Raw genomic sequence first — 144,179 nt, forward strand, 5'->3', positions numbered from 1 at the left:
GGGTGAACCTCTGAAAGGGAAATTCAGTTGCCCCTATAAGGTAGTTAGGAGGGTGAGTAAGGTGACTTACCTGATCAATACGCCCAACCATAGGAAGAAAGACCAATTTTGCCACATAAATATGTTGAACAAATACCATCATAGTGAAGAGGAGAGGCAGGAACAAGTGTGTCAGGTGGTAGAAGGAGTGAAGGAGGACAGAGATGGGAAGAGTGAGGTAGGAGAACAGGTTGACCGTTTGCAGAATGGCCTTCCTGTGGTATGACTAACAAATGTGGACATTCTAGGACAACTAGAGACTGAGTTTGTCTATTTTGAAAAAGAACTGTGAAAATGTCTAATAAAGATACAGAAAAAATGTTGGCAGATTTGTAGGGACACACCAGGGTGCATTATGTTAACTAATCATGATGTAAACATAGGAAACTCCGAACCAATAAAACAACATCCATATTGGCTGAACCTACAGAAACTGGTTCAGTTAGAAGCAAAAATCCAATATATGTTGGAGAATCCTTTTATTGAGCCGAGTAAGACCAGCTGGAGTTCGCCGGTGGTGTTAGTTCCTAGACCAGATGGAACAACCCGGTTCTGCATAGATTACCGGAAAATAAACGGCATCACCAAAACAGTTTCGTATCCGATTCCAAGGTTGGAGGATTGTTTCAATAGGATAGGCAATGCCTCATTCCCGACGAAGATCAATCTTTTAAGGGGATATTGGCAGGTTTCTTTAACCTCCAGGGCAAACCTTTGTGATGCCCAGAGGATTGTAACAATGTAAAGTGATGCCATTGAGACTCAGAAACGCACCAGCTACATTCCAACTCATGTACCAGGTAGTGGCTAGAGTACATAACTCTGGGGTCTACTTGAACAATGTGGTCGTATATTGTGACATGTGGAAAGAACATATGGAACAATTGGAAGAGTTATTCAAACAACTGAAGTTGGCTGACCTAGTAATCAGTTTGGCCAAAAGTAAGTTAGCAAAGGCAAAAGTAACTCATCTAGGGCATGTTGTGGGACAGTGGCGAGTGGTGCCTAGAATGGCGAAAATAAGGGCATGATTAGATTTCCCCGTTCCCAAAACAAAATGAGAGGTTATGAGGTTCCTGGGCATCCATGGTTCCGGTCTGCGGAGAATCGTGGGAAGGCATTGGACCCGATCGGGGGTCTGACGCCCCATTCTCCACTGAGGCTCGGAGAATCCCGGCCTATGTCTTCAGCCCATGATGCTGTCCTTCTGCCTCTTGACATTGTTCTTTTGCCCACTGACCAGCTGCTGTTTTCCGTTGGTGTTGGCATGGAATAGGGTCAAATGGATGTGTTAAAGCTCCCAGGTCTCCCAGTCCCATACAAACCCAATAGCAGGAGTCCTGGTAAACAAAAGGTTGAACTTGAGATTGTGATGAATGTAGGAACTTTGGATATATTGCATTAAATCCATTTGGTTCAGTTAGGGTTAAGAACCTGGGTTAGTATGTGACTGCTACAGTCATGTTTTAAAATAATCCTGGGTTGAAAGGTTTTGGGAGGCAGAGGTGAAAATAACACATCACAAAAGCTTGGGCTCATGGATTTTTTTGTTTGGATTATGAGGGTTCCCTGTGGAGTATTTAATTAGAGACCTTTGTGTCCAACTAGTATGATGGTGTGACTAATGGGACGAGCTAGAGTATCAGGCATTTTTGCAGTTGGAAGCTGGAAGTCAAACCATGTAGATAGTTTCTGAAAACTTCAGCTAGAGATCCTGCATTGTTCTGACAGGATTCAGGTCCATCTCTTAAAACAGTCTCAAAAAACATAACTTGAGCAAGTATGCCTGGGTCAGCTAACTGTATTTAAAAGTGGATTGAGTTCGGAGATGGTTCTGTTGTTTGAGTCGAAGTAAAGATAGCAGTTAAGGGTTATTGTGTCACTGTATTGAATCGCATTTTTAAAGGGTTATTGTAAGCTGTTTTCTTGTGTGGTGTTAAAGATACTTAAAGTTGGTTTGAATATATCATATTCCTATTTTGCATGACATCCCTCCTGGAGTGAGGTATACTTTCCTCACAGTCTTATAAAATTAAAAATTGGAGATTCTGTCCAGTATTCCTAGCCACTTTTGGGGTAGTAATAAGATGCATGCCTGTGTCACTATTGCTCCGGGATTCAGGATGGGAGTCGGACATTTTCTGATGTTTGCTGCCATATGAGGATGAATTATACCACTCGTACACAATCAGTTGAAAGTGACTAGAATGTTGTTCCTGTAGCTTGTTTTGTTGGATCTGGAGTTCAGACCTAACAAAATGCTGGTTTAGTTTTGAGTTCCTCTGTTACACTGGAGCTTCTCGGCCTTCAGGCTAAGATCAACCCTAGGATCAAGCCCACTGTAATAATCCACAGGAGGCAGGGGTACCGTCACTACAACAGTATTTATTTGCAATAACTATATACAAGAGCAGCTCCAAACAGTGCTACTAGCATTCCAGTCAACTCAAGACTCCCTCACAAAGCCTACACAGGTGCTTATATGGGCCCCCTCAATGAGCTATCATTGAGAGAGCTCATACTCCAATTGGCCAACCAATAATGCCAATTGGAGGTCATTACTACCACCCCCCCCCCCCAAAGCTGGCATTCCTCTGAGCTTCTTCCTGCTCCTCCTGTCCAGGTCTGTCACCTCATGTCGTCCGCCGGGTCGTTCTCCGACGTGGGTGGGGTGTACCTTATTAGGTGCCCGTCTTTTCCTTGACAACTTCCTTGAAAGTGGTTCTTCCTCCTCCTCGGGGAGAGGTGTCGTGGTGGCCTCGCCGAACATGTCCATCTCCGACTCTGTCGACTGGATGACGGGGTCTGGAGAAATTGCTCGGGGCTGGGGTGTGGGTATCTTTTCCGTCTGGGCTATCCCAGCTTGAGGCGGTCCTGCTTCGCCTGCCTCCAGGTGTGGTTCCGCTGCCCTTATTTGGTCTAGGTGTTTCTTCAGCACCTTACCTCCTATCGAAACTTCATAGGATATGGGCCCTGTTTGGGACTCCACCGTGCCTTTGACCCACGTTGGTCCATTCCCATTTATCTTGACCCAAACCGGTGCCCCCACCTGGAAATGTCTCTGCTGCCGACTATTATCACGCCCCCTGCGTTGGACCTCTGGTTTCTCCACTTTCCCCGTTAAATTTGGGAAAAGGAGACTCAGCCTCGTTCGCAGCCGCCTTCTCATTAAGAGTTCAGCTGGCGATATGCCCGTTGTGGGGTGTGGTCGTGTAATCAAACAGCCAGCGGGAGAGCTTTGTGTCCATTGAGGCTGCCGGCTGCTTCTTGAATCCCGCTTTTAGTGTCTGGACCGCTCTCTCTGCCAGGCCGTTGGACGGTAAGGGGCCGTTTTGATGTGGCGGACTCAATTTCCCTTTAGGAATTTTCCAAATTCCCCACTTGTGAATGCCGTTCCGTTGTCCGACACCAATACCTCCGGACGTCCATGTGTTGCAAACAAGGCCCTGAGCTTTTCAATTGTTGATGCAGTGCTTGCCGCGTTTACCCGGTGGAGGTCCAACCATTTGGAGTGGGCGTCCACTATCACCAAAAACATTGAGCCCATGAAAAGGGCCGGCGTGGTCAATATGCAGGCGGGTCCACGGTCTGCCTGGCCATTCCACTCTTTGCCCCTGTTGGCACTCCTGGCACCGACGTACCAAGGCTGCTATGTCTGTGTCCAATCCTGGCCACCAAATGTAGCTTCAAGCTAGCATCTTCATTTTAGACACCCCTGGGTGTCCATGATGTAACTTGGTTAAGATTGCCCGACGGCCCTGAGCTGGGACTAATACCCGGGCTCCCCATAATAGGATACCGTCTTCTACGGTTATTTGGTCCCTTCTGCTCCAGTATGGGTCCATCTGGGGCTCCACTGGTCTCTCCAGTTCCCTTGTTAGCAGTAAATGCTTCATCTTGGCTAAAACTGGGTCTTTTTGCGTCCACAACCGAATATGTTGTGCGTCCACTGGTAGGGTGTCCAAAAAATTTAGAGTCATTACTGTCTCCTCTACTTTCGGTATTAGCGGCGGGGTGTCTGGGAGTGGATGTCTGCTCAAAGCATCTGCATTTGCTAATTGCGTTCCCGGTCTGTGCTCCAGAACGTATCTATATGCCGCCAGTAGCAACGGCCAGCGTTGGATTCTAGCTGATGCAATCGGGGGTATGGACTTGTCTTCTTTTAATAACCCTAATAACGGCTTATGGACCGTCACTATGGTGAATTTCCACCCGTACAGATACTGGTGAAATTATTTTACTGCAAATATCACCGCCAGTCCTTCCTTCTCGATTTGGGCATACTTTCTCTCAGCCACCGCCAAAGTCCTCGAAGCATAGGCTATTGGCCTTTCTTCCCCAATCCTTCATCTATGGGCTAAGGTGGCTCCTACCCCGTAAGGTGATGCGTCACACGTGACCACCAATTCCTTCCTTGGGTCATAATGCTCTAGGACATTTTTGGACGACAGCTGTTCCTTAATGTCCCTAAATGCTCGGTTTTGGCGGGCGGACCATTTCCATTCTTGTCCCTTTTTTAGTAGCTGGTGGAGTGGTTCTCGGATGGACACCCCATTTTCAATAAATTGGCCATAATATGTTACCAACCCTAGAAATGATCATAGCTCCTGGACCGTGGTGGGAGCTGGGGCTTCTTTTATTGCCCTTACTCGGTCTTCCAATGGGTGTAAGCCCGACTCGTCTACTTTATATCCCAGGTACATCACTGGTGGGGTCAGAAAAACACATTTTTCTCTTTTCAGCCGTATGCCTGCCTTTGCGAAACGCCTGAGCACTTCCTCCAGGTTCCTTAAGTGTTCCCTGTTTGTCCTACCCGTGATTAAGACATCGTCCAAATAAATCTTCCCCCTGCGGTAGTCCCTGCAGAATATTTTCCATCGTACGCTGGAATATAGCGCAGGCTGATGACACTCCGAAAGGTAGCCTAGTATAACGAAAAAGTCCCTTCAGGGTGTTGATCGTAATGAACTTCTGGGAGTCCTTGTCCAGTTTTAACTGCAGGTAGGCGTGGCTCATGTCCAGTTTCGTGAACAAAAGCCCACCTGCCAATTTGGCATGTAGGTCGTCTATTTTCGGGATCGGGTATTTGTCCAGCAGTGCGTATTTGTTTACCGTCTGTTTGAAATCTCCAGAGAGACATATCGAGATGTCTGGCTTCAAAATTGGTACCACCGGCGCTGCCCATTCAGAGAACTGTACTGGTCTGATAATGCCGTCGCGCCGTAACCTTTCTATTTCGACATCTACTTTCTTCCTTAATGCAAAAGGTACCAACCTGGCCTTACAAAATTTTGGAAGCGCTTCTGGGTCCACGTGCAAAGTTGCTTTGGCACCTATAATTTCCCCCAAACCTTCTTGGAAGACCTCCGGGTATTTTTGGAGTACTCCACTCAACTACCCGCTTCCACTCTGGAAAATTTTCATCCAATCCAAGTTTAGTTCTTTCAGCCAGTTCCATCCTATTAAGTTCGGTCCGGAGCCCTCTACTATCGTCAACGGTAATCTGAGCAATTGTTTGTCATATTCTACGGATACATGAGTCGTGTCTAGAACTTCCAGGTGTTCCCCCGTGTAGGTTTTAAGTTTTGTCGATGTTTTTGTTAGGGATAGTGGCTGGAGTCCATCTTTGATTTTTTTAAAAATGCTGCCACTCCCATTACTGATATGGCCGCACCAGTGTCTATTTCCATTATTGTCGGCCGACCGTTCACCCGTGGGGTGATCTTAATAGGTTCTGCTTTCTTCGTCGCAATATTATATAACTGTTCCCCTTCGGAGGAGGATGGGGCGTCTAGGTGGTGTACTTCCCTGCGGCCCCACCTGCTATTCCTCTTTTGCCATCTCCTTCTAAGGTTTCTGTCGCTGTTACCCCACTCTGTCTGGTGCCAGAAACAGTCCTTCTCTATTGGGGGAGCCTCAGCCGGTAGTTCCCTCTGTCTCCAGTTAGTCCAGCAGCCTTGGGGGCAGTTCTGGGATTTTTCTTTGGCCCTCGATTCCTCTGGCTTTTCCTGAGGGCGGCCATCTGGTAGCTGTACCTGTTGTGGTAGTCCCTCTCACAGGTATCTACCTCCATTGGCGTGCCCTGTAGTTCCTGCGCCCCACTTGCTGCCTTTTCTAGGGACAGTGCGAGCTGTAACGCCCGCCTGCAGTCTAGCTGCGTTTCCACCAACAGGCGCTTCTGTATTGTGAGGTCGTTTATGCCACACGCTAACCGGTCCCGAAGCATTTCATTTAGCGTCAGGCCGAACTCACATTGTTCCGCCAGCCTTCTCAGGCGGGTCAAGAAATTCGTGACTGACTGTCTTCCCGCTTCGTTGTGTAGAATCTGTACCTACGCAAAATGAGGGGTGGTTTTGGGTCATAATGCTATTCCACCAATTCCGTTAATTCTTGGAAAGCTATCGTGTCCGGCGTATCGGGATAAGTTAGACTACGTATAATGGCGAAGGCTGAGGGTCCGCACGCCGACAGCAGGATAACCCGTTTCCTTTCGTCCTTCATTATCTCATTGGCCTGGAAGAAGAAACACATTCTCTCCACATACTGGGACCAGTCCTCAATAGTCAGGTCGAATGCATCTAACCTCCCAAAAAACGGCATTTTTGAAAGAGCAAGGCTTACCCTCCGAGTGCGGCAACTGGTCTCCGCAAGGTTCTTTGTTTACCTCGTCGCCACTGTAATAATCCACAGGAGGCAGGGGTTCCATCACCACACCAGCATTTATTTGCAATGACTTACATACACGAGCAGCTCCAAACAGTGCTGCTAGCATTCCAGTCAACTTAAGACTGCCTCACAAAGCCTACACAGGTGCTTATATGGGCCCACTCAATGAGCTATCATTGAGGGAGCTCATACTCCAATTGGCCAACCAATAATGCCAATTGGAGGTCATTACACCCAGGATCAGGTGTCATGCCTGTTCTTGTCAGTTTGGATCTCGTATGTTCCTTTTGTGGGGACCATGAATTGAATTCAATTTAAATTTGAATTAGTTTTTGGCGCAAGCAAGGAGCCTGCCTCCATCATCCACAACGCACATTGGCTTTATAACTTTGAGAAAGGAATAACATTTTTGAAAAGTTCCTCTGTTACACTAACTCAGATGATCATTCTGGAGGTCAGGCTGAATGTCACGTGCCTCAAGTTAAAATTTCGTGCTTGCTTTTGACTCCCAATTTGTAAGGCGGTAGTTTGATTAGTACTAATAAAAGTAAAGACTGGCGGAATATTCAACTGTTAGTGTCATCATCAGTGACATACATTAACCATTAATGCACTTGATCTAGTCTCTTCCATCTTTCACACTTGTCATTCAAACTCAACTCCTGGGGCGGGATTCTCCCCTACCCGGCGGGGTGGGGGGTCCCAGCGGGATGGAGTGGCGTGAACCACTCAGGCGTTGGGCCACCCCAAAGGTGCGGATTTCTCCGCACCTTTAGGGGCCAAGCCCTCACCTTTAGGGGATAGGCCCGCGCCGGAGTGATTGCCGTCCCGCTTGCCGGTGTGGAAGGCTATTGGCGCCACACCAGCCGGGGCCGAAGGGACTCCGCCGGCCGGCAGAAGTCCACGCATGCGCGGGAGCATTAGCGGCGGCTGACGTCATCCCCGCGCATGCACGGGGGGGTCACCTCCACGTCGGCCATCGCGGAGGCTATGGCCGAGGCGGAGGGGAAAGAGTGCCCCCACAGCACAGGACCGCCCGTGGATCGGTGGGCCCCGATCGCGGGCGAGGCCACCGTGGAGGCACCCCCCGGGGCCAGATCGTCCCGCGCCCCCCCCAGGACCCCGGATCCTGCTCGCGCTGCCTGGTTCCGCCGGTAAGGGAGGTGGTTTAATTCACGCCGGCGGGACTGGCATTACAGCAGTGGGACTTCGGCCCATCGCGGGCCGGAGAATCGCCGGGGGGGGGGGGGGCCGCCGACCGGCGCAGCACTATTCCCGCCCCCACCAAATCTCCGGTGCCGGAGAATTCGGTGGCCAGCGGGGGCGGGATTCACGCCGCCCCTGGCAATTCTCCGACCCGGTGGGGGGTCGGAGAATCCCGCCCCTGTTATCTCAAGTCTCATACCTACTTCCTCACCAGCAACTCCCTACTTCCTTCCATTAACCTCTGCATTGCGCAATTCCTTTTGCTTGCTGGTTTCAATTGGCAGTAAATTCCTCCAACTTCCATTCTGTTCACTTCCCTTCCTGTCCTAGATCAATCTTACCTTTCATGTAAACCCTCCCATTCACTCTCACCCTCTGGAATTTGCTGCTGTACATGGCTCCTCTGTATTTGAAATCAAGGGAACCTTGTGGAGCGGTGGGTAGCATCCCTACTTCTGAGCCAGACATTTTGGAGTTTGAGTCCCATTCCAAGACTTGATGGCCATGGTTCATAATGTGGCTGAACAAGTTGATTATCAACGTGTAAATCCTTCCAAAATAAGTGTGTTTACTGGTCAGCCAGAATTGTGTGGTAGCTGCAGCACAACAGCCGCCCCATGGTAAAATACTCCATGCACAAACTTTTGCCATGGGCTGTACTCAATGATAAGTGCCCTCATCACTTTGAAGGACTGCTAGAGAAAGCATTTTTAAATCACACTATAGATAGGGACGCTTCTGACCACTGGTCTCCCATACCCACCTATATCATAATCCTCAACATTTATCCAATTTAATTAAAACTCTCCCAACTCCCTTTTCCTTTGAGCCCTCAACTTTCACAACATCTCTGCTGCAGTCGACCTGGTAACCCACAATCTTGCCTCAATCTTCTTCAGTTGTGCAGCTTCTTTTTCTGCCCGAAATTAGATGAAAAGGTGTAGCACCCACATTTGCAAATGACTTGTGACCTGTGAGGCTCCAACAGTAATGTATTGCCTTACAAGATTGGGGCTTTACACATTGCATAGAATCTACAGTACATAAATCAACTGCCGAAACATCTATGGCGCATAAGTCTTTTCCCACTCTTAATTACCTATTTCCAACCTGCCCCTCATATCAATTTATTTCCTTGTCCCTTATGTCTGCTTCAAGCTTCACCTTAAATGCATCAACACTATGTGCTTCAATAACTCCATATGGCAGTGAGTTCCACATTCTCATCACGACCTGTGTAAACCTGCCTGTACAAATAGTATACAGCTTCTTTTTCCAGTTTTTATGCTGCAGTACTTTGGGTAAAAAGATCTGAAGCTTTCACTCCACTAATATTTTATCAAAAAGTGTTTGGTAGTCCAGAATTTGAGTATAGCTGAAAAAAGAGACACGTCAAAGTTTTTCATCTTGCACTCATCAGGACACTTTGAAAGAATGTCAAGTATAAGGGGAAAACACAAATTTATACTGTATCAGAAAAGAATGCTGTTTGGTTGGCAAGTGGTCTCTGATTTGTAGAGGTGTTATCCTGGAGGATGCACCATTGTTTGAAATTTAAACCAGGCAGCTTGAACCTGGTCAGGGCATTGCCCTGGAGAATAAATCAGCGAAAGGCTGTCACTTATATTGTTTCGCTGAAACAGGTGCAACGTGTGTACATGTTCTTTTTGTCTGCAAAGAATATAGCCCTGTGTATTACTATATGTAGCTTCCAGTACAAGCAAATGCACCACACTGTGAGCCTGATTGACAACCTTAAGTTGGTCATTAGTGTAATTCTTAGCACACTGAGGATTGTTTAGCCAATGTTGTCCAATCACGGAATTACATCTAATGTTGGTTGGTTTGTGTTTTGCAGACACGGGCTGGTTGGGGATGAAAATCTTTTACATGTTTCTAATTTTTTTGCAATAATGTTTTACAGTGTGCCTATAATTTTATAACATACCTACATAAGAAGAGTAACTTTACAAATGTGTCTTATTCCCTGAATCAGTTGTCAGACAGTTGATGTGTCTCTTTATTTTATAAAAGGGTAGTGGTCTCATTTGTGGTTTGAGTAAACCCAATATCCAAAATAACTGAGACATGTTTCAAAGAACTACAGCCCAATCATCACCAGCAATGGGAACAATGCTCAAAGACTTTTTTCAGGATGGAATCAATGTTCACATATAGAATACTGGGCATTGACTCTTACTTGGCTTGCCAGCCCTCTGGTGCCTTGCACATGTTACCGTTCTACACTTGAGCCCAAATAATACGTGTTGATAGTCTATGCCACACTGTCCTTGCCTAACACCTACACATCTACATATTCCACGAGAGGTCACTTAGTAGCAATCAGAACCGATAACTGGCTGATCGGCTGACTGACCGGAAATAATAAGCTCACTTGTACCTGTAATACTTTACCTGCTACCCTAGCTGAGACTAATTTACCGTAGACTGGTGACCCAATGTGGGACCATTTGCTTTAGTTTGGCTTCATGTAACACATTTCACCACTGTGCCTTCAGGGATAATACGTTTTACATACTTTAAATTTAGTGCATTAACAACCATGTATATTTGGAAAATAACTACCTAATGTTTGCCTTTTGGCTTAGAATGATAAATAAGTCACAGAATGTTACCATTGAAATGAAATCTGCTCTGTCTTGAAAAAAGGTAAGTAATTAATCTAAACCTAAGCAGATGAAACCTGAATTATAAAAAAGTGGTTGACAATGTAAATTGAAGCCACTATTGGAAGGCACTGTTTTATTGGTTTGCAACATGTTAGTGAAATAGTGCAATGTGAGTAATCTTTCCCTCAAAGGTAGTGTTTACATAACTTTTTTTCAGGATGTTCATGGAATTAATAAACACTTGTTCAAAAACAAGTTTAAATGAGTTAAATGACGAGAAGATCCAGTTATGTGGTCTCTTCATCATGCTATACTATTGAGTGTTCAGTGACTGAATATTTGTATCGTACTAATCCAGAGCCATCATGAGCTAGGGGCTAAGCTGCAAATGTTTTACAGTTGATTGCTTCAGTGCACCATGGTGATGTCTTGTACTGCCATGAACAATTAACATAATTCCAATATGCTTGTGCACCCACTGCTTGGAACAGATCTACTATGGAATAATATGGACAAGCTAATCCGATTACAGTCATTACATGACTGTCTAACAATAGATCTTGATCATACGCAGGCACCTTCAATGTGAAATCTGATACATATCACTGAAAGACGACAGGTTCATTGTGTAAAACTGAATAGCACGGTTCACTTTACTTCGGATGAAGAAATTGCTTTTATTTTCTACCAATTGTTGTCGATTCTGGGACTACTTTCAGATAATACTGGTTCACGTTTTCGCCATATGGGTCATGACCACTTACAAGATTATGGACAGCTAACTACTGGATACACTGGCAGAAAATGAAACTTAATTTTTTCTATGCAAGATTCTGTATAAAACAAAAAGGAGTAAAACTACAGGTCTTAAAATCGACCTGTTCACTCTAAGCTATGGGAGGATCTCAAGGCAAAAATGTAAGTTACGCACATAGAGCATGCGATGAACAAATACTGTGACAATGATTATTTTACTGTTATATAGTTATATATCAACAATATGTTATGTAGTTGAGACTAATACAACACTTTTGTCTTCTTTATATATATGTATGGAATATATATATATATATATTAACTGTATATTATATGATGGGGCAGCACGTAGCATAGTGGTTAGCGCAACTGCTTCACAGCTCCAGGGTCCCAGGTTCGATTCCTGGCTTGGGTCACTGTCTGTGCGGAGTCTGCACGTTCTCCCCGTGTGTGCGTGGGTTTCCTCCGGGTTCTCCGGTTTCCTCCCACAGTCCAAAGATGTGCAGGTTAGGTGGATTGGCCCTGTTAAATTGCCATTAATGTCCAAAATTGCCCTTAGTGTTGGGTGGGGTTACTGGGTTATGGGGATAGGGTGGAGGGGTGGGCTTGGGTAGGGTGCTCTTTCCAAGAGCCGGTGCAGACTCGATGGGCCGAATGGCCTCCTTCTGCACTGTAAATTCTATGAATAGGTTGGAAATTTCTGGCCATTAACTGGCGGCGGGATTCTCTGGTCCTGCCCGCATTGCATCCCCCCCATAATATATATGTACATTAATAAAATATTTATGGTTAAAATGACTTACTTTTCCCTTACATTTTCATGGTGCTTTGACCTACACTAAACCAGAAACTGAAAATTAACTGTTCATTAACTATTGTCTTTATGTTTGAGTCCTCTTATGACTGAAAAATCAGCTGGACACCCGCAGAACTGGCAATTCATATTGTTGTTGCTGGTGTTTGTGTGACCTTCTGCAGCTATGCCACCTTTGGCCTTCCTCTGAGCACATTGGATGTTGTGAGTTTGCCGTAGATTGTCCTTGAAGCATACTGAACCGCATTTCAGTGCCTGTCTCCATGTGGCCTGGTTGACTGCAGTGTTTTCCCAAGGAAGGTGGTCTGTAATACAGAAATTTGTAAGAGTTTTTTAGGGTGTCCTTTTATTGCTTGTACTGATTACTTTCATGTAATTTTCCCTGAGACTGTTCCCCATTGAAGATCTACTTGAGGATGCGGGAGACATGACTTGCCCATTTAAGTTGAATTTTCCGGAGGATGGTCTCCATGCTGTTGAATCCAGCATGATGAAGCACCTCGTTGTTTATTATTCTGTCCTGCCATCAAATTCTTATGATGGATCTCAGGTGTCTCAGGTGGAGGCATTCCAGAGCTTTAACGTTGCTCTTATAGCAGACCCAGTGTTTTGCACCTTACTTAGCAGGGTATACATGAGAAGATAACAACAATTTGTATTTATATAGTACCTTTTTGTAACAAAGAGTTCCCAGGCATTTCGCAGAGGCATTATAAAACAATACATGACACAAAGCCACATTGGGCGATCTATGAGCAGATGACCAAAAGCTTGGTCAAAGATGCAGGGGTATCTTGAAAATTGAAAACGAGGTAGAGAGATGGAGCAATTTAGAAAGGGAATTCCTAAGGTCTAGGTACTGAAGGGACAACCACCAATGATGGAGAAATTAAAGCTGGGGATGCTCAAGGGGCTGGGATTAGAAGAGCACAGGGTTGGAGGAGATTACAGAGATGGGCAAGACAGGATATGGAGGGATTTGCAAACTGAGACGAGAATTTTAAAAATGGAGGTTTTGTTTAACAATGTAGGTCAGCAAACACAGGGGTGATGGGTGAAAGGGATTTGGTGCAAGTTAGGGTGTGGGCAGCAGTGTTTTGGTTGATGTCAAGTTGATGCAATTTAGAGGCTGGCCAGGAATGCTTTGAGTAGTCAAGTCTGGAGGTAAAAGCATGAAGGAGGATTTCAGAGGCAGAACAGCAAAGGCAGGGTGGGAGAATGATGATGCTATAGAAATAAGCAGTCTTAGTGGCTGATATGTGATGGACGGCTCACCTCGGGATCAAATACGACACCAAGGCTGCAAATACTCTGCCTCAGCCTCAAGTCAGTTTTCACAGAGAGGAATGGAATCAATGACAAGGGATGAGCGCTTGTGGTAAGGGCCGAAGACAATGGTTTCAGTCTTCCCGATGTTTAATTGAAAGAATTTCTTGCTTATCCAATACTGGATGTCGGAGAAGCAGTCTGACAATTTAGGGACAGTGGAAGGGTTGGTGAGGCAGAGCTAAGGGTTGTCAGCATACACATGAACCTGGCATGTTATCAGATATTGTTGCCAAGGAGAAAGACATAGATGAGAAATAAAAGTGGGCCTAGGTTAGATCCTTGGGGGACAACAGATGCAACTGAATGGGAGCAGGTAGATAAGCCACTGATAGTGATTCTCTGACTGCAATAAGAATGGGACAAGTGAAGCTAGATGATGGCAGAGAGGATTAGAGGAGGATGGTGCAATTAACCATATTATAGGTTGCGGACAGTCAAGAAGGGAGAGGAAGGAACAGTTTTCCTTTATCACATCCAACTAGGGTGTCATTTGTGACTTTGATTAGAGCCATTTTGGTATTCTGATAGGGTAGGAGCTCAATTCGAGGAATTCAAACATGGAATTCTGTGAAAGATGGGTACAAATTTGGGCAATGACGTGCTCAAGGACTTTGGAGAGGTTGGAGATGGGTGGTCGTTTGCAAGGACGGAGGATCAAGTCAAATGAATTAAATGAAGTTGGAACTGTTATCAAAAAGGCTAAAGCTTTTAGGTTACATTACCAATTAAGAGAAGGTGATGAAAAAAAACAATAGTCTCAGTTTACTTTGGATTGAGTATTTCTTTTTCTTTTTTTAAATAAATTTAAAGTATCCAATTCATTTTTTCAAATTAAGGGGCAATTCAGCATGACCAATCCACCTACTCTACACATCTTTGGGTTGTGGGGGTGAAACCCATGCAAACACGGGGAGAATGTGCAACCTCCACACGGACGGTGACCCAGAGCCGCGATTGAACCTGGCGTGTTTGGCGCGGTGAGGCAGCAGTGCAAACCACTGCGCCACCATGCTGCCCTTGGATTGGAATTCCCAATGGCCATTGCACATTCAACACATATTGAGGTTTCAAATTTTACTTCGGTCTCAAGGCAAGAAGAATTTAACATTTTTTTTGAGGAGACAGGTGATGATGGCAAATTTGTAAGAAATAGGAACAGAACCTGTGGAGAGAGTACCAATGCCGGCTAACATGGGAGCCAAGGAGGGAAGTTGGGTGGTCAGCAGTTTAGTGGGTATAGGGTTTAGAAAGTAGGGGATGGGTCTCATGGACAAGATCAGCTCGGACAGGAGAGAAACTAGAGAAGGAAACAAGGGCTGGTTTAGCACACTGGGCTAAATAGCTGGCTTTTAAAGTAGACTGTGCAGGCCAGCAGCACGGTTCAATTCCCGTACCAGCCTCCCTGAACAGGCGCCGGAATATGGTGACTAGGGGCTTTTCACAGTAACTTCATTTGAAGCCTACTTGTGACAATAAGCGATTTTCATTTTCATTTCATTTCAAGTTCAGAGCTGGGGCATGGGGAGCCTCAGAGGAACTTTAACTTGGGCTAGGGTAAGGACGATATGTGATAGAGGCTGCTGATCTGAAAGTCTCAGTCTCGGTGACAAATCATCGAGCTCCTCACCAAATATGAAGCAATATAGTGGCTATGAATTGTGGAAATGATTTTACTCTATATTCCAATTACATTGATTAGGAAGGAAATCTGCTTTAGGATGATCAACTAATCTCAAGCAACATCTGCTGTTATTCTTAACTAAAGTACAACCTGATAGAAATCCATTCAGGTAATTAGTTCAGATTTTGGAGGCTGACAGATCCACAGTTAAAATCTAATTAGAAATTTAAACAGATATCATCATGGTGGCCATGGATTATAGCTGAGGGATAAGGCTGCTACACCGGTGCAGACTGTTGCTTGTACTGTCACTCTTGGGTGAATGCACAGAGGGTTTCAAATGTACATTAATATAATAATAATATAACAATAATATCAAGCAGAAATATGAATTGAGAAAACATGAGTGTGTTTCTAGGAGATGGACTCATACCATTTGGACTTTAGATGTAAACTAATGCCATGGAAGCAAGAAGGCATGTTTTAAAAGTGCCCATATGGCATTGTCTGGAAACATTATGTGAGGATTTCCCTGGCGGGGCTCCCAGTTGGCTGCCTTACATGGAACTATAGGAAATGCTGAACAATTTTAAACAACAAGTTTCATTCAGTTCACCTTCTACTATTCAGTTGAATGCATGTTATAATAATAATGGAATTGCCAATTCATCTCTATCAATTAATCTACAATAAATCCAAATTTGAGGCAAGGGAAACCTGCAGCAGTGAAAAGTTTTGTTCCTCCCAAACATGCTACTTATCATAAGTCATGTCTGAAATTATTCATATATTGTACCTTCAAATATGATCTTATGAAAGAAATCTATCTACATTTGAATAAATAATTTTAAATAATGGCCTGGATCTTCTGAGGAGTGGTAATCATCAGCAGATTGCCCCTCCGCTCAAATTCTTCCCCAACTCAAAATAGTTCTGCAATTCTTCCAGGGCTTTCTAAGCCCCACTTTCCCAGAAATGTAGAGTACAACGTCCCTCAGAGAACTCTGATGGAATGAAGCAGAGTCAAGGAAAGACGAGACATGCCCCCTTTTTATGGCACTAACAGCTCTATGGTATGCTTAAATGTCCAGTTTGAATTTTAGTGAATGGGTGTGTGGATGGGTGAGTAGATAAATCTGTGAATGGATTGGTGGGTAGGGTGAGTCAGGTGAGTAGGTTGGTGGATGAGATGGCAGGTGGGTGAGAGTTGTGTGTGGGTAAGATGACTAATGGGTATTGTGGCAGCTGGGTGAGGTGGCAGATGGGTGAGGTGACAGGTAGGTGAGGTGGCAGATGGGTGAGGTGACAGGTAGGTGAGGTAGCAGGTAGGTGAGGTGGTAGGCGTGTAGGCTGGCAGATGGGTAGGGCAGCAGATCATAGAATTTACAGTGCAGAAGGAGGCCATTCAGCCCATCGAGTCTGCACCGGCTCTTGGAAAGAGCACCCTAGCCAAGGTCAACACCTCCACCCGATCCCCATAACCCAGTAACCCCACCCAACACTAAGGGCAATTTTGGACACTGAGGGCAATTTAACATGGCCAATCCACCTAACCTGCACATCTTTGGACTGTGGGAGGAAACCGGAGCATCCGGAGGAAACTCACGCACACACGGGGAGGATGTGCAGGCTCCGCACAGACAGTGACCCAAGCCGGGAATCGAACCTGGGACCCTGGAGCTGTGAAGCAATTGTGCTAACCACTGTGCTACCGTGCTGCCCCTAAATGGGTGAGGTGGTAGGTGGGTAAGGTGAAAGGTGGATGAAGTTCTAGATGGGTGATGTATAAGGAGGATGAGGTGGCAGGTGGGTGAGATGGCAGGTGGGGTGGGTAGTAGGTGGATGAGGTGATGAGTGGGTTAAGTGGCAGCTGGGTGAGGTGGTAGTCACATTAGCGTGCTACCTAAGGGGTCAGGGAATCGTAGGCAGGGAACTCTCCAAAGTCTGCAACCCTAACTCTGAGCAGGAAGTTTCAATTTTCAATGCCAATTCCCCTGCTCCCGGCCCCAAGGAGCAGGGGAATTGGCATTGAAAATTGAAACTTCCTGGGCAATTCCCACATTGGTAAGTGCGTCAGGACTTCCACAGTGTCCTGACACGCATCTTAATTGTGCGCCCGTTCTCCGACAATCTGGAGATTAGAAGATTTGGGCCAATGTCACCGATATTTCTGGGGTGGAAGGGAGGATGTGTGAACAGCTTTTTGCTTTTAGGAATTTTGTGGAAGGGGGTGGCCTTGATGAATTTAATGGCAGGACCTTATTTGAATTATTTTTGTTCCTTTTCCCAGCCAGCAGCTTGCCACATTGAGAAGCTGACCATTGGTTGGACAGGAAGGCCTGTAGTAGCTGTCTGAAGCCTGGGGAGTGGGAGGGGAGGGAGGGAAAGAAAGGTCTTTGGGTTTGAGAGGGGAGACACAGTGAGGATGTGAGGAGATCACAGTGGGAGATAAAATTCAGACATCAGGTGGCTGAAGATAGAATTTCATCAGTGGGGAGGAAATGCAAGTTTGAGGGGCAGGAGGGAAAACACACACTCACCACTTTGATGGAAAAGTATTTACCTGCTGGATCCAGCCCTTCCCACCTCGCTTCAGCTGCAGTTTTGTGAGCCCTGGAAAACACAGCCTGACCGCGAGAAAATATAAGCAATGTTAAATTCTGAGACATTCCTGATCCATGACTTGAGAACAGGTTCTTGCCTGACACCCTCCCACCCCAACCTTTCCCAGTCAACCAGAAGTACGCGTGTTCGTGTAGGATTGGTGCCTGGTTTCCCAATTTAAACGCTTTAACCCAGCTGTCCCTCTCCCACAAATCCTGGACCTTAGAAAATTCTCCACCGTGTTTCTGAAAATCAGTTTTACCCCATTTCAAGTTCAGGTTCCCCTCTGCTGCTCTGGTCAAGGTTAAACAATTTGCCATAGTCTACATTATCCAATCTTTGATCAAACAAAATGTCTCTTTTCATTACATGCCCAATTTGCAACAGCTGCCGTTTTACTAGATTCCCAAACTGAGATTATGACCCCCATAATCATCTACATCATAAGGATTGTCTACTGCAATATTTGTCTCGGCTGCTGTCTCAGACTGTAACTTGGCCCATTTTGCTGCTGAAGCCTTCAGTCGTGTCTTTGTCACCTCCAGACTTGATAACTACAAAGATCTTCTGCCTGGTTCCATTATCTTCAATCTATTTGCTCCAAATAAAATCATGTTTCATTTACATTACAGTAAATTGCATATAATTTGAATTTGCTTGACATTGAACAATGTAATTATCCCTTAACTGGAGTTAAGAAACACAAACAAAGCTATAGGAATTTAGTACCGAACAGGGTTATCAGATAATTTGAATCAAGCAACTTTGCATGAAGGGGACCAGATAGTATTTGATTTTCTTTTTTTATTTTCAGTAAAATTAGGACAATGTGCTGTACAATAATGTGTAAGGGGCAGCAAAACGAAGGACAGATTGGAGAGCTGGCAGGGAAAGCAGATCTCCTGACTCATGGCATTCACAATATTCCTGCCATAAAAATCAATGACCGGAAATTTGAGTTTTGCGAAAAAAAATCTGTTTTGCTGAAGCTTTAGGTCTTGCACTCATCAGCACAATCACAAGAATACCAATGTCAGGGGAAACAACAGCTTTATATTGTGTGGGAAGAGAGTGCTGATTACTTGGCAAGTGGACTCTGATTGATAGAGGCATTGCCACAGCACCAGTTAATGGTGACTGATAGTTAACTGCCAAGCATTGTTTGAAAATTCAAACCAGGTGGTTTGACTCTGACTGATCAAGGCATTTTCTGAGGAAGAAACCTGTGAATGGCACCTGCAAATAAAAGTAAAATAAGTATGTAATATTTTATTGTCACAAGTAGGCTTACATTAACACTGCAATGAAGTTACTGTGAAAAGCCCCTAATCGCCATATTCCGGCACCTGTTCGGGTACACAGAGGGAGATTTCAGAATTCTCAGCTGGTACGGGAATTGAAACCGTGCTGCTGGCCTTGATATACAAGGCACAAGTTAGAAGTGTTTTGAAACACTCCCCACTTTCTTGGATAAATGCAGCTTGAACAACACGCAAGGAACTCAACAGCATCCAGGATAGATTGCAGCACATCATCTAGCACCAGTGCCCTATGCCTGTAGTGCTTACTGTTTACAAGATGCACTGTAGCAACTTCCCAAGGCTTCTTTGAAAGTATCCCCAACCCCTGACCTCTACTACCTTGAATAACAATGGTGGCAACCGCACAGGAATACTGCAGCCTGAAAGTTCTCCTGCAAGTCGTACAACTTCATGACTTGGAAATATCGCCAATCATTTATCATCGCTGGGTCAAAATCCTGGAGCTCCCTACCAAACAGCACTATGATTGTACATTCCCCACATGAATAGTAAGGATACAAAAGGCAGCTTGCCACCATCTCTCAAGGGCAATTAGGGATGCATCCTATAAACAAGTTAGAAAAAATAATTTCGATTGAGAATGTAGTGATGAAGTAGTTACAGGTTTTGACCAGCAGATGGTACTACAGAGAAGGTTTCTGACATTCTGTCACCCAATATGGTCACCAAAATCATAAACAATTGGAGCAATACATGCTTATTCTTGTCCTCCAATCCCCTTGCAATGGAGGCAACTATGCCATTTGCCTTCCAAAACATTTGCTGTACCTGGGTGCTTTATCTTGTATGCTGAAATTCATTAACTGACAATACTCAATTTACAATCATGTATTGTGGTGATTGTACATTTAAGGGCAACACAGCCGTGTGAGGGTCACATGGCTTGGGTGACCAGTTGTGGAATTCCCCATGGCGAGAGAGGCTCATACGCGGAGACATTTTGGGAGCTAGCTGTATCCATGTAGCTGCTGTACAATTCTTATTAATAAATCCTTTTTGGATAATTTGAAAAATTATTTAGCTGTATCAAACTGGTAAAAGCAGAAATGTCATGTTGTGGGAAAAATCAGCCACTTCAAGAGTCAGATTTGCTGTGATCAGATAAATGCAGTTTATTGTTACACAAAGCTTCGGGAGAAAGCGTATGCACCCCGCGGTACAGTAGCCAGTCCCGGTTTGAATGGCAGTCATTCATTTTATACTTTGGGTTCACAATGAGCCCAGATACAAAACAATTATCACCTTGTTATCTTTAAACATTTTATAGATTGTACATCGCTATTTGTAAGCGTTTTGCCATTTACACATGGCCACAGTCAAAGAGGTTTAACAGGTTACAGGCAGCAGGAAGGTAGTATCGATTGTCCCTTTGTTTTAGGAAATGGCCCAAGACATTCGCATTAGAATATCATTGTGTACACCTTGGCCGAAGTCAGCTTTATTCAAATGGTGTCCCGCATTTATGTATTTCTTAATCTTCCTTTGTCCTGGATCTGTTCCTATCTGTCCTACTGGCACCCCGCTGGACTCCAGGCATCAGTTATGTCTGCTTTATTCTCTGTGCCCCCATCTTGTGTGTCAGGCAGCCATCTTCTGTGCCAAGTGCCCTTTTGAACCATTTCCCACTTCAGTCACAAGGGGATGTGGGGGTTGTATCTATTTTTGGTATCACTGGAGAACAGATTGATGACAGTACTCTCTACACAATCTAGTTCTTTATACTGGTTCCTGGTTCAAAACTTAAAATACTGAATTGCAATGGAGGCAGGTGGCAGAACATGTTAGTGGTCCAACAAACTGAGCCAAGGCATGGTAGGATGTGGGTTATGCATGGAAAATCTCTTCCATAAATATTCGTTTTATTCTTTTTTTAAATTGCATTTTATTCCAAACTTATATGAAAGTTTACAAAACATAAACAATTCGGGGAGCAAACTCCCCAACACATAACTATACAGTTTGTACAAGTTTTTCCCCTTTTCACCCCATGGTGCAACATGGCGCTGGCCGCGCCTTTGGTCAGATCGTGAGCCCCGGACCACCCCCCAAAAGTGCCCCCAGCCCCTGCGAAAGACCCCCCTGCCCGCGGATCGGCTCTCCCCCGACTGTGGCAGCGCTGGCCTGCGTCCGCAGCCACCAAGCAAGTTCCTGAAAAAAAAAGCACACGCGACAGACACCATTGGGAAATTGACCGGTGGGGGGGGGGGGCCCTCAGGCAACGTCCTGAGGCCGTCGACATGGTGTGCGGTGTACTGTAGGCCGCTTTGGAGGGGCTAGAGCATCGCGAAAGCGGCGCCGAGCCCGATTTTGTCGGAAACGGGGATTCTCCGGCCAATCGCCGAACATGATTTTGCCGTGGGAGACCGGAGAATTCCGCCACCTATCCACATCCACCTTATCAAGATCCCTCAAGGTTTTATATGTTTCAATCAAATTGTCTCTTACTCTTCTAAACTCCAGCAGATGCAAGCCAAGCCTGTCCAACCTCTCCTCGTAAAATATTAATTTCTCAGCGGTTTCAATGCATTTATATCGTCCCTTAAATAAGGTGACCAATACTGTACACAGTACTCCAGATGTGATCGCACCAATGTGCGACTGAAGCATAACTTCCCTACTTTTGTGATCAATTCCCCTCACAATAAACTGTAACATTCTATTAGCTTTCTTAATGACTTGCTCTACCTTCTTTTGTGATTCATGACGAGGACACACAGATCTCTCTGAATCTCAGAACTTTGCAATCTTTTTTGAAATTAAAACAAAAATTTAGAGCACCCAATTTTTATTATTTATTTTCCAATTAAGGGGCAAATTAGTGTGGCCAATCCAGCTACCATGCACATCTTTGGGTGGTGGGGGTGAAACTCATGCAGACACGGGGAGAATTGTCAAACTCCACACAGACAGTGACCCAGGGCCGGGATAGAACCTGGGTCCTCAGCGGCATAGGCAGCAGTGCACCCCTCCCCGATGAACTCAATGCATTCTATGATCGGTTCGAGCAGGTAACCAACAATCCGCTGGCGAGTGCCCCAGCAGCCCATAATTCACCCATACCCACCATCACAGCTTCCGAAGTCAGATTGGCCTTCCTGAAAGTGAACCCTCGGAAGGCGACGGGCCCGGACGGGATCCCTGGTCGTGTACTCAGAGCCTGCGCGGACCAGCTGGCAGAGGTATTCGCGGACATCTTTAACCTGCCCCTACTCCACTCCGAGGTCCCCACCTGCTTCAAGAAGACCACCATCTTACCGGTACCAAAGAAGAACCAGGCAACGTGCCTCAATGACTACCGACCAATGGCCCTGACTTCAGTCATAATGAAGTGCTTCGAGAGGTTGATCATGAAGCGCATCACCTCCATACTCCCAGAACGCCTTGATCCACTGCAATTCGCATACCGTTGCAACCGGTCCACATCAGACACCATTTCCCTGGCCCTACACTCATCCCTAGAGCATCTCGAAAACAAGAACTCCTACATTAGACTCCTATTTATTGACTACAGCTCCGCTTTCAACACCATAATCCCAGCCAAGCTCATATCAAAGCTCCAATACCTAGGACTTGGCTCCCCACTCTGCAACTGGATCCTCGATTTTCTGACCAACAGACCACAATCAGTAAGAATGAACAACAACACCTCCTCCACAATAGTCCTCAACACCAGTTTCAAATTCCTAGGGGTGCACATCTCCAAAAATCTGTCCTGGTCCACCCACGTCGACGCTACCACCAAGAAAGCACAACAGCGCTTATACTTCCTCAGGAAACTAAGGAAATTCGGCATGTCCACATTAACCCTTACCAACTTTTACAGATGCACCATAGAAAGCATCCTATCTGGCTGCATCACAGCCTGGTATGGCAACTGCTCGGCCCAGGACCGCAAGAAACTTCAGAGAGTCGTGAACACCACCCAGTCCATCACACGAACCTGCCTCCCATCCATTGACTCCATCTACACCTCCCGCTGCCTGGGGAAAGCGAGCAGCATAATCAAAGATCCCTCCCACCCGGCTTACTCACTCTTCCAACTTCTTCCATTGGGCAGGAGATACAGAAGTCTGAGAACACGCACGAACAGACTCAAAAACAGCTTCTTTCCCACTGTCACCAGACTCCCAAATGACCCTCTTATGGACTGACCTCATTAACACTACACCCTGTATGCTTCATCCTATGCCAGTGCTTATGGGGTTACATTATATATGTTGTGTTGCCCTATTATGTATTTTCTTTTATTCCCTTTTCTTCTCATGTACTTAATGATCTGTTGAGCTGCTCGCAGAAAAATACTTTTCACTGTACCTCGGTACACGTGACAATAAACAAATCCAATCCAATCCAATTACCCTAACTCAACATAATCTACATTTAAAGTTCTATGATATTTTCCACTGGTTTGGCAAATTTTAGACATTATTAGCAGAAATTCTAATATTTAGAAGTATTTTAATCACTCTGATTAATTGTTCCCTTTTTCATTTGCCAACTACCACAGGCTGGGTGCAAAGGTGTGCAAGGTGGGGCCAGATCAGGTAAGTAACAATTTGTTTGCAGCGAGTTTGGCTTCCAAACCAAACTTTACATCTGTACTCCAATTCCAATTGGGACTAAAACCTCCACCAATCACCAGGAATTCAATATACGATCTTGTTGAAAGTGATTTTCAATAAGTTATATTGTTATAAACCAAATTTAGGCTAATAAAGATTTATATTCACCAGCCCAGTCTTGATATTTATTGTTTCCTTCCTTATACAGAAATAAGGACTTGCACTTACATAGCATCTTTTACAATCTCAGGATGTCCCAAAGGCTTTTTCAAGTGTAGTCAGTAGTGCAATGTAAGAAACGCCACAGTCAGTTTGAATCAATCTGTAATGTGATATGGACCAATTAATCTATCTTTCAATGAAGGATGAATACTGGTCAAGACAATGAGGAGCACTCAACTGGTTCTCCTCAAACTAGTCTCACGGATTTCTTTTTAACAGAGAGAGCAGATAGGGCCTTGATTTACTATCTCATCCAGGAGATGGCACCTCCAACATTCAGTATTGCACTGGAGTGTCTACCTAGATTTTTGTGTTATTAGACGTGAATCCACAACCACCTGATACAGAGGCATGAGCCCTACCAACTGAGCCATGGCCGGCCCATTTCCTCCTGTACTGTAATTTGGGAAGTTGTCCCAAGCAGTTTCAATGAAGCATATTCCACTGAAACTTGAGAGCAAAGTGCTGCAGGTGCTGAAATAAAAAATGGAAATTCTGAAAATGTTCAGCAGGTCAGGCAACAAGCGTGGAGGGAGAAACAGAGTCAAACTTTCAGATTTATGATCCTTCGTCGGGACAAGGATTGTTTAGAGTAACAGTTGATAAGCCAGGCAAGGAAAGCAAAGAGGGGAGGAAAGGACAAATGGGAAGGGTGGTGATGTGTGAAAGGTAGGAGAGATTAAAAGACAAAAGTGAAATGCCAAATGAAAAAGTAGTGGGGCTATATATTATGTCCATCTTAGAAACAGTATTGAAACGCCATTCGCTGTTTCAAACAATCTGTTGTTTGTATGTAGATTGGCATACGATCTCTATTCATCTGAATTAACAGCAGGTCTTGCATAGCTCTGCTCAGTATTCTGGTGTTTGGAGCACAGCTTTGCGTTTAGTTCCCAATTTGACTGCTACTTCAAAATCACAATTCAAATGCTTTGTATGAGAGTCCATGTAATTGTCGTTGCTCATCAGTTTCTGAGATGAAACCAATTTTGAATTTTCGATGTCAGGGCAGAATACAGAATGAAAGGTCTGATTTTCTCTTTTTTATGGTTGCTTTGCATCCGTAACAAAGGTGGGAAACTTGGCTCCTGTCAATCTGTTCAACAGGAAGAAAATTAACGTCAGAGGCACTCATTTGTCTGGTTGTCTTCAGAATCAACAGCCAATGATTTTCAAGTATCCAGAGACCCTGTCAAAAACAATTGTTCAACTCCTTGAATGTGTTAATCGGGGGTCTAACGCCTGTCCTAGGGGCTTGTTGCCAAAGTTGGCACACGTTAGATGGAATATGCTCCGCAACGCATTGGCAATCATTAAAGCAGCTGGTAGACGCTGCTGATGAAAAGGTAAGGACACTTTTTCTACTTACATTAATGAGGAACTAGGAGTCGAGTCACTCCTGCTGGGATCTCATCCCTGCCGCTTCACTTCCCCCTCCAGTTTACCTCTTCTTGCTGTGACTCACCTATAGGTTGGCTGTGTATTAAAGGCAGGCAAATAATATAGGGCCCCAACTGGTGAGCTGCAGTGGAATGCCCGATTGATGTCCACAGTTTATATTAGAATCAATAGTGCCGAAGGAGGCTATTTGGCCCATCGAATCTGCACTGACTCTCTGAAAGAGCACCCTATCTAGGCCCACTCCCCTGCCCTATCCCAATAACCCCACCTACCCTGCACATCTTTGGACACTAATGGACAATTTAGCATAGCCAATCCACTTGACCTGCACATCTTTGGATTATGGGGGGAAACCAGAACACCTGGAGGAAACCCACGCTGACACAGGGAGAACGTGCAAACTTGACGCAGTAACCCAAGTCTAGAATCAAACCCAGGTTCCCGGCACTGTGAGGCAGCAGTACTAACCACTGTGCCGCCCATGCGACCAGAAACCCAATTTGATGTGAGCATCCAGCAGACACCTTTGGGGGCTTGTTTCAGACATTGTTTTCTGACGGATAAACCCAATTCCTCGACTAAAATGTTTTGAGAGATTGTGGCATCTGGAGGGCGACAAATACAGGGAAAACTGCACTTCTAGGAAATTTTGCATGACCTCAAAATATTCCAAAATGGCCAATTAACCTCTGTGTGAAGCGTAATTGCGACATAAGGAAATGCAGCTGTCAGTTTTCACACAGTACACGGCTGAGGAAAAAAATAAGAACTATAATAGACGCAGAAAATGCTGGAAATACTCAGCAGATCTAGCAATATCTGTGGAGCGAGAAATAAAGTTAACATTTCAAGTCTGTGGCCTTTCATCAGAATTGTTCTAGTGAATACCCATTGACCTGAGATGTTGGGCACGATTTACCGGCCTCGTCGCACCCAACTTGGTGTCGACTAGGGGATTTTCACAGTAACTTCATAGCAATGTTAATGTAAGCCTACTTGTGACAATAATAAAGATTATTATAATGAAGATTATTATCGTTGCGGGAGGGAACTATCCTCAGAAGACCTGCCATGTTTGGGGGTTCATGTGCTTCGATGCAACCAAAGCAGGCACATTCAAACGCATTGTCACGCGAGGCAATGCAAAAGAAATGACAGCAGCAGTCCACAGCGCCACTGAACCTAGTGGAGAAAAGCTCTGAAGAAGAGAATGCACTGCATCGGTTGAATGCAGTCCAATTGAATAAAACAGCTCCGATCAAAATTGTTTTAAGAGTAAATGGTACACCCCTTAAATTGGAAGTCAACACCAGGGCTTCGTGACCATAGTGGGTGAGCAGGTCTTCCAATATCTTTATGCACCGTCTTTAGGTTTGAAGGATACTACAGCCAAGCTTTTGACATACACCAGGGGGGGGGGGGGGGGTTGGTGGTGGTGGTGGTGGTGGGGGGGGGGGGGGGGGGGTGATGATCAGAATAGCTAATACTCGAGTGGCCTCCAGAGAGCAGGAGGCCAATCAAGGTGTAAAAGCCTAGATATATGTCAATCAAGATTCAACACCCAAGTTCTTCAGAGCCAGACACCGCGGTGCCATACACATTGCATCAGAAGGTTGAAGCAGCGCTAAAGAGATTGGACGAGCTGAGTATAGTCAAGCAATTCAATTTTCAGAGTAGGTGGTGCCGAAAGTTCCTGTCCTTAAACTGATTGTTCGATAAGGATTTGTGGGGAATATAAGCTGCCCATAAATCAAGATGCCCAGGTCAATTGGTATCTAATTCTCCAAATTGAGGACCTCTGTGTGAAGGTGGCGGGAGACCTCACCTATTCAAAATTGGACCTCAGTCATGCCTACCTACAACTAGAGTTGGGTTACCTTGATGATGTGCTAGTCACCAGCACTACACCAGAAGAACACCTGGCAAGCCTAGAGGAAGTATTAAAGAGGTGTTGTGATACAGGGGTCCATGCAAAATGTGAAAATGTACTTTTCAAACTCAGAAGTGACATACCTAGGATTTTGCCTTGATGTGATAAGATTGTATGTACTCCTAGGAAGAAAAGGTCAAGGCCATATGAGACATCTCTGCATTCAAAAATGTCAGCAAGCTTAAATCCTTTCTTGGGATGGTCAATTACTATGGAAGGTTTTGAATCTAGCCACAGCATTAGTTGTTAAGGAAGTTGTTAAGTGGTGACAATGGAGGGAGCCCCAAGGGGAAGCCTTCCGAGTCCTGAAGCAAGAATTACAGTCTTCAAACCTCTTGGTGCATTTTAATCCAGGAAAACCAATTGCGCTGACACATGATGCATCCCCCTTATGGTATAGGGGCCATTTTATCCCACAAGATGAGAGATAGTTCGGAACGCCCTAACGCTTTTGCCTCAAGGACCCTTCTGAAGCAGAACAAAACTATGCCCAGGTTGAGAAGGAGGGCGTCGCAGTTATATTCGATGTGAAGAAATTCCACCAGTATGTGTACAGTCGACGATTCAACATAATGACTGACCACAAGCCATTACTGGGCCTGGTTAAGGAGGGATAAACCGATACCACCCATAGCCTCAGCGAGAGTGCAGCGTTGATACCCTGCTGATGCCGGTTTACAACTATGTTTTTCAGCACCGGCCTGGGACGCAAATTGCGAACGCAGATGCATTAAGTCACCTGCCCCTACCCAAGAGCACTCCATGTGTGCAAATATATGCTTCAGCAATGTAATCACTTCTTGAGAAGTGTGACCCTGCAGTTACCTGACTTTTATCCATCTGGAGAAGTAGTCTACAATGATCAAGAATATTTTACCTCTGTGTTCAAAAAGATCCATCGCAAGACTTTCCATGGTATTGCTGGAAAGGAATAATAATAATAATCTCTATTAGTATCACAATTAGGCTTACATTAACACTGCAATGAAGTTACTGTGAAAATCTCCTGGTCGCAACACTCTGGCGCCTGTTTGGGTACACAGAGGGAGAATTCAGAATATCACCTAACAGCATGTCTGTCGGGACCTGTGGTAGGAAACTGGAACACCCAAAGGAAACCTACTCAGGCACGGGGAGAACGTGCAGACTCCGCACAGTCACCCAAACCGGGAATGTTACATCAATGGTTCTCTTGTCTCCTGACGATCAATAACACAAATAATACAACTTGATATCATCTCTTCTAATGATTTTCAGAGGCCTGGTCACCAAACAGAGTATCTGGCTCTAGCTCAACATTTTGTGATGCCCAAATGTCCTTGTATCAATCATTGATATATGTCTATTATCAGAACTCTCAGAATAACCATTCTCTCATCATTGAAGAGTAAATCATCAACTACACTGAGGTGTCATCTCTGTTCATATTACTGTCTGAGAATGGGATTGTTTGGAATGTATGCTACCATCCTTTGACACAATACACTCAGACCTGAGCACAGTATTCCTCAAACTTTCGCTGCATCTCTGATTTCAGTCAGTCTCTGAGTTGCTGCTGGTGTGGTTATGGTTGTTGTCGATGTAAAGATCTCTACCTCTTCAACAAGGGATACATAACCTTTCTAGGCCATGCCACTGGGATATTGCCTCCTTTGATTTGCTGCTTTCCCAGAACATAATATGTCTGCTTCAAACCTCATCGTCCCTCATGTAAGCATTTTTGCTAACTTCTTAGAATTAATAGTGTCACTAAGGGCTTGTGGTCTGTCTCTCTGCAAAAGTGGAGATCAAGAACGTAATCTGCAAACCTTTCACATGTCTACATAGCAGATAATGCCTCTTTCTCTATAACTGCATTCCCCTATTCAGTCTCTGTCAGTGAATGTGATGTTTAGTAAACTGGTCCACGCTTTCCATCCATCTGCATCTGAGAATATAGCTTGCAATCCTGCAGAAAATGCACATGTAGCAATGATAATGGGTAGTTCTGGATCACAGTGAGCTGAAATATCAGTTGACACCAACATCTCTTTGATTTTCTCAAAAGACCTGTGCTGTGCTTCTTCCCAGCACCATATATTGGGATGGAATTTCCATGCACCCTCGCGGCATGTTTCACAGCAGCGTCATTGGCTGGCAGTGGGCGTCTACCAGCACCAAACACTCCTTGCCCAGGAACAGGCCCGCATAATCAATGTGGACCCTGGTCAAATGACCTGACCATTCCCAGGGGTGAAGGGTGGTGAAAGGTGGCAAAGATTGCTGTATTTGGCAAGGGTGGCACTGTTGTATTAGTTCTTCAATAGGTTTATCTATGCCTAGCCACCAGACGTAGCTGCACTCCAGCATCTTCACCTTTGTCTGCCTTGGGTGGACACTATAGGAAGGTGTTGGCTAGGGGGAGATGACCACCCATGATCCCCACAGAATCCCACTGACTTCACATGTCAACCTGTCTTGATGAAGAGCCTCAGCTGTTTAGACTTCTCGTATCGCCAGTCAGACTGTATCATCCGTTTAACCTTTGAAAGAATCGGGTCTCTTTGGGTCCAGCTGCAGATGTGCCCTGCGGACACTGGCAGAGTGTCTAGGTAGTTCAGGATAGAATGATCTCCTGGGGTACAAGTGATGACGGAAGGCATAAGAGGCAAGAATCAGAACAATAGAGAGTTTTGAAAGTTTCTTGAGCTGGAACGGGTCACAGAGGTTGGGAGGGAGAGGACCATAAAAGAGGATATTTTAAATTAGAGGCAACAAGTGTCCGGAAGCCAATATAGATCACTGAGAGCAAGCAACTGCACGGAGATGAGTAAGAGAACAAGAACAGATCTCTGTAGAATTTGAGATGTTAGAAAACCAGGGGTTATCACTACTCTCCATGTTGATCCTGAAGTCATGGCAGTTTCAGGAGAGGAGTGATGTCAGGATGTGTCCTATGATTGGTGGGTGACTAAGAGAGTTGTGCAGCAGATGCTCACAAAATCTGCACTTCTTGAACTTGAGGGAGTACATATTGGGGCCATTTGAAAGGGAACAACTATGATGGGAGCAAGCTAATCAACAGCTGTAGAAGTGTCAAGGTGAATGGAGAGCCAACGGAGCTTGAAATTAGAGTTTGGAAGGGCTTTTCCAGAGGTAGATGCTGCAGAAAGTGAGAATGGAAAAATGTGGAAGGATGTGGAGGGGGAGGAATAAAATGATGTGACCAGATATAGCCTTCAGTGAAAGAAAATCTTGCTCATAACTTGATCATTTGAAAATCTTGCTCATAACTTGATAACTTGAAGGGGCTGTTTAGCACAGGGCTAAATCGCTGGCTTTGAAAGCATACCAAGGCAGGCCAGCAGAACGGTTGAATTCACGTACCAGCCTCCCTGAACAGGCGCCGGAATGTGGCGACTAGGGGCTTTTCACAGTAACTTCATTTGAAGCCCTTTTGTGACAATAAGGATTTTCATTTCATTTCCTTTTCATCAGAAGTGATAGATTTCGTAAGCAATTCTGAGGTTGTAAAAAACAAAGATTTAATCAGTTAAAAGTGGTTTCCTGATCATTGCTGAGCATAAAATGTCGTGGCTTGCCAGATTGTTTGATCATTGTGAAGTTGGATGAGTTTAGCCACCGCCAGTGACAGCCTGCTGATTAATCTAAGGGCATTTGTTCTTTATGATATGTTTATCTAGGTAAGAAACAGAGGAGCCATGAAGCAATGTTGGGCTAGATAAAAATAAATATAACTACAGCGAACTGTGGAAACCATCCAAATCATAGGTCCAGTGCCTGTTCAGTGTTGGCGTTAGCGGCTGAAGTCAGCTGTATCTGTGGGTGAGGAACCACAAGAGGTGCTGCAATTGGCCTCAGCAATGAAAGGGAAAACGGACCTCTGTTCCCTGCAAAGCCCACATTTGTATGCGATTTGATTTTTAAAAACATGATATTTTGTACAAACATTTCTCACAGGTTCGTGGACACCCCCCTCACCTCTGCAACCAGCCCAATGTGATTTGTTTGGTTGTACAATTTCCACCTCAGAAGGTCACTCACCTGTTGGTCAACCAGTGTGAGATCTCTGTTTCCCCACCTACTCGTTTATGGCGCTCGCAGGAACACAAAATGCCATATAGTTGTGTTGAGGTCTTTGACAGGTCCGGTAATCAGGGTTGGTGGTGGGTTGGGGTTCACATTTCGGCGATGGCTGGCCACAGAGAGATTGCCATAGAGAGATCATAAAGGAGGTAACTCCTTTGCTCCTGGATTTCCTTTTAACATGCAACGATAGATATTAAATTGTGTCCGCCAAACCACCACTTGTATACATTTTTCATTTCTATTACTAGGGGCTGAAATCACTTCTTGAGGCGGAAAGTGGGAACCACTCAGTGGAACCAGAGGCGGTATTTTACCAGTGGCAGCCAATTAACAGGCCAGCACTGGGCTAACCATTAATCGAAGATGACAATCCATATCCGAGAGCAGCTGACCCAATCAGGGGGCCTGCTATTCGTCAGCACCACTGCTGGTAACGGTCGCTGCAGAGGTTGCCGGTTGAATGAAAGGGTGTTTCAAAGCTGAGGCACTCTTGAAGAGCAGGTAAGTTTTTTTTTCTGCAAGGGACTGCCAAGCGGACAGGTCCGGTAATCAGGGTTGGTGGTTGGCTGGGGTTTACATTTTGGTGATGGCATCTTGGCCACAGAGGTGGCCATTGCCATGGAGAGATCATAAAGGAGGTAACTCCTCCCCCGCCAACAACCACCACTCCCCCAAAATCTATCACTACCCCCCCCCCCAAACAACCACCATTTCCCCTCCCCTTCCGCCAACAACCATCACTTCCCCTTCGTTCAAAATTCATCACTTCCCCCTCCCCCCCCCCAACAACCACCACTCCCCCCCCCCCAACAACCACCACTCCCCCTCCCCTCCCGCCAACAACCACCACTCCCCCTCCCCTCCTGCCAACAACCACCACTCCCCCTTCCCTCCCGCCAACAACTACCACTCCCCCTCTCCCCCCGCCAACAACTACCACTCCCCCTCTCCCCAGGAACTCGCTGAAAGGCTGACAAAGTTCACCTGTCTGTATCGAATGTGGCAGCAAGCCCTCCTGATGTGGCAAAATACCATGGGAGTGGGAAATAGCCCTTATTTGGACCCTTAAGAGATTCATTGACCGCCTGGTGAATATCCATGCTGCTCCTGCTGTTCTTAATATGTCACATCATAATCTGCACTGTTCAATGTATCGCCACATAAGACTTCCGGTTGTGGCGATGACCAGCTAAGCCGCACGTTTCGGCACCTCCCGTTTCAACTGACTTTTGGGCTCTTATCGGGAGCCCCAACAGAAATTTTTTACGGCCAAACCCAGTGTGAGGCGACAAAGGAAGGCGTCCCCCCGGGTGTGGATGGAAAGAAGCGATTGTAGTGGCCAGATTGCGGAGGATCCTCTGGAGCAGCGGCAGAGAAGAGAAGGGAGAAGCAAGATGGCGGCTGAGGGAGCCCAGATGGTATGGGGCCCGGAACAGCAGGAGTTCCTCCGGCGATGTGTGGAGGAGCTCAAGAAGGAGGTGCTGGCGCCGATGTTGCTGGCGATTGAGGGATTGAAGGAGACGCAAAAGACCCAGGCGATGGAGCTCCGTGGAGTGAAGGCAAAGGCAGCCGAGAATGAAGACGAGATACAGGGCTTGGTGGTGAAGAAGGAGACGCACGAGGCACTACACAAGAGGTGTATAGAGAGGCTGGAAGCCCTGGAAAATAGCTCGAGGAGGAAGAATCTAAGGATTTTGGGTCTACCCGAAGGGACAGAGGGAGCTGATGTTGGGGCGTATGTGAGTACGATGCTCCATACTTTAATGGGAGCTGAGGCCCCGACGGGCCCCCTGGAAGTGGAGGGAGCATACCGGGTCCTCGTGAGAAGACCAAAGGCAGGGGAATTACCGCGAGCAATAGTGGTGAGGTTCCACCGCTACAAGGACAGGGAGATGGTCCTGAGATGGGCTAAGAAGACACGGAATAGCAGGTGGGAGAACGCGGTAATCCGCGTGTATCAAGATTGGAGTGCGGAGGTGGCGAGAAGGAGGGCGAGTTTCAATCGGGCCAAGGCGGTGCTCCACAGAAAGAAAGTAAAATTTGGAATGCTGCAGCCAGCAAGACTGTGGGTTACACACCAGGGCAAACACCACTACTTCGAGATGGCAGAGGAGGCGTGGACATTTATTCAAGAAAAGTTGGACTAGATTTGAGGAATTGATGTTTGGAAAGAAGTAGCGAGGTGGTGGCAAAGAAATGCAAAGTGGGGAGAGGGGGAGGGTTTATCTGTAAAAATGTTAGACGGGAGAATTTTTCTCCCCCCCCCCCCCCGAGGGGGGGGGACACAAAGAAATGTGGGCGCCGGTGGGGAAGGGGACAGGGAAGGGGAGAGGGAGCTGCGCCACTAGGGGCGGGGCCGAGAGGGAAGCGCGGGTTTTTTTCCCGCGCTATGGAAATTGCGGCGGGAAAAGTGGGCGCAGGAAGGAAGGGGGCCTCACACGCAGGGAGGCCAAGGGTAAACGGGGGAAGCCGAGGTCAGACAGAGTTTGCTGACTCCCGGAAGCAATATGGGGGGAGCAATCAAGCTAGAAGGGAATCTAGCTTGGGGGGGGGGGGGGGGATTAACTGGGTTGCTGCTGCTGAGGGTAAGGGGGAGCTGATACGGGATGGGATGGTCGGGACGGGAGGGCGCCGTCTGGGGGACAAACGGGTGCGTGGGACCCAGGTGAGGAGCTGGTTTAAAAAAGGGGATGGCTAGTCGACGATGGGGGGGGGGGGGGGGGGGGGTAAAGGGCCCCCCCAACCCGGTTGATCACGTGGAACGTGAGAGGGCTGAATGGGCTGATTAAGAGGGCAAGGGTATTTGCGCACCTAAAGAGACTGAAGGCGGATGTGGTTATGCTTCAGGAGACGCACCTGAAATTGGCGGATCAGGTCAGATTAAGGAAAGGATGGGTGGGACAGGTATTCCACTCAGGCTTAGATACAAAAAATAGAGGGGTGGCAATACTGGTGGGGAAACGGGTATCGTTTGAGGCTAAGACCATAGTGGTGGACAGTGGGGGCAGGTACCTGATGGTGAGTGGCAGATTGCAACGTGAGGCGGTGGTGCTGGTGAACGTATATGTCCCGAACTGGGATGACGCGGGTTTTATGAAGCGGATGTTGGGGCGCATCCCGGACCTAGAGATGGGAAATTTGGTAATGGGGGGGGGACTTCAACACGGTGCTGGACCCAGGGCTGGACCGGTCCAGATCTAGGACCGGGAGGAGGCCGGCAGCGGCCAAAGTGCTTAAGGGGTTTATGGAGCAGATGGGAGGAGTAGAACCCTGGAGATTTGCTAGACCGAGGAGTAAAGAGTTTTCCTTCTTCTCCGACGTCCATAAAGTATACTCCCGGATAGACTTTTTTGTCCTAGGAAGGGCGCTGATCCCGAAAGTGGTAGGAACGGAATATTCGGCAATAGCCGTTTCAGATCACGCCCCACATTGGGTGGATCTGGATCTAGGAGAGGAGAAGGAGCAGCGCCCACTTTGAAGATTAGACATGGGACTGTTGGCGGACGAGGGGTTTTGTGGAAGGGTGAGGGGATGTATTGAAAGATACCTAGAGGTCAATGATGATGGAGCGGTCCAGGTGGGAGTAGTATGGGAGGCGCTGAAGGCGGTGGTTAGGGGGGAGCTGATTTCCATAAGAGCCCACAGGGGGAAACAAGAGGGTAAAGAAAGGGAGAGACTGATTGGGGAGATTCTGAGGGTGGATAGGCAATATGCGGAGGCCCCGGATGAAGGGCTATACAGGGAAAGACGGAGACTACAGACGGAGTTTGACCTGCTGACCACGGGTAAGGCGGAGACGCAGTGGAGGAAGGCACAGGGAATACAATACGAATATGGGGAAAAGGCGAGCCGATTGCTGGCCCAACAACTTAGGAAGAGGGGGGCGGCGAGAGAGATCGGATGAGTTAGGGACGGGGAGGGAAGGATGGAGCAGAGAGCGGGGAGGGTGAACGGGGTGTTTAAGTTATTTTATGAGAGGCTGTATAAGTCCCAACTCCCGGAGGGGAAAGAGGGAATGATACACTTCCTGGACCAGCTGGAGTTCCTGAGGGTTGAGGAGCAGGAGGTGGCAGGTTTGGGAGCGCAGGTCGAGGTGGAGGAGGTGATTAAAGGAATTGGGAACATGCAGGCAGGAAAGGCCCCGGGACCAGATGGGTTCCCGGTGGAATTTTACAGGAAATATGTGGACCTACTGGCCCCACTCCTGACGAGAACCTTCAATGAGGCTAAGGAAAGGGGGACACTACCCCCGACAATGTCGGAGGCGATGATATCGTTGATCCTGAAACGAGACAAAGACCCGCTGCAGTGCGGGTCATACAGGCCCATCTCCCTCCTAAATGTAGATGCCAAGTTACTGGCCAAAGTGATGGCGACAAGGATAGAGGACTGTGTCCCAGGGGTGGTACATGACGACCAGACAGGGTTTGTTAAAGGGAGGCAATTGAATGCCAATATACGAAGGTTGCTGGGGGTGATGATGATGCCCCCACCGGAGGGGGAGGCGGAGATAGTGGTGGCGATGGATGCAGAGAAGGCATTTGATAGAGTGGAGTGGGACTACCTGTGGGAGGTACTGAAGAGATTTGGAGTTGGAGAGGGCTTCATCAGATGGGTTCAGCTCCTGTACGGGGCCCCGGTGGCAAGCGTGGTTACAAACAGGCAACGATCCGACTATTTCCGATTACATAGGGGCACAAGACAGGGGTGCCCCCTGTCCCCGTTACTGTTCGCGTTGGTAATCGAGTCATTGGCCATAGCGCTGAGGGGCTCTAAGAAGTGGAGGGGGGTGCTCAGTGGAGGAGAGGAACATCGGGTGTCATTATATGCGGATGATTTGCTGCTATATGTGGCGGACCCAGTGGAGGGGATGCCAGAGATAATGTAGACACTCAGGGAGTTTGGAGAGTTCTCGGGATATAAATTGAATATGGGAAAGAGTGAACTTTTTGTGATGCACCCCGGGGAACAGGGCAGGGGAATAGACGATCTGCCGCTGAGGAGAGTAGCAAGGGATTTTCGATATCTAGGGATCCAGGTGGCCAGGAACTGGGGAACCTTGCATAAACGTAACTTGACGCGACTGGTAGAGCAGATGGAGGAGGACTTTAAGAGGTGGGACATGGTGCCCCTGTCATTGGCGGGTAGAGTACAGGCGGTTAAAATGGTGGTCCTCCCGAGGTTTCTTTTCGTGTTTCAGTGCCTCCCCATACCGATTACAAAGGCCTTTTTCAAGAAAGTGGACAGGAGTATTATGAGCTTTGTGTGGGCTGGAAAGACCCCGAGGGTAAAGAGGGGGTCCCTGCAGTGCAGTAGGGACAGAGGGGGACTGGCACTGCCGAGTCTGAGTGACTATTATTGGGCCGCCAACGTGTCTATGATATGTAAGTGGATGAGGGAAGAAGAAGGGGCGGCGTGGAAAAGACTGGAGATGGCGTCCTGTAAGGGAACAAGTTTAAAAGCACTGGCGACGGCGCCGTTACCGTTCCCCCCGAAAAGATACACCACAAACCCAGTAGTGGTGGCGACTTTGAAGATTTGGGGGCAGTGGAGACGACATAGGGGAGTGATGGGTGCCTCGGTGTGGTCCCCGATAAGGAACAATCACAGGTTCGTCCCGGGGAGGATAGATGGGGGATTCCAATCTTGGCAGCGAGCAGGAATTGGGAAGTTGAAGGACTTGTTCTTGGACGGGACGTTCGCGGGTTTGGGAGCATTGGTAGAAAAATACGGGTTGCCACCTGGGAATGCCTTCCGATATATGCAAGTGAGGGCATTTGCGAGGCAACAGGTGAGGGAATTTCCGCAGCTCCCGGCGCAAGGGATCCAGGACAGAGTGATTTCGGGGGCATGGGTCGGTGAAGGTAAAGTGTCCGATATATACAGGGAAATGAGAGACGAGGGGGAGACGATGGTAGAGGAGCTGAAGGGTAAATGGGAGGAGGAGCTGGGGGAAGAGATTGAGGAGGGGCTGTGGGCAGATGCCCTAAGTAGGGTAAATTCCTCGTCCTCGTGTGCCATGCTTAGCCTGATCCAATTCAAGGTTCTACACAGGGCGCATATGACGGGAGCAAGGCTGAGTAGATTTTTTGGAGTGGAGGATAGGTGCGGGAGGTGCGCGGGAAGCCCGGCGAACCACACCCACATGTTTTGGTCATGTCCGGTATTGCAAGGGTTCTGGGTGGGTGTGGCAAGAGTGATCTCAAAGGTGGTGGGGGTCCGGGTCGAACCGAGCTAGGGGTTAGCTATATTTGGGGTTGCAGAAGAGCCGGGAGTGCAGGAGGCGAGAGAGTCCGATGTTTTGGCCTTTGCGTCCCTAGTAGCCCGGCAAAGGATTCTACTTATGTGGAAAGAAGCCAAACCCCTGGGCGTGGAGGCCTGGATAAACGACATGGCAGGGTTTATAAAATTGGAGCGAATAAAATACGCACTAAGAGGTTTGACTCAAGGGTTCACCAGGGGTTGGCAACCGTTCCTTGACGATCTTGCAGAGCGATAAGGGAAAACAGGAAAGACAGCAGCAGCAACCCAGGGGGGGGGGGGGGGGGGGGGTGTATTCGGTGTTTTTTTTTGGTGTTCTTTTCTTTCTTTCCATGCTAGTTGTTTATATTTATTTTTTCAGTATTATTATTTCTCTTTTCTTGTTCTTTTTCTGCACGTGTTGTTAGTTTAATATATTGTTTAAATAACGGTCAATGTACATTTTGTTACAAAGTTGTAAAAATGGAAAATGCTTTCTGATTGAAAATCTTTAATAAAATATATATTTTTAAAAAAATGTATCGCCACATGTAAATGAACTATATAACTGATCATTGAGGTGATGTGAGTTGGTTAGCTCACTTGGCTAGATGGCTAGTATGTGGAATAAACTGACACCAACAACACAGGATCTGATTTCTCATTCTGGCTGAGGTAGATTCAGGGCTGATGTCTCGCCCTACCCATAGTTAAAACAAACCATGACACTTTGTTGAGGTTTAGCAAATAATCACCAAGGACCTGCCTTTGGGCAGAGGACTCAAGACCTGATCACTAAGTGACAGGGCCTCAACTATTTACCTTTTTGCTCCTATCTCTAATTGCATGCCAGCATCTCAAAATGCCCTTAAAATCCATTTTAACAATTCCTTCAAGTTAGTATTTTTCAGTATCATGGGTCAAATCATGTGGCACCTCATTCATTATCTTTATAGTCTTTTTTCAAAGTTAAATTTAATTATTTTCTTAAAGTTACAAAGCCAATGCCCAGAGTTGACGGTGCAAGCCCTTAATCCATCTCTTTGCTTGCTCAAAAACACAATTCAAATTCAAATCAAATCCATTCATAGTCCCCTCATGAGAGATATACTAGATACAAGCTGTCAAGAAGAGACACTGCACCTAATTTGGGGTTTGATCTGTCACTTGATCTTCGCCAAAAGGCAGAGAATCATTAAATTTTCAGTCATGCATCCACGCCCTGCTAATCTGATGGTACAGTGATTTTGTTCCTGCTTTGTTGCTTGCACTATTGTGCTTTGGGCTTTTACTTTATCATCAGTTGTCCCTTTGGTTCAGCATCATTTCTGCAATGCTCCTTTTCGTGATGCATTTCAGCTTCGTGTCCATAATGCTTTCCTTTGGGAGTGGACTAACCATTTCACACTCCCTATTCATTTTCTTTGCGTTGGTGACATTTGTTGACTGGTATTTTTGGTTAATTTAAACATTAAGCAGTCTGTTTGATCATTGGGTGATAGTTATCCCACTTTAGTCAACATGATAGAGCATTCACTTACACCCCTTCCCCCAGCCTTGATGGTCACAGCCAGATGTTAATTTCCACAAATCCCTTTTGAACTGAAACTTGTACATTTAATCTTCACAGTGTGACTGGGCTGAGGTTTAACAATTAATGGTGTATCATTCTCTGGACAATGGTGACTCTGCTACAACCTCTGAAAAGTAACACACCAATGTACACAGGTTAATTTATTTACAGAGCAAGTAATATACAGAAACAAGGCGGCACTTGAATACTAATGCAGAACAAAAACCAAACATACATAATATCTAAGATATTTAAAAGTAAATGGAAAAACAAACTGAATCATTGCAGTTCTTGTCAGGAATTAGAATCTGCTGGTTATTATAATAAATATTTTTGGAGCTCCCATCTACATTCCAAATTGAAATACAAATGGTATCGATACTGAAGGCTGAAGAACTATTCCTGGATCGTCTGTTTTTTCTTGCTTTGATGTAGAAGGAGTCCCTTTGAACATCTGAAAGCCGTCACAACAAACAATGTGTTGATGACTCAGGAAATGGGTTTACTCATTGATCTTCACATCTCCCCAGTTATAACGGTTCTTAACACTTGATAGGAAATTAACTTTCGCATTTGCTCCATTGCCCCAAGAAGGATAAGTCAAAGAGCTAAACGTACTCTCTGGTGTCAATCACATGCAATAAACATTTGAAACAGAGCTACAGATCAGAGAGTTCGCTCACAAGATCCATTTCAATTCAAATTTGCCCCATCAAAAATCACAAGTAAATCAAACTTCCTATATCCAAGTGTGGGCCGTTGACCATCTTCTGCGTTTACTATAGTGAGGTCCAGCCTAAGAACATTGTCAGGTTTCTTTTAAACTAAAACGTTGCCCTCCCAGATCAATTTGTATTTACACCTTTGCTAACATAGATATTTAATTCTAATTTCTCCAACTTTATACCTTCAGAATACTTTATATGCAAATTTGTAGGGACAAATTAGTTATCATGATTTGGAGTGCTGCTGATTTTTTCTTTATTACTTTATCAGAGTTTCAGAGTGTTTACAGGGGCAAACCCCTAATCCAGCTCCTTGCCTGCTCAAAAAACCAATTCAAATTGAATCCAATTCATGGTCCCCGCAAGAGAGACATACCAGATCCAGGCATTACACCTGACCTCACACTCACCTTAGCCAAAAGGCCGAGTGTCTGGGAAGTTGATGCTTCTTTGAGTTCGTGGACAAACTAACCTGGACAAACTAACCTGGGAAATTGTATGCTCGGGGTAATCAATTAACCAGCTCACTTCAATGTGTAGACTAAAATCAGTAATTCCCAAACCCTGACTAATGGCAAGTAACAATCTGACAGACAATATTTCTTAGACAATAGTTATAAGTCAGGTTATGAAGTATTAAAATCAGCAAAAGCAAAAAAAAACAACAATTAGAGTATATCGATAAATCACATGCAGTTTGTTACAGAATGCTCGCAGTCAGGCAGATTTTGCAATTCTCTGCAGTAAAACTTTGCATCCCTGAGCAGCTTTTGTGTGAGAAAAACAAAGTTACAGAATCCACCATTTGTCATGGGCCATATGGCAGTAACAAGTGGTGGACTAATAAAACATCCTTTTCCCCAGTCTGACAGCTTCCTGTTATGGAATTGTCATTCAGCATGGGCTTCAAAGGGGCTTGAGCAGGTCCACCCTCGGAATCTGGTCACCAAAGCCCTTGTTTAGACAGCCATCACAGCTGGTCGCTCTTCCATGAACTGGCACAACAGCAGACTGCAAATCTGGGAAGATCCCATCCCAAATAATCTATATTTAAATGCTTCTATCACCTGAGTGGGCTGTGGGTCTCACCTGTTCAATAGGAAAAATGAACTTCCATTCCTCAAAGCTCCTAATCCTGTAACAATCATCAAATGTAATTAAAGACATCAAGAAGAGAAAAAAATCAATCAGGAATATAGAGACAAATATGTGCATAGATGTGAATCATTGTGGAGTCCTTAGTTTTGATAATACGTACTCCATTTAGTTTAGCTATTCTCAGAAAGCAGTTGTTAATTTGAAGTGATTATAAAGCTGATCAACCATGTTTACGGTGCCGTTGTTTCAAGCTGTGCATAGACTTTGCTCCGTAAACACGGCCAGCCGGATCTTGGACCCACGCCATGGGTTCCCCTGGCAGTGGGATGGATGAGCCATTCAAATTGCCATTGGCTTCAGCAGGTTCCTCATGTTGCAAAAGATGGGGCTGGCCACATTTTCTTTATTCCTTCATAGGATGTGGGCATAGCTGGAAAAGCCAGCATTTGTTGCCCATCCTTAATTGCCCTTGCATTGAACATTTCAGAGGGCATTTAAATGTTAATCACGTTGCTGTGCATCTGGAATTACATGTAGGCCAGACTGAGTATGACAGATTTCCTTTCCTAAAGGACATGAGTGAACCAGATGTTTTTTTTTAATAAACATTTTATTGAGGTATTTTTGGTATTGTAACAACAAAATAAACAATGTACATGAAATTATAAACATAGTGCAAAAGCCACATGTTTATACACCACGCCCCTTCCTTACAGGTCCCACCTTTATTAACCCCCTACTCTAAGCTAAACTCACCCCCCCCCCCTTCTGCTGACGATTAATTTTCTGCGAAGAAGTCGATGAACGGTTGCCACCTCCAGGCGAACCCTAACAGTGACCCTCTCATGGCGAACTTGATTTTCTCCAGACAGAGAAAACGAGCCATGTCCGATAGCCAGGTCTCCGACTTCGGGGGCTTTGAGTCCCCCCAAGCTAATAGTATCCGTCTCCGGGCTACCAGGAAGGCAAAGGCTAGAATGTCTACCTCTTTCTCCTCCTGGATTCCCGGGACTTCCGACACCCCGAAAATCGCCACCTCTGGACTCGGTACCACCCTTGTTTTTAACACCGTGGACATGACATCTGCAAACCCCTGACAAAATCACCTAAGCTTCGGACATGTCCAGAACATGTGGACATGGTTCGCTGGTCCTCCCGCACATTTTGCACACCTGTCTTCCACCCCAAAGAATCTGCTCATCCGGAGCACTGTCTTGTGAGCCCGATGAATGACCTTGAATTGTATCAGGCTGAGCCGAACACATGTTGCTGACGTGTTGACTCTACTCAACGCGTCCGTCCATAGACCATCCTCTATCTCTCCTCCCAGCTCCTCCTCTCACTTGCGTTTCAGCTCCTCGGTCTGCGTCTCCTCTGACTCCATAAGTTCCTTGTAAATGTCAGAGACGCTCCCATCTCCTACCCACCCTCTGGAAACTACCCTTTCCTGAATCTCCCTTAGCGGTAGGAGCGGGAAGGTTGACACCTGTTACATAGGAAGCCCCGCACCTGCAGATACCAGAATCCGTTTCCCCTCGCCAACCCAAACTTCTCCTCCAGCGCCCTTATACTCAGAAAGCTCCCCTCTATAAACGTGTCCCTCATCCTCTCAATCCCTGCTCTCCTCCATATCCGGAACCCCCATCCATTCTTCCCGGGGCAAACCGGTGATTATTACAGATTGGGGACCAGACCGATGCACCCTCTGCTCCAAAATGTCTCCTCCATTGCCCCCAGACACTCAGGGCTGCCACCACCACGGGGCTGGTGGAGTGCCGTGCCGGCGGGAATGGCAGAGGCGCAGTTACCAACGCCCCCAGACTGGTGCCCTTGCATGAAGCTGCCTCCATACGCTCCCATGTCGACCCCTCCCCCACCACCCACTTCCTGATCATGGCTATATTCGCCGCCCAGTAATAGCTACTAAAATTTGGCAGCGCCAGCTCGCCCTCTCCCGACTCCGCTCAAGCATTACCTTCCTTACTCGCCTAAACAAAGCCAGTGATCACTTTGCTGACCCGTTTAAAAAAGGAATAAAGATGGGGAGACACTGAAATACAAACAGGAATCTTGGGAGGACCGTCATCTTCACCGTCTACACCCTCCCAGCCAGTGACAACGGAAGCGCGTCCCATCTCCGAAAATCGTCCTTCATTTGGTCTACTAGTCGGTGTCATAATATACACCAGTATATCATGGTGCAGATACACACACTGATGGACACACAGCGGGACCAATGAACACACACAACACCGCAGCCAATCACCAGTTAGAGCACACGCACTATAAAGACAGGGGCATCAGAGTTCCCGCTCATTTGAGATGCAGCCTCCTAGTAGGACAGAGCTTACAGCTTGCAACACAGATCTTCACCATGTGCTGAGTGCATAGACTGGTTAGGACAAGGCATAGGTTTTAGTTCAATCTAATATCGTGTTAACCCACAGTGAAAGTATGTTTAACAGTTTCTGACTTAATAGTGTTGCACTATTTTAAGTGTTGGTGGCCTGTATGTGTTCCACGGATCCCGAGCACCCAACACATCATGATACCAGGAGTTGAGGGATATTAGAACTTCTTAGACATACCTGCAAGGGATCTGCCTTCCACCAGCATATAGTCATCCTGCAAAATGGACAGCGTCCGCCTGCCGCCGGCGCTCCGCATCACCGGTAACCTAGGGGCCAACTGGAAGATATTCAAACAACGCTTCCAGCTCTACCTTGAAGCCACAGACCGGGTGGATGCCTCGGGCACCTGGAAGATCGCTCTCTTCCTATTCACGGCCGGGGACCATGCCATCCACATTTGAATTCTCTCACCTTTGCTGGTGAGAGAATAAAACAAGACGGTTCTCCTCAAGTTTGACACTCACTGCAGCATAGAGGTGAATGAAAGTTTAGAGCGCTATGTATTCCAACATCGTTTGCAGGGTAAGGATGAGCCTTTCCAGTCCTTTCTCCCCCACCTCCGCATCCTTGCGCAGTCCTGTAGCTACGGGCCCGCCTCCGACTCCATGATACGCGACCAGATCGTTTTCGGTGTTCAGTCGGACCCCCTACGCCAGCAGCTCCTCAAGGTAAAGCAGCTCACCCTAGCGACTGCCATCGAGACCTGCGTGCTACACAAAAACGCCACCAGTCAGTATTCCCACATCCAAGTGGCTGAAACGGCGTGGCAAGGTCCCCACGAGGCGGAACGGGTCCAAGCAATCGAGCAACTCCAGGGCCTCAGCCTGGATGAGGGCGGCCATTTTGCGTGCTTTTCGCGGACTCCCGCGCTTGTGCGCACCAAACGAGGGGACGGCGACGTCGACGAACGTAATGCGCAGGCGTGCACCACGTATGACCGCGCATGCGCAGTGGCGCAGCGAACGTACTGACGCTACGATGTGCGGCAACTGTGGCTCCGTCCATTTAAAACGGCAATGTCCTGCCAAATCTCGACAATGCCTGAGATGTGGCAAACTTAGCCACTATGCTGCTTTATGCAGATCAGCTCAGCCTGCCAACTCATATCGCTCCAGCTAGCCTCGTAGGAATGTCTGGGCCATTCAGCCCATGGTCACTGAGTCCGATGCGGACCTACTACCCGATATTGACAACTAGGACCAGAAGGCACCTTTTCAAGTCAGTTACGTTACAAAGAACAGGTGACCCCGAAGCAAAGAATCCAGCCTCTATCGGTATACAGCATCGATCCGGACGATGAGTGGTGTGCCACCCTGACGGTCAACCGGTCCCAAATACGATTCCGCCTGGACACTGGTGCCTCCGCCAATCTCCTTGCGCGGTCGGACCTCCAAAGCCTTTGTGTCAAACCAGCCATCCTTCCATCAGCCTGCCAGCTATTAGATTACAAAGGCAATGCTATTGCTGCCAGCGGCTCATGCCAACTTGAAGTGACGCACAGGTCACGCAAAGCCATCTTTCCCTTTGAAATCGTGGGCTCCTCGTAAGCCTCCCTGCTTGGCGCGCAGGGATGCAAGCTGTTGAACCTAGTTCAGAGAGTTCACTCTCTCTCTCCTGCTGACACGTCTGCCTTTCAGGACACCGACTTCAGGGCGCAACTCAACGCCATTATCAACCAGCACCATGATGTCTTCGAGGGCATGGGCACGCTCCCAGCCACCTACAAGATCTTATTAAAACAGAATGCCACGCCTGTGGTGCACGCACCTCGCAGGGTCCCAGCACCCTTTAAGGACCGCCTCAAGCAGCAGCTGCAGGACCTCCAGAACTAAGGAGTGATTTCCAAAGTCACGAACCAACCGACTGGGTCAGTTCCATGGTATGTGTAAAAAAACCTTCCGGTGAATTGAGAATTTGCATTGATCCCAAATATGTAAATCGCAGACTTCCGGTTGCGGCGATGCGGAGCTAAGCCGCATGATTCGGCAGCTCCCGCGATTACGGACTTTCGGGCTCTCCAGAGGAGCCCCAACGGGAATTTTATGAAGATGTCCCGTGTGGGAAGGGGAGAGCAAGGTCCCCCTTCACTGTAAATGGAACGGACAAGAAGTGAAACGGCTAACAAAGCGGCGTTGGAGCAACAAGAGAAGCGAGTTAAGAAAAACAAGATGGCGGAGGCCGGAGATAAAGTGGAAGGCGGGCCGGAGCTGCAAGAGTTTATTAAGCGCTGTTATGAGGAGCTGCGGAAAGAGATGCTGGCGCCTATGTTGTCGGCGATTGAAGGATTAGGGATGACCCAGAAGGCCTACGAGGTAAAGATCCAGGAGGTGCAGAAAAAAGTCAATGAGAACGAGGATGAGATCTTGGGCCTGGCGGTGAAGTTGGAGGCGCACGAGGCGCTGCACATAAGGTGTGCAGAAAGATTCGAAGACCTGGAGAACAGGTCGAGGAGAAAGAATCTTTGGATCCTGGGTCTCCCTGAAGGAGTGGAGGGGGCCGATGCCGGGGCATATGTGAGCACGATGCTCGAGTCGCTGGTGGGTGCGGAGGCCCCTCCGAGGCCTCTGGAGCTGGATGGGGCACATCGGGTGCTGGCGAGGAGGCCCAAGGCCCAAGGGGGGGGGGGGGGGGTGAGGCCCCCCAATCTGGCTGATAACGTGGAATGCGAGGGGCCTGAATGGGCCGGTAAAGAGGGCCCGAGTGTTCGCGCACTTAAAGGGACTGAAGGCAGACGTGGTCATGCTCCAGGAGACACATTTGAAGGTGGCAGACCAGGTCAGGTTAAGAAAGGGATGGGTAGGACAGGTATTCCATTCGGGGCTGGATGCGAAGAACAGAGGGGTGGCAATATTGGTGGGGAAGCGGGTGTCGTTTGAGGCCAAGAATATTGTAGTGGACAATGGAGGTCGATACGTGATGGTGAATGGTAAGTTGCAGGGGACGTGGGTGGTATTGGTAAATGTATACGCCCCGAACTGGGATGATGCTGGATAGGAAGCGTATGTTGGGGCACATTCCGGACCTGGAGGTAGGAAGCTTGATAATGGGTGGGGATTTTAACACGGTGTTGGACCCAACACTGGATCGCTCCAGATCTAGAACCGGAAAGAGGCCGGCTGCGGCCAAGGTGCTTAGGGGGTTTATGGACCAGATGGGGGGAGTGGATCCGTGGAGGTTTGCCAGGCCGTACGCCAGGGAATTTTCTTTTTTCTCCCACGTGCACAAAGCCTACTCCCGGATAGATTTTTTTGTTCTGGGCAGGGCGCTGATCCCGAAAGTGGAGGGAACGGAGTATTCGGCCATAGCCGTTTCAGATCACGCCCCGCACTGGGTGGAACTGTTTTCGGCGGGTGGGTTTGAATTTGGGACTGGAAAATCCTGAGAGATGTCCAAAGTGCATTTCACGCCAGCATAAAAGTGTGACGTGATTGTCCCCTCCCCACCCCCACCGCCCCAGTGTCATAATGAGTTCCCTAACGTTCAACATCCGGAACATTATATCCATACATTGGTGCATCATTATCAAGCCCCAGGTCACTAACCGTGTGGAGTTTGCATATTCTCGCCGTGTCTGCGTGGTTCGCACCCCCACAGACAAAGATGTGCAGGGAAGTTGGAGTGGCCACACTAAATTGCCCCTTAATTGAGAAAAGAAAATAATTGGATGGTCTAAATTTATTGTTTTTAAAAATCATTATCAGGCCTCTACATCTGAATCACCCCCTATAAGAAAATCCATTCGCGTCGGCATGAGGGAAGATCAGGGGGAAATCTAACTGTTTTCCCAAGTCGTGCATCTGATGAGCAAACCTCCCAAAGGATCTCAGGTGAGTGCATCGCTCAGGGGGAGAAGTTTATGACTGGGCAGTGGCAGGAAGAGGTTATATGATGGTGGTGGGGCGGGGCGGGGTAGGCGCAGAAACAGTTACAAGTGAACTTTGGTGCACTTGGGCGGTCTTTTAAAATGGTACACTGATCTTCAAATAATTAAGTTGTTAGCGGTGCAGGGTCAATCAGAGCCCACCCAGCCAGCATGATGTCATGGGACCTGCTACTTTTTCTCTATGTCCAGAACAATGTGGCAGAGAGAGTTGCTGACACCACTTACCACCTGCTACCGGCCAATATTTGGGAAAATTTGTATATCCATGTGTGTGTTGCTTTCCCTCTCCATTGTTCTGGCTCTCCTTAAATGCCAATCATCGGTAATATCTTTCAGTTTAGACAATATGTCCACCACTGAAATGTTAACTTTCTTGTACAGATGTTGCCTGACCTGCTACGTGTATCCAGAATATTCATTCACTCTTTCAGATTTCCAGCACCTGCAACTTCTTTGCTTTCCATATGTCAATCCTTCTTTGTGTGGGTTGAATGCTATGTCTTCATCATGACAGTATTGGTGAATACATTTAAAGAGAATTGAGTACGTATCTTACAAGCTTACTTATCTCCCCGAACTACACCGGAATGTGGCGACTCGGGGCTTTCCACAGTAACTTCATTGAAGCCTACTTGTGACAATAAGCGATTATTATATTATTATTATATTATCTTAGGGTGACTCCCCAATGCTGTCAGCATGGTGAGGTGATGTCTTTTGGAGTGAGGTCACTTGTTCTTGTTCAGGTGGAAAGCAAATATTCTATGCTGCTGTTTGAAAAAGACCAGGGTTGTTCTCTGGGTGCCCCCTACCATTATTTAACCCTCAACTTCCACCATCAAAAAAATAATTTTGTTTCAGCATTTAAAGGACCTTTCATGAATTAGTGGGCTGTGTGACGACATAACAGTGGCTGCCCTTCAAATGTCAATTCTTCTCTCTTTAAGTGACGTATTTATCTTTGTAAATTTGCTCAAAATATTCTCATAAGTGTTCCACTTCTGAAGCTTTTTGGTAAGGTAATGTTTAATGTTTATTAATTCCTTCCATAACAAAATCAGTAAAGGAATTCTCATTTTAAATATTGTCACTGAGGTGCTTTATGTCAAATCATGATTTTTAATCCACCGGCTGGAAACATTAAATTAAAATTTTAAAAACAAACTTTTTTAAAACACACAGACAAAGGGTGACTTGAGATCACAGTCAATGATGGCTAGCCCAATTTGAATTACTATACATTCCACATTCCAATTCAGTGAAATGGAAACATTCTGTCTGCAAAACCCATCAAAGACAATGATTTTAGCGATGTGTAATGGACTCACAATTCCTGTCTCATTAACAAGGCACCTTTGGCAATCACCGAAGGTATTCAACTATTGGAGATGGACCATTAACACTCATCACTGGGACAATGGGATCCTGACTAAGATAGATTTCCAGATATGAGTTAATCAAGTGGCCCTTGGTATGCATGAACAATGACCTTATTTGGATTCCCTTAGCAGTTAGAATAGGAAGGTCACATGACAAGCTAACGCTTTGCATATTATAAGCACCTGTTTTCTTAGTGGAACTGAGGACAAGTAGCTGAGACAGAAGTCCCAAGTGTGATTCCTCCTGTCAACTCAGCTAATAATAAGAATCTTTACTGTCACAAGTAGACTGACATTAACACTGCAATGAAATTACTGTGAAAAGCCCCCTAGTTGCCACATTCCAGTGCCGGGTTCAGGTACACTGAGGGAGAATTCAGAATGTCCAATTCACCTGGAAAGCTTTGATTCCTGTTGGTTGACTGTGACCCTCCAGGGACACCTATGCTGCAAAGTGAGATGGCTTAAAAGAGATTCAACCCATCTCCAGAAGAACATTCAAATCAGTGGGCTCCACCTTTAAGTCAGAAACACTGGGACAATCAAAGGAAAATCGGAAGTCAGCTGAGTCACCAGACTACAAACTGTACATTCCTTTTTTATTTTTAATGAACTCTAATTTGGTCAGCCTATTCTCCACAACAACTCTGTATCTGTATTTGTGTGTGTGAGAGAGAAAGGGGTGCACTTTATTATTTAACATAGATCAGTTTTTTTCTTTGTTAAACTCTAGAAAACTTGGTCAATTGATTCTTTAATGATTGGCAAGTATATCCTTCTCAAACAAAAACTTGTTGCAGTCAAATGAGGAGAGGGGAGTGATGGGAGCCATTTGACCCCCCCCGCCTCATCTGATCTTAACCATATTTACTGGTCCACTCAAACTAATTCTGATAAAATAATGGGCGGGATTTACTGACTACCCCGCCAAGTGTTTTTTGGCAGCGGAGGCAGCCCACCAGCGGGATCTACCGGGCCCACCGTTGTCATCGTGATTTGCCATTGACAGCACCCCTGGTCGCTGGGAAACCCGTGCCCTGGTGTAGGACCGGAATTTCCCAGCAGCATGAACAGCCAGTAAATCCCGCCTAATATTTATACACCAACTGTAACAGTTTCATGATAATTCCTGTTCAGACTTCCATCATATTTAATGATTTTAGCAAAATATACAAAACCGCCAATGTTCAATATTAAATGCTTTTTATGTCTGCATAAAATTGGTTTTCTATTGCAGGATATGCCTGGGCTGCTAACGAGGAGGTGTTAAAGAAAGCTGATGTAACTCAGCCAGATGGCAATACTGAGCTCATTAGACCCAAAAAGTTGAATAATCCTGTGAAAGATTCTAAGAGTTATCTCGAACTCCATCGTGAATTAGTGTTAAGTCACAAAAGGTGAGCAGTAGAATGCTTTTCAAAACAAACCTCCTCATAGAAGTTGTAAACTTTACTTTTTGTTCTAAAGTTTTTTTCCCAGTTAATCAGAGTGCCATTGCCACAAATTCTATACAATTAACATTGATTTCATCTCTTTCTTCAGTCATTGTTACAGATTAAACCAGACTTATCACAACCTTAGCCCAGATCTACTGGTCTCCTGGGGGTCGTACACCTAAAGATGTGCTGGGGGACCCCCCCAAAATCCCAACAACAGGACTCCATAGAATCTCCTGGAACGGTCCCACTTCTGTTGGGCAATTACCCTGCATCAGGAGCCCTGCGAAACTCTGAGTTGGGAGACATCGGATGGTTCCGATTTATTTATCGGAATCGTTCCCCAGGATAGGATAAAATGATTTACACCAGTTCTAACTCCTGGGTAATATACTACTGCATCCCTGACTCCTCACTGGACTTCCTGACTACACCCGTCCACCCCCCTTATCCTCCAGACCACCCCACCATCGTCCACCCCCCTTATCCTCCAGACCACCCCACCATTAGGGAGACATGATGTTAGAAGAAATCAACAAAAAGAGTTAGAAAGGAGGACGATAATTGATAAAACAATCAAAAGTAGAGCAGGGTAAAAGCTCTGGTCTGGAGGGATTGCGTCCACGTATTTTAACAGAAGTTACAGAAGAAAATCAGAGGCATGGTCACATATAACAATTAATCAGAAAAAATGAATAGTACAAGGGACTGGTAGATAGCTAATCCTAATCCTATTTTTAAGAGGGAGTAGGACAAGTCCAGGGAACTATAGACCAATTAGGTAAGGTCAGTGGTAACAAAGACAATAGAATATTTATTCAAAAGTTGGAATAGAAACACATCCTCAAATTGGAAACACACATATTTCAAAAGGAAAGGTCATGCTTCTTCTTAGCCTTTTCACTCCTCAACAGAGCATAGGCCATAGACAAATTCTCTCCATCTAATTGTGTCCAGTTGTTGCCATGCATAGCCCTCGGCTCTCATCTCCTTTTCTGTATCCCGCCTCCATGTGTTCCTTGGTCTACCTTGCTTTCTCTTTCCTTGTGGGCTCCATATGAAAGATTACAGTGCAATGTTGATCCGTGAATTTCGCAATGTATGGTCTATCCAATTTCACTTTCACCTTTTGATGTGGGGGACCATTGGCTTTGTTTTGAATCCTCCCAGAGCCTAATATTATTGTCCATGCTTAACCAACCTTATTGAATTCTTTGAAGGAGTATCAGAAAACGTCAGTGAGGGTAACACAGTAGATGTAGCATATTTGGGTTATCAAAAAGCTTACAGTAAGCTTTTGCACAGTAAATACACAACTAAAGTGAAGAGCTAAGGATTAAGGCCTGGGGAGTTCACTGCTGGGACCACTCTTCCTAACAACTCGTTTTAACAATTTGGATTCCAGAGTCAGAAATATACTTTCCTAAATGTGTAGGTGACACAAAGTTGGACAGTGTACTATAGAATCCCTACAGTGCAGAAGGAGGCCATTCGGTCCATCAAATCTGCCCCAACCCTCTGAAAGAGCACCGTACCCAGGCCCACTCCCCCAGTCTAGCCCTGTAATACCACCTAACTTGCACGTCCCTGGATACTAAAGGGATTTATTTTAGCATGGCCATTCCACCTAATCTGCACATACAGAGTATAAACATTGCATAAACTGTTCGGTCATATTGCTTGTGTCTGTCCAATATAATATATACTTTCCCTTTACAAATATTGCTGACTTCAACTTCTGGAACATTGTCCAACTTTGCTCTTCCTCCGTCCATTTGCTGCTCAAACTTTCATCCATGTCTTTGTCACTTCCAGATTCAACTATTCTAATACTCTCCTGGTCAGCCTTCCATTCTCCAACAATGTAAATTTCAGCTAATTCAAATCTATTCTCCTTATCTCAGCTCGCGTAGCACCCTGTCCTCAAAGATGCACATTTGTCCCCTGCCCCTCAATAGGCTTCCAATTTAAAATTGTCATCCTCCCGTTTAATTCTCTTCATGAGAGAATTAATCCTGTTCTCTCGACCACTAACAGCCCTTCAAAGCCCCCAGAACTTTGTTTTCTGACTTTGATACCTTGTGCAACCTTCCCCCTCCCTTGACTCCTCCACTGATGCCCATTGCTTCAGCAATCTAGGTCCCATGGTCTGACCATGTTTTAGTCAGTTTGCCTAATATCTTCTCTGGCTTGTAAAGCACTTGGATCATTTCATGTGTAAGGGTTTAGATAAAGCCAAACTACTGTCAAGAAGTGCCTATTAAAAGATTGTCACTGTGAATTCCAAGAAAGATGGTAATTGATTTGAGAGGTGACACACTTCGGAGAAGAAATGGGGTTTAGAGATGGGGTGGTACTCCTTGTTTGGCCTTAATCTTCATTCTCAAGCCCCAGCGATCAGACTTGAGTGTATTTGGCACACTCAAGTTTAGCCATCCATCATCAGACCTGTAAGATTGGATCACAACAAGTAGGATCAGGCCTGATTCTTTTCTGCTGTAATGATGCACTTTTACGGACTTCATTAGAAATACAAAAGGATTTATTAATAAGAAGAACTGACAGCAGTACAGCACCTAGTCCCCTAAATGTCTACTGCCTAAGAGAGGACTCCACCCCTTGAGATGATCACCCACTCTGTACCCAATTGGTCCTCCAAGTGAGGTGACCTCCTACTCTGCTGTGTTGCCCTTAAAGGGACAATCACCACACATCACATCACCCCTCCCTCCTTTACTCTTTTATACAATCTTCTGAAACTAAGTTACTCAGTCCTAAACTCTAACTAACCATTATGTAGGTGAGTTGGACAATCATAAATTGAGTCTTTGGACGGGTTTTTCTGTACCTTCTGGAGCAGCTTAATTCTGTAGACTGAGATGCCTCCACAGGACCGACATTAACAGGAACTGCAAAAACAGGTAACTCTTCTGGCACAGGCAGTTCATTGCGACATGATTCCATGGAGACACCAGTTATGCCTATTGCAGGTCGATCGGGTACTTTGCCGCTTAAGGGAAACATTTCCTGATGGCAACACAGACTGCTTGAGTGTCTGTGTTCCTCAAGTGATCCACGTTTTTACGAATAATCTTCCCTGCATGTCTACTTGGTAAGGCAGGAGTCTGGTATCCGAAACAATGATTCTGGGGATCAAACTTGATCCACTACCGTGGTTTCATATTATTATTAATATGTTCTTGTTTTTATTGTTGCAGTGCCAACGACTCATTGATGATATATTGAGACTTGTGTTCTTAAACATGAATACTTTTATTAGTAAGCTTTAACTATGTTACAATTCCAAATATGGTCTTGCCCGTTTTTCTCACAATCTCGGTCTGCCACGTGTGAAGAAATGGTTGCAGTACTATGTTTATGATGATTAAGACATATGATAAACTTTCTTCTCTTCCCAGCATTTTCATTCAGCATATTTTTCATCAACCACTTTATTATATTGGTTCTTGTGCTATTATATTGTGCTTTTCCATCCACGTGATCATTTCAGAATTCTTGTTCTGGCACGTAATTTCAGTTTCTTTCTCTGTCTGAATTATTGACTCTGCTGTCAATTTCTATGTTTTTACCTCCTTCAGTTAATTTTTCATTGTCAAGCTTAATTCTTCAAGCTCTTATTCTCCCAGTTCAATTCTTCACTGGGCTGTTCTATTTTCTAGTTGCTCTCTCATGGAGTTCACCTTATTCTCCAATTGTCTCATTAATTTCTCTTCCTTCTTAACTTCGTTTTGTAAACTTTTGAAACTTTTTTTCAAGTTTTATGTCAATCATTTCATCCTCTTTTAGTGTCTTCTCTAGAGCTTGAATTTTATTTGCTGATTCCTCTTTATGTTCAATAATTCCTAGTTTCTTTTGAAGTCTTTAATTTCAATATTTCTTCCGCGTTGAATCTATCATGTTCGTACTGGACGTATACATTTCACAAATGGAGCCTTCATTTCGACTCGTCTTAAATTCAACGAAACCCTTTTGGCTTCACCGTTGGCCAGGTCTGTCACTGTTTTTTGAGTTGTCCTCTGTCTGGGGTCTTCTCCAATTTTTCTATCCATAGCCGTTTGTTCCTTCTTTTGGCTGCCACTTTGAGACTGTCATCTTTTCTTTTTCACTCAGTTGTCAGCAACTGCCAGTTTTCTCTATTTTTCCCACTCTTTTGAAGTTTTGGTGCGAACCTGGCTGCTCTTCTTTGAATTTTTAAAATTTTACTTTTACTGAAAGAAAGCCCTTTTGGCGATCACTGGAGTTTTTCTTCTCATTTGGCTGTTGGGAGAGTCCCTCGGCTGGATTCTCCATTCCTGAGGGTAAGTGCCAACACCAACAGAGGATCCATGGTGTTTCATGATGGGAAAGTGGGTGCGAAACCCTCGCTGATTCAAGTACTGGTGAGGGCCAGCACCGGCGCCGCGTGAAACGCCTGCAGAACGTGCAACAATGGTCGAAGAATTGATGGGTCCCGGGCCACGCATGCGCAGGGCTGACAAGCTGCAGCCGGACACACCTACACCCCCCACAAACACACCGGTCACGCAGGAAAATAAGGCGCTGGCCATGCTGGACCATATACCCACCCACCCTGGCCACCACCCACCACTCCCCCCAGCCCTCGCATAACCCACCCGGGCAGCGGCACGGACCTCGGCCGTGTGTGGCGGCGCTGGACACTGTCCGCATGCCAGCACGCCAGATGCACGACCGCTGGGACCACACGTGGCCCGCGCCATCAGGACCTCGGCCCATCGGAGGGAGAGCATCACAGGTGGGCCAGCTGATGATGCGCCAATGACATTGCGACTGCGCGTGGCGCGCAACCCGGTGATGCCAATTTGGAGGGGGTAGAGCATTGCGAACCAGAGTCAAACCGGCGCCTACCCCGATTCCGGAGTCGAGAGCCAGTCTCCGCCCGATTAATGTTCCCGATTCTGGCATCGGGCTATGGAGAACCTCGCCCCCTTTTTTCTTCTGATGTGGCAGTCTTTTTGTCAATTTCACGTGGAGACATGTGCTCTCGAGGTCCAAGGGGCCATTTAAAAAAAATTGCTAACTTTTATTAAACAGGGTGAGCACTTCTCTGCTTGATTGAAGCCCATCATTGCTGGGATTGCTGCCACGGAACCCCTGCAGTCTCTGCTCCTATCGGGAGCTTATCAGTTTCAGCCTCTTTATTTTCCCATGCTTCTGGACATCTCACTGCAGCTCCTTGGTGCATTTTCTTTTACCCCAAGCACTGCTACTTCTGCTCTGTTCTTCCTCAACAAGAAACTTTGCATAAACTCTGTTACTTTTTAACTTAAGTGACTTTTTTTAAAAGCACAGCTTTTGCTTCTCATGGTTTTTTCTCTTGATTTTATATGTTTCTAAACTTTTGACTGTAATGGTCAATTCAGGTTTGTTCTGCGTATGTCCCTCAGGGTCTGGCAATATCTCAAATGGGTCTATTCGGGTGAGGTTTTTTTTTTCACTTTTTGATTAAACAGGATACTCACAGGGGTCAGGCCAGAGGCAGTGACTAGATAATTTTATCCTCATCGCCAGATGTACTTTCACAGACTTCATTAGAAACACAGAAGGATTTATTAATAAGAAGAACTGTACAGCAGTACAGCAGCCACGCGGCTGCATCTAGTCCCCTACATGTCTACCGCCGAAGATAAGACTCCACCCTGGGGTGATTATCCACTATGCATTCTAAGCTGTCCCCCAAGCCAGGTGACCCTTACTCTGCTGTGTTGCCCTTAAAGGGATAGTCACCATATGTATCTGAACTAGAATCATATATGGACCTATAAGTACACAAACAGTTGCAGTTGGCAGCAGCTTGGTTGCTTGGAGTCTGACAACTGATCCTGTGACCTTCGAGCAATGGCATATTTATTCATTTGTAACTAATTCTCAACTGCCCCTTTACTCCTCGCTGGTCAGCCTGAGGTTAAAACCTCTCAGAAAATAGGCTACCAGAGCACTACCAATTAAAGTGAGTGCATGGATCAAGGTTGTGACTGGGTGACAAATAGAATTGAACTAGCAGCAATGCTGTTTCCACGTGTTTAAACAGAGAGCTCCAGGAGAACCAGGGGGCAGAGGTGACCATTACTAAGGAGAAGGTTCTGGGGAAACGGAAAGGTCTGAAGTTGGATAAGTCACCTGGACTGGATGGACAACACCCCAGGGTCCTAAAAGAAATAGCTGAGGAAATTGTGGAGGCATTGGTGATGATCTTTCAGGAATCACTGGGGTCCCAGAGGACTGGAAAGTGGCTAATGTAACACCACTGTTTAAGAAGGGAGGGAGGCAGAAGACGGGAAAATAAAGGCCGGTTCACCTGACTTCGGTCATTTAGAGTCTGTTATTAAAGGTGAGATTGTGAAGTACTTGGAAGTGCATGGTAAAATAGGACTGGGTCAGCACGGCTTTGTCAAAGATAGGTTGTGTCTGACAAATCTGTCAGAGTTTTTTGAGGAGGTAACAAGGAAGTTAGATAAAGGAGAACCAGTGGACGTGATTTATTTAGACTTCCAAAAGTCTTTGACAAGGTGCCGCATAGGAGACTGTTAAATAAGTTAAGAGCCCATGGTGTTAAGGGTACAATCCTGGCATGGATAGAGGATTGGCTGACTGGCAGAAGGCAGAGAGTGGGGATAAAGGCGTCTTTTTCAGGATGGCAGCCGGTGACCAGTGGTGTGCCTCGGGGGTCTGTGCTGGTACCACAACTTTTCACAATATACATTAATGATCTGGAAGAAGGAACTGAAGGCACTGTTGCTAAGTGTGCAGATGATACAAAGATCAGTCGAGGGACAGGAAGCAAGGGGGCTGCAGAGGGATTTGGACAAGCTAGGAGAGTGGGCAATGAAGTGGCAAATGAAATACAATGTAGAAAAGTGTGAGGTTATGCACTTTGGAAGAAGGAACTTAAGCATTGACTATTTTCTAAATGGGGAAATGTTTAGGAAATCATCCAGAGGGTGGTGAATCTGTGGAACTCTTTGCCGCCGAAGGCTGTAGTGGCCAAATCACTGAGTGTCTTTAAGACAGAGATAGATAGGTTTTTGATTAATAAGGGGATCAGGGGTTATGGGGAGAAGGCAGGAGAATGGGGATGAGAAAATTTCAGCCATGATTGAGAGGCTGAGCAGACCCGATGGGCTGAGTGGCCTAATTTGGCTCCTATGTCTTGTGGTCTTATGGTCTTATTTCAGTTAATAATCATCTCATCGAATATCACCTCAATATTGTGATATAGGAAAATAAACCAAGCAATGATTTTTAATATAATGCAAAATATCCAGCATGTAGCCGCTGGTGTAAATGTTAGCTGTTGCAATATTATGCTCCAACTAACTTCTAGAATTTGGAAAACAAGTGTTCACTAATCTGTAATTGTCACTGTAGTTTAGGCAGTTCTAAGTAGCAAAATTTAGCAAAACAATCTGATGAGCCATCGGTTAAGTTTTTTGTTGGACAAAGCTTTGGGTGCTTTTTAAAAGTCAGATACGCATTTGAAGGTTTAAAAGCAAACAACCGCTGAAAAATTCAGTTAGATTAAGATTTAAGGTTGGTGATGCAATCCCACAGGAAGGACCCATTGCCATGGTAATATGATGATTTGCAAGGGCATTTATAGCTGTTCCTTGCTTGTCAAGTGTGCCAACGGCCATCACTGATCTATATAAATAATATAATTCTTGCGAAATGGCGTTGCAAATCAAGAATAAAAATTGTGTTGCCGTAAAAGCATCCCTTGGAAACATGATGGCACTGGTGGAATGGAGTGATTAAATGCATAACAACAGTGCTTATCTAAACAATCATCTGGTGCAACTGGGTGTGACTCTACCTTCGTATTGGTGAATCATCTATGAAGAGCAAAATTAATTAATAACGTGCAAGAGCTTTCTTAATGCACTGTACTACACGGTGAGCATGAAACATGTATTGACTCTATATTATTGCTACACCAAGTAAAGGTCCTTAACAAAATAAAGAGAACTCAGCGGCTTTTCATTTTTAACTTCAGCTTGAATTTAAAAATTCAACTTCGATCTTTAAGGGGCTATTGACTGAGAAAAGAACCCTTGAAAGACAGTTCAGAATTAGACAACCTCTTCCTTTTCTCTCTCTTAGGGGTTTTGTATTGCAGAACAAGCCCGAACTTGAACGGGTGATGATACAAAGAAAATACGACTTGCTAAGAGAACAGGAGAAAGCTGAGCAACCAAGAACAGATTTTGAAGAGGAACTTAAGAAAAGATACCAGAAACTGCAACAGGTGCGCTTTGCCCATTTGTACCATCTCACAAAATCTCATATCATTAATCCAACATCAACTACCACAGTTTCTACAACACTGTTGTCCAATAGAAATCACTGACAACCACTATTGCAGCTAAGTTGTCACAGTTTTAGACACGTGCAAGAACTCTGGTAGGAAACATCTTGCGTGACCTTACACAAAACAGATAATTGTACTTCACTTGTGTATGGTCACTTAACTAACAACAATCGTCACTCACTAACCAGTAAAGCAGTAAGAAAAATGGAGGCGGGGGAAGGTGGGGGCGGGGAAAAGTGTGGGGGGCGGGGGGGTGATTCTTACTCTCTGCTTTTTGTCTTACCAATTTACCAACAAATACACAATGAAGTAAAGGTTCACATGGTCAAGATTCCTCTTGCTTCCATCGATAGCAATTCGAGCGAATCAGCTGAATCGATAGATTGTGGCGTTTTAAGCGTGAGGTAATATCCAAATTCACTTATGTCATGTTTTCTACAATATTTCATTTTGGTTCGAAAATCAGGCTCCATCCATAAAGCTGGCCATGCCCCAATCACAATGACAAGCACACCATAAAAGTCTTTTACATATCAAGCAATATTTAATTTTCTAGCGATGCACTGTCAAATTTTGTATTTGCTGTTATACAAATGATTTTTTAATGGAAGTTTGAAGCATAACCTAAGAGCACAAATTGAAGTGCCCATTCCTGATTGTGCTCAAAGCAAAAGCTGTACCCTCACATTCCTTCATTAAGCAAATGTAACAACTGAGATAATGACCTGGATTTTCACCAATTCGGCTTGACTCAGCAACCCTTTAAAAATGGCGGGTGGGACCCAATGCAGCAATTCCCGCTCCCATTCCTGTTTCTGGCTATTTTCACCGGCGTGGAATAAGGGTGTGAGAGGCCAGTCCATATAGAACACTCACACCGCTTGCCAACTCCATTGTGAGGGTTGGGTAGTTCAATACCTCTGCAATTTTTATGGAGCTGAGCTCTTTTGGTAATCATACGTGATTCATGGCCTCTCAGACGAGACAGGAATCACAGAGGAACCCCAGTCTCAAGTGGGGAACCAAAACCAAACAGTCACTTGCTCCTGGAATTCCTCCATTGACAGGTTTTGAAATACAAAGAAGACGTGTTTCCAGTTTCAATAGTTAGGCGCTGTATTGCAAGGTAGATGTGTTTTCACTTCAGCGTTTGATTAAACGACTCTGTCCTGCAAAGGTAAACTGACCATTACATGGATCAACATTGTGTAAGTGTTGAGATGCAGTAGAGTCTTTTCCCATTTAGAAAAGTGCTCTTGTGTATTCAAAATTAAAGAAAACACTGCTTGGGATCTCCATTGTAATAATCTTGAAGTACTTTAAATATCTAGAGCCCCTGAAATGTGGAAAGAAAACATTAGTAACTGTCACACAGCTGATGTAGCTTAGGAAAAATGTAAATATCTGTTTTTGTAACTTCAATAGGCTCTACTGTATGTTCACTGGAATGGCGTGTAATGACAGCTGAGCCCATTATGAATGCTTGGCTGGAGGGTGCATAGGGAACTAGGAGGGGGTAAGGACCATGAGGGTTTGAGGAGCTGACATTCATCATTAAATTGGCACTAAATTGCCAGTAAATGGATTAAGGGTTCATAGCCTGTCAGCCTGGTCATCTGCCTGCCTCCATTGCCATATTGGAATTACTCTAGCGGCAGAGGGTCAGATTCCATCTAATCCTTGATTTCCCATGAAAATATGGCCTCCGGCCTATTTTGAAGATGGGTCAGATGGGGTAGGAAGTTCCCCAACTCGATCTTCAGCTCTTCCCCAAACATCCAGCCCAACATGTTCAATGAAGGTGTGTCTATGACTTATTTTCATTTAATGCAATTAAACACATTTGGATTCCCAATTAGTTATGCCTGCACTTGACATGACAGATCTATAAGATATCTCTTTTGAAAGTTCTCTGTCCGTATAATTGTTTGTTTTTTGTTTGCCTTCACACTGCTCATTGACCCCATTCTATGTAACCATATAGTTACTGTAAGCCCCACTTCCTCATTTAAATAATTTTAAAAAATCATTCTTTATTTTAATTTGGTTTTACATTCCTTTGATAATTTTCTCCCACCGGGCCAGGCCCAAGCTTGTTTCCTGTCTGCCTGACTCAACATCTCTTTACTCCTGCCCAAGTGCAGCTGCTCAGCTTCTTTTCTCAATCAAATGCATACACCCTGCCGCACCCTTTCAAGACAATGTATCTGGTTGAACATTACTGACATTTAATTAGGCTCTTAGCTCATGTGCTTATGTGAATGTTTTGCTGTTAGTTTAATGGAGGCATGAAATCGAGGACAAAGAAGATTCATGCATACATGTGAAGCTCTCCAGATGGTAGCCAAAGCTTAATTTCAAGTCAAAAGCTTACACTGGGCACGATCTATCCAAATGGAAGCGCAATTAGCCAAGTGTTTCCCAGCACTTGGAGCATCGGGAAACACCATGTTATCGAACAACCATTTGGTTAGATCGGGGTACTCAGCAGGGAATGCGCGGCCAAGGATGATTTAGTTCCGTTTTCTGCACTGAGGAGCTCCGCTCGCCCAAACTCCTCAGTGCAGGGCGAGAACGGGACACCATTTTTAAATGGCATTTCGATCTCCCGACCCCCCGATACAATGCCCAAGCCCCAACTCACCTATAAGGGGGTCTTTGGCAACCCTCACCCCCTCTGCAATCCCGCGCACCTGCACAAGGCACCTCTGGTTCCGATCCCCATTGCACACAAAATGACGGCTTAGCACCCTGACAGTGCTAGGGTGCCACTCTGCCCAGAGGGCAAGCACCTGGGGGCCTCTGATTCCCTGAGAGACCCCCACTCGTGCAATTCCATCTGGTCCCCGTTTGTGGAGACCAATACTGAAGGGCGCTCACCCAAGGTCTCCAAGGTGAGGGGGTTAGAAGCATGCCTTGGTTAGATCTTGAGAATGCATATTAGAGTGAGACTAGCTGTCTCGCTCGAATGTGGAGATTTGCCAGAAAGTGATCCCGCCCTCAAAGAGCGGGATTCACATCGCGACGTCTTACGAGATCGCGTTAGATCTCGCAAAGCATGGCAAATCAGGTAGATCCTGGAAGGGGGATCTACCGGCATATACCAGTCATGCCACGCTGCTCTTCAGGCATAACACGACCAGTAGATCTCACCCACTAATTGTAAAAGGGAAGGGCAATAGAAAGTACGGAGAAAGGGGCCAAAGAAATTAGGGGAAAAATAGAAGAGTGATGAACTGGCCGCAGAAAAATACTTTTCACTGTACTTCGGTGATGTAACAATAAAGCAAATCAAACTTGTGAACTGCTGCACAAAAAAGATGTTGACCATGATTGATAAAAGGGTATTACATCTGTAAGACATATGGGTGAGGAGGAAAGATCAATACTTGGAGACATTTAAATACAGGAATGATAAGAAAATGACTTTGTACCATGGCAGCAGAAACTGGGAGCCAAAAGTGGAAAGAAAAATACAACAGAATGTGGAAGAATTGGACAGTATGACATAAGCAGACAAAATATGAGAGAAAGTTGCACATACACAGTGCGTGTGCAAAGATACATACTTTCCCCATGAGCAACACCACAGATTTCAGAGCTTATATGGACCATACTGAACTAATGAATTGTCACTCTGTTATTCTGCTTTTGACAAAGTGGTTGGCAGAGTTGTGATTTTTACAGACTACACAAGTTTGTATGTTGTTGGAATGGCCTCATTCAGCTGAGTCCCATTGGGAGATGGTCTCATTGAGCAGTTGGCGAAGGTTCCAGAAGAATAATGGCAGTTTGGATCAGCAGTTCAGGAATCCAGCTCCTAACCAAACTGGAGAATGGTCAGATACATTTTGGCTTCCTGATAAGTTGGAAAAGAATGGAGTCGGCAGAGATGTGGAATTTCCACCAATCAGGGAAGTAGAGAATTCCCCTTTTAAAGTTAGAACCAGTCAATTTGACGAAGACCGACGTGTAAAGTGAGGTTTGGCCTTAGGGGTCTACGTTTTTGGTGCTACGAGATGCAACAGGGAATAGATTGAATTTCCCTGAAAGCTGTATTCTATTCACTCCTATATTGCATGTAAAATTATTCAGCTGCTTGGTTTATAATGGGCCTCATTAAAATGTTATCAGATTAGGTTCTGGAAGACAGAAGCAATGCATGTGGGGGATTTTGGATAAAGTCCTGTGGCTAGAAATGGAAACAACTTCACAAAGAATTATGGAAAGTGGCTCAGCACTCTCAGTATGTTTAATCCAGGATAAAATACATCTCACTGTAATTGTTTTTCTCTATAAGGTTTGTTTCAGATAACAAAAAAGACTGCATCATACGAGTGCAACCAATTATCCTCTATAGAATAATAGAGCACAGAAGGAAGCCATTCATCTCATCTTGCCAACGCTGATTTAGCCACAGTCATGCTCCCCTGCTCTTTTCCCTTTTATCTTTTTACCAATGTTTGCAAATTGCAAAATAAACTATGAACCATGCAATTTGTTTTGTTTTACACCAGAGGTACGGTTCCCTTTTGAAAATTACACCTTCCTGTTTTTTATACATAGTTCCTCTTCAAAAGTGGTGTTCATATTGCAGCCTACAAAACATTAGCATTTCATTCTAATCCAGATCATAAGGCAGAATTTAGTGCCCTTCCCTTTGGTGGGTTTGTTGCCAGGGGAGCATATCATCAGGCAGGAAGGTTGCAGGTGGGGACACCACTGTCTTTCTGCAACTGCCCCAATTAAGTTTATGGTGGCAAGACCCAAGAACAGCCTTTCTGCCCACCTCCAATTGAAGCCCCTAAGGGAGCAACAACAGTCCACTTAAAGGGTTCAGCCCGCCACGACTGGTATTCATCCAACAGCGGTCAGGGGACTGGCAATGCCTGAAAAGATTAACACTGGTGTGTTTTATTATGGGTGTCTGGGGGCTTTCCTTGTAAATAGACACAGTGCCTGATGAGGGGCCTGTTGAGAGCTGCCCTCTGTCCTTGCTGCCTACCCCACCCCCCGTCCCTCCTCCATGAACTTCATGCACTTCTTCCGCCATTGCTCCCGTGTACCTGGATCTATAGTGATCCTTGGCCCCAGGTGTGTGTAGTGCTGGCAGAAGCCCCTGCCTACCTTCTGGCACTGTTGATCAATGAAGCCTCTGATTGGCTGGCAGCTCCCTGCAGGCAGGCCCTCAGCCCCAGGGTTTCTATATCCGGCCGCTTCGGACCGACATTTAATGCTGTGATCATCCACCAAAGGAGGCAACGCAGTCCTCTCCCCAGCTCTTCAGCTGATGGGCGAGACTCCCGTCACCTTCATTAAATACCGCCCATAGTTTAGTTGTTTTTTTTGTTAATGATACCATGAAGAAGATTATCTTTGTAAATGTCACAGCACTAACCCTGGAATGAGCCATTTTGATGACAGTAGGACAAGGAAGCAATCAATTTTAGCTTTGAAATAACGTGTCAGTATGAGAGGCTGTGATTTAATGTCATGGCTGAGATTTTGGCAATAAACTATTTGCACTGTCATAGCTTACAATGTCTGAGCCCTTTTAACTCATTTGTGTAATTCTCCTTAGTGCATGGCATTGGGAATAATCCTGAAATGACTACTTTTGAGGTCATGTTTTTAAATCCTTTTCTTAACTCTTCAAACTCTTGCTGAAGGGCTTCAACATATTTTCCAGCAATGTCATTAGTTCCAATAGGGATCTTGATTTCTGGTTTCTCCCTCACAGAATTCCTGCATCTCAGAATTTGCCTCAGACTTCTCCGTATATTTTTAAGTGCTCCTAGATTTTGTAGCAGGAAATATATCCTACTTTCAGATGAGCTTCCTCAAAGAAAAGAAAGATTTGACACAAATTTCTATGTAAATCCATAACCTACGAGTACTCGTTGAGAATTCTTAACTCTAATAAAGATGCATCTCCCTTTAGTTTCAAATACATTTGTTTTTTAAGTCACTGAGGGAATCTGTTAAGGAAAGAATCGGTTTGCTAATCCATCATCTATTTAAATTTAGATTGCAGGTATGTGAAAAATCTCTTTCCTGCTTTTGTGATGATGCACACAGATATAGATATTCAGAAAATCGGCAGTTCTGTTCCTGACTGAAATATTTTGAGCTGCTGTAACTGTCCATCATCGACCTCTTTCCATTCATAACAATAGCTTTTCTTCTCAACCCATACCATCTCTGAGGAATCATCAAAATTCCTCTTTCTCATCTACAATCTGCCTTCTGGAAAAGAAAATCATCTGCAGGGATGAAGTGGCTTACACACACATACACCCACCCACACAGGCATACACACTAATGACCCCCAGCTACCTAAGGATGCTTGCACCCCATCCAGTCTTCAATGGGCTGTAACTTCTTCCAGCAAAGCATAAAGAAAACTAGAAGACTGAAGCCAACACCTTTTATAAATTCTGTACCCTTTCCACCAACTCCATTCTCTCTGGCTGATCCAGACTGTTTGCATTCTTGCCATCCCATTTCCCATCGAAACGAGTTTCTGATTCCATATTCCATGATCATTAATACAGTTCACATTCACTATTATAACACCACCTGCCTGCACCCTTACAATAGCCTAAAATTTTCATACTTCTTTGTTACGTCCAGATATAATATCTTGGAATTGCTCTCCTGTCCAACCAACCATCTTCCATAAATGTCACATTTTTCAAAACTCTACTGCTTGCACCCCCTCCTAAATCATGCCTTACTTGCCTAAATCCTTACCCTTGATAACCTTTGTTGGCTTCAATTCCACATGAAAGCCTCAACTTTTAAAGTTTACATTCTGTTTAAATCCCTCCACAGTATCACTCCTTTCTTTAACTGTAACCTCCTACAGTCCATCTCTGAATCCATGTCTGGATTTCCTTGGGATATTTTCTCAATTAAAAGCACTAAATAACTCAAATGCATTTTGTTTAACTGTTTACTCAAAATACGATGACTAAAACACCAAACCACACACTATCAATAAAGCAAAGTGTTTTGTTCTGTGGTAAATGAGTATCAACAATGCTTTATTTTAGCTACAGAAAGTAATGTAAAAGATGAAGTGAGATTTTAAAAGCCTCTTATCAAGTGACTGCTTTGCAATCGAGCTCTGCACCAAAGATTATTACCATCAACGAGTCTTACATTCTACAAAATTCGATATTATTTGTTACTTGCCCAAGCATTGAACATAAACTGGTGCTGGTTTATATGTAAATCATGTGCTGATATTTCAGATTCCGATGGTGATGTAATCATTGGTAGAGGGAACACACAGAGTAACCCAGGCTATAAACCACAGGATAAAAATGTCTAAGATAAATGAGCAGTATTAAAGACCAGGGGCTCCAAAAATTGATTCTCCCGTTTTGCTGGGGGATAGCAGGAAGGCAGCGTCGAGCACCCAGCTGAAGCTGCTCATACGGCCTGGAGAACTGCCGGGTCTGTGGCTGCGCATGTGCACTGCGACGGCCTGCAGCCGTGCTTCAGGGCGGAGGCCGCTTGTGGACCCGGCCCGCAAAATAGTCCCCACCTTCGGCCGGCTCGCGCCCCCCCCAGACCACCCCACCACAGTGCCCCAGCCCCAAATAATGCCCCTCTACCCGCGGCATGGCCCTCCCCTGACTGTGGAGGCACTGGACTGAGTTTGCAGCCGCCACGCTGAGTTCCCGACGGGTGAGACCATGAGAGACCCACGCCATCGGGAACTCGGCCAGTCGGGGGTGGAGCATCAGGAGGCGGACCTCAGGCTGCTTTGGAGGGGGCGGAGCATCGTGTAAGCGGCACCGCCCCCGATTCTGTTGGGAATTTGGATTCTCCAGCCTGTTGCCGAATGCGATTTCAACGTCGGCGACTGAAGAATCCAGCCCATGTTCGGGATATAGCCTCAAAATCAGAGAATCCAGCCCTTAGTTTCTGAAACGGAGAATCCCGCTCGGGGGGTTTGTCTTATAAAGAGAGATTTAGTAGTTTAGGCCTGTACTCCAGTTTAGAAGGATGAGAGGCGATCTAATTGAGATATATAAGAAGATAGAAGGTATTGACAAGTAGACATAGAACAGATGCTTCCTCTTGTGGGGAAATCTAGAACGAATTGTCATAGTTTTAGGATATGGGGTAGTGGATTTAAAACAGAGATAAGAAGAAATTACTTCTCTCAAAAGGTGGTGAAGCTGTGGAATTTACTCCCCCAGAGTGCGGTAGATGCCAGGACATGGAGTAAATTTAAGGAGGAAATTGGCATATTTTTGATTAGTAATGGGTTGAAGGGTTCTGGAGAACGGGCAGGAAAGTGGAACTAAGTCTGAGAGGAGATCAGCCATGATCGTATTGAATGGTAGAGCAGGCTCAAGGGGCTGAATTGCCTAATCCTGCTCCTAGTTCTTATGATGTTATGGTCTCACTCACTCCCATTGTGTCAATCACAGGGTGGATGACCTCTGATCACTTTCTTATGTTGGTCTCCAGCCGTATCAAATTTACTTTGATAATGATCCTTGGAAGCATCGTGAGATATTTTCCATGTTTAGTGCCTTCTACAAATGCCAATTGGTGTTGTAGCTGGGAGTCAAATGTTATAATACATTAAATGAGTGGACAAAGCAATGGAAGATGGAATCTAATGTGTCGAAGTGGACTGAGAAAAACAAATCAAAATATGTTATTAATGGGGAGAAATTAGCAGCTGTTAAGAACAAAGGGATTATTAGGTGTTTATGTGCACAAAACACAGCTAGTGCACAGGTAGAAAAATTAATGGAATGTAGGAGTACTATGTGCTCGCTTTGTGTACAAATCTAATACAGGATCTAATAGCATGGCCAAACATAGAACATAGAACGATACAGCGCAGTACAGGCCCTTCGGCCCATGATGTTGCACCAAAACAAAAGCCATCTAACCTACACTATGCCCTTATCATCCATATGCTTATCCAATAAACTTTTAAATGCCCTCAATGTTGGCGAGTTCACTGCTGTTGCAGGTAGGGCATTCCACGGCCTCACTACTCTTTGCGTAAAGAACCTACCTCTGACCTCTGTCCTATATCTATTACCCCTCAGTTTAAAGCTATGTCCCCTCGTGCCAGCCACTTCCATCCGCGGGAGAAGGCTCTCACTGTCCACCCTATCTAACCCCCTGATCATTTTGTATGCCTCTAGTAAGTCTCCTCTTAACCTTCTTCTCTCCAACGAAAACAACCTCAAGTCCATCAGCCTTTCCTCATAAGATTTTCCCTCCATACCAGGCAACATCCTGGTAAATCTACTCTGCACCCGCTCCAAAGCCTCCACGTCCTTCCTATAATGCGGTGACCAGAACTGTACGCAATACTCCAAATGCGGCCGTACCAGAGTTTTGTACAGCTGCAACATGACCTCCTGACTCCGGAACTCAATCCCTCTACCAATAAAGGCCAACACTCCATAGGCCTTCTTCACCACCCTATCAACCTGGGTGGCAACTTTCAGGGATCCATGTACATGGACACCTAGATCCCTCTGCTCATCCACACTTCCAAGAACTTTACCATTAGCCAAATATTCCGCATTCCTGTTATTCCTTCCAAAGTGAATCACCTCACACTTCTCTACATTAAACTCCATTTGCCACCTCTCAGCCCAGCTCTGCAGCTTATCTATGTCCCTCTGTAACCTGCTACATCCTTCCACACTGTCGACAACACCACCGAATTTAGTGTCGTCTGCAAATTTACTCACCCACCCTTCTGCGCCTTCCTCTAGGTCATTGATAAAAATGACAAACAGCAACGGCCCCAGAACAGATCCTTGTGGTACACCACTTGTAACTGAACTCCATTCTGAACATTTCCCATCAACCACCACCCTCTGTCTTCTTTCAGCTAGCCAATTTCTGATCCACATCTCTAAATCACCCTCAATCCCCAGCCTTTATATTTTCTGCAATAGCCTACCGTGGGGAACCTTATCAAACGCTTTACTGAAATCCATATACACCACATCAACTGCTCTGCCCTCGTCTACCAGTTCAGTCACCTTCTCAAAGAACTCGATAAGGTTTGTGAGGCATGACCTACCCTTCACAAAGCCATGCTGACTATCCCTGATCATATTATTCCTATCTAGATGATTATAAATCTTGTCTCATATAATCCCCTCCAAGACTTTACCCACTACAGACGTGAGGCTCACCAGTCTATGGTTGCCGGGGTTGTCTCTGCTCCCCTTTTTGAACAAAGGGACCACATTTGCTATCCTCCAGTCCTCTGGCACTATTCCTGTAGCCAATAATGACATAAAAATCAAAGCCAAAGGTCCAGCAATCTCTTCCCTGGCCTCCCAGAGAATCCTAGGATAAATCCCATCAGGCCCCGGGGACTTATCTATTTTCAGCCTGTCCAGAATTGCCAACACCTCTTCCCTACTACCTCAATGCCATCTATTCTAATAGCCTGGGTCTCAGCATTCTCCTCCACAACATTATCTTTTTCCTGAGTGAATACTGGCGAAAAATATTCATTTAGTATCCCGCCTATCTCTTCAGACTCCACACACAACTTCCCATCCCTATCCTTGACTGGTCCTACTCTTACCCTTGTCATTCGCTTATTCCTGACATACCTATAGAAAGCTTTTGGGTTTTCCTTGATCCTACCTGCCAAATACTTCTCATGTCCCCTCCTTGCTCGTCTTAGCTCTCTCTTTAGATCCTTCCTCGCTACCTTGTAACTATCAATCGCCCCAACTGAAACTTCACACCTCATCTTCACATAGGCCTCGTTCTTCCTCTTAACAAGAGATTCCACTTCTTTGGTAAACCACGGTTCCCTCGCTCTACGCCTTCCTCCCTGCCTGACCGGTACATACTTATCAAGAACACGCAGCAGCTGATCCTTGAACAAGCTCCACTTATCCAGTGTGCCCAACACTTGCAACCTACTTCTCCAACCTATCCCCCCCATGTCACGTCTAATGGCATCATAATTGCCCTTCCCCCAGCTATAACTCTTGCCCTGCGGTGTATACTTATCCCTTTCCATCATTAACGTAAATGTCACCGAATTGTGGTCACTGTCCCCAAAGTGCTCTCCTACCTCCAAATCCAACACCTGGCCTGGTTCATTACCAAAAACCAAATCCAACGTGGCCTCGCCTCTTGTTGGCCTGTCAACATATTGTGTCAGGAAACCCTCCTGCACACACTGTACAAAAAACGACCCATCTAATGTACTCAAACTATATCTTTTCCAGTCAATATTTGGAAAGTTAAAGTCTCCCATAATAACTACCCTGTTACTTTCGCTCTTATCCAGGATCATCCTCGCCATCCTTTCCTCTACATCCCTAGAACTATTTGGAGGCCTATAGAAAACTCCCAACAGGGTGACCTCTCCTTTCCTGTTTCTAACCTCAGCCCATACTACCTCGGAAGATGAGTCCCCATCTAGCATCCTCTCCGCCACCGTAATACTGCTCTTGACTAGCAGCGCCACACCTCCCCCTCTTTTGCCTCCTTCTCTGAGCTTACTGAAACACCTAAACCCCAGAACCTGCAACATCCATTCCTGTCCCTGCTCTATCCATGTCTCCAAAATGGCCACAACATCGAAGTCCCAGGTACCAACCCATGCTGCCAGTTCCCCTACCTTATTTCGTATACTCCTGGCTTAGAAGTAGACACACTTCAAACCACCTACCTGAACACTGGCCCCCTCCTGCGACGTCAAATCTGTGCTCCTGACCTCTATACTCATTCTCCCGTACCCTAAAACTACAATCCAGGTTCCCATGCCCCTGCTGCATTAGTTTAAACCCCCCCAAAGAGCACTAACAAATCTCCCCCCCAGGATATTTGTGCCCCTCAGGTTCAGATGTAGACCATCCTGTCTGTAGAGATCCCACCTTCCCCAGAAAGAGCCCCAGTTATCCAGAAATCTGAATCCCTCCCGCCTGCACCATCCCTGTAGCCACATGCTCAAGCAGCAGAAATATCTACTGTTCCTATCTTCAGCAAAGATTGCATATTTATTTCATTTCAATGCAGCAAATAGAGCTTCAAGTCCCCTGGGGTAGGGGAAGAAGGAGGCAGGGTTTGACCATCTGATCATGTATACTCTAGAGGACTTTTCCCAATATTTACAAAGTTGAGAAAAGTGATAATGTGTTTTAAAAAATAAATTTAGTGTACCCAATTTTTGTTCCAATTAAGGGGCAATTTAGCGTGGCCAATCCACCTATCTGCACATCTTTGGGTTGTGGCGGCGAAATCCACACAAACTCAGGGAGAATGTGCAAACTCCACACGGACAGTGACCCAGAGCCAGGATCGAACCTGGGACCTCGGCGCTGGGAGGCAGCAGTGCTACCCACTGCGCCATCGTGCTGCCTGCTGATGACTTGTTTTGGCTTTAGGTTAGAAACGTGGTGGATTTTTATTTGCACAAACAAGTGTATGATGCAAGTTAGGTAAATCATCTCACCTGAAAACGACAGTTTGGGTGAGACCATAACTATCTCTTTCTGGCATTTGTCTGGCATTTTTAATATATAAATGAGAAAAATCTGCCCAATGAAGCAAGCAATATTTATTATATCACAACACTTTCATTTATTTCTTTTCTTAAAATGAATTTAGGGTACCCAATTATATTTTTTCCAATTAAGTGCCAATTTAGTATGGCCAATCCATCTACCCTGCACATCTTTTTGGGCTGTGGGGGTGAGACCCACGCAGACATGCGGAGAATGTGCAAACTCCACATGGACAGTGGCCCGGAGCCGGGATCAAACCTAGGTCCTTGGTGCCGTGAGGCAGCAGTGCTACCACTGTGCCCCGTGATGCCCTAACAGCTTTCTTTTATATCGGACTTTTAACATAATAAAATGTCCCATGGCATTTCACAGGGGTCCTTAATTTGACACCAAGTCACATGGAGTCATGCTAGGACAGGTGATAATTATTTGGTCAAAGAACGAGGTTTAAAACGCGACTTAAAGGAGAAAAGAGAAGTAGAGAGGTTAAGGGAGGGAATTCCACAGCAGTGTGCAGAGCGAAAAAAATCAGGGACATGAGGGTGGCACAATGGTGCACATCGCCATTGTGCCAATGCTGCCTCACATTACCAGGGACACTGGTTCAATTCCAACCTTGGGTCACTGTCTGTGTGGAGTATGCACTTTCTCCCCGTGTCTGCGTGGATTTCCTCTGGGTGCTCCGGTTTCCTCCCACAGTTCAAAGATGTGCAGGTTAGGTGGATTGGCCATGCTAAATTGCCCCTTAATGTCCAAAAGTTTAGTTGGGGGTTATCGGGTTATGGGGTGGGGGCATGGGCCCAGGTGCTCTTTCAGTGGTTCGGTCCAGACTCGATGGGCTGAATGGCCTCCAGCTGCACTGTAGTGATTACGTAATTCTATGTAAAAGGCCAGAATTGGAGGAGCGCAGAGATCTTGGAGGAGTATACAGCTGGAGCAGGTTACAGAGATAGAGCAAGGCAAGGCGAGGCCATGGAAGGGTTTATAAACAAGAATGAGAATTTTAAAATCAATGCATTGCTGGACCAGGAGCCAATGTAGGTCCACAAGCACAGGAGTAATCAGGATTTTGGTAACAGTTAGGATGTGGTTAGTAGATGAGCTTTAGTTTATGCACACCTTTTATGCATACTAATGTTGTTTTAAAGTGTTTCATAATTTAGTTTTATGGACTTACGAAATAACATTTCTAATAAAAAATGGTTTCACTTTTCTTCAAAAGTATGAACAGGAACAGCAAAAATTGGAAGAAGAGGAGAATGTGCCAGAGTTCGTCAAGGTCAAGGAATCCTTGAGAAGAACAAAGATAGCAGATACTGCAGAAGATGGCCAGATATCTTAGCCAAGAATTATTGTGTTTATCAATATGAACTGTGCCTCTTCAGAACTTATACCATGTAGCGATTGAAAAGGTGAAACTTGTAATTTTCAATTATAAATTGATTGATTTATGTCAAACTTAAGCAATATTTTGATTGAAAACACTTTATTACTTCTCAATTGTATAGTAAACCTTTTGCCACACCTTCACTTCTGCCAATTCTTTCATCATTTTGGTTATTTGTGATTTTCTAATAGGTAACTTCAACCACAACAGAATATAATCCTGCAGTTCATTTGGTCAGTTTAATTGGGTATTAGCCAGGACATAATCTAACATGGTCAGGTATGACAGCCACTAAGCCAACTGGTAAAGATTAAATCTATATTTTATTCCCGGTCCTAATATCCCAGTGATCTCATGGCTAATTGTAATGATAGTTTGCCAAACGTGGGTTTACCTGAACAACACAGTGGGTGAGTTTTTCTAGTCTTGCTGCCATTGCCGGGAACCCATGACGGGGATTGCCATCGGCGAGACCGGAAAATACCGCCAATGGAAATAGCCGGACAATTTTGGCCAACGACTTCAGATTTAAGTTAAGCTACTTGAGTTTTTTAAAATTGTAAAACACCTTTCGCAAGTTAGATTAAGTTGTTTTATTAGCTTGTTTCCAATATTATTTCCAATTTCTCATGTTATAATCATGTACAATGTTATGGACACCTGGTCAGCTCTCAACAGTGGCTTAGAGACTGGACCAGATACAGGGCGGCACGGTGACACAGTAGTTAGCATTGTTGCATCATAGTGCCAGGGCCCTGGGTTCAATTCTGGCCTTGGGTGATTGATTGTGTGCAGTGTGTGTGTCCTCTGGGTTCTCCAGTTTTATCGTACAGCCCAAAGATGTGCAGGTTAGGTGGATTGGCTATGCTAAATTGTCACTTAGTATCCAGGGATGTGCAGGTTGGGTGGGTTTGTGGGGATTAGGTGGGTGAATGGGCCTATTTGGGGTGCTCTTTCAGATGGTCAGTGAAGACTCGATGGGGTGATTAACTTCCTTCTGCACTGTAGGGATTCTATGATTCATAACTTTTAAAGTTTTAAGACAGTGAGGAAAGATTGATTCATTCCTCGAGTGATAATATAAAAAATAGGGCTTGGTTGTTTTATAAGCAAACTTTATTGAAAGAAAAGAAAAGAAAACAATATTTAAACTTTTAAACTTCAATTCTAATACTAACAGATTACATGTAGCTTCTTAACCTTAGCATAGTCATTCCCATTAAACAGCACTTTTCAGAACATGCAGCTCTCATGCCACTTACGTCGATTGAAAAAGGCAATATCTGCATTTACAAAGCAATTTTCTTCTGTTAGGGATATTCATTCAGAACTCTTTTAGAAAGACTGCCTTGATGGCAACTTTCATGACCTCTCTGGTCGATTTCCAAATCTTTTGCAACTTTCATGACCTCACTCGGTGGCTTCCCAAATCATTCTTCAGTACCTATTCAAACCAGAATTCCTTCTCGCTCTCTCGGAGCTCTGACCCGCCCCTAAAACAAAGACTCTCTCCTGGGCTACCCAGACTTGAACCCCACCAGCGTTATCTTGGCTGCTTAATTTCCCACTCCCATTTATACAAAAGAATAGAGCCATGCTATTGATATGCAACTAACCTCCGATTGACAGACAAAGAGGCCATCGGACTCTGTAATGGGCCAATAGCTGGTCAGTCAGGTGATCAAGGCTAATAAGGGTGCTGATAGTGGCACATAAAGATATTAGAAAGTGTTAATGGCAGAACAAATGTAAGTAGTGTGCCAAAGGGCAATTAGGAAGAAGGAACAGATGGCCCAAATGGGGTGGGGTGGGGGGAGGTTGTTGAATTCAATGTTAAGTCCAGAAGGCTATAATGTGCCTAGTCAGAAGATGAGCAGCGAGATTACCCGCAATCGACGCGCCGGCCCGATGCCGGTGTCAAAAATGGCACGAACCACTCCGGCGTCAGGCCGACCGGAAGTAGTGGAATTCTCTGCATTTCCGGGGCTAGGTGGACGCCGGAGCGGTTGGCGCAGTGCCAGCCGGCGTCAAAGGGACTGCGCGAGTACGTGCATGCACCACAGGGCAGGCGTGATCCTGCGCATGTGTGGAACCGCCGGCGTATTCTGGCGCATACGCAGGGGATGTCTTCCATGGCTAGCGCAGAAGGAAGAAGTGCCCCCACGGCACAGGCCCGCCCGCAGATCAGTGCCCCCACGGCTGCTCGACCTATCAGGGCACAGAGAATTGCCGGGGGGGGGGGGTGCCGCTGCCAATGGCCCCCACCGGCGTGGTGTGAAACCTGCCCCCGCCCGAAAACCGGCACCGGAGAATACGGCAGCCGGCGTCAAGGGTGGCGGGGCGGGATTCGTGCCAACCCTCGGGGATTCTCCGACCCAGTGGGGGGTTGGAGAATCCCACCGGAGGTGCTGTTCCTCCAGTATGCGCTGGGCTTCACTGGAACATTGCAGCAGACCAAGGAAGGATATATGATTCGATTTGTTGGTTGAAATGAAAAAATGAAATGAAATGAAATGAAAATCGCTTATTGTCATAAGTAGGCTTCAAATGAAGTTACTGTGAAAAACCCCTGTTGCCACATTCCGGCGCCTGTTCGGGGAGGCTGGTATGGGAATTGAACCGTGCTGCTGGCCTGCCTTGGTCTGCTTTAAAAGCCAGCTATTTAGCCCAGTGTGCTAAACCAGCCCCATTGGCGGCCAATGAATTAGCCAAAGATCATATTCTGCCTGGCGACGGGTAATGAATGGATCCTACCTCGGTGGGATGATTTTCAGAGGACCCAGGAAGGGACAGTCAGGTCCTGGATGCTGAGAAAAGAATCCGTCTGTCTGTCTCTCTCTCCCACCAGAAATGCTGCCTACCTGCTGTCTTCACACAAGTTTTGAATCTACTGTAAAAACCATTGCAGACAATAAGCAAAACCTCCAACTGAAGGTCTAGACTGAAGAAAGGTTTACTGGAAGACGTCCATCTGAAACTTTTATCATTTTTACTTTTCGTATTATTTTTCTTTACATCCCTCTTTCTCCTCTGTGTTTGTGTGTTTGTCTGTCTTGTGTGTCTGTGTATGTATAGAGGGTGGGGGCAAGTTAAAGGGGGGGGGGGTTGGAGCTAGATAATAATTAACCAGTTGTATTTGCTGCCTGCTTACACATGGTTATTGTTATTAATAAAAAATAATTTTGTTTAAATTTACAAACCTGGTGACTAAAGTTATTGGGCAGAGTAGTTCTTTGCAGGCGAGGAGGCAAAATTCCTCATGAGGAAGGGGTGTTTTAATGATGTATTTCTTTCTCACGGTGATCACTGCTACTGGGTAGATTACTGAAAATAATGAGGGACCTCCTTTGGTTGTGCCTACATTTAAGGTGCAGTTTGTGGTATGTTCAACCATGGTTTGCCTGCTAATTCATGGTAACCTCATGTTAATTTTAAATGTTAGAGTATAAGATGGATATTATTGCCTGTTTGCTTTGTTGACTCTTGTATAGTAACATTTCTTCTGTTTGTTTGAATCTGTGGAATCGACTAGCTTTATTCTCTCAGTAAACAACCGGCATTGCAAATCTTGCCTCCTTGAAGCAAAAGGTTACTGGTCCCTAACCGGATCGTAGCAAAATTTGGGTATCTGGTCTAGGATCCTAATAGAATTAAGAAAGTGACGACACATCAGAGGGAAAATTCCTGTTTTTGTATTTTTTGGTAGGAAACTAGGAATTTTTCTGCAGTCACGGAGGAACCCAAGAATGAATCCAAGCTATATAACTGAGGAAAGGCAGAATTTACATAAATAATGGGTGGGGTTCTCCGTTGCGAGTCCGCTTCATTAACACTGCCAGCGAGGACGGATAACTTGGCACTCAGCCAAATTTCCATTCACTGTAGTGAATGAAGAATCCCATTGGGGTGATCCCAGAACATCTCAAAGCTCTTTATAAACAATGAATTGTCTTGAAAGGTGGTCACTGTGGTAATGTAGAAAATGTTGCCATCCAATGTACTCAAAATGGCACATGAACAACAATGAAATGAAAAATGTTTCCAATTCACTTAAATCATCAAATGAGGCCTTGGTATGGCATCTTCAATGAAAAATGCAATTCTTTTAATTTTTTTAGAAATATTTTTATTCAACTTTTTACATATTTTCAACAACCCCCCCTTACAGAAAAAAGAACAACAAAGAACACATAAATAAACATCTTACAGCTACATCACGAATTCCCCCAATATACAAACCCTCCATTAAGCAATAATAAACACAGCAGAAAACACAAAGTACACCCCCCTCCCCTCCCACCCCTCTAGGTTGCTGCTGCTGCTGACCACCACCTAACGCTCCGCTAGAAAGTCTAGGAACGGTTGCCATCGCCTGAAGAACCCTTGCACAGACCCTCTCAAGGCAAATCTTACCCTCACCAATTTAATGAACTCTGCCATGTCGCTGATCCAGGCTTCCACGCTTGGGGGCCTCCCATCTTTCCACTGTAGCAGAATCCTCCGCCGGGCTACCAGGGACACAAAGGCCAGAATACCGGCCTCTTTCGCCTCCTGCACTCCTGGCTCGTCCGATACCCCAAATAGTGCTAACCCCCAGCTCGGCTTAACCCGGGTGTTCACCACCTTAGACACCGTCCTCGCAATACCCATCCAGCGCCGGGCACGCCCAGAACATGTGGGTGTGATTTGCTGGGCTCCCCGAGCACCTCCCACACCTGTCTTCCACCCCAAAAAACCTGCTCAGCTTCGCCCCTGTCATATGCGCTCTGTGAAGAACCTTAAATTGTATCAGGCTAAGCCTGGCGCAAGAGGAGGAAGAATTAACCCTACCCAGGGTGTCCGCCCATGCACCCTCATCTATCTCCTCCCCAAGCTCCTCCTCGCATTTACCCTTTAGCTCCTCCACCGAGGTCTCCTCCTCCTCCTGCATCTCCTGGTAGATCGCCGAGACCCTGCCCTCTCCAACCTACACCCCCGAGAGCACCCTATCCTGGATCCTGAGTGCTGGAAGCAGCGGGAACTCCCTCACCTGCCGTCTTACAAACGCCCTTACCTGCATGTGCCTGAAGGCATTTCCGGAGGGAAGCCTGAATTTTTCCTCCAGCGCCCCAAGGCTCGCAAACGTCCCATCTACAAACAGGTCCCACATCCTTCTAATTCCCGCCATGTGCCAGCTCAGGAACCCTCCATCCATTCTGCCCGGGAAGAACTGATGGTTCTCCCAGATCAGGGACCAAACCGAAGCCTCTACCTCACCCCTGTGGCGTCTCCACTGCCCCCAAATTTTCAAAGTCGCCGCCACCACCGGACTCGTGGTGTACCTAGTCGGCGGGAGCGGCAGCAGTGCTGTCACCAGCGCTCCCAGACTCGTGCCCACACAGGACGGCATCTCCAGCCTCTTCCACGCCGCCCCCTCCCCCTCCATTACCAACTTGCGTATCATCGCCACATTGGCAGCCCAGTAATACCCACACAGATTAGGTAACGCTAACCCTCCTCTGTCCCTACTCCGCTCCAGAAACACCCTTCTCACCCTCGGGGTCTTTTTTGCCCATACGAATCCCATGATGCTGCTACTGACCCGCTTAAAAAAGGCTTTAGGGCTCAGGATGGGGAGGCACTGGAATATAAAAAGGAACCTCGGGACCACCGTCATCTTCACCGACTGTACCCTACCCGCCAGGGAGAGTGGCAGCGTATCCCACCTTTTAAACTCCTCCTCCATCTGCTCCACCAGCCTCGTCAAGTTGAGCTTGTGTAGGGCCCCCCAGCTCCTGGCCTCCTGGATCCCCAGGTACCGAAAACTCCTTTCCGCCCTCTTCAGTGGAAGCTTGTCTATCCCCCTTCACTGGTCCCCTGGGTGTACCGCGAAGAGCTCACTTTTCCCCACGTTGAGCTTATACCCGGAAAAGTCCCCAAACTCCCTGAGGATCCGCATCACCTCCGGCATCCCCCCCACTGGGTCCGCCACAGTAACAGGTCATCGGCATACAACGATACCCGGTGTTCCTCCCCCCCTGGACCAGCCCCCTCCAGTTCCTGGACTCCCTTAGAGCCATAGCCAAAGGCTCAATTGCCAATGCAAATAGCAAGGGCGATAGGGGGCACCCCTGCCTCGTCCCCCGGTACAGCCGAAAGTATTCCGACCTCCTCTGATTCGTGGCCACACTCCCCACCGGGGCTTCGTAAAGTAGCCTAACCCAACTAATGAACCCCTCCCCGAAGCAGGGACGAAAGTGACATTTAAGGGGCATCTTGACAAATACATGAATAGGATGGGAATAGAGGGATACGGACCCAGGAAGTGTAGAAGATTGTAGTTTAGTCGGGCAGCATGGTCGGCACGGGCTTGGAGGGCCGAAGGGCCTGTTCCTGTGCTGTACATTTCTTTGTTCTTTGAACCCAAACCTCCTCAACACTTCCTAAAGGTACCCCCACTCCACCCTATCGAAGGCCTTCTCCGCGTCCATCGCCGCCACTATCTCCGCTTCCCCCTCCACTGCAGGCATCATGATTACGTTAAGGAGCCTCCACACATTGGTATTCAGCTGCCTTCCCATAACAAAACCCGTCTGGTCCTCGTGAATCACCCCCGGGACACAGTCCTCAATTCTGGTAGCCAACACCTTCGCTAACAGCTTCGCGTCCACGTTGAGGAGAGAGATTGGCCTATACGACCCACACTGTAATGGATCCTTGTCCCGCTTCAAGATCAGCGAGATCAGCGCCCTGGACATCGTCGGGGGTAGGGCCCCCCCTCCCTCGCCTCATTGAAAGTCCTCACTAATAGATGTCCATGTAATTCTGGTAAAATTCCACCGGGAACCCATCTGGCCCCGGTGCCTTCCCCGCCTGCATACTCCCCAGCCCCTTAGTCAGCTCCTCCAGTCCTACCGGTGCCCCAACCTCAGCCACCTGCTCCTCCTCCTCCATCTCGGGAACCTCAGCCGATCCAAAAATCAACGCATCCCCCCCCTCCTCCGTCGGGGGCTCAGACCTATACAGCCCCTCATAAAAGTCTCTAAATACCCCATTTATTCCCACCGCACTCCGCACTGTGTTCCCCCGTTTATCCCTAACTCCCCCAATCTCCCTCACTGCCTCCTTCTTCCGAAGCTGGTGTGCCAACATCCGGCTAGCCTTCTCCCCGTACTCATACACTGCCCCTTGCACTTTCCTCCACTGCACCTCTGCCTTCTTGGTGGTCAACAGGTCGAACGTGGCCTGGAGGCTTCGTCGCTCCTTGTGTAGTCCCTTCTCGGGGCTCTCTGCATACCTCCTATCCACCCTTAAAATCTCCCCCACCAATCTCTCCCTCTCCCTCCTCTCCTTCTTCTCCTTGCGGGCCCTAGTGGAGATTAGCTCTCCCCTAATCACCGCCTTCAGCGCCTCCCAGACCACCCCCACCTGCACCTCCCCATTATCGTTAGCCTCTAGATAGCTTTCAATGCACCCCTGGATCCGCCCGCTCACCTCCTCATCCGCCAGCAAGCCCACATCCAGGTGCCACAGCGGGCGCTGGTCCCTCTCCTCCCTGAGCTCCAGCTCCACCCAATGCGGGGCATGGTTTGAGATGGCTATGGCCGAATACTCCGTGTCCTCCATCCTCAGGATTAGTGCCCTGCTCATAACAAAGAAGTCTATCCGGGAGTAGGCCTTATGGACGTGGGACAAAAAAGAAAATTCACTGGCCCCCGGCCTGACAAACCTCCATGGGTCCACTCCTCCCGTCTGGTTCATAAACCCCCTCAGCACCTTGGCCGCCGGCGGCCTCTTACCCGTTCTGGACCTGGTGTGGTCCAATGCTGGATCCCGTACCGTGTTGAAGCCCCCCCATTATCAAGCTCCCTGCCTCCAGGTCCGGAATCCGGCCCAACATGCGCCGCATAAATCCGGCATCGTCACAATTCGGGGAATATACATTCACTAATACCACCCGCACCCCCTGCAGCTTACCACTCACCATCACATACCTACCTCCATTGTCTGCCATGATGTTCAGCGCCTCAAACGGCACCCACTTCCCCACCAAAATCGCCACCCCTTGATTCTTTGCGTCCAACCCCGAGTGGAAAACCTGCCCTACCCACCCCTTTCTCAGCCTAACCTGATCTGCCACCTTCAAATGCGTCTCCTGGCGCATAACCACATCTGTCTTCAGTTCATTCAGGTGCGCGAACACACGGGCCCTCTTGACCGGCCCGTTCAGGCCTCTCACATTCCAAGTTATCAGCCGGATCAGGGGGCTTCCCGCCCCTCCCCCCTGCTGATTAGCCATCCCCTTTTCTAGGCCATCCACGTGCCCACGCCTCCCGCATTCTCCATTCCCCCCAGCGGCAGACCCCCACCCCAGCTCTCTCTCTGAGCTCCAGCTCCCTTTAGGCAAATGCAGCAGCAATCCAGCCCCCTCCGCCCCCCCCCGTCCCGTCCCGTCCCCCCTCCCTCCAAGCTAGGTCCCCCCCCAGCTGTGTTGCTCCCCCCATAGCACTCCCGTAAGTCGGCTGATTCCTGCTGACCCCGGCCGCTCCCGCCACTCCATCAACCCCCTAGTGTGGTAGTCTCCCCCCTACCCTCCTGTCCATCAGCGGGCGCTCCTCTCCAACACCGCCCTTCCCCCCCAGCCCCGCCCCCTTCCTTCCCTAGTGCGGGAAAAAGCCTGCGCTTTCCATCAAACCAGCTCCACCCACTCTGGCGCAGCTCCCTTTTGCGGCCTAATCCCAGCTCCCCCACCTCGGGCCTCCCATCTCCCCTCCCCACAATGGGGCCCCGTCCTTCCAACCACCGATGCCCACACTCTCACAAAACACCCACTTCGAACCATTTCACCCTACCCCACCCAGCACCCAAGGAAACAATACAGAACAGAACATCCCCCATCATCCCCCAAAGCACAGTAACCACAGTAGCCCCCCGCGACCTCCCCTCACAACCGACCCTTAGTCCGTGTCCAACTTTTCGGCCTGGATAAAGGTCCATGCCTCCTCCGGCGTCTCAAAGTAATGGTGCCGGTCCTTAAACGTGACCCACAGTCGCGCCGGCTGCAGCATCCCAAATTTCACCCCCTTCCGATGCAGAACCGCCTTAGCCAGATTGTACCCGGCCCTCTTCTTGTCCACCTCCGCGCTCCAGTCATGGTATATACGGACCTCTGCATTCTCCCATCTGCTGCTCCGCTCCTTTTATGCCCATCTTAGCGCACACTCCCTGTCCACCAAGCGGTGGAACCGCACCAATACTGCCCACGGCGGCTCGTTAGACTTGGGCCTCCTCGCCAGGACTCGGTGGGCCTCATCCAGCTCCAGGCGCCTCGGGAAGGCACCCGCACCCAGCAACGTGTTCAGCATCGTGACCACATATGCTCCAGCATCCGACCCCTCTACTCCCTCCGGGAGATCCTGAATCCGCAGGTTCTTCCTCCTCGACCGATTCTGCATGTCCTCGAACTTCTCCTGCCATTTCTTATGCAGCGCCTCGTGCGCCTCCACCTTTACCGCCAGGCCCAATATCTCGTCCTCATTCTCCGAGGCCTTCTGCCGCACCTCCCGGATCGCCGCCCCTTGGGCCTTCTGGGTCTCGACCAGCTTGTCGATTGAAGCCTTCATCGGCTCCAGCAGCTCTGCTTTCAATTCCGTGAAGCAGCGCTTGAGAAACTCCTGCTGCTCTTGCGACCACTGCGCCCACGCTGCCTGGTCTCCACCCGCCGCCATCTTGGCTTTCCTCCCTTGCACTTTTCGCTGCACCAAAATTACTTTTTTCACCGCTCCACTCCTGGTCCAATCCATACAATGCCGGGGAAATCGTACTGTCACCTTCCCACACTGGGGACCGTCGAACAAATGCCGCTGGGGCCCCTAAAAAGAGCCCAAAAGTCAGTTTCTGGCGGGAGCTGCCGAACGTGCAACTTAGCTCAGCATAGCCGCAACCGGAAGTCTCGAAAAATGCAATTCTGACAGTTCAGCAGTTCTTCAGACTTGAGCTAAAGGTGTCTGAGTAGATTATGGCCAGAATTCTCCAGCCATTGGGACTATCATTTCCCGCAGGCAGCAAATCCTCACCCATGGGTTTCCCAGCGTGGGGTGGCTTCTGTGGAAATCCCATTGACAAGTGGCGGGAAGAGAAAAACCCACCATCAGTGAATGGTGCGCCGCAGATAAACATGCTGCTTGGGGGGTAGTTGTGATAACACTGGTGATGGACTGATTGGCTATGTCCATATTTAGTGCTCCAAATGTGAAAACTCTTCTGGCTTGATGTTAATATTCTACTCACAGGCGGCACGGCGGCTCAATGGCTAGCACTTCTGGCTCACTGCGCCAGGGACCCAACTTCAATTCTGGCCTTTGGTGACTGTGTGGAGTTTGCACATTCTCCCCGTGTCTGTGTGGGTTTCCTCCGGGTGTTCCGGTTTCCTCCCACAGTCCAAAGAAGTGCAGGTTAGGTGGATTAGACATGCTAATCTGTCCCTTAGTGTCCAAAAAGGTTTGGTGCGGTTGCTGAGTTATGGGGATAGGGTGAGGGGTGGGCCTAGGCAGGATGCAGGATTGGTGCAGACTCAATGGGCTGAATGGCCTCCTTCTGCACTGTAGTGATACTACTTACAATTCATTTTCAGCTGACACAGGACTGGACTTGGATATAGCTGGATGTAGTAAGACATAGGACAGACAATACGGTCTTTTATTGAAAGTCTTCAGTATATTTCTAACTACTTTACAAGATGGACAGTGTCATTGGGTAGGTTTTGTAACAGTCAATTATTCACAAATTGAGTAATTTACAAAACCAAGTGAGTTTTGAATACAATGTGGGTGCCACTGGAAAGGCCAGTAATTGTTGCCCATTCCTAATTGTCCTTAAACATTGGCTTACTCGGCCATTGCAAAGGACAGTTTAGAATCAACGACGTTGCTGTGGGTCTGGAGTCACATGTCGGCCAGATCAGATAAGTACGGCAGATTTCCTTTGCTAAAGGACATTAGCAAACCAAATGGGTTTTTGTAACAATCAGTAACACTTTCATGGTCATCATTACTGAGACGGGCTTTATGTTCCATATTTCCTAATTGAATTTAAATTTCACCAGCTGCTATGGTGTGATTCAAACCCATGTTCGCAGCACATTAGCTTGGGCCTCTGGGCTTACAGTCCAATGTCACTACCACTATGCCACTGTGAACATACCACCAAGGTTGCACCCCCCTGTGTTGGCCAGGTTACATTCCAGCATCTAAGCAGAGGCACAATTTCAGCTCTTGAGGCATGTTGCTGCCAACAACAGCCCTTCATGGAGATGTCAACTGTACATCTGCTCCACTGAGCTGATATTGCCTTTGGGCTTTTTCTATGCCTCATCAAACTAGCTCAGCTTCTATCAACAACTACTCCAGAGCTTTTTTCAGAGCCTCAACCTCTGAGCATCATGGAGCAATCCCACCTCCAGGACTTCCCTGAGCTCCAGCTAAAGGAGCTAATACATCCCCTAGGTTTCCCAATTTCCGAGCCCGAACTCCTAAGAGCACAAACCTATTAATGGCACCTGGGGATTCTATGAGCCCCATTCCACTCAGCAGCATGGGACTAACTGCAGTGCTTCAATTGCATAAAGCCTAGTCTCCTCTCCTAACTCCCCACCATGTGGTCAAAAGGCCAGAGTCTTGGTCATGTGACCTTTCTCCTCCAGAATAACTTCAAAAGGGATGTTTATCCAGCATCTTGGTTCAGCTTTTTATTCAGGACTGATAATGCCGAGGGCTGCCATTTGGGAAGCTATTATCTCAGTTAAACCACTGACTCCACGAGCAAGGTTGACTTAACAAATGAAAATCACATTTCTGTACCTCTCTTTGAAATTGGTCTGAACTGTCCAAGGTTAATAGCTACCTAGGCGTAAGGAGGTATGATACTTCAGAAACTGAGAAGAGAATTATTTTGATGGACTTCCGGGTGCGGCGATGCACTGCTAAGCCGCACGTTTCGGCAGCTCCCACTTCAACGGACCTTTGGGCTCTTTTCGGGATTTTTTTTCGGACTAAACCCAGTGTGGGGAGACGAAGTAAGGAGTCCCCCCTAGTGTGTATGGAAAAGATTGGTGGTAGTGGCTCGATTGTGAAGGATCCTCTGGAGCAGCAGCAGAGAAGAGAAGGAAGAAGCAAGATGGCGGCGGGATGCGACCAGACGGCATGGGGGCCGGAGCAGCAGGAATTCCTTAGACGTTGTGTGGAGGAATTAAAGAAGGAGGTGTTGGCGCTGCTGTTGTTGGCAATCGAAGGGCTAAAGGAAACGCAAAAGGCCCAGGCGACAGAGCTCCGTGGGGTGAAGGAGAAGGCAGCTGAAAACGAGGATGAGATCCTGGGCCTAGCGGTAAAAATGGAGACGCACGAGGCGCTACACAAGAGGTGTTTCGAAAGACTCAAAGTCCTAGAGAACAAATCGAGGAGAAAGAACCTCCGGATTCTGGGTCTCCCCGAGGGAGTGGAGGGAGCTGATGTTGGGGCTTATGTGAGTACGATGCTCCATTCGCTAATGGGAGCTGAGGCCCCCTCGAGCCCCCTGGAGGTGGAAGAGGCTCACCGGGTCCTTGCGAGGAGACCCAAGGCTGGAGAACCACCAAGGGCGATAGTGGTGAGATTTCACCGCTTCACGGACAGCGAGGCTGTTTTGAGCTGGGCCAAGAAGGTATGGAGCAGCAGGTGGGAGAATGCGTTGATACGAGTGTATCAGGACTGGAGCACAGAGGTGGCGAGAAGGAGAGCGAGTTTTAATCGGGCCAAGGCGGCGCTTCACAAGAAGAAAGTAAAGTTTGGGATGCTGCAGCCGGCGCGATTGTGGGTCACGTACCAAGATAGACATTACTATTTTGAAACGTTGGAAGAGGCTTGGACCTTCATCCAAAAAGAAAAGCTGGACTAGAGCTGAGGGACTGATGTTGTGGGGGAGATGATGTTGCCGTACAGAAATGTAAATTGGGGAATGGGAGGTTCATTGTATCGGGACGATAGATGGGGATGGGAAAGGGAAGAAAAGAATTCCTTTTCTTTGACGGGGGGATACTGAGAAATGTGGGCGCCGGTGCTAAAGGGACATGGCTTAGGAAAGCGCGGGTTTTTTCCCACGCTAGGGAGATGATGGCGGGAAGATGGGCGCAAGGAGGAGGAGAGATCCACACATGGGGGGGTCAAGGAGAGAGCGGGGGAAGCCGGGGTCAGCTGGAGTCAGCTGACCTTCGGAAGCATTATGGGGGGAGTAACCATGCTAGATGCGGATCTAGCGGGGGGATAACTGGGTTGCTGCTGCTTGGATCGAAAGGGAGCTGGGAATGGAAGAGGTGGTCGGGACGGGAGTGCGCCACCTGGGGGACTGGTGGGTGCGCGGGACCTGGACATGGGACTGGCCTAAAGTAGGTGATGGCTAATCGGCGGGGGGCGGCGGGTGGCCCCCCAATCCGGCTGATCACGTGGAACGCGAGAGGCCTAAATGAGCCGATTAAGAGGGCCCGAGTGTTCGCGCACTTAAAAGGACTGAAGGCAGACGTGGTCATGCTTCAGGAGATGCATCTGAAGGTGGCGGATCAGGTTAGGTTAAGGAAAGGATGGGTGGGACAGGTGTTCCACTCAGGGCTGGATGCGAAAAATAGAGGGGTGGCTATATTGGTGGGGAAACGGGTGTCGTTCGAGGCCAGGAATATAGAAGTGGACAACGGTGGCTGATATGAGATGGTGAGTGGTAGATTGCAGGGAACGGAGGTCGTTTTGGTAAATGTATATGCCCCGAACTGGGATGATGCGGGATTTATGAAACGGATGCTGGGACGTATCCCGGACCTGGAGGTAGGAAGCCTGGTAATGGGGGGAGATTTCAATACAGTGCTGGATCCAGGGTTGGATCGGTCTAGATCCAGGACCGGAAGAAGGCCGGCAGCGGCCAAGGTGCTTAGGGGGTTTATGGAACAAATGGGGGGAGTGGATCCGTGGAGATTTGCTAGGCCGCTGGCCAAAGAGTTCTCCTTTTTCTCCCATGTTCATAAGGCTTACTCCCGGATCAATTTCTTTGTTTTGAGCAGGGCACTGATCCCGAAGGTGGAAGGAACGGAGTACTCGGCCATAGCCGTTTCAGATCATGCCCCGCACTGGGTGGATTTGGAGCTAGGAGAGGAGAAGGAACAGCGCTCACTGTGGCGACTGGATGTGGGACTGTTGGCGGATGAGGGAGTCTGTGGAAGAGTGCGGGGATGTATTGAAAGGTACCTGGAGGCCAATGATAACGGTGAGGTCCAGGTGGGGGTAGTATGGGAAGCGATGAAGGCGGTGGTTAGGGGAGAGTTGATCTCCATTAGGGCTTACAAGGAGAAAAAAGAGGGCAAAGAAAGGGAGAGATTAGTGGGGGAGATTTTGAGAGTGGATAAAAGATATGCGGAGGCCCCGGAAGAAGGACTACTTAGGGAGAGGCGAAGACTTCAGACGGAGTTTGCCCTGCTGACCACGGGGAAGGCAGAGGCATAGTGGAGGAAGGCACAGGGGGTGAGGTACGAATATGGGGAAAAGACGAGTCGGCTGTTGGCCCACCAGCTTCGTAAGAGGATAGTGGCAAGGGAAATAGGGGGAGTTAGGGATGGAACGGGAACTACGGTGCGGAGTGCAGGGAAAGTGAATGAGGTGTTTAAGACCTTTTACGAGAGGCTATATAGGTCCCAACCCCCGGGGGGAAAAGAGGGGATGCAACAGTTCTTGGACCAACTAAGGTTCCCGAAGGTGGAGGAGCAGGAAGTGGTAGGTCTGGGGACGCCAATGGGGGTGGAAGAGGTGACTAAAGGGCTGGGGAACATGCAGGCAGGGAAGGCCCCGGGACCAGACGGGTTCCCGGTGGAATTTTATAGGAAATATGTGGACCTGTTGGCCCCGCTGTTGGCAAGAACCTTTAACGAGGCCAGAGAGGGGGGGGACTCTACCCCCAACAATGTCGGAGGCAACGATATCATTGATCCTGAAGCGGGATAAAGATCCGCTGCAATGCGGGTCATATAGGCCTATCTCGCTCCTCAATGTAGACGCCAAGTTGCTGGCAAAAGTGCTGGCGATGAGGATCGAGGATTGTGTCCCGGGGGTGGTGCATGAAGACCAGACAGGATTTGTAAAGGGGAGACAACTGAATACTAACATGCGACGGCTGTTGGGGGTGATAATGATGCCCTCAGCGGGGGGGGAGGTAGAGATAGTGGCAGCGATGGATGCAGAGAAGGCTTTTGATAGGGTAGAGTGGGAGTATTTATGGGAGGTGCTGAGAAGGTTTGGATTCGGGGAGGGGTTTGTCAGCTGGGTTAAACTCCTGTATGGAGCCCCAGTGGCAAGTGTAGTCACAAATCGGCAGAGATCAGAGTATGTTCGATTACATAGGGGAACGAGGCAGGGGTGCCCTCTGTCCCCATCACTGTTCGCGCTGGCAATTGAACCACTGGCCATAGCGTTGAGAGACTCTAGGAAATGGAGGGGGGTGGTCAGAGGGGGAGAGGAGCACCGAGTGTCACTTTACGCAGATGACCTACTGTTGTATGTGGCGGATCCCGTGAGTGGGATGACAGAGGTTATGCAGATATTGAGGGAGTTTGGAGATTTCTCGGGCTATAGGCTTAATATGGGGAAGAGTGAGCTTTTCGTAGTACACCCCGGGGATCAGGGAAGAGGGATAGATGACCTGCCGTTGAGGAGAGTGGAAAGGAGCTTCCGATATTTGGGGATCCAGGTAGCCGGGAGCTGGGGAGCTTTACACAAACTCAATCTGACGCGGCTGGTGGAGCAGATGGAGGAGGATTTCAAGAGGTGGGATGCTGCTGCAGCTCTCATTGGCGGGCAGAGTGCAGTCGGTTAAGATGATGGTCCTCCCGAGGTTTCTTTTTGTGTTTCAATGTCTCCCCATCTTGATCACTAAGGCCTTTTTAAAGAAAATAGATAGGAGTATTATGAGTTTCGTGTGGGCAGGGAAGGCCCCGAGGGTGAGGAGGGGGTTCCTGCAGCGTAGCAGGGACAGAGGGGGACTGGCGTTGCCGAATTTGGGATACTATTACTGGGCCGCCAATGTGGCGATGATCCACAAGTGGATGATGGAGGGAGAGGGGGCGGCGTGGAAGAGGCTGGAGATGGCGTCCTGTAAAGGAACGAGCTTAAAGGCACTGGTGACGGCGCCGCTACCGCTCTCCCTGAAAAGGTTTACCGCGAACCCAGTGGTGGCGGCAACATTAAGTATCTGGGGGCAATAGAGGTGACAGAAGGGTGTTTTGGGAGCCTCGGTGTGGTCCCCGATCAGGAACAACCATAGGTTTGTCCCAGGAAGGATGGACGGAGGGTTCCAGAGCTGGCACCGGGCAGGAATTAGGAGAGTGGGAGACTTGTTTATAGATGGGACGTTTGCGAGCTTGGCAGCGCTGGAGGAAAAGTATGAGCTGCCCCCGGGGAATATCTTTAGATATATGCAGGTGAGGGCGTTCACGAGGCAACAGGTGAGGGAATTTCCGCTGCTCCCGACACAGGGGATCCAGGACAGAGTGCTTTCGGAGTATGGGTCGGGGAGGGCAAAGTGTCCAAAATATATCAGGAGATGAGAGAAGAGGGGGAGGAGCTGGTAGAGGAGCTGAAAGGAAAATGGGAAGAAGAGCTCAGGGAGGAGATTGAGGAGGGTTTGTGGGCTGATGCCCTAAGTAGGGTAAATTCCTCTTCCTCGTGTGCCAGGCTTAGCCTGATCCAATTTAAGGTGCTACATAGAGCACACATAACGGGAGCGAGGTTGAGCAGGTTCTTTGGAGTGGAGGATAGGTGCGGGAGGTGCGGGGGAAACCCGGCGAACCACACACATATGTTTTGGTCGTGTCCGGCACTGGAGGAGTACTGGAGGGGAGTGGCAAGAGTGATCTCGAAGGTGGTGAAGGTCCGGGTCAAGCCAGGCTGGGGGTTAGCTGTATTTGGGGTAGCGGATGAGCCGGGAGTGCAGGAGGCGAAAGAGGCCGATATTCTGGCCTTTGCGTCCCTGGTAGCCCGGCGAAGGATCTTATTCATGTGGAAGGAAGCGAAGCCCCCTAGCGTGGAGGCCTGGACAAACGATATGGCAGGGTTCATAAAACTGGAACGGATAAAGTTTGCGTTGAGAGGGTCTGTTCAGAACGGTGGCAACCGTTCCTTGACTATCTCACGGAACCTTAAAGGAAAATAGATCGTCAGCAGCAGCCCAGGGTGGGGGGGGGGGGGGGGGGGGGGCAAAGGGGGGGGGGGTAACCTGTGTTGTTCTGGTTGGGGGGGGGGGAGCACTATATATATAATTTTTTTCTTCTTGTTACCGGTTATATCACTATGTTAGTTAAATTAGTTAAATTATGATAGTTATTAGTTATTGTGTTATCCGTTTTCTTTTGATTTGTAAGGTGGAAAAACTGTGTTTGAAAACTTTAATAAAATATATTTTTTTTAAAAAGAATTATTTTGATCTGGAGAAAAAATCCATTTTAAAAATAAAAAATTATAATAAGGATAAAGTTTTAAAATATATATATAATGTTGTTTTTTTCCATGTCGGAGGAACCCAGTACTGTGCATAATTATATGCTATTATATTGGAGTATAGTAGTCAGCCTCTTCGTGAATTTTAAAAATATCAACAGTTTAAAAAATTTGCTTCTCAGTGTTCCCAAAAGATCCAGTGTAATTTTGGGAGCTTCGAATAAAAGGCCTGCAAATAATGACAATTAATGGAAACTCCCAATGGTGATTATGACATGGCTAGTTTGGTGGACAGGGCCTACCTCTAGGGGCTGGTTTAGCACAGTGGGCTAAATTGCGTGTTTGCGTGGGTTTCACCCCCACAACCCAAAAGATGTTCAGGGTAGGTACAGAACAATGCCAGCAGCACGGGTTCAATTCCCGTAGCAGTATCCCCGAAAAAGTGCCGGAATGTGGCGACTAGGGGCTTTTCACAGTAACTTCATTGAAGCCTACTCGTGACAATAAGCGATTATTAGTATTATTATAGTGTGACATTTTTAAAACAAGTCCAAAAGATTGCAGAAAATCTATTTGTGCTAAACACAATTTGCACTTCAAATTCCACAATATTTTGTCCCAGTTATGCAGATTTCACTCACATTATGCCAAAGAAACGCAACTGAGGAGAAATTCCAGGTCAGTAGGTTTGGACAATTATTTGCATTGGTTGGCAAATAGTTTCCCAAATTGATTCAGTTGGCTGAAGATTTTTTTAAAAATAGGTTTAGAGTACCCAATTTTTTTTCCCAACTAAAGGGCAATTTAGTGTGGGCAATTCACCTACCCTGCACGTCTTTGGGTTGTGGGGGTGAAACCTACGCAGACACGGGGAGAATGTACAAACTCCACACGGACAGTGCTCAGGGCTGGGATCGAACCTGGGTCCTCAGTGCCCTGAGGCAGGAGTGCCAACCACTGTGTCACCGTGCCACCCCCACTGAAGATTTTTTTAAGCACTAGTCAATACTATCTGATATTACATGGCAGATCACAAGAAATCTATTTTACCATAAAGATATCGAATCTCTCCCTTTGTTCTGCCTAATCCAGACACCTTCTGCAGCTGGAGGTATGAGCTTCATCCAGTCTGTCCTTAAACTGGCGGTACAGTTGTGAATATACTTTCCTCTCTCAGGGGATATGCCTGACCTCCTGTTGTGGCTTGAGAAACACACAGGAGGCTTTCAGCAAGGGTTTTATAGATGAAAGGCAAACGTTGGTAACAATACAGGCACACAAAACAATAGGATGGATCTTGTCTCTTCGGCTCCAGGGTCCACACTGTCCAGGTCCCTGCTCCCAGTGCCCCATACAAACCCACTATTGGTCAGGTTTCACGGGCCCGAGATGGTCTCGTGGTCTGCCAGGCCGGCCCCCTTAAAGTGGTCGTGCTACCACATCCCTCCCCCTTAAGTCCTTGATAACATTTTACACAATAACTATGTACAGGTTCTATATACATGGCAAAAGACACCAGGGGAAAAGGGTCGCACTACCACACCTCCATTAAGTGCCCGTGCACAGCTCAGATTGGGGCTCAGTTGCAGCTTAAAGCTGAAGCCTATCGTTAGGTGGAGGGTTGCATTTGCACCCCAATACATCCCATCACACGTTAAGCAATCCCATTACAACATAGCATTTAATTTGAACAATCTCAACCTTTTAAAAATAGTTTAATGATTTTAGACTCATTTAGTTATATTACAGTTTACCAATGAATACAAATAGCTTCTTATAAATAGATTGTAGTCATGGATCTTCTTACTTCAATGAATTTCCCAGGATGGCAGTATTTCCAACACATTGCAATCAAATTGCTATAAAAAAAAAGTGGGAATATGGTGCATACTCTATTTTCTGCAAACATCCCTTTTTTGGTCTATTTTCTTTTTCTCTACTTTTGGCCAATTTCTTGTCAATTTTGTTGCTCTCAAATAATTCTACAGAGAATGCCTTCCATGAAAAGTATACATTTCCATTACAATTTGTCCCTATATAACAAACTCCAATGTATTTCGAGCAGAGCGATTCCAAAACATATGTGTGACAGATTGTGAACCAAATGAGTAACAGCAAATGATTTGCCACCATTTGAATATTTTTGTCTCCCCCGACCTAGTGCACTCTTATATTCCTCTGTATAAAGCACTCAGATTTTATAACAATGAGGTGCAGAAACAGATTCTAGGAGCAAGCTGTAGACCATAGTCAGTAGCTACAATAGAAATGCAGCCTTAGACTGCCACACCTTTTCTTCAGCGTCACATTTTCAGATATGCCTTTCATTAAAACTTACCACGTTTAAAAAATGGTTGCCTGGTGTATGTATGCTTTATTATTTTCTTGTCCGATTGGTGGAACCCAAGAAATCACAGCTTCTTGAAAAGCAATGATGCAAAAATCAGCAAAATGTGGCAAGTTTAATGCCAAATGGCTTATTTTAATTGCTTCTTCCAAAAAAACGTACCTTCATCAACTTGAAATGAAATGTGTATCTGTATATTATATAAAGATCCATGTTAGTTAGCTTTGTACACTATTTTTACTGTAAATATTTTGCAACTGACTACTCAACCAGTTGGTAGCTCAGTAAAGGGATACTTACGTATATATGCACATATATATATAATTTGACATTGTGCATGATAATTCAGACAATTCATTTTTACATTGTAAAGACTAATAAAGACATAAATATATATATTTAAAGGGAGGTTAGATAAACACGGGGGAGAAAATAACAGGTTATGCTGCTCGGGTGAGATGAAGCAGACTTGCATGGAGATCCAGCTTTGCCAAGGACTAGTTGAGCCAATTTGCCTATTTCGGAGCTGTGGTTTCTGTCTACATCATTCAAATCATTTGCCACATCTAATAACCTGAAACAGAATCCCCAAGAGGCAATTGGTCAAAGCTATAGGAGTGCCACTACAGAATGCACTCGGAATGTTATGCCTGTACATTTTAAAGAGCAGTTTGGCCGTGCACTGTGCTTCGTCAACCACTAATTACAAGCTGTTTTCCAATTGTACAGCGGAGTCAGCACTATTCCTTGTGTTGTACATTCCTCAAGAAGAACATCTAATTTATGAGCCTTATTATGTGCTCATAATGTATCTTTTATCCCTGCAAGTGTCTGGGGCATAAAGTGATTTTTGTTTCTTCATAGTTTCTGTTGCTTTTGTTTTATTATGCTCAAAATAGTAGCACCTTCATTAAATGTCAATATGTTTTCATAGCTCTTTGAAGGGGAAAAAAATATTTTTCTATGCAAATTTCTTGTGCAAAAGTTAATAGATGATTCAGCATATCAAAAGAACACTCCCTGTAATTTCTTACGGCTAGGTTGCGATTAAAATGTTGTTTGCCTTCTATCGGGCAATTTAGGGTGGCCAATCCACCTACCCTGCACATCTTTGGGTTGTGAGGGTGAGACCCACACAGACACGGGGAGAATGTGCAAACTACACACAAAATAAAAAGATCCACATGCATGGACAGTGACCCGTGGCCGGGATCGAACCCGGGACTTCGGCGCCATAAGGCAGCAGTGCTAACCACTGGGTGCTGCCGTGCCGCCTTAGGTTTAGACAATTATATAGGGCCTTGGTGAGACCACAGCTGGAATATTGTTTTGCTCCTTATCTGAAGAAGGATGTTCTTGCTATAGAGGGACTGCAGAGAAGGTTTACCAGTGATGGCGGTACTGACGTACAAGGGGAGATTGAAATGGTTAGGATTATATTCACTGGAGTTCAGGAGAATCTCATAGAAACCTATAACATTTTAACAGGACTAGACAGGATAGATGCAGGAAGGATGTTCCTAATGGTGCGGGTGTTTAGAACCAGAGATCCTAATCTAAGGATAAAGAGTCATTTTTTTAGGATTGAGTTGAGGAGAAATGTCTTCACCCAAAGAGTGGAAGCCTGTGGAATTCACTACCACATGAAACAGTTAAGGTGAAAATACTGTGGGCTGTATTCTCCACCACTGCCTCTGGTAGTGGAGAATCCCTTTTGGGAGAGAAAAAGAGATTGTCACCCAGCGTTGATCCATTTGTGATGCTCCGGCCCCTGCTGGCGGCGGCATCAAGGTTCATGCCCCGCGCCAACGGGAGGATGCAAATGGGTTAAAATGATCCATTTGCATCCTATTAACGGGCTGGGCACTGGATTCTCCATGCCTTTGTAATGCTCCAGGCCACTGAGCCAGGATTCACGCGGTGTGGATTGGTGCAAGTATTTGCCAGCATGGTCCTGACGCAGTGGACCTCGCAGTAGGCTAAGGCGGTAGGTATTTAAGGTAGGTACCCCCAAAGTCTATCAGAAGGCCCCTTACCCCCACAATGCAAATCCTGCCAACCTCCCCTCCCACCACTCCCCAACAGAGACACCCACATACCAGGGAACCCCTCGTAGGAGACAGCCCCCCTAATAGGGAACGTCCCCCCCCCCCCCCCCCCCCACTGGCCCCATTCAGTTATTCCTGCATGGAAACTAAAGAAAAATCCAGGTGAAAACAGCAAAAAAAAGCACTGCTTTTTTACCCACCTGTGTCTCACCTGCTGCCTCAGACCGATATCTAGAAAACTTAATAGAAAACCAAAACCACATTACAAGGCTTTGACCTCCTCAGTTCCTTAGATCTGCAAGACTTCCATTCACTTCAAAGAGAAATAGCTTTTAGTAGCCTGTAATTGACAGCTTCCAGACAGACAGATGTTTGGATTGTTTCTTTTCATCTCCCTTCACGCTTGAATGCATCTCAAGTAGCTTGCTTTGAACTTATTGAACCACAATGTTTCTAAACATCTAGGAATTGAGTGCTTTCATGTCCTCTTTTTCTCAGCAGGAAGCACTTAACTGCTTCTGATGTGCTGATGACTGGTCAATCATAGCTAGATTGGTATAAACATTGCAGTTAGGTACAAAGCAGGCTACTGAGATTCATTGAAGCATGAAGGGGGATGAAAATAAACAATCCAGATATCTGGCTGCCTGGAACTTGGTGGCAATGGTGTCAGTTCACGAGCACAAAGGAATGTGCCATAAGAGAGTGTAAAGAGGAGTGTAAGTGACATCCTAAGTGCAGCATGAACATGGTTAACGACAAATTCATGCATCAGAGCATGCTTTTATAATGTGAAGGGCTATAAAATAAATAACTTATTTTGTGTTTCACTCAGGTCCCAGGTCTACTCCCTCATCACCAGCCCCCACAACTCCCCCCCCCCCCCCCCCCCCACCCCTTCACGGTTTTCATTTATCGTGCATCAGGAAGAGGAAGAAATGCTCAAGGAGACAGAGTGTCATCAGGCTAGCCCACGCTCCACCAACTCAGATACCAGCACTTCGGAGGGATTTAAAGTCCGTGCAGAGTCAGTGGCACGGCTGAAGAGCACCGCATCAGTATGAAATGGGTATCAAAGTCAGAGACATCTGTGCACAGTCCCCTTCAGGAGAGGGAGGAAAGTCACGATGAAGTTCCAGTGGAAAGGAGCGCGGAGTCTTGGGAGTCAGTTTGCGGAGAACATTACATAGATCATCAGATGCAGATATGTGGGCATCTGGTGGAGTTCCCTGAGGGAGTTGGGGCTCTCAGGCTGTGAATTGAGAAGTTTGTCACCATCATGAGCTCCACAATGTCCCGGGGACTTAACCACGTGGGCTCTGACCATGAAAAAATGGCCGATCTTATGGAGAGACACATGCAACAACACTGATGAGTGGATGCAAGAGCAGCATCTCGGCAGGAAAGGGTGCAAGCCTCCCTCAGTAGTCTGAAGCTGTCCGCTCAGAATATGGGTGCTGACATCAATAGACTACATGTGGAGCTGTGTACAGTCAACAGGATGGTTGCACTGTTGGCAACGCAGTTGATGGATTGGACGGCTGCTCCACATGAGCAGCCAGTCCCATCAACCCCAACTGAAGGCCAACCCAGGCTTGTGCTGGTCACTGAGGGGGTAAAGTGACCGGGTGCTTCTCAGCACCCTCATTTTCTCGCACGTTCCCAGCCTCTCTGCCATAACCCTCATGTGTGCCGCAGGTGCCAGTGAAAATGGTTGCCCAGGCAATGGCTGCAATCTGAAGGAGATCTCCAATGGGTTCCTGCACAAAGAGGCTGACTACCCTGCTTCTCATTGCCATATAGATCGAGAGGTGAATGGGCTGCCTCCAGCTTCTGTGACGCAACAGAATGGGCATTTCATAGGACTGTGCATGAGCACAAGGCGGCATTTTGTCAAGAGCACTAATGGGTTCACCATGGTTATATCTTTCACTTTGTAAATATCACAACAGAGCTCTTTTAGAATACATGTATAAACACTCTTAGATGTCTCAGTGTGCGTTTGTAGACTAAAAAAACTCGAGGATAATATTAACATAATGAAGGACGTTCTTACTAGTGACACAGAAGGTGATGTGCTGAGGTCCATCCTGTATTGACATCATCAGGAGCAAATGTGTGACCAGATTAGTGAGGCAGTGGAATGCTGCTTCTTTCTCTGCTCTGTCACACAATGCTGCAGTCTTCAAAGACTGACAGCTATCCCTCACAGTATTCATTGTCCATCCATGCTTGACTTTAAGGGAGGCTTCATGATCAGACTCTACAAACAGATGGAGGTCAGCAGACAAACCTGAAACATGAGTTCTGAGTACAAGGCAATCATCTGCATGCAGTGTTATGCAATGCCTTAAATGCAGGCAACGCAGCTCGAGACTGCATGCATGCTCCACGGAATATTACTCATCTGATATCCGCATGACATTGGATGCCTTTGCATTTCAGGTGGCAGAGGCTGAGGTTTATGAGGAAGCCAAGGTTTACAGGGGCTTTGCAGGTTGCATATGTTGCCCACTGCATGAAACAGGAGCACGGGTGCGAATGAATGCTGCACAAACTGATTCAAGGAGCTGTTGTTGCACAATCATGGCCTCAGCCATAACAATATGCATAATCTGCATAGATGTTAACGCATCAAATGATATTAGCTTGTATTGTGCATGAAGTCATGATTCTGCTGCCTCTTTAGCATTGTGGACATGGTTTGGATAGGCACAAGGTGGCAGTTTTGGCATCACGTTGACAGTTACTGTTGGTTATGTGAGGGGGCGGGTTGTGAAGGTCCTCTCGCGCTGTCTATTTACAATATTTTTAGGCCAATGGTTAAGATGATGATGGTGGCAGCCATATTTCTGTGACTGAGTCAAACTCTTTGATTTCACTTTTCTCTCTTGTTGGGGATGGGCACTCTCCTGAATAAATGGAATAAAAGGTTCTGTAGGCGGAATTTGCTCAGCGGGACTGGCTGATGGTCCGATATGAATCTGTTTTGCACATATGCAAGGACACATATGGCGATGATCCTGCACAGAAGCAGCACTGGCTAAATGTCATGGTTCCCAGCTGCTCCTGCATTGCCACCCTCCTCATCCTTTTTTTCATAGAATCCATAGAATCCCTACAGTGCAGAAGGAAACCATTTGGCCCATCGAGTCTGCACCGATCCTCTGAAGGAGCACCCTGCCGAGGTCCAACCCCCACCCTATCCCTGTAACCCCACTAGGGGCAATTTAGCATAGCCAATACATCTAACCTCCACATCTTTGGACTGTGGGAGAAAACCGGAGCACCCAGAGGAAACCCATGCAGACAGTGGATAATGTGCAAACTCCACACAGCCAGTCACCTGAGGTCGGAGTCACCTGGGTCTCTGGCGCTGTGAGGCAGCAGTACTAACCACTGTGCCATCGTGGCGCCCTTGTCTGTAGCAGATTCCTGAGATTGCAAATGGACTTCTTCCTCCTCCTCCTCATCCTCCGCCTCATAGTCTTCATCATCCTCCTCAAGAGATCTGAACACAGGCCATGGCATTGTTGTCTTTGAGTTGTAACCCCCTTTGCTGCATGATGTGTGCAGCATGCAACACATCAATGTAGTGATATCATGGTTGTGTTGTAATTCACCGACTGACCACCAGGGGTTTCACTGGTATATAAATTAATGTTAGAGTCAGGTGACCCCTCAGACTTGCTGGAGGAAGCTGGAGAGAGGTTGCTTGTGCTTGATATTACTGTTATTCATCTGTTGTTTTGTATATAGTTTACCAACAGTTAATGTTAAGAAATTGTTTATAGCTTTAGCTACAAGTGTTCTTGTAAAATAAATCAGACCATCCGGCAAGAATATTACATCGTACCAGGCTGGAAAGTATTAAACAATGAGAAAAAAACAAACCTCCCACCTCAGAGATTTGAAGATTTTGCAGACTGCAAGAATGGAGTCCTTGAAGCCACAAATGAGTCTCAAATTTCATGGTAATGTGGATAGCAACTGGCGTGTGTTTAAACAACAATTTTATCTGTTTCTTACTGCAGCAAATTTAGAAGAACAATCAGATTCGCATAAGCTAGTGATGCTCCTAACAGCGGCAGGACCCGAAGCAATTGCTGTGTTTAATACATTTAAATTTGCAAACAATAAAGATAGTAAAAATTTTAACAAAGTAATTCGAAGATTTTATGCACATTGCAGCCCCAGAAAGAATTAAACTCATGAACGCTATGTGTTTAGATCATGTTTACAGAAGACAGGGGAGTCCATAGATCATCACTGATTTAAAGCTAAAAAGCTAAAACCTGTAATTTTTCTGTGGTGGAATCTTTCATGATTTGGGACCAAATTGTGTTTGGTATGACTGTAAATAAGCTGAAGGAACGGTTGCTGAGGGAATTGGAGCTGTCATTGGAACAAACAGTTAAGATTTGTCAGGCTCACGAGCCAGCAGCACAGTATTCGAAAATGTTTCTCAGCAATGGCGGCATCTTCTTGAAGGAAAACACTCCACTTGCCGCCCTTTTTCCAAAAAGGCGGGAAACATCTGAAAAAAGGCGGGAAAGTTCTTGCAGCTCCTCGCACACCAACAAACGGATAAAGATCAGGATGAAATATTTTTGTGTAAAAGATGTGGTCAAAGGGACAAATTAAGGCAGTGTCCAGCATTTGGCAAGTTTCGTTCCAGGTGCAAAGGAAAAAATCACTTTGCTCAGAATTGTTACTCTAAGCTCAACCCCAGATCAGTCAGCATAGTGGAAGATATAGTCTCCAGTGATGAAATATCATTGTTTGTTGGTGTAACAACAAAGAAGAAGAATTTTTTGGAGACATCAAAAGATTCTCCAGCACTAAAAAAAATGCAAACTGATGCTCCATTTAAAAATAAATGCAGTTGATGAGGACAAATGGCTGCTACCACTTGAAGTGAACAGTAGAGTCACCCGATTGAAGTTAGACACTGTTGCCAAAGCCAATTTAATCAGCATGACTGATTTAAAAAATCTAAAAATTCAGCCAAGTAGAAAAAATCACTACATATCTCTGAGGCATTATAATGGTTCAAGCTTATGATCTGAGTGTTGTTGTGAAGAAAGTTTATTCTGTCCCATTCTATATTGAATCCGAGGGCTTGGATTCATTATTAGGTGATCAGTCCTGTGAAGAATTAGGTCTAGTGCAGTTGGTATATAGCATCCACAACAGATTGGGTCAACACTCCAACATTTCTGAGAACATTATCAGCAAATTCAGCGATGTTTTCATAGGTTTTGGTACACTACCATTCACCTTCAAGATACAACTCAAAGAGGTTACAGGCACCAAGAAAATTGCCTGCACCTCTTTGGGATCATCTCAAAAAGAAGCTAGACAGAATGACAAAATTAAAAGTAATTAGAAAGATAGAAGAACCTCCTGATATGTAAACTCCATGGTTTGTGTAAAGAAAAAGAATGCCGATATTCGCATATGCATGGATCCTAAAGATCTTAACGAGAGTATCAAAAGAGAACATTACCAAATACCAAAGTGTGAGGAAATCACATCTGAGATGGCTGGTGCACAATTCTTTATGAAACTTGAAGCATCTCAGGGTTTCTGGCAACTAAAGCTAGAGGAACAAAGTACAAAATACTGCACTTTTAATACACCATTTGGATGATACTGCTTTCTGAGAATGCCGTTTGGCATAATTTTGGCATCAGAAATGTTTCACCGTGCCATGATGCACGTAATCAAAGGCATCAAAGATGTATGTGTGTTCGTGGATGATATCATCGTTTGGGGCTCATCCATAGAAGAGCACAATACGAGGTAGCTTAAAGTTCTAACGAACGTCAGGAGAAATGGGCTGAAGCTCAACAAGCGAAAGTGCCAATTTAGAGTAACTGAGTCACATTCCTAGGTGGCAAGCTCTCATTGCATGACATTGAACCTGACAAGGACAAAATCCAAGCAATTCTCAAAATGGCGCATCTTAAGAGTGATGGGTATAATGAATTTTGTAGGAAAATTGATTCCAAACCTGTCAGCAAAAGCAACACGTCTATGTGATCTCCTGCACAAGACAACAGGTTTCACTTGGACGAAGCAACATGGGCAAGAGCGGAAGAAGCTCAAGACTTCACTAACCACCACGCCTGTTCTCACATTTTTTGACCAGTCTAAACAGATTAAAGTGTTATCAGACGCGTCCAAAGATGGTCTGGGAGCAGTTCTTCTGCAAATCGAGCATCACGATGCATGACCCATGACGTCAACAGAGCAGAGAAAGAATGGAACAAATGGAAAAAGAATGCCTGGGTTTAGTTGTGGGCTTGGAGAAATTTAACACCTACATCTATGGGCTTCCAACTTTCACATTTGAGACAGATCATCATCCTTTGGTTAACATCATCAAAACAATCTCAACCAGCTGTCTCTGCACATTCAGAGGTTGATGATGAAGTCACAACGCTATGACTTCAATCTCATCTATACGCCAGGCAATTATTTGTTCTTAGCAGGTGCAAAATCAAGAGCACCGATACAAAGTATTAGTAGTGAAATTGCTGAAGATGTAAATCTTATTTCTACACTGCTACCGTATCAGATACAAAACTACGTGGAATCCAAGAAGAGACCAGATCAAACACTTCAAGAGGTGATGAGTTCTTTGCAGTGTTAATGAAAGCCTACAATAAAGATTAGTATTATATCCACTCACACTGGCCCAGAGGTCATTATATGGAGTTCTACAATATAAGATTTGAACTCCGTATCATTAATGGGGCGGTACTTTGTTTGTAGACTACAGTCATACCTCAATCTCTTCGCAAGGATGTACCAAAGAAGATACACGAAGGACATGTAGGGTTTGAAAAATGCAAACGGAGAATTCATGACTCTGTTTACTGCCCAGGTATAAACCAGTATATTGACAGGATGGTCAGTTGTTGGAACACATGCCAGATGCGTCATTGGTAGCAAACAAGAGAACCTATGCAAATATCTGATTAACCTACGGCATCATGGCAGAAACTAGCTATTGATCTATTTCACCTACGAGGGAAAGATTATTTAATGATCATCGGCTATCTTTCAGACTATCTTGAAATGGCTCTACTGTCAAGCATAATGGCAAGCAGTGTAATAAGACACACCAAGTCAATTTTTGTTAGACACGGAATTCTGCAAGTCGTCGTGAGTGGCAACAGTCCTTGTTTTAGCTGTAAATAGTGGCAACACTTCACAGTCACGTATGATTTCAATCATGTCACATCAAGCCAATTGTATCCTCAAGCCAATGGAAAAGCCGAAGAAGGTGTGCATATTGTTCAGCAATTGTTGAAGAAAGCAATGGACAGCCAACCTGATCCATATCTCGCACTATTGAGTTACAGAGCATCACCATTGTCACATGGTAGATCGCCAGCAGAATTAATCATACTTGGCAAAGAAGGAGGATAATGCAGAGGTACTGCAGGAAATGCAAAACATTAAAGCAAAACAAAAGCATTTACATGATACAGTGTCTAGAACTTTACCACCTCTAAGTAGTGATGACATTGTGAGAGTAGAAGATTCAGGCAATTGGTCGAGAAAAGGCATTGTACTTGAAGAATTAGCACCTCATTCCTACAATGTCCAGACCGAGGATGGGTCGCTTTTGGGAAAAGATTGTCGCACACTCTTGAAAACCAAAGAAGACTTTCACAACAACATGATGGATGGCAAACCTAGGTCAGAATGAACATCAGCTGCAATGTCACATAATTCCACAGTTCCTGAGCATGAGAATGTCATGGAAAACATTTAAGCTACAGGTTCTGAACAGCAAGGTCAAACTTTGAGAAGAGCAATCAGCGTCAGAAGAAAACCTGATCAACTCAATTTGTAGATTTGGGCTATTTGGACATACTACGCTTGCTGCACTTGTGTGTATATATACATATACATACATATATTTGTTTTAACATTTTTAAAAAATTGTTAATGTTTGACTCATAAGCTCATGATATCACATGTAAATATACTGATGATAATTTATTAATTTATTCCTTCAAAGAAAAGGGGATGTAGTGATTTGAGCAGCACGGTAGCATTGTGGATAGCACAATTGCTTCACAGCTCCAGGGTCCCAGGTTCAATTCCGGCTTGGGTCACTGTCTGTGCGGAGTCTGCACATCCTCCCCGTGTGCGCGTGGGTTCCCTCCGGGTGCTCCGGTTTCCTCCCACAGTCCAAAGATGTGCAGGTTAGGTGGATTGGCCATGATAAACTGCCCTTAGTGTGCAAAATTGTCAGGTGATCCCTCAGACTGACTGGAGGAAACTGGACAGAGGTTGCTTGTCCTTGATCTTACTGTCATTCATCTGTTATTTTGTGTATAGTTTACCCAAAGTTAACGTTAATAAATCATTTATAGCTTTAGCTACAAGTGTTCTTGTAATATAAATCAGGCCATTCAACAAGAACATTATAACCACCACAATTCTGGACACTGCAAAGCTCCACCTGAGCAATGAAGACACCTGAAGCGCCTTCTGAGGATGCCACTGGCCTACTCTGTCATATTCCTTATGACCATATGGCTGCTGTTGTACCTGCACTCTGGCTCACTTTGTGGGCATCTAAAAGGGTGTAAAAGTCTTTGAGGGGTTTCCCCTTCTGCACCAGAGATTAACAGTGAACTTGAGATGAAAATAAAATAACACACAATAACAAGACTAGCAGACATCTAGAGGAATAATGATTAGTAACAAGATTAGCAGGAGTCTAGAGACATTGAGGTGTAAATAGCCATATCAGAAACATTGTTCACGAGAGATCGGTGAGGCTATACACATGATAACTTCTAATGGCAAGGAATTTGAGAGAGGTAGACAGAAGAATCCACACAGGGGAATATCAAAGAGACAAAACAGTATAACTGCTTGCCCCCTCATTGGGGAAGGAGGCTAGTTTTCCATCCAACTGTCAGACAGGTCAGTTCCATTTATTATCTGAGCCACGTTCCATGTTCCATCTAACATTTAGAGCCATGGCATCTTGCAGATAATTTCCTCTAAAAGACATGCCTTTGCCGAACCAGGAAGCGATATTTTCCCAGACTTGGTCACCTAAGCGATATTGTGTAATAACTATTAACTGGTTTGATCTATAGAGTTACTAACATTGGATGTTGCTTGGTCAAAGAGGTGTCTCAGTGAGTGCAGGGCATGTGCGTATATTTTGGGAACAAGAGGTAACTTCAGATAAAATGCTCTGTTTAGTGTTATAGTATATTTTAGTTTTTCGTTGTGTGTTTTTTCTTTTACTTTAATAAATATTCTTTATTCATTGTTTACACAATGACAGGAATTGTTCCTCACTGGGTTGTACATTGTTGCTCATACTATTCCAAACAAAGATACACCACGAAGAACCAGTGTGCCAAGTTATCATCTGGAGTTTTCAGATACTCTTGCAGATGACATCAGTGGAGTTCTTAGCCAGGGCATCAATTATTGACTTGATGCCCTGCTGACAGACATTCTTGATGGGTCTCCTGCAGAGCCCTGGAAGGAATCAGGTACATAAAAATTTAGAGCCACAGCCATTTTTACTACCATTGGCAGGGGATGGGTGTCGATAGAATGTGGTTCATGAGATTTGTCACTGACCACTTCTCGATTTAACCTCAAGTGCCTTTGGCACTGGTTCTCCATCATGTTGAGGCATGCTTTTCAATGGTGGTACACCTTTTCCACAGCGGTAAAGCTGGTTGGCAACCTTCTCCTCCTCCTTCCTGGTGCTTGTAGCACTGCTGCAACCTCCTGACCTGATGCCATACCTCAGGCCTCTGGCTGTTTCCATTGATTTGTCTCCCTCGTGACTATGTGCAAGAATGCCATGCCCTTTTGTCACCTTCTTGGCACAAAGAGGAATGTGCCTCTTTATCGCACACTGTCTTTCTTGCCATCTATGTTACATCAATAGCTACTCTGAAAGAGTTTGAAAAAATAAAACCACTTCTAACTTCAGCATAAATACTTTAAACATCCAGACTGAGCCCCGCATGGGCCACGCCCACACTCCGGACTCCCCCCACCACTAATCACCCCTGAGGGTGACGTTATAGCTCTTTGAGGGGATCCTACAAAATTCCTGATATCCAACTCCAGCTATCTGAATTCATCCAAATACAAGAGTTGAAAAGACTTCTTCACCAGATCTGCAACAGGCTAGACACTTGAACCATGAACTATTCTTTTGTTTACAACTTGTAAAAGTATATTATTTTGTTTAACTTCTTTCTTGTATTTGTGGGAGTGATTGATATGGTATCTAGACTTTTGGGATCAATGTATAAATAACCAGCCCTCATTATTTAAACGCACAAAAGCTTGCTGCCGCTTCTTCTAATTTGACCACACACACTCTGATGTCTCAGAACCACACACCTATCTCCCCCTCCTAAACAACATTGATTACGGGAAGTAATGGTAATTGGGGGTTTCAGTTTATTTCTCCTCCATTGTCCATAAGACTGGAGATGACAAAGGCACAGATGAACTTAAGTATATGAGCTAAGGCAGGGGTGGAGGCAAGTTATATTATGAAGTTGAATGAGGTATGCTTTGTAATTGCCAGGATATGGCATCAGAAGTACTGCTCGGGATTAAGTGAGATAATGAAGAATTTTCTTCAACCTGAGTGGGAAGTGGACTTGGTGACAAAGAAAAGAGTTTTTGAGAGAGGACAAAGACATTGGTTTCCGCATTAGAGGATATTGTGGCTCATCAAGACTGAATAAGTTTTTTCTTTATCCTTTCGTGGAATGTGGGTGTCCCACTGGCAATGACCATGCCTATTTACCCTTAAAATGAGTCAACCACATTGCTGTGGGTCTGGAGTCAAATGGAGGCCAGACCAGGCAAAGATGGCAGATTTCCTTCCCTAAAAGGAATTAGTAAACCAGATGGGTTTTGATAACAATCAGTGATATTTCATGGTCACCATTACTGAGATTAGCTTTTAATTCTTGATCTTTGAATTGAATTTAAATTTCACCAGCTGCCGTGGTGGGGTTGGAACTCATGTCACCAGAGCATTAGCCTGGGATGCTGGATTACTAGTCCAGTGACATTACCATTATGCCACCGTCTTCCCATTCAGCAGTCTGAAAATAAAGGTCCCAAGAAAGTGCGAAGAGGTAGATGTGATGTTGACAGCATGCATCTAGAAGCTGCTTCGATTTCTATTGATATGGAACTAAAAAGGAGAAGGTAAATGAAGACAAGAAGGAGGCCAAGAATAGATCCTTGAGGGGTAGCTGAGGAAAAAGGTACAGTAGCAGGAAGAAAAGGCGACATTTTGATGAAGAGGGCATGGTCAACCATGCCTTGGGAAGCTGCCAGATTCAGAAGGATTAGAATGGATAATTGTTATGATGGTGAGTTTTACACATATATCTACTCATGCATGCACAAGCACTCACACATGAACATTGATGTAGGGAGCAGGGAGTGTGTAACTGCATGGACAAGATTCCTTCTGAGTTCCCTGTTGCAATTTTGCGCTGGGGCAGACAGGGCCTTAGACAGAAGCCCATCTTCACCCCAATTAAGGCCCTTAAGTGGCCACTTAAGTTCAGGACACGAGCTTACAGCAGCTACTAGGTTTCATTGTCAAAGGTCACAAGCGGTTTTTGGAGACACACCGGGCGCGATTCTCTGCTCCCGCGCCGGTTGAGAGAATCGCCTGGTGCGCCATTTTTCCCCGCGACGCAGGTCCGACGCCCTCCCACCCAAGCGGCGACAACGGCCCCGTCGAGTTCTGCGCGGCGCAGGCCGGAGAATCGCCCGGGTCACCCAAAATGGTGATTCTCCACTACACCCGCTATTCTCCGGCCCGGATGGGCTGTGCGGCCTGCCCAAAACGACGGCTTCCCGCCGGCGCCATCCACACCTGGTCGCTGCCTGCGGGAACAGTGTGGGAACGCTGGGGGGGGGGGCAGCCTGTGGGGGGGGCGAGGGGGGTTCTTTCACCGGGGTAGGACTCAAAAGGGGTCTGGCCCGCGATTGGTGCCCACCGATCGGCGGGCCGGCCTCACTGAAGGAGGACCTCCTTTCCTCCGCGCCCCGCAAGATCCATCCGACATCTTCTTGCGGGGCGGCCTCGGGGAGGACGACAACCATGCATGCGCGGGTGATGCCAGTTACGCAGCGGATGACGCGGCGCCGCTTTTATGCGGCGGCAATGCCCGGCGCCACTGACGATGCTGCTTTCGCGACACGTCACCCGAGTTTCTCGCGCCCCCGATCCTAGCCCATTTTCGGGCCCTGAATCGGTCGAGATCGGGGCCGTTTCGCGCCATCGTGAACCTCGACGGTGTTCACGATGGCGTGGGCACTTAGCCGCGGGAGCGGAGAATCGTGCCCACCGTCTGCGGAAATCTCAGAGGTCACACGATCAAGATCTTGATTGTAAAATATATAGATAGACCACCACAGGGATAGAAGGGGCAACAGCCGTGGGAGGCCAACAGATTGAGAAGGATTAGAATGGATAATTGTTAGGATGATGTCTCACACACACCCATGGGGGCCCCCAATCTCTTTCGTCTGAAACCTCTTCCATATAAGCTGAGCTATTTATGGTTTGAAAACTCATCAGAAGATTTCATTGTTGCAACTAGGCATTCTTAAAAAGAGAATTCCAACTGAACACCACTATCTCCACGAGAAAATCAGCCCATACTGCAGAGTGACTGCTCCGGTGAGAAACCCCTTTACCAGCAATGACCCTCCAGCTGTAAACAAGCATCTGGAGAATCATGATTATTTTCTTTTCGACTATACTTTTTACTTGGCCAAGTTTTAAGATCTGATACTCTCTCATGCTATAGTTCTTCTTGTACATGGCTGTGTGCAGGTTTTTTTCATTCCTAGGAAGTCGGATAAAATATTTTTACATTTTAAAACTTTTTGCTCATATCTTTTGCATCTTTACCTGAGTGTGTTTTAGCAATAAAACTAATTCTTTACTTGTTAACGAAAGGAACCTGGCTAGCTTGTTTTTAACACTGAGCTATACACAGTTAAGTACATATATTGAATTGGCAATATCACCTCCCTTTTTAAATTCAAACTTGGTGTTACAACTAACTCAGGACTGGGACAAAAACAGGAGTCATTTTACCCCTCCTAACTTGGTCGTAATAATAATACACCATGGGTGCAATTCTCTGAAATGGAGACAGAGTGTTCACACCGTAGTGAACGCCGTCGAGGTTCACGACGGCGCGAAACGGCTCCTATCCCGACCAATTCAGGGCCCGAAAATGGGCTAGGAGCGTCGCCGCGTCATTTGCGCACGCCAGGCCTTGGTGCCGCGTAAAGGCGGCGCCGCATACATGACGTGGTCAGCGCCGCATAACTGCCGTCATCCGCGCATGCGTGGTTGCCGTCCTCCCTGAGTCCACCCCGCAAGAAGATGTCCGATGGATCTTGCGGGGCTGCGGAAGAAAGGAGGTCCTCCTTCAGAGAGGCCAGCCCGACGATCGGTGGGCACCGATCGCGGGCCAGACCCCATTTGAGGCCCCCCCGGTGCAGGATCCGCCCTCAGCCCCCCCAGGCCGCCCCTCCCCCCCCAGCGTTCCTGCGCTGTTCCCGCCGGCAGCGACCAGGTGTGGACGGCGCCGGGGGAACCCGCCGTTTTGGCCAGGCCGCTCGGCCCATCCTGCACTGAGAATCGGGGGGTACTGGTGAATCACCATTTTGGCTGTCTCGGGCGATTCACTGGACCGCGCCGCGCAAATCGCGATTGTGCCGATCTGTCTGCAACCGTGAATCGTGGGAGGGCGTCGGACCGGCGTCGTTTGAAAATTTGGCGCCCCAGGCGATTCTCCCAAACAGCGTGGCATCGGAGAATCGCGCCCCATGATCTTTGCCAATTCACAAGGTCAAACCAAATCAATGCTGTGGCAACAGAAACTGAAGTGAAATGTGTGTGAGACATTTTCTCAGATTATTCAACAAATTTGCTAATGCTTTTCATATTTTCCAACAAGCCTTATACACTCTCCAAATGCATCACTCACTATGTTGTTTTTTATAACGTGCAATAACTTTTGTGTTGTGAAATCTAGATTGATGCTCAAGTACGACCTTGTTTGAAAAAAAATAGAAGAAAAGGCAAGGCAGAATCTTTGGTAAAACCAAACTTTAATTTGATTCAATGGAAGAAGAACATGAAAGCTTGAGGAAAATGTTTTGGTCGATGGGACATGCTCCATTGAAGACAATAACATTCATAAGCTACATACACTGAAGTACATTCGTTTTACTGAAACACAATACGTTGACTGAATCATCCATTTTTTGATAATTCAACTTGTCACCTTTCATTATCCTGAAAACAAACATACTTTTCCCCCCAAACTGAATTGTGGTCATTGCAAAAATAAGGTGATCAACAGTTCCCCACCTTAAACGTATTCAAGTGAAAATTGTGGTCAATTGCAGAGCACAGCAGAGGCACCAAGCAGTGAGACCCTTCTGAGCCCAGCCCCCTCCTTTGGGGGGGCTAATCTGCTACTTGTGGTTGTCGCTGCTTTTTCAGACATATTGCTGTTTTCTCCTTCAAGTTATTAATAAGAGTGCTGTCCACAGCAACATTGTGCAGGGTGCAACACACTTCTACAACTTCATGGGGCACATTGTAAAGCTAGTTCTCATCCAAATATTTGAAATATAGCTGCAATATCCTAAATACTTATTAATGTTAACAAATTGCTCATTTCCACCAGCATCTTCTAGCATCGGAACAAGATTCAGGAGTGCAGTAAAAATGGAAAGAAAGTCTGTCACTTCTTTTGCACGGTTTGCTTGTGCATTTGAAGACAAAATAACTATGTGGTATTATCACAGTGAATGATCAAAGGCTTTGGCATTTGAAGGCTCCTAAAGGTTACACCTCATTACCCATTTTATGAACTGCGCTTTTCTCCACTCAGGACCTCATCCAAGAACCAAATGTAGTATAAAAATGGTAGAGCCACCCTGCTCATAATTCTTGCCGGAAAGTCTGGCTTGTAGAGATAACACAATTCCTTGATTGTCTGCCAAGTGAAGGCAGTTCTCCTCGGAGATGATCAGGTGCAGATAGCTAGATAAGCATGGGTGTCATTTTAAGCATATCACCTTTTCTCAAGTCATCTTCTTCTTCCTTCAAAATAAGTAGTGAGAGAGAGAGGGGGAGAGAGAGAGAGGGAGAGAGAGAGAAAAAGTACATTGAGCAAGATACCTATCTGCAAAATTGTGGTTTACAGACTGCTGCTGTTAACAACCCACAGATAGAACATAGGGGCTGCAAAGAAATAAACAAAAACACTCAAAAAGCGAGACCCAAAACCAACAAAGGCAATCAACAAGAGCACTGCAGTGGAACATAGTTTTTTGGTTAATAATGGCACTTTATTTTAAAAATGCAATTGCCAGAATTGTTGAAATTATTTATTTGTTGCGGACACCTGGTCAGATCCCAGCAGTGGCTAAGATACTGGACCAGAGTAAAAACTAGCAGAACTTTTTAAGATTGTGCAGAAAGATCATTTCACTCCAGGAGTGATTGCATAAAAAATAGGGCTTTGTTATTTTCACAAATAAACGTATTAAAACAAAAGAAAAACAATATTTAATCTTTTAAACTTCAAACCTTTTAAAAATAAATTTAGAGTACCCAATTCATTTTTTCCAATTAAGGGACAATTTAGCGTGGCCAATTCACCTACCCTGCACGTTTTTGGGTTGTGGGGGAAAACCCACGCAAACACAGGGAGAATGTGCAAACTCCACACGGACAGTGACCGTGAACCGGGATCAAACCTGGAACCTCGGCGCCGTGAAGCGGCAGCGCTAACCACTGAGCCACCACGCTGCCCTTAAACTTCAAACCTAATCAGCACAGCTTACATGTATCTTTTAACCCCAATACACAATTTCCCATTAAACAGCACGCAACATGACATACAGATCTATGCTCCACTGACACAGCCAGGTAAACTTAATACTTGCATTTACAGAACATATTCCTGCTGGTAGTGAAGCTCTTTCAGGCCCCTTTCCGAAAGCCTGTCTTGGTGGCAGCTTTTCCTGACCTCTCTCTCGCTTTCCAAATCTTTCTGCCCCCACCTGTTCGAACAGGATTCTTTGCTCTCCCTGAGCCCCCCAGCCCCTTAAACAATGATTCTGTCCTAGGGTGTTCAGACATGAACTCATTATCGCTATCTGGGCTTTTGATTGCCCACTCCCATTTACATAAAAGTACAATGTCAGGCTATGAATGTGCAATTAACCTCCAATTCATGGACAAAAGAAGCCAGCAGACTCTGGAATGAGCTCATAGCTGGTCAGATCAGAGTGTCCCAGAGGACAATGGATTTTGAATGAATCACCCCGGCTCATCACGAGTTTAAGACTGAATGGGACAATGTAACTCAAGCCAAGTGTGGGCATATACCTCTGACTCAGTGCAAGTAGTTTTACCCTTAGTTCGTTAACCTCTAAATTACCCACTCCATCTTCGATCCCAATTCCGGACCCAATTTCCTATCATAACAATTGCAAAGCCCAGCTTAAAGGGGCAGTCAACAAGTAAGTCAGTTAGTGTCTGTGGATGCCTGCCTCAGCCAGAGTCGGATCATGGAGGAACAAAGGGGAGATTGAGAACAACTAAGCATTGGAAAGGACTACACTGGGGACTTCCGGTGGCAGCCATGATGTGAGTGGTTGCACATTTGGTAGTTTGGTAGCTCCCGCTTGTGGCAATGTTTTTGGACCTTTTCCCTGATTAACAGGAAAAGGTGCCGGAGTGGAGGAGGAAGAGATTGTTCCACCGATGGATGGAATTGTGGACCAGAAGTGGTTTTAGGCGAAAGGAGCAGATGGAGGGAGAAGTTTTTCCTGCGACACAGGGGAAGATGGCGAAGGGTAAGGGACCGGCCCGACCATCTCAGTGGTCTATGGAACAGCTGGTGCACTTCTTGAACGAGAAGTTCACCCAGCAGAGGAAGGAGTTTCTGGAAGACCTAGCGAGGACGGTGGATCCGATTAAGGCAGGAATTGACCACGTGGAGATGAGGTTGGAGTCTCAAAGACAGGCGATGCAGAAGGTGGAGGAGATGGGAGAGGTGCATGAAGAGCAGCTTGCTTCATTGGCGGCCGAGGTGGAGGTGACGCGAGAAGCATCTTCAGGAGAAGGTGGATGATCTGGAGAAGGGCTCCTGGAGACAGAACATGAAGATTGTGGGGTTGCCAGTGGGCATTAAGGGACCAGACGCAGGCTTGCATATGGCCAAGATGTTAGAGACATTGCTGGGAGAGACGGTCTTCGAATGGCCGCTGGAGGTGGACCGGGCGCACAGGGCGTTGATGAGGAAGCCGTGGGGCAACAAGCCACTGAGGGTGATGATGGTGCAGTTGCACCTGTTTCTGGACAAGGAGCGGATCCAGAAGTGGGCCAAGCAGACGAGGAGGTGTACCTGGGAGGGCAGTGAACTTCGAGTATACCAGGTCGTGGGTGCGGAGCTGGCCAAGAGGAGAGTGGACTTTAACAAAGTGAAGGCTACCCTCTTTAAGAAGTGGGTGAAGTTTGGGATGCTATACCCGGCTCGCCTCTGGGTCACCCAGAATGGTCAAGAATACTATTTTGGGGCGCCGGAGGAAGCGATGGAGTTTGTGACCCCCCCTCTCTCTGGGGGCCATTGTCCTTTGTTCCTCTGTGGAGTTGGGGGGGTTGCTCTTGTCTCTTTTAGTCTTTGAATGTTGATGTTGTTGTTTGCAGCAGGAGAGTAATGCTAGGTGCCATGGGCAGAGGGCTGCCAGGCTAGCTTGGCAGGTTAGTTCACGGAAACGCAGTGGGGGGATGGTGAGCAGGTGGTTAGAGTGTTGACGGGGTTGGGATTGTTGTTTTTTGGGGGTGGGGGACTGCTGACAGGGGGGTTTTGAAATGTGGTATGAGGGGGTGATTGATGACGCTGGACATCGAGGGTGGGCCTGAGGGGTGCGGGACGCGGGCTGGAAGCTGGCACAGGACGGGCTATGGTTGATCAGAGGGGTGGAAGGGGGAGAGACAAGGTGTGTCCCCCCCGACCAAGTTGATCACGTGGAACTTGAGAGGGTTGAATGAACCGTCAAAAAGTCCCACGTGTTCACGCATTTGAGGAGTTTAAAGGCGGATGTGGCACTTTTAGAGGAAACGCACCTGAAGATCAGGGATCAGACTAGGCTCAGGAAAGGATGGGTGGGGCAGGTCTTCCATTCGTGGCTGGATTTGAAGATGAGGGAGGTGGCGGTCTTGATAAATAAACGGGTACCTTTTGAAGTGGGGAGCATCGTGGCCGACACCGGGGGTAGGTCTGTTATGGTGAGTGGGAAATTGGAAATTGGAGGGGATGCCAGTGCTGTTGGTGAATGTTTATGCCCCGAACTGGGGCAATGTCAAGTTTATTAGGCGGGTGCTGGGGACGATCCCGGTGTTGGACTTGCCCCTGTTGATAATGGGGGGGGGAGGGGGGGGAATTTTAACACGGTTCTGGAGCCGAAGTTGGGTCGGTTGAGCCCAAGATCAGGGAGGGTGTTGACTGTAGCAAGGGAATTGAGAGGGTTAATGGAGCGAATGGAGGGAGTGGATCCATGGAGTTTTGGTAGGCTGAGGGCGAAGCAATTCGCATTTTTTTCCCATGTGCATAGGGTGCACTCCTGAATCGACTATTTTGTGTTGGACAGAGCGTTGTTGGCGAGGGTGGTCGGTTCGGAGTACTCAACAATTGTGGTTTTGGATCATTCGTCGCACTGGGTGGACTTGCAGGTGAATTGGAGGTGGTGGGGGTGGGGGGGACACAGTGTCCGCAGTGGAGGTTGGATGTGGTGCTGTTGGCAGATGCGGAGTTTGGTGAGGGCTGCTATTCGGGGATACGTGGAGCTGAATGACACGGGTGATGTTTTGGCCGCCACGTTGTGGAAAGCACTGACGGCAGTAGTAAGGGGGAGGGGGGGGAGGAGTTTATTTCAATACGATCGCACAGAGATAAGACAGAGCTCGGCGAGGCTAGTGGAGGAGATTTTGCAGGTGGTTAGGAGGTATTCGGAGGCCCCGGAGGTAGGGTTATTGAGGGAGCGAGAGAAACTTCAGATGAAGTTTGTGCTGATATCCACGGGTAAGGTGGTAGGGCAGTTGAGGAGAGCTAAAGGGCGGCCTATGAATATGGGGAAAAGGCAAGTAGGATGTTGGTGCAGCAATTGAGGAAGCATGAGGTGGCGAGGTAGATCGGAAAGGTTAAAGAATTGGGGGGGGGGGAGGGGGGGGCATGGTCTTGGACCTGGTGGAGGTGAATGGGATTATTGGGGACGTTTGTAAGATTCGGAGCCCCCAGTGGGAGTGGGAGGAATGAGGTGTTGTTTTAGAGGGGTTGAATTCCCTAGATTGCAGGTGGATCTGGTGGAGGGATTGGGAGCCCTCGTTGGGCTGGTGGGGGTGGTGGAGGGTATGGGGGCAATGCAGGCGGGGAAGGCCCCGGACCCAGATGGGTTCCTGATAGAATTCTACAAAAGATTTTCAGGAGACGTGGGGCCCCGGCTGGTAAGGGCATTTAATGAGGCAAAGGAGCAGGGGGTGCTCCCTCCGACATTATCGCAGGCCTCAATCTCCTTACTTTTAAAGAGGGATAAGCATCCAGAGAAGTGTTGGTCCTACAGGCCATTTTCGCAGTTCAATGTGGATGCCAAGTTACTGGCCAAGATCGTGGCCTCAAGGATTGGGGACTGTGTGTCGGGGGTGATAGGGGAGGACCAGACGGGGTTTGTTAAGGGGAAGCATCAGTCGGCTAACAACAGGCGGCTGTTAAATGTTATTATGATGCCCCCAGAAAGACGGAGTATGGAGGTGGTGGTCGCCATGGATGCGGGGAAGGCCTTTTACCGGGTGGAGTGGGACTATCTGTGGGAGGTGTTGGGGCTGTTTGGGTTTTGGTAGGGATCTGTGGATTGAGTCCGGTTGTTGTACCGTGCGCCGGTAAAGCGTGTACGAACAAACCAGTGATATTTCAGGCTGCACCAGGGGATGAGGCAGGGATGCCCACTCTCCCCATTTCTCTTTGCCTTGGCTATAGAGCCATTGGCAACGCTGCTGAGAGCGACAAGGGGCTGACAGGGGAAAGTATGGGGGTGGTGGTGGAGGAGTTGTACACGGATGATCTACTGCTCTATTTATCAAACCCTTTGGTAGATATTGGGGGAATTATGGGTATATTGGAGGAGTTTGGCCAGTTTTCAGGATATAAACTGAATATGGGGAAGAGCAAGGTTTTTCCGATTCAAGCGAGGGTGTAGGAGAAGAGGCTGGGAGTTGCCGTTTAGAATAGTGGGGTCGAGAGTTCACTATTTCAGTATTCAAACAACACGGAGGTGGAAGCAGTTGCATAAGTTGAATCTGGCGTGGTTGGTGAAACAGATGCTAGGCGATTTCAGGAGGTGCGATGTGCTCCCACTGTCGTTGGCGGGACGGGTGCAATCGTTGAAGGTGATGGTCCTCCTGAGGTTCCGGTTTGTGTTTCAGAATCTCCCGATCTTCATTCCTAAGGCTTTTCTTAGGAGGGTGAATGCACTGATTTTGGGGTTTGTCTGGGCGGGTAAGGCCCTGCGGGTGAAGAAGGTGCCGCTGGAACGGGTTCGAGGGGGTGGGGGTGTGGGCTAGCTCTGCCAAATATGATGAATTACTACTGGACGGCGAATATAGCCATGGTTAGGAAGTGGGTAGTGGGCGAGGGATCGGTATGGGAACGGATGGAGGCAGCCTCTTGTAAAGGCACAAGTTTGGGGGTACTGTTGACGGCGCCTTTACCGTTCTTGCCGGCTAAGTTCTCCACGAGCCCTGTGGTGGTGGCCCTGTGGGTGTGTGGCGTGGTGGCAGCACCTGTGGCTGGAGCGGGCCGTGGTTTGAGCACCGATTTGTGGAAATCATAGGTTTGCTCCGGGGAGGCTGGACGGTGGGTATCGGGGGTGGCAACAGACGGGGTTTGAGAGGTTTGGACCTCATTGGGGGCAGATTTCTGAGCTTGGAGGGGCTGGTGGAGGAATTTGAGTTGCCTGTCAGGAATGGGTTCCGGTATTTGCAAGTGAGGGATTTTGTCCAGAAGCAGGTACCGCCCTTTCCCACCTGCTGCCCCAGGGGCTACAGAACAAGGTGGTGTCAAAAACAGGGGTAGGTGAGGGTAGAGTGACAGAAATTTATAAGGAGTTGATGGAGCCCCGATAGGGGAGGTGAAGTGTAAGTGGGAGGAAGAATTGTGGAGTGAGGTGGAGGCTGGGGTGTGAGAGGAGGCCTTGAGGAGGGTGAATGCATCCTCTTTGTTTGCTAGGTTTAGCCTTAATCAGTTCAAGGTGGGTCACAGGGCACATATGACTGTGGCCAGGATGAGCAGGTTTTTTGAAGGGGTGGAGGATAGGTGTGGGGGGTGCGCGGGAGGGCCCGCGAATCATGTCCACATGTTTTGGGCGGTCTGAAGCATGGGGGATTCTGGCAGGGGTTTGCTGACATTATGTCAGAGGTCTTGAAGGTGAAGATGGCCCCGAGTCCAGAAGTGGCGATCTTTGGAGTGTGAGAAGACCCGGGGGTCCAGGGAGCGAAAGTGGACGATGTTTTGGCCTTTGCCACCCTGGTAGCCCGGAGACGGATCCTATTGGAATGGCGGTACGTGGGGCTGCCGACACCAGGGGTTGGGTGAGTGACATGGCAGAGTTCCTCAGGCTGGAGAAGATAAAGTTCGCCTTGAGAGGATCTTTGGAAGGGTTTGCCCAGAGATGGCAGCTGTTCATTGACTTCTTTGAGAACAGTTAAGATGTCAGCAGGGGGGGGGGGTGAAGGTGGGTAAAAAAGGAGGTAAGGGAGTTAGGGAGCGGGAGGCAGGATGGTGGGGTGTTAGGTATTTAGTTGGTTTGATTCTTTGCAGCCTTGTTGACTTGTTTTATTTTATAGTTGTGTTTGTTGTATATAGATTTTATAGAATTTACAGTGCAGAAGGAGGCCATTCGGCCCATCGAGTCTGCACCGGCTCTTGGAAAGAGCACCTTACCCAAGGTCAACACCTCCACCCTATCCCCATAACCCATATATAAATGCTTCAATAAAATATTTTTTTTTATAAAAGTACACTGACATCCAGTGCAGAGATAAAATTGATACACATTAATAATCTCCAAAAGAATAAACACAACCAAGAAATAGAGAAAAACAATAAAATCAAAGATAGAGCTTCAATATACGCTTTCCGATACCATTTCCATCAGTGTGCTCTCTACCATAATACAAAATTAAATGTTCTATTGACAAATATACATTGTTTTATTTGTCTGCATACACCAAGGATCAGTGACAGTCTTGGAGCTTCTACCTGCTCGGACAACTGCCTCACTGCTTGTCAAACAAACATCCCACCCAAACTGAGAGAACTCAAACCTTAAACCACCAGAGTTTAAAACCCCCATAATTGACTTGTTATCCCCACCTCTAGCAGGCACTCCATATTCAATGCATAGTCTTCAGTAAAAAACCCACCCATCCTCTGTTCTGCAAACACATGATACACCCTATACACACAGCACAAAATGGGCTAGCCATAATAAGATAACCATCCCCCCTGCCCCAAAATTGAGCATAGATCCCTCTTCTCTTGCCACACAGGATAACATCCTACACCTACACACCATTAAGGTCAGGATACTACCTCACCCTGTCACCACCAAATATTGATCCAAATTGTTACTGTAGCTGGTCATTGAACAACATCTGCCATTAGCTAGATTTGTCCTTGCATGTTTACGTTTATATTGGTGCATATGTTTGGATAGCCAGGGACATCTTTGGGAGAGGAATGGCACCGTTTGGGAGAGCTAAGGCATTCTTTCGGATTGTGTAAAATAAACACGATTGTGCATAAAAAAAATAAAAGTTGCTAAACTCATTTGGATTGTCAAAGCTGTCAAATTTACCAAGGAATTGTCAAAGCTGGTGGAGGATATAGCATGGAGGAGGTAAGGAGAAAGGGGGCATGGATTAGAACCAAGTGGCATGGAGGCAATAAAGGACCATAGGGATCTGAAGACAGAAGAGGCATGAGGTAGTATAGAGGTGGGTGAATGGGCATGAATTGGTCATAAGTGGACTGGGAGGCCAGGAATAGAGGGGCTTGAGATGGCATAGGTAGTATGAAGGGCCTTGGGAGTGCGTTGGATAGCATGGGTTTGCACAGAAGGTATGAGAGGCCAAGCAGGTGGGCAGAGGGGCATGGGTTGGTATGGGGATAACAGGGGCCATGGGTAGAGGGGCATGGGTTGGTATGGTGATATGAGGAGCCATGGTGTGGGTAGAGGGGCATGAGTTGGCATAGGATGTAAGAGGAGCCATGAAAGGGTGGGTGCCTGGCACATGGGGTGGAATAGGTTGCCAAGAATGGAGCATGGGTGTTGTGTGAGGTTAGAGGGGTGAGTAGTGAGGGTTGTTTTTAGTTTTAATCTTTGAAATGTGCCAGAGCACAAAGGTGGGCAGCACAGTAGCTCAGTGGTTAGTACATTTGCTTCACAGCTCCAGGGTCCCAGGTTCAATTCCAGGCTTGGGTCACTGTCTGTGCGGAGTCTGCACATTCTCCCCGTATGTGCGTGGGTTTCCTCCGGGTGCTCCGGTTTCCTCCCACTGTCCAAAGATGTGGTTAGGTGGATTGATCATGGTAAATTGCCCTTAGTGTCAAAAACGGTTAAGTGAGTTTACTGGGTTACGGAGATAGGGTGATTTTTCTGAGGGCCGGTGCAGACTCGATGGGCCGAATGGCCTCCTTCTGCACTGTAAATTCTATGATTCTATGATCCACAGCCTCCACACTAATTCCAGAGAGAGAGGGAGAGGGAGAGTGAGAAGGCAAACTGAGCAGAGAAAATGCTTTATCATTCATCATATGGAAGGTAAGTAGGAACTGCCGCTTAGATTGAAGTTCATGTAGATTTAAACAATGCTGGAAATTTGCTTAGCTTTGCCTAGAGGGAAGAATCTCCAGGATAACCCTGACTGTGAAAGCTAGCTTGGGGATTAGAAGTTACCTGGCTGAAAATGGTCAAAGGAAACAAACCATCAGGAACAGAGAATGGCTTTGGAGAATGAAGTGCTCACTTCAGAGATAAAGCATAACCATGGTGTGGCATTTTCAATCGTTTTAAAAGTTAAATGGGGGAATACTTTTCTGCAGTTTAGGGGATACGTTGGCAATTGAATATTGTTTGAATAAAGTTGCTTTGAGTTGGTTTGGTGCAGTAAAAATCTTAAAACTTGAAACCTTATTGTATGATCATTCCACTCAAGTCGCTGGAAATTCAAATATCTTTTTGCAAGTGATCAGTCTCTATGGGAATTGTATCAGACTCCACATACGTAATAGTTAATATTCAGCACCAAAAAGCTTGATTGGCAGTAATTTCTAATAAGTATGTTATTAAAAGGGTATTTATGCATGAAATGACAAAACTTAACACACTACTGTGGAGTAAATGCAGCGACTTCATGAAATTCAATGCATTTTATTGGAGACCGATGGTGAGATGTTTGCTTTGGAGAAGGTGGCAGAGAAACTCGGACATGACAGCAATATTTGGATTTTCCATTTAACCTGCTCCTTGCATGAAGTTGCTGTACATTTACACTTATACAATGACATTAACCGTTATTGTGATAGCATAACCTAACCCATTGTTTTTTTCCAATTTTCACCACTTCCAATTGTGCAAACCAGCATGAACACCCACATAACCACAAATAAAGACAGTCCCACCCATTGTTCTTTGCTCAAATATTAGTCAAACAGGTTCAATCATGAAGACATATTGTGCGATATTGCAAAGAGTTGCCAAAGTAAGGCCATATTTTCTTCTTTCAGGTCACATAGCATCCTTACTATTCTGGATTCCTGTCTACTGAAAAGGCACTGAAGACTCCAGTGCGTAACCTCTGCTTATTGAATCCCTTCAAAATGATCTCTCTCTGCTGGGTTACCTGCATCATGCCCCGACCAACATGTTAGAGACATCTAGATGTCTTTTAATTTTTCTCACCTCCTAGGACCTGTGACAGATAGAGGTTGGCTGGTCCTTGAATGGCATGCAGTTGAAGCAAAAATCCGGTGCATTACTTACCACCCTATTGAGGCAAAAAGAAAATCACACCCACTGTTCTAATGAGGAAAATGAGGGTGTCCATGATAGGCGAATTCTCTCACCCCCTTCTCATCTCCCTCTTTCCTCCTTCCTCACCTCTTGTCCATCTCTTCTTCTCCCCTTTCCTACATGATTGCTAGCTTTCCATAAGTAGAAACTTTCACTGTGCCCTAAGGAACATGACCCCACATCACAGTGGGAAACAGATTGCATTTACAAGATGATGGCCCACTTCACTCATGCACAACTGTGCCGTTCGGCAATGTGGGTGCAGGTGCATGCTTATTGTTCATATAGGAAGCTGCCATTTCCATCTACGTTCAAGAGGAAGGTGCTTGTGGTAGCATTTCCCCCGAGTGTGTGAGGGGAAGTGTGAGGGAACAGTCAATCTCTATCACCCTGTCACAATCCCGAGGAGATGACTTGTGAGCAAAATTGAAAGATATCTAGATCTCTTTAACTTGTTAGTTGGGGCATATACAGATGATACCAGTCTGATTCCTGGGTTGCTAGGACTGTCATAAGAGGACTAAGTCGGATAAGATTATATTCATTGGAGTTTAGAAGAGTGGGGCAGGGACCTCATAGAAACTTACGAAATTCTAACAGGATTAGACAGGGTAAATTCAGAAAGAATGTTCACGATGGTAGGGCAGTCCAGAACGAGGTGAGGAGAAATTTCTTCACCCAGAGAGTGATGGATCTGTGGAATTCACTACCACAGAAAGTAGTTGAGGCAGAAACGTTGTGTAATTTCAAGAATAATCTTTATGGTCACAAGTAGGCTTACATTGCAATGAGGTTACTGTGAAAAGCCCCAAGTCGACACTTCCCGGCACCCATTAGGATACACAGAGAATTCAGAATGTCCAAATTACCTGACGGCATGTCTTTCGGGACTAGTGGGAGGAAACCGAAGCACCCGGAGGAAACCCACGCAGACACGGGGAGAACATGCAGACTCCGCACAGACAGTGACCCAAGCCGGGAATCGAACCTGGGACCCTGGCCCTGTGAAGCCACGGTGCTAACCATTGTGCTAGAGGAAATAGATATAGCTCTTGAGGCCAAGGGAGCAAAGGATATGTGGGGGAAGGCAGGATCAGGGTATTGAACTTGATGATCAGCCATGATCAGAATAACTGATGGAGCAGGCTTGAAGGGCCAAATGGCCTCCTCCTGCTTCTATTTTCTGTGTATGTTTCTATGTATGACCTAACAGGGAAAGATTATATTAAAGGGATAAAATAAGCAGAGGTTACTCACTGGAGTTCTCAGTACTTTTTCAGCAGGCAGAAATCCAGATTCGTAAGGATGCCATTTTACCTCCAAGAAAGTAAACCCACGGAAAGCGACGGGCCCCGTCGGAGTCTCTGGGCGAGCACTCAGAGCCTGCGCTGACCAGCTGGCGAGTGTATTCGCAGATATCCTCAACACCTCACTTCTCCCCTCCGAGGTCCCTACCTGCTTTAAGAAGACCACCATAATACCAGTATCAAAGAAGAACAAGGTAGCGTGCCTCAATGACTACGGACCGGTGGTGTTGACGTCTGTTATCATGAAATGCTTCAAACAGCTAGTCATGAGACAGATCAATGCCAGCCTCCCAGATGGTCTCGATCCACTGCAGTTTGCCTACCACGGCAACTGATCCACAGCAGCTGCTATCTCTCTGGCCCTACAATCAACTCCCGAATATCTCCAACAAGGACACTTACGTCAGACTGTTTTGCACAGACTACAGCTCCGCCTTCAACAACATTATCCTGACAAGACTAATAACCAAACTCTGCAACCTTGGACTTGACCCCTCCCTGTGCAGCTGGATCCATGACTTCCTCACCAAGAAACCACAATCTGACAGGATAGGTAACAACACCTCCTCCACAATAGTCCTCAACACCGGGGCCCCACAAGGATGTGTGCTCAGTCCTCTGCTATGGCAAGATTCAATTCCAATTCAATCTGTAAGTTTGCAGATGATACGACTGTGGTGGGTCGTATCTCAAAGAACGATGAATCAGACTACAGAAGGGAGATAGATCACTTGGTTGCATGGTGTACCGAAAACAACCTCTCACTAAATGCTGGAAAGACCAAGGAGCTGATCATTGACTTTAGGAAGTGTAATATGATGCCCCCCCCCCCCCCCCCCCAACCATGTCCCCATCTATATCAATGGCTCCGAAGTGGAGATGGTCGATAGCTTTAGGTTCCTGAGGGTCACCATCACCAACAGTCTGTCCTGGTTATCTCACGTTGATGCAACAGTCAAGAAAGCCCAACGTTTCTACTTCCTACGGAAGCTAAAGAAATTTGGCACATCTGCATCGACTCTCACAAACTTCTACAGATGTGCCATATAGAGCATCCTATCCGGCTGCATTACAGCTTGGTATGGCAACTGCTCGGTACAAGATCGCAAGAAACTGCAGAGTGGAGAACTCAGCCCAATACATCACACAAGCTTGCCATCCACCCATTGATTCTGTATACACCTCCCGCTACCTCAGGAAGGCAGACAGCATTGTCACAGACCCCTCACATCCAGGCTTTGCCCTCTTCCAGATCCTTCCATCAGGCAAAAGATACAGAAGGTCAAGATATAGGAACAGCTTTTTCCCCGCAGCTACTGGACTCCTCAACAACTTTCCCTTGGACTGATCTGTTCCCTGTAAGAACACTATTCACAACACCCTATGCTGCTCTTGTTTGGCCCTTGTTCCGCACTGTAATCAATCTCTATTTGTTGATGTACCATTATCAATGTACTCTGTCGATTATTCTTTTGCCTACTATGTACATACTGTGCACGTTCCCTTGGCCTCAGAAAAAAACTTTTCACTGTACTTCGGTACATGTGACAATAAATATCAATCAATCAATCAGAAGAAACTATGGCCTTACTATGGGAACCCTTTGCAATACCTCACAATATGTCTTTATGATTTTAAATCTTTCACTGTAATATGTGAGCGGAGAACCACAGGTGGGGTCTATCTCTATTTGTTTCCTGAACCATATATTTACGTCTGTCTCCATTTCTTCTGTTTTAGATGCATTGCATATTTTTGCTCCTGAGAAATCGCCTAGTTGTACTTTTACCCTTGAAATAACAGTGTTTACAAAATCCTATTATCACAACGTGGGTTCACATTCCCCTCTACATCTCTGCTATTTTTTACCCTCCTCTTCTCTCCTGCGTAGATGGTGTTCTCTCCTGTGTCAATAGTGTAATCTTCTTATTCAGACAGCATCCAGATTGTCCCTCTTTTGGTTTGAGCTGTAATCTTGAGTGTTAGCAAGTTATTTGATCTTATAACTCACAGCTTCATCATGAGCCAGAACCCCGTATACTGTTTGCCTTCCTACCCAATCAGAGCAAGGCCATTAGCTCCCTTACTACAACAGCTAAGATCAGCCTGGTCAGATAATCCGTAAATGCTGTTGTCTGAATGATCAACTATTCACAGAATAAGATGACTGAGAGTGCATGTTCTTGTGATGATGTTAGTAACTAAGTACGGGGGAAGGGGGAGGGGGGAAAAGATGTGCTAATCTGTAATCTTTGATAACCTGGTTATATTCATGTCATATTGTGATGTATCTGCGATTTTGCTTTACATGGGACATAGGCTCATAGGGAGGTGCTGGCATAGTTGTAATGTTGTAGCACCAGTAATCCAGAGACCCAGGTTAATGCTCTGGGAACCTGAGTTCAAATTCCACCACAGCAATGGTGAAATTTGAACCCCAAAAATCTGGAATTAAAAGTTTAATGTTGACCATGAGACTATTTTTATCATAAATACCCATGTAGTTCACGAATGTTCCTTATGGGAGGGAAATCTGCCAACCTTACCTGGTCTTGCTTACGTGTGACTTCAGATCCAAAGCAAGTTGACTCTTGAATTAGGGATAGGCAATAAGTGTCCAGAAATGCCCACATCCCATGAATGAATATAAAAAATAAATATCATTTTGGTATAGCCAAACTGCTCCTTGGTGATGGCTGAGTACGTTTTGTAAACATTATCAATTTTATTATTTGTTTTCTTTCTCTTTCTGCATTTGATCGTTAATTTGTCAAACTTTTTCTGGTAAGATCTTTCATCTTAAACGTCCTTCAGATCATAGAATTTACAGTGCAGAAAGAGGCCATTCAGCCCATCGAGTCTGCACCAGCCCTTGGAAAGAGCACCCAACTTAAGCCCATGCCTCCACCCTATCCCCGTAACCCAGTAACCCCACCTAATCTTTTGGACACTAAGGGGTAATTTAGCATGGCCAATCCACCTAACCTGCACATCTTTGGACTGTGAGAGGAAGCCAGAGGACCCGGAGAAAACCCACGCAGACACGGGGAGAAAGTGCAAACTCCACACAGACAGTCACCCGAGGCTGGAATTGAACCCGGGACCCTGGAGCTGTGAGGCAGCAGTGTTAACCACTGTGCCACCGTGCAGCCCAATCAAATCTTCAGTTTATGCTCAAAAAAACATCTACCCCAATTTTATGCATAGGCTCAAGCAATCTGAACAAGGTTGTTGGCCATTTGGGTTATTTTCATTGGTGCTAACATTTTAGTTATGCCATCTGACAGTAGGAACCACTTTAAGCTACTAATGTAAGTTTCCTGTTGTTGATGCCAGCGTGTTAAGACTGAGAGTGAAGCAAGGCGGATTTAACCGCTATATGCAAAGTGAGATCAAAGCATTAATAATCAGATCTGAGGAAGGACTGCAGTATCAATCATGAGATTTCAGCAAAGAGCCAAAAGAGTATGGGAACTGACAGACGTCCATGGAGATTGATGGAGAGCATGACTGGAGTAGTGGCAGTGAGGTCGTAAATTCAGTTGCAAGTGTGGGGTTGATATGGAAGAGCAGGAATGGCAGAAGATTGGAGCAACAGTTCTGAATTCAGAAGAAGGAAGCTTGAGACAGAGCATGTGTCTGAAACAGGAAGCATAAAATTGAAATAACACAGCGCACTCTATGCAAGACTTTAAACAAGCTCAATTTCAATATCAAGAATTTAACAATATAGATATTAAACATTTTAATGTGTTCCTATTCTTCTGAAACTTCGCAATTGGTGCAGGAATTTCACTTTTAAAATATGTTAAATGTATTACATTAGTGCAAACAATGAACAATTCAAATATTCTTCATTTTGTTTTGAAGCTATTGAATGAAATAGATGGTGACACATTTTGATCACAAATAAAACATAAAAAATAATGTTGCTTTAATACAGCCCACAGTATGGATAGAATTGTTCTTTCCAATGCTTAGTCTGAATTTGCTTATCACTAGAATTTTATGATCTGAGTATTTCTATAAATAGTATTTATATATGGCTGCAAATTGAAGAATGCTTACGATCATTTTATAATAGGGTAGCAATAAATCACTAATTGAACAAAATATATCCCTGTGATAAATTACGTAACGCCTAAAATAATGGACTTAAAATCAAAATGGTAACATTAAACGACAATGGAAATCAAATGAGACACATTATTACAGAAAATAAGGGCATTACCAGCATTCTAGAAACAAAGAGACAGGAGTAGACATCAGCCCCATAAACCTGTCTTGCTTCTCAATTAGACCCTGGATAAGATGCAGGGGTTTGTTTAATGTCTCAACACCCTTACCTAACAGGAATCTAGCCATTTATTTTGGCACTTTTTGCATTTCATTGGATAGAAGGCACTTTGAGACATTTGATAGTTTTGAATGCATTATATTAATGCAATTCTTTCTTTAAAACTTCAATTGGCCTAGCATCCATAGCCGGTTGAAACCTCACCTGAGGAAATAGTCTCTCTGTGTTTATTCTATAGAATCCTTTTATCTTTATAAAACCTCAATTAGTTCACCCAGGAAGTACAAGCCAACTTTATGCCACCTGTCCTCATCACATAATCCTTTAAGACCTGGTGTAATTCTAGTGAAATTGTGCAGTACATTTTTCAAAGTCAATGTATCTCTCCTGAGGTTTGGTGCCCATAATTGAACAGAATATTTCAGATGGTGTCTGGCCAAGCAACTGTACAACTGAACCATCACTTCCTTACTTTTGTATTGCAACTCCCTTGAGACAAAGAGGTCAACAACGTTCATTAGGTTCCCTAATTTTGTACATTTGCACTGGCTTTTAGTGCTTCATGGAGCACTTAAATACATCTGCTCCTCCACAGTTCCTGGCCCCTCCACATCAAGAAAACATGCTGAGTTGTTGTTCTCAGATACATAATGGACTGACTTTTGCAATGTTCCATGTTGAACGCTGATATATGAAGGTTACAGAAGGATATGCAACCAAGGAGCATTAGACCCCTCAATCCTGCTCCGCAGGCTAGCAATTATAATTTGATCTCCTGTTCATTGTTCGTTGTTGGAAAAAATATTCAGATAAAGAAATAAATTGATTTTATACAGTGTATATGAATTGATTCAGGAAAAAAATATGTATTTGTCAATACCCTTCGTATTGTAAAAGCTAAGCAGGTCCAGTTTATGTAATTAAAAAGGACAACCTGACCTAAAATGTGTTTGCATGGAAGTAGAACATTGATGTTGTATAGAGCTCATGTTTATGCCCAACTGAGGTTGCACTCAGTAACCACAAATGATTGTAGTTTAGATCCTAATGCTTCAATGAATGTGCTATAAGACTGTGAACATACGGTTTCATTTTAGCACTTTCCTGCATAGTAAATAACTGAACACAACTGCAGATTTCTTAGAATTACTTACTTATGTGATTTTTACAGAAATAGAGACTGATACACTAGTTGGTAAATTAAGAGTAAAAATCCAGATTGTTTAGCGCAGCACAAAAGGAGGCCAATCAGCTCATGATACTTGAACCTACTGAAAGAGCTGTCCAATTAGCCGCGCAGTCCTGCACTTTGCCTGTGACTTTACACATTTTTACTTTTCAATTAGATAACTTTCTGTAACTAATTCCCTTTTGGAAGTTACAATTGAACCTTCTTTCACGACCCTTCCAGCAGTGCAGTCCAGACTATAATAACTCAACATATGAACTAAAATTTCCTTATCTACTCCCTGGTACTTTTGCCAATAATCTTAAATCTGTGTTTTCTGCTAACTGACACTCCTCCCAGTGGAAATAGCTTCTCCTTGTTTACTCTGACAAAACCCCTTTTGATTTTGAATTTCCCTATTAAATCTCCACCTTACCTTTCTCAGTTCTAATGTCAATTATCTCAGCCTCTCTAGTCGATTCATATAACTGATGTTTTTCATACATCAAAAAAAATAATCATTAGTCCAATTCAACAATACATTTCTAACAGAGATGAAAGCAAATTACTGTGGATGCTAGAATCTGAAACAAAAACAGAATATATTGGACAATCTCAGCAGGTCTGACAGCGTCAGTGGAGAGAGAACGGAGCTAATGTTTCAAGTATGGATGACTCTTTGTCAAAGCTGAAGAGAACTGGAAATAGGATCAGATTAGTACTGTTGTGGGGTTGTGTGTGTGTGTGTGTGGGGGGGGGGGGGGGGGGGGGGCGTGTGGAGCAGTGGGGCTGGATAGGGGGCCAGAGGGTGGAGAATGATGTGGACAGAAAAACAAAGGGAATGTAAATGAGGTGACCAAGGCTAAGAAGGCTGCTAAAAGTGGCACATTAAGAGATTAGAATGTGTTAATGGCAGAAACAAGGTAAGCAGTGTGTCAAAGGACAACTCCGAAGAGGGAACAGGTGGCCCTAGTGGGGTTGGGGGGGGGGGGGGGGGGGGGGGGGGGGACAAAAGTGTGGGAAAAACAGATTGATGGAAGAAATGAAAAGAAATTGAAAGAAATAAAAATGGGGTGAAGGTGGAGGAGAGAATTCATAGTCTGAAGTTGTTGAACACAATGTTTAGTTCGGAAGCTGTAACATGCCTAATCGGAGGATGAGGTGTTCTTCCTCCAGTTTGCACTGGGCTTCACTGGAACGTCTACATACGGCCCATTGGGATTCTGAGTGCAACTCACAAGACACTTGGTTGACCATTGCCCACATGCAGTGTTTAGCACACAGGGCTAAATCGCTGGCTTTTAAAGCAGACCAAGGCAGGCCAACAGCACAGTTCAATTCCTGTACCAGCCTCCCCGAACAGGCGCTGGAATGTGGCGACTAGGGGCTTTTCACAGTAACTGCATTGAAGCCTACTTGTGACAATAAGCGATTTTCATTTCATTCGAAATGCCACATTCTGCTGGCTTCCAACGATATAATTTTTTCTCTACTGGTATGACTGAAGTGATACGCATGTAAATCAAAGGCAAGTGAAGTAAGGCACGTGCTGATTGCACAACATTGACTATTGCGCTCTCTTTTTGTCCAATAAAGCACAAATATTTTTGGTTTTACCACTTGAAGTTGACAGTTCGATTAACATATGAAGTTAAGCATTTTCTACATCTCATTTGGAAATAATTGGCATCTATTAAATGTATCCAATGAACATGCCCGATTTCAATCTTGTAGCCCACTGAGATGAAGGAGGGCCACTCATACAACCCACCCATTACCCTAGGTTGCCCTGATGTGGAGATGCCGGCGTTGGACTGGGGTGAGCACAGTAAGAAGTCTTACAACACCAGGTTAAAGTCCAACAGGTTTGTTTCGATGTCACTAGCTTTCGGAACGCTGATCCTTCCTCAGGTGAATGAAGAGGTATGTTCATATGTACATAACTCTTCATTCACCTGAGGAAGGAGCAGCGCTCCGAAAGCTAGTGACATCAAAACAAACCTGTTGAACTTTAACCTGGTGTTGTAAGACTACCTAGGTTGCCCATCAGTGGTTTAACTTGTTCCCGTTCTGGGCCAGGGAGGTTTATCAGCACACTGCTTATGTTTCTGTCCTAACTTTCTGTGGCAAAGTTAATGTCAACTAACATGCAAATCGGACTTCCGGGTGCGGCGATGACCAGCTAAGTCGCACGTTTCGGCAGCTCCCGGTGGAACGGACTTTTGGGCTCTTGATAGGAGCCCCAACGGCAATTTTAACGGCTAAAAACACCGTGCGGTAAACCAGAAGGGTGTTCCCCCTGGACACGGATGGAAAAAGGAGAGGAAAGTGGCCGGATTGCAGCGGATCCTTTGGAACAACGGCAAGGAAGGCAAGAAAAAACCAAGATGGCGTCGGAAGGTGGCAGTTTCATATGGGGCCCTGAACAACAAGAGTTCTTGAAATGCTGCGTGGAGGAGATAAAAAAGGAAATGAAGAAAGAGTTGTTGGCCCCGATACTACAGGCGATCGAAGGGCTGAAAGAGGAACAAAAGACCCAGGAGCAGGAGCTTCGGGTCGTGAAGGCGAAAGCAGCCGAGAATGAGAACGATATACAGGGCCTGGTGGTGAAATCGGAGATACAGGACGCACACCAGAAACGATGTGTGGAGAGGTTGGAGGCACTGGAAAACAACGCAAGGAGGAACAACCTGAGGATTCTTGGCCTTCCTGAAGGTGTGGAGGGGGCGGACGTCGGGGCATATGTGAGCACGATGCTGCACTCGTTAATGGGAGCGGAGGCCCCGACGGGTCCGTTGGAGGTGGAGGGAGCGTACCGAGTTATGGTGCGAGGATCGAGAGCAGGAGAAGCTCCCAGAGCCATAGTGGTGAGATTCCTCCGTTTTAAGGAGAGAGAAATGGTCCTTAGATGGGCGAAGAAAACTCGGTGTAGTAAATGGGAGAACGCGGTGATCCGCGTTTATCAAGACTGGAGTGCGGAGGTGGCGAGAAGGAGGGCGAGCTTTAATCGGGCCAAGGCGGTACTTCACAAAAGGAAGATAAAATTTGGAATGCTGCAACCGGCAAGACTGTGGGTCACATATCAAGGGAGGCACCACTACTTTGAGACGGCGGATGAAGCGTGGACATTTATTGTAGACGAAAAACTGGAATGAGTGGACTATGAAAAAGAACGTTTGGACAAAGTGGTGGGGCGAATGGGGGGGGCGAAGAGGGGTTTTATGTTCTAATCCTGCGGTATGGTAACTTTTCTTTCTCCCACAGGTGGTGATGGGGGGAGGTGGGGAGGGAGAGGAGACGGGGCGTTGGCCATGGGAGGCGGGGCCGAGGGAGAGGCGCGGGCTTGGTTCCCGCGCTATGATAATTATGGCGGGAATAGAGAAGCAGGAAGGAGGGGGCGTCGCACGGTGCGAGCCGTGGTCACGGGGGGAAGCCGAGGTCAGCCAGAGTTTGCTGACTTCTGGGAGCAACATGGGGGGAGTAATTACGCTAGCGGGGGGTCTAGCGGGGGGGGGGGGGTGGGAGGGGGGAATTACTGGGTTGCTGCTGCTGGGGAAAGGGGGGAGTGGGTACAGGAGAGGATGGGCGGGGGGGCACCGCCTGGGGGAGATACAGCTGCGTGGGAACTGGGTGAGAAGCTGGAAAAAGATGATGGCTAACCGGCAAGGGGGGGGGGGGGGTGGGAAGCCCCCCAACTCGGCTGATCACGTGGAACGTGAGAGGGCTCAACGGGCCGATAAAGAGGGCACGAGTACTCGCACACCTTAAGAAACTTAAAGCAGATGTGGTTATGTTACAGGAAACGCACCTGAAACTGGTAGACCAGGTTAGGCTGCGCAAAGGATGGGTGGGGCAGGTGTTCCATTCGGGGCTGGATGCGAAAAACAGGGGGGTGGCCATATTAGTGGGGAAGCGGGTAATGTTCGAGGCAAAGACTATAGTGGCGGATAACGGGGGCAAATACGTGATGGTGAGTGGCAAATTACAGGGAGAGATGGTGGTTTTGGTAAACGTGTATGCCCCGAACTGGGATGATGCCAACTTCATGAGGCGAATGCTAGGACGCATCCCGGACCTAGAGACGGGAAAGCTGATAATGGGGGGAGACTTTAACATGGTGTTGGAACCAAGGCTGGATAGGTCGAAGTCCAGGACTGGTAGGAGGCCGGCAGCAGCCAAGGTGCTTAAGGATTTTATGGTGCAGATGGGAGGTGTGGACCCGTGGAGATTCAGTAGACCTAGGAGTAAGGAGTTCTCGTTTTTCTCCTATGTCCATAAAGTCTATTCGCGCATAGACTTTTTTGTGTTGGGTAGGGCATTGATCCCGAAGGTGAGGGGAACGGAATATACGGCTATAGCCATTTCGGATCATGCCCAACACTGGGTAGACTTGGAGATAGGGGAGGAAACAGGAGGGCGCCCACCCTGGAGAATGGACATGGGACTAATGGCGGATGAGGGGATGTGCCTAAGGGTGAGGGGATGTATTGAAAAGTACTTGGAACTCAATGACAATGGGGAGGTTCAGGTGGGAGTGGTCTGGGAGGCGTTGAAGGCGGTGGTTAGGGGGGAGCTGATATCAATAAGGGCACATAAAGGGAGGCAGGAGAGTAAGGAACGGGAGCGGTTGCTGCAAGAACTTTTGAGGGTGGACAGACAATATGCGGAAGCACCGGAGGAGGGACTGTACAGGGAAAGGCAAAGGCTGCATGTGGAATTTGACTTGCTGACTACAGGCACTGCAGAGGCACAATGGAGGAAGGCGCAGGGTGTACAGTATGAATATGGGGAGAAGGCGAGCAGATTGCTGGCACACCAATTGAGGAAAAGGGGAGCAGCGAGGGAAATAGGGGGAGTGAGGGATGAGGAGGGAGGGATGGAGCGGGGAGCGGAGAGAGTGAATGAAGTGTTCAAGACATTTTATAAAAAATTGTATGAAGCTCAACCCCCGGATGGGAGGGAGAGAATGATGGATTTTTTGGATCGGTTGGAAATTCCCAAGGTGGAAGAGCAGGAAAGGGTGGGACTGGGAGCACAGATCACGGTAGAAGAAGTGGTGAAAGGAATTAGGAACATGCAGACGGGAAAGGCCCCGGGACCGGACGGATTCCCAGTTGAATTTTATAGAAAATATTTGGACTTGCTCGCCCCGGTACTGACGAGGACCTTTAACGAGGCAAAGGAAAGGGGACAACTGCCCCCGACTATGTCTGAAGCAACGATATCGCTTCTCTTAAAGAAGGAAAAGGATCCGCTACAATGCGGGTCCTACAGACCAATTTCCCTCCTAAATGTGGATGCCAAGGTCCTGGCCAAAGTAATGGCAATGAGAATAGAGGAATGTGTCCCGGGGGTGGTTCACGAGGACCAAACTGGGTTTGTGAAGGGGAGACAGCTGAACACGAATATACGGAGGCTGTTAGGGGTAATGATGATGGCCCCACCAGAGGGGGAAACGGAGATAGTAGTAGCGATGGATGCCGAGAAAGCATTTGATAGAGTGGAATGGGATTATCTGTGGGAGGTGTTGAGGAGATTTGGTTTTGGAGAGGGGTATGTTAGATGGGTGCAGCTGTTGTATAGGGCCCCAGTGGCGAGTGTGGTCACGAATGGACGGGGATCGGCATATTTTCGGCTCCATAGAGGGACAAGGCAGGGATGTCCTCTGTCCCCATTACTGTTTGCACTGGCGATTGAGCCCCTGGCGATAGCGCTGAGAGGTTCCAAGAGATGGAGGGGAATACTTAGGGGAGGAGAAGAACACCGGGTATCTTTATATGCGGATGATCTGTTACTATATGTGGCGGATCCGGCGGAGGGGATGCCAGAAATAATGCGGATACTTGGGGAGTTTGGGGATTTTTCAGGGTATAAATTGAACATGGGGAAGAGTGAGTTGTTTGTGGTGCATCCAGGGGAGCAGCGTAGAGAAATAGAAGACCTACCGTTGAGGAAGGTAACAAGAGACTTTCGCTACCTGGGGATCCAGATAGCTAAGAATTGGGGTACATTGCACAGGTTAAATTTAACGCGGTTGGTGGAACAGATGGAGGAAGATTTCAAGAGATGGGATATGGTAGCACTGTCAATGGCAGGGAGGGTGCAGGCGGTTAAGATGGTGGTCCTCCCGAGATTCCTCTTTGTGTTTCAGTGCCTCCCGGTGGTGATCACGAAGGCTTTTTTTAAAAGGATAGAAAAGAGTATTATGGGTTTTGTTTGGGCCGGGAAGACTCCGAGAGTGAGGAAGGGATTCTTACAGCGTAGTAGGGATAGGGGGGGGCTGGCACTACCGAGCCTAAGTGAGTATTATTGGGCCGCTAATATTTCAATGGTGAGTAAGTGGATGGGAGAGGAGGAGGGAGCGGCGTGGAAGAGATTAGAGAGGGCGTCCTGTAGGGGGACCAGCCTGCAGGCTATGGTGACAGCCCCATTGCCGTTCTCACCGAGGAACTACACCACGAGCCCGGTGGTGGTAGCTACGCTGAAGATTTGGGGACAGTGGAGACGACATAGGGGAAAGACCGGAGCATTGGGGGGGTCCCCGATAAGAAACAACCATAGGTTTGCCCCGGGGGGAATGGATGGGGGATATGGAATGTGGCAAAGAGCAGGAATAACGCAACTGAAGGATCTGTTTGTGGATGGGAAGTTCGCAAGTCTGGGAGCGCTGACCGAGAAATATGGGTTGCCCCAAGGGAATGCATTCAGGTACATGCAATTGAGGGCTTTTGCGAGGCAACAGGTGAGGGAATTCCCGCAGCTCCCGACACAAGAGGTGCAGGACAGAGTAATCTCAAAGAAATGGGTGGGGGATGGTAAGGTGTCGGATATATATAGGGAAATGAGGGACGAAGGGGAGACTATGGTGGACGAACTAAAAGGGAAATGGGAAGAAGAGCTAGGGGAGGAGATCGAGGAGGGGCTGTGGGCAGATGCCCTAAACAGGGTAAACTCGTCGTCCTCGTGCGCCAGGCTAAGCCTGATTCAGTTTAAGGTATTGCACAGGGCACATATGACTGGAACACGGCTCAGTAAATTTTTTGGGGTGGAGGATAGGTGTGCGAGGTGCTCGAGAAGCCCAGCGAATCATACCCATATGTTTTGGTCATGCCCGGCACTACAGGGGTTTTGGGTGGGGGTGACAAAGGCGCTTTCAAAAGTAGTAGGAGTCCGGGTCGAACCAAGCTGGGGGTTGGCTATATTTGGGGTTGCACAAGAGCCGGGAGTGCAGGAGGCGAGAGAGGCCGATGTTTTGGCCTTTGCATCACTAGTAGCCCGGCGTAGGATATTGCTAATGTGGAAAGAAGCCAAGCCCCCGGGGGTGGAGACCTGGATAAATGATATGGCGGGGTTCATAAAGCTAGAGCGGATTAAGTTCGTCCTAAGGGGGTCGGCTCAAGGGTTCACCAGGCGGTGGCAACCGTTCATCGAATATCTTGCGGAAAGATAGATGGGGGAAAAAAAGAAGGTAGCAGCAGCAGCCCAGGACTTGGGGGGTGGGGGGGGGGGGTATAGCCTGTGACAAGGCAGTTGCCAATTAGGGCTTGTTTTCATTTTTGTTATTTAATATTTATTTATTTGTTGTTTTTTGTTTATATAAAAAAGGTCATTATTATCTGTACTGTTATAATGTTGTGTAAAGGATGCACAATGTACTGTGTTGGTTGACCAAAAATTTTCAATAAAATATTTATTAAAAAAAAACTAACATGCAAATCCAGAAAGCTCTGAAAATGAGTAGGGAGGCCATGGCCAAGATGCCACTTGTGCAAATAAAACAGCAGAGTGGCATAAATTAACCAGCAAGACTGGAGAGCTGTAACTCTCAAGTGTTTGTTTCAAAGTGTTGACCTTGCTGGCTGATGCATGCATTAGTAATGGTGTGCGCTGTTAATATGTTTCCTGCCTGCTATTTTGGGGGTTTGGTCGACCAGTTAATACCGACAAACATAGGCACTTTGTGGATACATTTATAGGCAAAATCCTGCAGAATAGGCAAATAAATATTTTCTTTTAGCTTATTTGCTTCTCATTGAGCAATTGGTTTCACATATCACCCCAGCATTCGATGAACTTTTAAAACTTCTTTACTTTTGAAAAAAATAAAGTTTAAAGAAACATCCATAAAAGGATGAGGGGCACAGGCACTTTTGTGGTGTTTCTCTCGATTGGTTCTTCTTCGCAGTTGAGTCTTTGTTCTCTTCCTCCTCTTATTTACTGTTGCATCCTGTGCCACCCAACCAATGACTACTCTGACTGGCGCACTGACATCAGAAGCTGCTTCAGATCAGTTAGATAGAAACCACTATAAAAAGGGACCTTGGGGCTTTCTGCTCTTTATTCATTCGCTGTCTCAGCCCATCTTCATTTCTGTGAACAAGTTGTACAGACTGAACAACAACCGTTGTCACACACGTGTGGATGAACTGAAGGAAATAGACAACCCCATTCTGCTGGTGAATTTAAAAAAATAGTTACTTCAAAGTGAAAGCAAGTTTGCAACAACCCGAACAGAAATGCCCACCGAATTTGGAGTCACCGAGGAGCAGGACTATTCACTTCTTGTTTATTCTCCAGATCCTGAGTCTGACTATGTGGATGACACAGATGGAGCAATCTGTCCTTATGAGAATCTACCTTTTGTAAACATCACTATCTCACTTCTCTACTACCTGATCTTCATCGTTGGGTCTACGGGGAACATGTTTGTCATCTTGGTGATGATGTTCAAAGAGAGGAGGAGGAGGAGACTAGTGGACACCTTTGTGATCAACCTAGCGTTTGCAGACCTAGTCTTTGTCTTCACCCTGCCTTTCTGGGCGGTGTCGGCCAGCAACAACCATCTGTGGGCCTTCGGCAGTGCCTTCTGCAAAATCAGCAGCTACATCGTTGCTGTCAACAGATACTCCAGCGTCTTCTTCCTGACCTGCATGAGCATTGACCGGTATCTGGCCATCGTCAAGCTGCTGAACTTCAAGCACATCCGGACCCAGAAGTACGCCGCCACGATCAGCTTGGGGATCTGGCTGTCATCCCTGCTGCTGGCCATCCCCTCGGCCTATTTCCGGAAACCTGACCAGTCCAACATGACCTACTACTGCACAGAGGACACGGCATCTCCCTTCCTGCGGGCTTTCAACGTGACTGCCATCAACCTGACATTTGTCCTGCCTGTTGCCACCATCCTGTTCTGCTACTGCTCCATCCTGGCCAAGCTCGGGGAGCATTACGGCCACAGCAACAAAAGCAGCCAGAGGAGGGAAAACTCCGTAAAAATCGTCTTCGCCATCGTGTCGGCTTTTATTTTATCCTGGCTGCCCTTTAACGTCTTAAAATCGATGGCCCTGTACCTGCAGTTCCACAATGTGGACCTCTCCTGCTGGCCGCTGGTCAGCCGGGGTCTGGCCGTGGCTTCCTGCTTGGCTTTCCTCAATAGCTGCGTCAACCCCATCATTTATGCCTTCCTGGACCGCAATTTCAGGCAGAGGACCCGCCGGATGACCTCGCACGTCTTCGCCGGCCTGGGGAAGAGGAGCAGCAGCTTCGGCTCCGGCTCCACGGTCACAGAGAGCAGCACCGCGCTGAAGGTGCAGAGCCCAACAATCTGAACATTGAAGCGCAATGTTGCATCAATAGGCGCGGGCTGAACTCTGCTGCACTGAATTGTGATCGCGGATATATCAGATTAACTTCTGTAGGCGTTTTAAAAAAATACAAAGCATTTTTCTTACCGCGTGTCCAATGTGCCTGAGCCGCTTTTACTGTTATAAATCGAATTAAATAAAAATACTTTCCCTCCCCCTAATCAAAGCAACGATTTTTCTCTCTTTTTTTCGTTCTCTATTCTCATTGCGCTTTTGAAACTGAAAGTTTTTTTTAAAAAAGCGAACAGAACTGATTGAGGAAACGTTTGAAAAACATTAAACTTTACATTTAAGCTCTACTTCGGCAACAGCATGTATTAGCAACAAACTCATTCCCACTCTCTCCCTTTACAATAAAATGACTATTCTAAAGAGAGAGAGAGAGAGAGAGAAAGCACATCACTGCGGATGCTGGAATCTGAAACGTAATCAGAAAATGCTGGACAATCACGGCAGGTCTGACAGCATCTGTGGAGAGGGAAGGGAGCTAACGTTTCGCGTCTGGATGACTATCAAAGCTCAAATTCCTAAGCCCTATTCTAAAGAGGAGGGAATCGTGTAAAATCCAGATACATGTGACCTGGAGAAGAGTAATCACAAAATAGTTGAACTTATGTGTGGTACTGACAAGCAGGGTACTAACAAGGGGAGCACACTGTCAGCAGATTCATGTATAATTGGACCAATGGTTGACAAATGAATAATACTCTAGATAACCATAAAATAATTACTAGAGCAGCAGTGAACAGTTGTACTGCATGTTATAGTCAGGATAAAGAATGGGGACAATCCATACCTAAATCTATGAACAAGGTGCTTAGCAAAAACTTAAAAAACATGGCCTGTAGTCACGCAGGATTTAAATAGAAATAACTTGTCTACATCTTGTATGAAACACACATCAGAAATCAGTTTAAGGTTTGTATGCTATTTTGGTCACAAAGCCATTGGACTAGCATTATAACCCTTAAAATGAAGCACAGAAGCTATCAAAGATAGCTTCTCTCAGTTATCAAGAATGCTACATGTGAATAAATGTTAGGGAGATTGGAATAGTTTCCTCTGGAAAAATACTCCAAAAGGGTCCAAATGAAGTTTTCCCATTCCCTGAATTCCAACTTTCCAAAAGGAAAAGGCTTGTGTGATATCACTGATAACACTCAGCTTAGTGATTTACTCAGATTTCCTACTCTACGGATAGCCACAATGCATGATTTTTACTTTAACTTACTCCCACCTGAACATATTAGCAAATTGCATTTGCACCTGAATTGGTTCATCATTTTCCGAGGAGTTTTACATTGTACACACATTTTAAGAATATAGAGTTTGGTATTCCATACTTATGCAGCATATGGCTCAGCACACCATTTATCTAGATATGGAATTCGGGAGTAACTTCCCAATTCTGTTTGCAAGACCAAATCACGATCAGTACTTCAACTCAACACAAGACTCGGGGAGCTCGAAAAAATGTGATTGCTTGTCAAATTTCTGAGCATTAACCATAACCATGTCAATAATCTTTCAGAAGTCTGACTCTGGAGAACAGTCATGGAACAGATATGCATCCCTTATTAAAGCCACAAATAGAAGGGAAGTTGCATCAAATCCACACAATTATGTTCAGAAGAATACACAAGTGTCAAACTGTGTGTAGGGTGGTGAATATCCTCTGTCAATTGAACTCTAATTAAGTGTTTAATTGCATTAGGTTGATCATCATTAACTGGAGATTTACCTGTGCTCAAATGCATGGAAAACAGGTTAAAACAGTTAACATGGATCTTGAGGTCCATCTCGTGTATGGCTCTTGTTTGGTTCATTGCTTCCTTATTAACTATTTTACATTTATCTAGATTATAATAATTTGGCAATTATTGGTCCAATTACACATGAATCTACTTGCAATTTGCTCTGCTTGTTAGTCTGGTATATATAATGTGTGCCTCTGTAAATAAAAGCTTGACCCTGTATAAAGATTAACTTCTAGTTATGTCCTTCATTGCCTGGCTATTTGAATTGTGACTCCCACTCACTGTTGTGCCATTGGAAAAAGATTTGTCCTCCACTGGTGGCCTGGGGAGTTAATTACAGGCGGGATTCCTGTGTGAGCTTATTTGCTTAAGTAGTGGTGTATTTAGTAACTAACATAAATGCTAACTTTCAGGAAATTGAGATCAAGTGCGGAGTGAGCTTTGATTTAAACCCCAAAAGTTAAAAGCAGGCAGAACTTTGCAACACCTACACAGAAGTCACAGCCTACTCTTATGGCAAAGTTACACATTGTTTACATTTAGAGGCTATATGTAATGTCACTAGAGAGATATAAAAGCAGTAAAACTGTAATGTGGGATTTGGAGATGAAGCAAAGGGAAAATTGAGCTCAGCTGTGTGAAATGTCTGTTCTTTTCTACTTCTGGACAAAGCATTTCTTATAATTTGCTGTTCATTCATATGTATATGTTCATTTAACCCATAATAAACTTGCAAGTGTTTTGACTAGTTCTTTGAAAACCTTGATTTCTTGTCTATTATTACAAAAGCACAATTGTACAGCTAGAACATAGAACATTACAGCGCAGTACAGGCCCTTCGGCCCTCGATGTTGCGCCGACCTGTGAAACCACTCTAAAGCCCATCTACACTATTCCCTTATCGTCCATATGTCTATCCAATGACCATTTGAATGCCCTTAGTGTTGGCGAGTCCACGACTGTTGCAGGCAGGGCATTCCACACCCTTACAACTCTCTGAGTGAAGAACCTACCTCTGACGTCTGTCTTATATCTATCTCCCCTCAATTTAAAGCTATGTCCCCCTCGTGCTAGACATCACCATCCAAGGAAAAAGGCTCTCACTGTCCACCCTATCCAATCCTCTGATCATCTTGTATGCCTCAATTAAGTCACCTCTTAACCTTCTCTCTAACGAAAACAACCTCAAGTACCTCAGCCTTTCCTTATAAGATCTTCCCTCCACACCAGGCAACATTCTGGTAAATCTCCTCTGCACCCTTTCCAATGCTTCCACATCCTTCCTATAATGCGGTGACCAGAATTGCACGCAATACTCCAAATGCGGCCGCACCAGAGTTTTGTACAGCTGCAACGTGACCTCATGGCTCCGAAACTCAATCCCTCTACCAATAAAAGCTAACACACCGTACGCCTCTTTAACAACCCTCTCAACCTGAGTGGCAACTTTCAGGGATCTATGTACATGGACACCGAGATCTCTCTGCTCATCCACACTGCCAAGAATCTTACCATTAGCCCAGTACTCTGTCTTCCTGTTATTCCTTCCAAAATGAATCACCTCACACTTTTCTGCATTAAACTCCATTTGCCACCTCTCAGCCCAGCGCTGCAGCTTATCTATGCCCCTCTGTAACTTGTAACATCCTTCCGCACTGTCCACAACTCCACCGACTTTAGTGTCATCTGCAAATTTACTCACCCATCCTTCTACGCCCTCCTCCAGGTCATTTACAAAAATGACAAACAGCAGTGGTCCCAAAACAGATCCTTGTGGTACACCACTAGTAACTGGACTCCAGTCTGAACACTTCCCATCAACCACCACCCTTTGTCTTCTTCCAGCTAGCCAATTTCTGATCCAAACTGCTAAATCTCCCTGAATCCCATGCTTCCGTATTTTCTGCAGTAGCCTACAGTGGGGAACCTTATCAAATGCTTTACTGAAATCCATATACACCACATCAACTGCTTTACCCTCATCCACCTGTTTGGTCACCTTCTCAAAGAACTCAATAAGGTTTGTGAGGCACGACCTACCCTTCATGAAACCGTGTTGACTATGTCTAATCAAATTATTCCTTTCCAAGATTTTGCCCACAACAGAAGTAAGGCTCACTGGTCTATAGTTACCGGGGTTGTCTCTACTCCCCTTCTTGAACAAGGGGACAACATTTGCTATCCTCCAGTCTTCTGGCATATTCCTGTTGACAAAGGTGACTTAAAGGTCAAAGCCAAAGGCTCAGCAATCTCCTCCCTAGCTTCCCAAAGAATCCTAGGACAAATCCCATCCGGCCCAGGGGACTTATCTATTTTCAACTGTAACTGCAGACAGGGAGATGAACAGGTGAGGAAGGAGCACAGCTCGGCTCATTCACTAGTCTCAACTATCCTCACTGCATGTCTCATCAATGTTTTGCTGATACTTTTCAAAAAGATCCACTGCAGGAGCAGCTGGTGCAGGTGGATAAGCAAGAAAAATATAAAATACCTGGAAATTTGAAATAAAAACAAAATGCTGGAAATACTCAGCAGGTCGGTCACGGAGAGAGAAACAGAGTTAACCTTTCAGATTCATCAGGTAATCAAGGTTCAATGAAGTGTCCGTCCTGTTTAAAACCCTATTTCCCCTTTTTTTATTTTACTGCTTGTAGTTTTGGATGATTAATTGACAAGTGTTGGGGCAGGAGGAATTGGCTCTCAATCCCCATGAGGGGCACACCATCCTCACATTCAACACTTCTTGTCCTCCTGCCCAGTGTTCTTCTCCTCCAACCGTCTCCAAATCAGCCCATTCATCCCCTGGATCTTCACAGCTCCAGGGTCCGAGGTTGAATTCCAGCTTGGGTCAGTGTCTGTGCGGAGTCTGCACGTTCTCCCTGTGTCTGCGTGGGTTTCCTCTGGGTGCTCCGGTTTCCTCCCACAAGTTCCGAAAGACTTGCTCGTTAGGTGAATTGGACATTCTGAATTTTCCCTCTGTGTATCCGACCAGGCGCTGGAGTGTGGTGACTAGGGGATTTTCACAGTAACTTCATTGTGATATTAATATAAGTCTACTTGTGGCAATAATAATAAAAGATTATAAGATTACTCCCATTCATCAGCTCAGGTACTTTCACCGAGTGGGAATTAAATATTTTTAACGAGAATGTAGTACAAGCTGATCCACAGTGTGCAAGGGAACTAGTGAAGTGGGAAATAGGTGAGGAAGCACTAGGCTGCTGACTGATATATCAACAGATATATCAGGCATATTGATCTCCAGAAAGGTACAATATAGCCTCATGAATGGGCATGGCTGGTGTGCAGCTTGGAAACCGGAAGAGAAGGTGGGCCATGGGGAAATTGGGTTTCCCGGATGGTGATCAGGTGCTGGACCTCTAGGCAGCATAGACAAGATGTGCTGGTGGGAGTGTGAGCATTGACTTTCTCCATGATAACTAAGTGCCCGCAGGATGATTCTGCAAACTCTGGCATGGGTAGTGCCAGAGGCTGGAAGGCATTAGCAGGTAGTTACACCTGGATCGTGGCCCATGGATTTTCATATATTGGGGCACAATATTAAATAAAACAAATGTTTAAAACCACCTGAAATACGTTCTAAAATCTTCTGTGAGATATTTTGTAGTTTATATAGACATGCTTAGTCTTAAAGTCTAACAGCTGGACATTAGGGTTCTGATGGAAATACACACTGAGAAAGATGAACTTATTGGGGTTTTTTTCAAAGATGTATTGACCCAGCAGTTCTCGTCCAATATTGTTTTCAGCAATTTTATTTTTACAACAGTGAAGAGAAAGATTAGAAAAATGTGTTTTACGCACAATGTTGTTTTAATATTAAATACTTTTCATGCATCAACGAGGTGGAAGCCAGCATTATCTGCTCCACCACAAACTCTGTTGCCCAGCAACCAACACTAGCCATCTTCCTGGTAATTTTCAGAGGCTTAACCAGACCATTTGTAAACTTGGTTGTATTTGTTCGGAGACAAGCTTCCAACTTCATAACTGCCCCCTCACCTACTCCAGATACGTCCACCTCCATAGCATCACCAATTGCATTCCTTGTCTCAGTTTATACTCTGTTGAAGCACTCATCCAGTCATTTGCTACCTCTAGACTATCCTGCTCAGCCTCCCATCTTCCAGTGTTCCATACTTGAACTTATTCAAAGTATTTCTGCCTGTATTATAACCCCCACCATGTTCTGTTCACCCATCGCCCTTATGCTTGCTGATATTTATTGGCTCTGATAACATCTCAATTTTAAAATTCTCCATCTCAGTTTCAAATCCTGCCATGACCTTGCCCTTTTCATTCCTCAATTACATTTCTTTTTGCTGCATCTCCATTTGTTTCATTTGTAACTGATTTTTAGCCAATTCTACCGATTGTTGCCATATCCCAGGCTGTGTTTCCTGCATTTCTTTCAAATCTAAATGTTGAGCAATCGATTCAATTATCTCTGCCTTCCTAGTTCTAACTGGTATCTCTATTTTCAACTCACCTACCAGTTTTACTAGCTTGTCTTTGTGAAGCTCTTCTAAATAAATCAGAGAAAATGTCTTCTACTGATGAAAACACTTAGCAACTTCCAAAGCCATCCTGTTATATCACTACAAACCTGGTATCTCTTTTAAATTTACAGAGTAACCCAAACTTCATATTTACAATTCCAAAGATCCCGGACAAGCCCCCAATTTATGTTACAACACGTTGGGCTAGTGCGTGGTCAATTGAAGTCAGGGAAGGCCTCTGGGCCGGATGGGTACCTGGCGGAATTTTGTAAGGAATTTGCGGCGGACCTGGCACCACATCTGTTGGGGGTGTTTAATGAAGCACTAGAGAAGGGGCAGTTGCCGGAGACAATGAATCAGGCAGTAATCACACTAATCCCCAAAAAAGGGAAGGATCTGGTGGAATGTGGGTCATATAGACCCATATCACTATTGAACACAGATGTGAAAGTATTGGCTAAGTTGTTGGCCGGGCGGATGGCGGACCAATCAGGCTTCGTGAAGGGCAGGCAGCACGCAGGAATAAAAGCCGACTGTTGAATGTGGTGATGAATCCGTCGAGGACTCTGGTACCGGAGGTGGTGGTGTCCATGGACGCGGAGAAAGCATTTGATTGGGTGGAGTGGCAGTACTTGTTCGAAGTTTTGGGAAAGTTTCGGCTTGGGCCAAGATTTGTGACATGGGTGCGGTTGGTATATGTGGCACCAAGGGCAAGGGTGAGGATGAATGATATGAGCTCACGAAGCTTTGACTTACACGGGGGTACGAGGCAGGCTGTCGCCGCTGCTGTTTGCGCTGGCCAAAGAGCCATTGGCGATGGCTCTCAGGGGGTCAGCAGAGTGGCGGGGGTTTATGAGGGGACAGAGGGAGCATCGGGTGTCGCTCTATGCCGATGACCTCTTGCTGTATGTTTCGGATCTGTTGGAGAGTATGGGAAGGATTATGGGCCTGTTGGGGAGGTTTGGAGGGTTCTCGGGGTACAAGCTGAATCCAGGGAAAAGCGAGGTATTCCCGGTGAATGAGCTGGCACAGCTGGCTAATTTAGGGGGGCTGCCATTAACGGTAGCGAGGGATAGGTTTAGGTATTTGGGGATTCAGGTAGCGAGGGAATGGACGGGGCTCCATAAGTGGAACTTAACAAAGCTGGTGGAGGAGGCCAGGGAGGATCTTAAGAGATTGGGTACACGCACTTAACGTTGGCGGGGAGGGTCCAAGTGGTGAAAATGAATATTCTGCCGAGGTTCTTGTTTATCTTTCAGGCTCTCCCGATCTTTATACCAAAGGCTTTTTTCCGAAAGTGGACACAATCATCTCCGACTTTGTATGGGCGGGGAAGGTGCCGAGGGTGGGGAGGACCCTGCTACAGAGGCAGAGGCAGCAGGGGGGTTGGCGTTGCCAAACCTGCTTCATTATTATTGGGCGGCGAATGTGGACAAGGTGTGACGGTGGTGGGAAGGAGAAGGGGTAGAGTGGGTTAGGATGGAGGAGGAATCTTGAAAGGGGTCTAGTTTGAGGGCTATGGTGACGGCAGTATTGCCAATGGCTCTGAGTAGGTATCCAGGGAGCCCAGTGGTGCAGTCCATGGTGAAGATATGGAATCAGCTGAGGAGAGGGCAGCACGGTGGCGCAGTGGGTTAGCACTGCGGCCTCACGACGCCGAGGTCCCAGGTTCAATCCCGGCTCTGGGTCACTGTCCGTGTGGGGTTTGCACATTCTCCCCGCGTTTGCGTGGGTTTCGCCCCCACAACCCAAAAGATGTGCAGGGTAGGTGGATTGGCCATGCTAAATTGACCCTTAATTGGAAAAAAATAAATTGGGTATTCTAAATTTAAATAAAAAAGAAGAGGAGGCATTTTAGGCTGGAAGGAATGTCGGTGCTAACACCGCTGAGCGAGAATCATGGGTTTGAGCCGGGGGGGCGGGGGGGGGATGGTTCACGTACACAGGAGGTGGAGGGAAGTGGGGCTGGTCAAGGTGAGAGATTTGTATTTGGAGGAAGGGTTCGCCAGTCTGGAAGAGCTAAGGGAGAGGGTAGAGCTGCCGAGGGGTAGTGAGTTCAGGTGTCTGCAGGTTAGGGACTTTGCACGAAAGGTCTGGAAGGGGTTCCCTAGATTGCCGGGATACACCTGCTGGAGCGACTGCTGCTTCCGGATGTGGAAGGGGAGGGAAGAATTGGGGATATATATAAGT

General features: G+C 46.3%; 2 protein-coding genes and 1 long non-coding RNA gene across 4 annotated transcripts; 2 read left to right on the forward strand and 1 right to left on the reverse strand.

Annotated features, from left to right (window-relative positions):
- Nucleotides 1-11,308: 11,308 nt before the first annotated feature.
- On the forward strand, nucleotides 11,309-72,725 carry LOC140393837 (protein FAM107B-like). Its single transcript, XM_072480353.1, has 5 exons — nucleotides 11,309-11,459; nucleotides 23,495-23,531; nucleotides 49,738-49,897; nucleotides 58,076-58,220; nucleotides 72,039-72,725. Exons 1-5 carry the CDS (start codon nucleotides 11,436-11,438, stop codon nucleotides 72,156-72,158), a joined length of 486 nt encoding a protein of 161 aa, XP_072336454.1. The 5' UTR covers nucleotides 11,309-11,435; the 3' UTR covers nucleotides 72,159-72,725.
- On the reverse strand, nucleotides 11,433-31,346 carry LOC140393838 (uncharacterized). Of its 2 annotated transcripts, XR_011935747.1 has the most exons (4): nucleotides 31,147-31,346; nucleotides 27,980-28,023; nucleotides 17,625-17,688; nucleotides 11,433-12,416 (listed from the first exon to the last, which is right to left on the reverse strand). It is a non-coding gene; the product is annotated as an uncharacterized lncRNA (long non-coding RNA). The 2 variants fall into 2 exon arrangements; XR_011935748.1 differs by lacking the exons at nucleotides 11,433-12,416; nucleotides 17,625-17,688 and adding an exon at nucleotides 22,912-24,867.
- Nucleotides 72,726-134,388: 61,663 nt separating the features above from the next.
- Nucleotides 134,389-138,229, forward strand: gpr25 (G protein-coupled receptor 25). The gene has a single exon (XM_072480354.1). It carries the CDS (start codon nucleotides 134,585-134,587, stop codon nucleotides 135,674-135,676), a length of 1,092 nt encoding a protein of 363 aa, XP_072336455.1. The 5' UTR covers nucleotides 134,389-134,584; the 3' UTR covers nucleotides 135,677-138,229.
- The last annotated feature ends 5,950 nt before the right edge of the window (nucleotides 138,230-144,179 follow it).

Source organism: Scyliorhinus torazame, chromosome 17, assembly GCF_047496885.1.
Source record: "Scyliorhinus torazame isolate Kashiwa2021f chromosome 17, sScyTor2.1, whole genome shotgun sequence".
In the NCBI taxonomy this organism is placed as follows: domain Eukaryota; kingdom Metazoa; phylum Chordata; class Chondrichthyes; order Carcharhiniformes; family Scyliorhinidae; genus Scyliorhinus; species Scyliorhinus torazame.

What these genes read in the sequence shown, in the direction of transcription:
- LOC140393837 (XM_072480353.1), top strand. Translation starts at nt 11,436, where the DNA reads ATGGGAGGATCTCAAGGCAAAAAT. An exon ending in TTAGTGTTAAGTCACAAAAG is followed by an intron (nt 49,898 to 58,075) that starts GTGAGCAGTAGA and finishes TCTCTCTCTTAG; the next exon opens with GGGTTTTGTATTGCAGAACA. An exon ending in GATACCAGAAACTGCAACAG is followed by an intron (nt 58,221 to 72,038) that starts GTGCGCTTTGCC and finishes TTTCTTCAAAAG; the next exon opens with TATGAACAGGAACAGCAAAA.
- gpr25 (XM_072480354.1), top strand. Translation starts at nt 134,585, where the DNA reads ATGCCCACCGAATTTGGAGTCACCGAGGAGCAGGACTATTCACTTCTT.